At 39.0% G+C, this 144,179-nt stretch overlaps 1 protein-coding gene across 2 annotated transcripts; it reads right to left on the reverse strand.

The window, feature by feature from the left end:
- Positions 1-6,528: 6,528 nt before the first annotated feature.
- Positions 6,529-86,448, reverse strand: ELL2 (elongation factor for RNA polymerase II 2). 2 transcript variants are annotated; one of them, XM_064274238.1, is made up of 12 exons: positions 86,181-86,446; positions 68,040-68,087; positions 39,628-39,749; positions 33,440-33,603; positions 25,353-25,612; positions 21,745-21,869; positions 21,490-21,580; positions 19,051-19,621; positions 16,265-16,331; positions 12,369-12,540; positions 9,831-9,875; positions 6,529-9,740 (listed from the first exon to the last, which is right to left on the reverse strand). In XM_064274238.1, exons 1-12 carry the CDS (start codon positions 86,325-86,327, stop codon positions 9,618-9,620), a joined length of 1,935 nt encoding a protein of 644 aa, XP_064130308.1. In that variant the 5' UTR covers positions 86,328-86,446; the 3' UTR covers positions 6,529-9,617. The 2 variants fall into 2 exon arrangements, with proteins under 2 accessions (XP_064130308.1, XP_064130309.1); XM_064274239.1 differs by lacking the exons at positions 21,490-21,580; positions 21,745-21,869 and having other exon boundaries at positions 86,181-86,448.
- Between the last annotated feature and the right edge of the window lie 57,731 nt (positions 86,449-144,179).

Here is a 144,179-nt window from a genome sequence, read left to right on the forward strand (position 1 = left end):
TGCGAAGAGAAAAGCTTTAATTTTAAATGCATTTCAGAGTTTTGACTATTATACAAGACTGGATTTACTAAATTTTTATTTACTGAAATGAGACCCACACTAAAGGTGATCAGAGGAACTATGGGACCTGCCAGAGATTTCATCCCTGAGGGCAATGAAATGAGCCACTAGAATGAGTTTGTCAGCCCATGTGAGAACATGGAACGTTGCTTTAAGATTTTCCCTCGCCCGGTCCCTCTACTTCAATGCAGCAATCCTTATCTAATCCTCACATAACCATGCTGTGTAGGTATGACACTCATTATCAGAGATGATGGAAGGAAGATCCAAGGGGAGGGGCAAGCTGGCCTGTGCCACAGGTTGGTAAATCCTAGGACTTAGGACTCAGATCCAGGGTGTAGGACTCCATGTTCCATTCTTTCTCCTCAACACCACATTTTCAACCCTTCTTTCCAAAATTTTCAGGCCTTCCTTGCAGGTCCTTGGTTCTTCTCATCATTTAAGAGACAAGTTATCTTTAACCAAAGATAGGAGAAAATGGTAAGATGAGCATGTTCACAGAACGGAGAAGCCAGGCAAGAATAGTTCATTCAAGCAAGAATGCAGTTAAGAGAAGGGAGGAGCGAGTGGGTGGGGAGGTGATAATTGGCCACCACAGCAGTAAAGACTGCTATGACAGGAAGAGGCAGAGAGAGAGAGAGGAAGGGTGAGTGTGGATGGAGAGGTGGCTTTGCCAACAGTCCCCAGTGTCCCCTTTCGGTTGTTCTCAGCTACAGAGTTCTGTAGCTCAGGTGGCCAGGAGACCCCTGGAGACCCTTGGAGACCCTTCTGGCACTCCTCTCAGAGGGCTTGCTTAAATGAACGCCATCCTTGGCAAAAAAAAAAAAAATCCTTGGTAGGAGAACGAAAAACTTACACAGGGAATCATTTTCACAGCAGGCTTTTTTCCAAAGAATCTTACCATAATGAACTGTGTCAACTCCCTCTAGTAACTAGGTGGCAAGAAGGAGTTATGCTTACAGATAAGAAGTTTCTTTTAATAAACTTTCCCCCATGAAGACAACGGGAAAAGAAAATTAGTAGAAACAATATTAAAAGCTAAGCTTAAGTTTGGAACAAATGCATCAGCACTATGTGTCAAGTTACTAGTAGCCATGATGAAAAGTTGATGTGCTTGAAAGATTCATAGAGAAAACATATTTCATAGAGCAATCAAGAGCAGGACCTTTGAAATGTTCTGGGTTGTGTCTACCATGGGAGTTCAATTACTATTATGCAAACATTTAAATTAACCCAGCAGGGTTGTATTGTTTCGGCCAGTTGCTTCTCGGTTATAGTGCTATAAAACTCTCCATATCTAAATAAAAGATGGAAAGAAATAATTTAAAAAACACGAATACATTGAGAAAATGTACTATATGCCAGGCATCACTCTACACATGTGTTACCACAAAAACCCTACAAGGAGGGACTATCACAGTCACGAATGGGAAACTGTGGGGCGGAGTGGTTTCTAAACTTGCCCGTGACCTATAGCTTGATAGTGGCAGAGCCAGGGTTCCAGCCCAGGCTGTCAGTCTCACCTTGGTTCTCTTAACTGCTGTGTTCCACCGCACTTGGTGTAACGTGTTTTGTTTGGTACTTATCTCTCCCTATCTTTGTATCATTTTTCATTTGTGGCTGCTGGGCAGTTCTTAGCTCATACCTAGTAAAAAAGGGTATAAAGTCCTGGGGTTCCATCCTGCTCTGCCCTGGACTGTCACTTAAACATCTTCATTTCATCATCAACAAAATGAAGGCAGTTGGTTTGATCTGGATGCTGTAGACAGGCTCTGCTATCATTACAGGAATCCCAGTGTCCTCTGATTATCCTCAAAGTGTCTACTGCTTGGAAGGTTACACAAGTGCTAGGTATAAATCGCCAATAAAAATACCTGTTGAGGGGCAGGGGTTTGGGGACTATGGCTTCAGGGGACATCTAAGTCAATTGGCAAAATAAAATCTATTAAGAAAACATTCTGCATCCCACTTTGAAGTGTGGTGTTTGGGGTCTTAAACGCTAGCAAGTGGGCATCTAAGATGCATCAATGAGTCTCAACCCACCTGGATCAAAGGAGAATGAAGAACACCAAGCTCACAAGGTAATTATGAGCCTAAGAGACAGAAAGGGCTACATGAACCAGAGGCTACACCATCCTGAGACCAGAAGAACTAGATGGTGCCCGGCTACAACCAATGACTGCCCTGACAGAGAACACAACAGAGAACCCCTGAGGGAGCAGGAGAACAGTGGGATGCAGACCCCAAATTCTCATAAAAGACCAGACTTAATGGTCTGACTGAGACTGGAAGGACTCGGGCGGTCAGGGTCCCCAAACCTTCTGTTGGCCCAGGACAGGAACCATTCCTGAAGCCAACTCTTCAGACATGGATTGGACTGGACAATGGGTTGGAGAGAGATGCTGATGAGGAGTGAGCTACTTGTACCATGTGGACACTGAGACTATGTTGGCATCTCCTGTCTGGAGGTGAGATGGGAGGGTAGGGGGGGTTAGAAACTGGCAAAATGGTCATGAAAGGAGCAACTGGAAGGAGGGAGCAGGCTGACTCATTAGGGGGAGAGTAAATGGGAGTATGTAGTAAGGTGTATATAAGTTTATATGTGAGAGACTGACTTGATTTGTAAACTTTTACTTACAGCACAATAAAAATTATTAAAAAAAAAAACCTGTTGAGCTAAAAGAAACGTCAGCCTAGAGATGTTTTGATGAAGATGGAAAAATGATGCATAAACATTATTCTTTAGACGGCTGTCCTCTACCACGTCCTTGAAAAGTGAGAGAAAGGCTGTTTAAAAAAATCAGCAGGCAATGAAATTGGAGTTTATCTGCAAGGTATGATAAATAATGAGAGGAACTTTTTTAACTATTTAATTTCATATTTCAAACCCTTGTAAAGACTATTTAGTGCTCAAATTCCAGAGGTGACTAGAGGCAGGAATGCAAATGTTTGACAGAGATGTCTCCTTTGAAGAAAGTGTCCAGTTAGTTAATCATGGCAAAAGGACTTCCAAAGTAAAGTCAATCTGCTATGCACATGGTGGTAACTAATTCCCAAATCGTTATCTTGGGAAGATAAAGCAGCAAGGCACACAAACCAGAACTGATATAGCAGGTTCTTGCAGAAATCCAAATCCCCGGCCATATGAATTTTACATGACACATATCAATAGTCTGCTTCTTTCAATAAAATTATTATTGAGCACTTTCTATATACCAGGCACTAAGCTAGGAGCCGGAGACACCCTAGTGAACCAGTCTCTACTCATGTGGAACTTATTTAATGATGCAATTAGTACTTAATTATGACTGTGACAATTGCCACGAAGAAGTATAACACGAAAGAAAGCATATACTAGCGTGATCTGAGTTAGTCTGGGAGGTTAGGGATGGCTTCCTTGAGGAAGTTATATTTAAGCTAAGATCTTGAGGAGGAGGAGGAGTCGGCTAATCGAGGAACTGGTGGAGCTGGTGGCGCAAAGGGTACAGCATGTGCTAAGGTAGGTCTTGGGATAGGAGAAACAAGGGATATTGCAGAACCTGACGGAAGGCCTGTGTGACTGGTGTGCAGGCTGGGAGCAGCATGCAATGAGCCTGGTAAGGTAGAGCATCTACCTATCTCTACCACAGTGGAACTGTATAAGCCCACCTGGAGTTCAGGAAGTATGGAATGGCGGTCAGCCATTCCTCTAGAAGCCCCAGCTTTACAATTCAAACACAGTGGCTAAATTTATGTGGGCTCATCTATAGGAAGCTCTCTCCTATATTTGATAGACCTAGAGGTGGAATTTTTATTGTTCATCTACAAATGCCCACATTGTACCAAGCACCTAATTATAGTAAGTAAAACCCGCCTGGCCAGCCAAGTTGAATTAGGCAGGCAAGAGTTGAAAATGACACATCTCCACTGTCACACACAGCAGAATCATCTGACCCCAACATGAGAATGAGGCAATCATATAACGTCAGAGCCACCTACTGCCACTGCCAGCCTTGTGTCCCAATCTCAGAAAGGTAAAACCAGTGGAGTAAGTACACTTAAGTCTAGCATTCAATAAAACAAACCCTAAGCACCCTACCCTGAAACTCCAAGCCAGTCTGCCTTTGCCCTCTTTGCAGTCAGTCAAAATGAACTCATTCTTACCTGAAAAACAATGTTCCAACAAACGCTATTGCACTCAGCAGATAATCTGTAGTTTATTAAAAAAAATTTTTTTTTATCGTGCTTTAAGTGAAAGTTTACAAATTAAGTCAGTTTCTCATGCAAAAAATTTAGGTACACCTTGCTATGTACTCCTAGCTGCTCTCCCCCTAATGAGACAGTATACTCCTTCTTTCCACCCTGTATTTCAGCCAGCTTCTGTCCCCCTCTGCCTTCTCATCTCGCCTCCAGACAGGAGCTGCCCACACAGTCTCACGTGTCTACTTGAGCCAAGAAGCTCACGCCTCACCAGTATCATTTTCTGTCTTATAGTCCAGTCCAATCCCTGTCTGGAGTTGGCTCTGGGAATGGTTCCAGTCTCGGGCTAACAAAGTCTGGGGACCATGACCTTCGGGGTCTTTCTAGTCTCAGTCAGACCATCAAGTCTGCTCTTTTTGCAAGAATGATAATCTGTAGTTTAAGTAGCTGTTTTTTGTGGAACTCTCAAATGATTTACAAACAATAATTAAACCTCTTCCAGACCCTAGTAAAGAGGCGTATTTTTACTTTACAGCTGAGAAAAAGGGGTCAAGTTGAAATAAGTACAATTGCAAATGTCCAGCGGCGGGAGGGACGGAGGAGGGCTACTGACATCATTACATTAGGAATCTCATCTATCCTTGAAACTCCTCCTAAACTGAACCAGTCACCAGTCATTGCTGGCACTAATCCTTATATATTTTTCATACAAATGCTCAATCGCGCCTTTTTTCCTTTCCTCACACACTATCCCTTAGGAAAACTTTTAGAAGCTGGAAGTTAATGATTCAGCTACGAAAATGTCCTAATTCAGACTAGATATCCCTCTAGAGCTGGAGTCTGTTATGGAGATAGCCTTTTAATATTAATGGAAACCTATGTGATCACAAGACTGTATTCACCTCCTCCTCTATTGTGAAGGGAATACAGGGGAAACAGAAATCTTTTAGAATTATGAACCTTTTCTCAAAATGAATTTTGCTCTCCCTTCAAATCCAGTCTATCGTCTCTGACAAAATCAACTCACAGAGAATAATCAACTAGACATCGCCCCAGCCACCACATTTTAGCCCCCTCTGAAGAGAAAGGGTTTGTCTAGCCTGTGTTCTGTCACTGGAATTATCACTTTGTGAAGATTACGCTCACCTTAAAGACAAGTACAAACAAGAGGGCAGCATGGAGAAGTGGTTGAGAATACAGGCACTGGGGTCAGGCTTCCCAGGCTCCACAATATTAGCTGTGTGACCGACAAGTTTCTTAATTTCTCTAAACTTCAGTTAATTCACCTGTAAAATGGGGATAAGACTTGTGGTCAAGAGAAATGGGACAATGCATGACGGGCGTGTAACACGTAGGAAACCCTCGCTAAATGGTAACTACAAGATTACTGTTCCCCTCGTAGATGCTCGCCCTGGAGGGCATGTCCTACACTAATGAAACAGGGAGGGTTCTGGAGCAAATACCCTGTTCCTACTTCCTAGAGTGACTGACAAGTAATGTCTCTGTCCCAGCAGGGTCGATTACATTAGGGCATCAGAGAACACTTTGTCGTAGAGTTGTTTTCTTCTTTTAAAGACAAAGTGCCTTGAAATGAGACAAAGGAAAAACAAGTACCAGAAGTGCAAAGTTAACATGTTTATTGAACGAAAATTTGTGTAGAACAACAGGTGCTACCAGGCTGATGAGCTCAGTAGCAACTGAAAAGCCCCTATGACATTTAACCTTCAAGAGTCCTAACATGGCTTGGGTGGAACAACTGAGAAACAGCATAGACTTTTTTCTTTTTAACACTTCAAAATATTCAGAAATTAGCCTCACAGCCTTGTTGAGTTTTCAGGTTACATTGATAAAGAACATTGATAAGATCTTCTGTTGCCTTCCTCTGGTATGTCAGTTAACATCCTTCCCCAAAATGTTCCTCTCAACGTGCTGGCTACAAATTTTCCCCATCTGGTACACAGAAGGATTTAGTAACACTTAGGCAAGTAATAAACGGTAAGAACTTCAAAACTAGCAAAGGCATATGCCAAGCACACATGACCCAACACTTACACTGCCAGAAAGACAATAAACTGGCTAGAGTTTCAGCCAAGTTCCAGAGGCAAAGAATGCACTAATGGAAAGGGTAAGGCAACCAAGTAGTGTCTGAACTGATGAACCATTTTTGTCTAAACCTCATTTCAACACCTTGCTTCCAATATACAAGTATGCATTTGTTTTACATAATAAAGTGAAGACTTTGGAAAATGAAAACTCCTGTAAAAGTTATAAGATCAATCAGAGATGAAAGAAAATGAATACTGAATTTTTATTATAATCAATTCATGTAGCAATGATATAAACTGACCACCCCAAATGCTTTTGTGAGAATAAGTACTGAATACCTACCACTACTTAAAGAGTTGAAAGTTAACCCATTTAAATTATTCCAAGGGAAATAAGTAGACAAGATAGGAAACGAAATCCCTACTTAAAAAATAAAATCACGTCTGATAGTTAATGTTCTTTTGCTTTGTTTTAAATCAGCTGCTCACTCAATTTGGAGCTAATTTAGGGGTTTGGTAAAAATCTTTGAGTGTTTCAAATTATTTTAGGTGAAACGTGATGACAGACAATACAATTTGTTCTCTAATCTTGACAGTGTTGTTTATACTTTACTGTTTCTGTCAAAAAACCAAAAAAACCTCTAAAAAAATTCTGCCAACAAAGTGGCTGTCCACTCCCGTGGCAATCATTACAGAATCTAAAAATCTTGCAGTAGGAGATGGTTATAAATATTTTCATAGGCTGATACCCATCTTCAAAAGGGATGCAACCTCGAGTAATAGCAGATCCAAACATTTACAACTTTCAAATTTGCAATTGATAGACACATTTTGCAAGGATCTGCCCAATGTATACAAGGAACATGTGAATTAAGGCTTTTACAGGTAGATACGCAAGTCTATGGGTGTGCAATGCTGGATTTCCACAAAGCACCTCCAGCTTCCATTGTTACCTAACTTGTAAACCAGAAGATGTGCTGATATAAGTGGGTAGGACCTTCAAGGGCTAATGATTAACCAACTGGAAGGCTTGTTTCTAAACAGGTTTTGAAATAAGAGTTCGCAGTGAAACAACCGAGGGGATGCCTCACATCACTCAAAGGGGAAAAATGATTTACACCTGCTGACAGGGATGGGCTTTTACCAAAACAGAACAAAACAAAACCCAAAACAAGAAACAAAACCAGTAGTTGAGCTTCAAGATTTAGTGACCTAAAGGTTTAGAGCTACATCCAAGCCACTGGTTCTCATACTTCAGCTTGCAAAAGTCACCTAGAGGATATGTGTGATTCTAATTCAGGTGATGCAAGTGGTTCAAGCACCTTGTTTTTGAGAAACGTTGCTAATAGCAAATAGCAGCAAATAATCTTTGATTAAAAAGCCAAGATGTCCAAGAAATTACACCAATAAGGTCATTACCTACAGACAAACCCCTCAGGAGACTCCACTATAATAATGTGAAGACCAAACTTATCCCCAATTAAATTTCCTTTTCTATCTTTTTCAGCTAAAAGTTTGAAATCAATTAACATTTAAAAATAATGATTGTATCAATTCTGAGGTAAAAGGAACAGCACCTGGGATCTCAATGTTAAAAGTATAGAATTCCCTGGGAAGTCCATGCTAGATAGAAATCAAATTTCATCTGCAATAATGTTAGTTATAGTGCGAAGGGTCTTGCTTTCACTTTTGTATACTTTTGGTATACGATCTAATTTTTCCAGTTAATGTTTTAGGAGAACTCCAAAGTGAAAAGTTAATCTACACGCTCTCTTAGGTTTTCTAGACACCAACATTTTCTGGTTTACAGTGATACACAACAAAGTTATTTATTTTTTTGGATGCTGGAGACAAACATCTTTATTAAAGATACTACCAAAATTTTGGCAAACATTTCAAAACAGATTTGTAAACATAATGCTTCCCTTTTCAACTGGCAGCACTTTGAAAAGACAATACGATAAGACAACACAACTTGAATCAACATTAGTTCAAAATCTTTACATTTTGACCACATAACTTATGTTCCCACATGATAAACAAGTGATAGTTTAAATCAAAGTCAACAGATAAACTCCATGAAATGAAAGTTTGTGCTGTTTGATGAATCACAGTATGTTATGGTTAAATATATCTGTTCTTTTTTTATATTCCTGGCACCCAGGATGGAAAAAAAAAAAATCTTTAAATATACATTTCATGTAGGTAATAGCTTCTTTGCATATCTCTCTTCAAAAAATACTTTATAGCAGTATATAAATAGGTTACCTACATGTTTAATTTTATAATTTTGCCCCAAAACTATAGATCTGTTTCATTTTTGTAACATATCGATTTTGCCCAACATTAATAAAGCTGACGAACTGTTGAAATGGAAATGCTTTTGTCTTCCACAATAGAAGTAGCAATTTGACAGAAAAAACAAAACAAAAAAACCCTACAGTAACACTCGTCAGTTGTTTAACCTGAGCGTTTGGCCTACGAAGAGTAGCAGCTTATTTGTTTTTCCTTCATGCATGCTAACATCCATACAACCTCTGCACACATACAGTTCGAGCACACGCTTTCAGACGCTGGTAGGCCACAGTGTGCTTCCCATTGCTCTAATCAAGTGGGAAGCAGTGTAGCTAATGATTAACCACACTATGTACACAACTAGCAAACACCTTAAGGCAACCATTGCAATGGGGGGTTAACTTGCAGGGTGATTTTACTGTTCTAGATCAAGTGAGTCTGTATATACATATGTGTCGGTATACTTATATCCCTACACATACTCATACACCTTTCTATTTCTTAACCCTCCAAAACAATGTTTTAATTTTTTTTTTTTTGTATTTTGTGCAAATTTCTAAATATTCTACCATTTAAGGCAAAGAGTTTGCATTAAGAAAGATCAGAAAATAGGCTTATGTTTATCCAAAAGCATTTCATCTTGCACATTACTGTGTTGTTTTTTTAAACACACACAACTTTAAAGTGTGGACACTGGATCCCCAATATCTAAAAAAAAAACATTTCTAATGACAAACACAAGTTTTTGAGGAGAAAATATTGATTTGACGTATAGACACTGGATCCTGAATATCTTAAAAAAAAAAAATTCTATTGACAAACATAAGTCTTGAGAGGAAAAAAAAGGACCAGAAAAAGCAGTTTCAAAAACACAGGGAAGCAAAGTAAAATTAAAAAAAAAAAAAGAATAACTCAAGTTTACTAATACTGAAACTTTCAACAAGCAAAGTTTCATCTCTTTAGAATCTTAGAGCAACTCATTTGGAATTTTAAATAAATAAGCTTAAGTTTATTCACATCTTGTGGTCCAAGCGAGTTCTAGTGCCATGACTCTGACTCTGCCTGCTGTTGGTCAAATTCACCTATTAGTCTTTTGATGTGAGCCAGCTTGTTATGAAGATACTCGCATCTGTACTTTTCTTCATGGTAATTGGGACTAGACTGCAGATGAAAAAAACAGTGAGGAATTAGGCTGCAGGATTATAACACTTCCCAACTACAGGTCAGAAAACCAACAGTGATGATACCTACCTGCTTGATCTTCTGATATTCCTGTAAGACTTCTTCATGAACATTCTATAAAATTAAAAATTAGAAATCAGAAAAGAAAGAGTTATTACTATTTGGGGGGGGGCCAGTAAATATAGCTAACACATTTGGCAAGGGTGTGGGAAATATTGGTGGTGGGAATGTAAACTGGTACAGTTTAATGGAAGCCAGTTTGACAAAAGCTATCAAAATACCAAATGCAAAATTGACTCAGCAATTCTATTTATTCTACAGATAAATGAGTAAAAATGACCCCATGTACAAGGTTACTCACTGTAGCACTGTAAAAGCAAAAGAGAGTAAACAAAATCTAAATATCCATCAATCCATACAAAGGAATACTAAGCAGCCATTAAGGTGTGGGGAAGAGCTTTATATGCTGATATAAAAAAATTTCTGAGATGCATTGTTTTTCAGTGAAAAAAAGCAAAGCACAGACCAGTGTGTACAGTTTGACTCCATTTGTTTAAAACTAGGAAATAGAATACTATTATAATCCAAGAATTTCATTGCTTCTAAAAATCCATATTTTCCCACTTTAATGAATTAGGATAAACAATGGTATATCACAGTTTAACTCCCGGAAAATAAGATAATGGTGTATCTTACACTGGTGCATCTTAGAACTGAATCTTAGATTCAATTAAATATGGTACATATGTCAATACGCCTATTAGAAAATATATGATGTTTAATTGGTGTGTGTGTGTATACATATATATGTATACACACACACACACAGTGAAACTTTTGAAAGCTAGAATGCAATAGGCTGCCTTGGTTTTCTGGATCCCCAAGTTTTCTGCCTTTGGCAGGGTGCAGTCACCAATTTTTCACTGCTCTCTAGCTGGAAATATTTGAGTTGTCCTTCTCTGACAGGTTTCCGCCTTACACAGGTTCTGGCTTTTGCAGGTTTTACTGTATATATACTCATCTGAAAAGAATACACTGGTAACTAGTAATAATGACTGGCTGCAGAGAGGGAAAATGGGTGGCTAGGGGAAAATAGCTAACCCTTAGGTACCAGGTACCAGGCCCGGTTCTAAGCATTTTACAGAAGTTTACATTTATTCTGAACAACAATTCTACGACCGCCCCATTTTATGGATGGGGGATGTGAGGCAAAAAGGAGTTAAGTAACTTGCCCAAGATCACACAAGTATTAAATGGCAGAGCCTGGGAATCAAGCCCAGGCAGACTGGCTCCAGAGTCTGCTCTTAACCACTAAGTAATCCTTGGAATTACATTGTAGTTTAAATATAATCATGTGCACTGCTAAACAACTGTATAGAAAAAAGTCAACACCAAACTACCATATAGCCGACCTCTTGAACCGCCAAACACCAATTCCTCTGCAAAGTCTGTCTATAACTCTAGACAGCTTGTTTAAAAGATTAAATCCTACTACTTTAACACACGATTTCTTCCATTTGCTTTAGCTATTCTACGTTCAAGAGCAAATTTCTTCTGACACCCATTTTGGTCTTTTTTTCTTTTCCAATCGACTTGATGGCACCTAACAACAACACTATAAAACATAATGAATCTCTGGGGCACAGATGCTCTCAAGCTGTTTCTCCCATTGTGGAAAAATCCATCCATTCTCTACCATAGAACCTTGTCAGAATGATGTAGTGGGCTGTGGTAGTAGCACCATCAATGGCTGCAAAAGATAACAAAATTACATGGCCTTAAACTACGAGGAAACCCTGGTGGCGTAGTGGTTAAGTGCTACAGCTGCTAACCAAAAGGTCGGCAGTTTGAATACGCCAGGCGCTCCCTGGAAACTCTACAGGGCACTTCTACTCTGTCCTATAGGGACGCTATAAGTCGGAATCGACTCAACGGCACTGGGTTTATTTATTTATTTATTTTTGGATAAACTACAAGCCAAAAACTAGTCAGGAGAAAAGCCAGGCATCTAGCCCTCTCTGTAGCAATATTGCCATTCAAATCGGGGACTGAAACCAGATTAAGACTGCTATCAGTCTCTGGAACAGCTGGAAGGACCAAGCTCCTTTTCACTTAAAATCCAAGCCTCTGTAGTATTAAGTCCTCTTTATATCCTACCCCCAGGTCTTCTGTATTCTATGCCAGACTGAAATTGCACAGCTTGCTGGGGACAGTACCTGAACTAGGAGCTGCAATATGAGTTGAGTTGGCAGAGGAATTAAATATTTTGGCAACTCCCATGACAGAATTTTTTTTTCCCTCAGTTTAGTTGTGTTTGGTATTTTTCTCAAAACACTGTATATTATGCTATAGTGGCACAAATTATTGTCATATTTTAGCTTTTTCCACTGACAGAAATATAGGTTCACTGTATTTGTTTATTCTCAAGAACTATTTAAAATACTTAGTTTCCTAACTAATTTTAAATTAAAGCCCAAACTAGCAGAGAGGCTGGTCTGAGAAAGGATTGCTCTAAAGGTGGCACTGGGATGGCTGGGGATGGGCGGGGTAGGGAAAGGAAGAAGACAGAATATGAAAGTTAGATGATCTAGGAACAAATGGATTTACCTGATACTCTTTTGAGCCCGGGGAAAGGCGCTTTCGTTGCGCATCCAGTTTGATAAATCTTCTAGCCACAGTCTCCATCCTGGCGTGCAAGGCCCTGTACTCATCATACTCAGCATTGAAGTCATCCTTATAATTCTGGCGTTGCTCATAGGAGACAATAGCAATATATTTTCTATTGGGAAAGATTTAAAAAAGAAAAATGAAGAGTAAGCTACAGAATAAGCATGACTGCATAAGTCAGAGATTTAAACCAAATATTTAGAAACAATACCCATGCATTTATCACCAGTATTTAATGCTTCTCTGCCACTGGTGTGCTGCCATGTTACTCCTGAAAAAGTACTACTTCAGAGACCTTCCACGTGAAATTACCACACAGGAGAGCCTGAGATCTTCAATGAAGGAGTGTAAATGTGAAAAAGGCATGGTGGTCATGGAATTAAAGTGCATCTATGCAAAAAGAAAATAACACTTACATAGATCTAGCCTATTAAATCTTCCTCTATCCGAAATAATTCACTACCACACTAATAGCAGAGGCCAGGCCGTCTGTGACCTCACATCGAGACAGAAGGACTTGATGGTGTTGCGAAACCAGGAAAATGTCACGCAGTCACTAAGTGCTGAAGGCAAACTGTCTTTGGACCTGCTGCTCTACGAGAAAGTCTGTCCTTCGGACTTTCAGACTGCTGCTAGCAGGAGTTTCCGACGAGGTGCCTCAGGTTGGCTCCTTCTATCCCTTTCCTCACCTTTCTGACTAGACAGATATATAAGATCCAAAAGGAGAATTTTCAAAAGGAGAGTTAGAAGGAAAAAAAAAAAAAGAAAAAAAGTATATTTTTCTAGTTCTTTTCAAACACCTAAGTGTCACGTAATGGAAAGCCAGTGTTGCGATATTACGTTAATTTACTTTCTTCATAAAATGCCACAACTTGGTACTTTTTTACTTTGGGATAGGAAAATGTCTAGGAGCCTGGTGAGTGAAGTCCATCTTCCCACAGTATCAGTTTATTCAGTGGCAGGTCAATTAAAACAACATTTTAATACTGACTAACTTAATATTTGTTAGTGGATTTGGGGGCTGGGATCACATTAGTGGCCAGGTTCTTTGCGCAGTGTTTCCGTCATGGAGTGCAAAATTTCCTTGACTTTTTGAGATAAAATCAGGTACTGGGAGTTTTGGAATGCCCCCTGGGAGTACACATATATTCTTTAGTAGAAATTTTGGAGTTCAGTCCTCTCCAAAATGCTTTTATATAATCCTACCAATTTTATTTAAATTGCTCTACCGCAGACACCTAGTTAGAAGTGTGAGAAAAGTGATGCAGTGAGCAAATGTGATGTCCTCATTAATATTTTTATTCACGCTGAGTTAAACAGCAGAGAGGTTTAATTTTTTAAGTGTAATTGAGACAGCGGTAGCACAATGATTTAAAGCTGCTCTGCTGCTGTTTTAGCTATAAAAGGAACACTGCCCACCAGGAAGCAAATCAGTCCTCTCTACACACGGGCTGTCTTGACTGCACACCAGAGGGAGCCCGGGGGAAGAAAAAGCTTTTGGGAACAAGCATATATAAGCAGAATGGCTAAGCTGATCATGAAACTCAGATTTAATCTGTTATACAGAATATATTTAAGGTCGTTTTGTGGCATAAACAGTTAAATGCTTGAGGTGGGCGGTTCAAACCCACCCAGAGGTGCCTCAGTAGACAGGCCTGGCAACCTGTTTCTGAAAGAAAACAGCCTTGAAAACCCTATGGAGCTGTTGTACTTTGCACACATGGGGTCCATCATGAGTCACAATCGACTCGATGGCAACTAATAACAACATAGAATACTTATTTCACTTTCTCAAAATCACATCCAAGGTACACCCTCAGTATTTTATTTGATAATTTCCTTAGGAAAAATACCACACCGGCCAACACTTACGTTGCTATTATAGAAGGCTATTTGGTTATATTTGTATTTGAACTAAAAGCACTTCACTATTTTCAACAAAAAACTGTCATGGTTCCATAGTTGGCTCTTACTGCAGTGATAGAATAAAATTTTAAATAGTTTGGGTAATTCACAACCACAAGTAACAGAAGTATTCTTATTATGTAAAAATTAGGAGTATTGTGGCTAAGGATGAGTTATTCAGAGGCTGATCATTAAGGTTTTATAGTATACCCTTTGTGTTTTCTCCTAAAGCAATTTAAGTTTAAAATTAGGATTTTGGGTGAGTTTTTTTTTTTTTTTAAATAAAATTGGCTGTATTTATAAAAGATTTATTTTTTTAGTAAAATAAACTTTAAGTAAATTAAGGAAACATGAAGAGCAGCCAACCACATCATTTATATACTTTAGCAATTTTTAAAAGAATGAAAAACATGACAAACATATACAAATGCACTTAGGCAGATGCAGCAAGCACTCTTAGATCACTAACTTTTTTTTTTTTTTTAATATAGTTGGCAAGACACAGCAATGTTAAAATTATACCAATAAAATCAGCCTGAATCCATGGGGAAACGGTTTGAATAATTTTTAGTCTCCCCTCATGATTCTGTCAGATACAACAAGTATACACTAAAACCAGTACTACTATGAAAAAGATGAATTCAAAATCCATCACAGAAAATTAGAGCGCAGTACTAATGGTTATTATTTTCGAGGGCCCAGTTAGCAGAAGTGGATTTGTAAATGGAGAATTGCGCCTCCTCAGCAGTGGAGCCCTCAGGCACTGTCCCTCCAAGCCTGCCGGCAGAGAGACCCTTCCTGGACCAACTCAGTGGGTAGTGCTTTTTAAGGCTCCCCCACAGAACTGTAAAACCATACGCTACCTCAGATGAGAGTTGTCAGCATGGTTTCACGGGTGGCTTTTAGTTACGAGATAACCAGCATTATGGTTTCATGCTGTATCATTCCCCCAAAAATACAGCTCTCACACTGCTGTTAAGCAAAGTAACACATTTTAAGTCTAAAAATGTTCTCTACTCTGGAAATGAGCATTTCATGAGACATGAAGGGTTAAATGCTATGGTTTAACTTTGTCCAACATGACATGCTAAGAGAAAAAAAAAATGTCCAAGCAGTCCAGATTCCATTTTCTACTCGACATTCTATGTATTTTGCGTATTTGTTCATTTTCAAAGCTATCTGCAGTCAGATCTGTTTGCTCTTTCACTCTCCATTTTTCCAGGTTCTTGCAACTTAATTATTTTCTTCTTACAGAGGCCTTTGATTCTGTAAAAAAGCTAGAATTATGTGTCTAAGTTATAATTTCTGTGATAACCAGTTACAAAAATGTCCCCAGCTCAGCATTTAGCAACTTGTTGTCATAACAAGAAAAAACATTATAATCAGTACTAAAATGAAATGATCAAATTTTACTATTCTCTCCTCTTAAAATTAATTCGAAGGCAGAGCTTTATTAAAGTAAAAATCAATATATCTCTACTTTGTATTAACTGCAGAGGTTCATGCACTTTATCAGTAATAAACCCTCCTTTTCGTGGGGGATCAAGTGAATGACCATGCATTGACAGACTGTCAGCTTTGAAGAGTCGGATCCCTGAAATCTTCCATAATCAAATGCTTGGCTTGGCCACGGAACAAAGGACAGGCTTCTCTATACTTAAAGGCCAATGAACACAGCTCGGGTGGGGGTGGGGGGCCGCACAACCTGCTCATGCAGACTGGGGTGGATTTGGGACAAGCAAGCTTAATGGCAGCCTTTCAATTGCAGGGGTGGTTCCAGTACTCTATTTCTGGAACTTCTTTCCTGATTTGCAAATTATGGGAAAAGAATTTGCAAACTTTCTAAAATTAAACAGCTTTCTCCTATTGGAAAAAAAAAAAATTTTTTTTTTTTTTTTTTTTTCCTCCTATTGGCAGACATCTGAACTTACATCAAATAATCTGGGAGTTCAATTGTGGAAGAAGGCTCCGTGGAGACAGTGCATCCCTCTTTAACTCCTACAAAGAAAGAAAAAAATTAGTGTGTTCATCAAGCAGTGTGGTTATAAAATGCCTATAATTCTACAAGAGATCAGAAACATCTGGAACACTTTTCCTCAAATTCTATTCTTCCATCTCAATAAGCAACAGTGAGCAAGGAATACAATTGAACACGAACAATAGAGGCCCTATGACCAGCGCCAGCAGAACTGACGCCAGGCATTTAAAGCACCCTGGCTACTGCAGTGTCTGCACAATAAAGGAATTCCAACTTAACCCAAGGTCAATCTTCTATTCTTTCAACAACAGTTGTGGCATCTGCCCAGCAATTCAAAGACTGCAGTGGCAGATGCAGCCAGACAATGGGAGATACAAATTTTACATAAACATCTACTTTTCATGGGATTCAAACAAGGCAGATAAGACAATAAAATCAGGTAGCAGACTCCATCAGTCACTGTATTTTTACTGCTACCTTTTTCGTATGCAGACAGTGGAAATGGGTAGCAAGCTTTCCCATCAGTTTAAAGTCATTTAAGATGAGGTATTATTGAGCCCTGATTCACACTCCTCTCATCTCTAGCCCTCAGATTTTTAAAAAGTACAGAAGAATAATATGCCAATCATCCAGGACAATGCTGTGAAAGTGTATAAAACTCTCAGAGTTTCATTTGTTTGAACACACCATTTCCAGAGGGTATATTTAGATTTTCTTTTTATTGGGGTAATTTTTTTAATCAAAGTAGAGTTAAACTAATAATTCAAACTCTAAATCTGCCTGCTGTGAAAACACACATGTTGACTATAAAAGTGATTATTTGATAATTTCTCATTTTACTATTTTAAAGAATGAAGTACACTCAACAACTTAGAGACTTTGCTCAGGCTTGGGTAAAAGAACATGAGTCTGTGCCTCAAAAATTAAAACAAAAAAGGCATCAAGTACAGGTCCCCTGACTTCCACTTTGCCACAGACACCAGATAAATTCCAAACAGATGCAAGCGATGTGGGTCTGGATCTATCCCTGATTTGCTCTAATCTCAGTTGCCTTTGAAAGGTACTACATCTTCAGTGAGGGAAGGAAAGAAACTAGGTCTGCTTCTTCAGGTCTCCAACTCTGAAAACACTCTTGACTCTGCAGTAGGTCTCGACACACTGGAGCCTAGCCCTCCCAGCACTAGGCTCTGACTCGGAATTGCCATCTGAGGCTGGGCCTGTGGAGAGTGTAGGACACCCAGGAACCTGGCTTATGAACTCTGAACATGGGGTTTTACTATCTCATGCCTTTTTCCTGACCCAACAAATTCAAGTACAATAGTGTTTGATGGAGAGAATTTACATCTACCTCTCTAGCCATTGATACTGTATTATACTGATCTAAATATTTCAACAGATATGCTTTGACATGCAACATAAGTCAACAAAAAGTTGTATTATAAAGGCATAGCATTGTACTATTTCTACGACTCCTTATTTAGAAATTCAACTAAAATAAAGCAATCAAAGTTCTCATATGGTAAAAATGGTGAATTAAAGCCAAGGATTATAGGCTTTCAGTGTTATGGGCAAAATACAGAAAGAATTTTATATTGAAACTATATTTATTAAATTGACTTTCATAAAATTGTATTTTCCTAGGGAATTTTGCCTTATTTGTGTTGGGTTTAAAATGAATAGCAGCGCTAAATGATGGACTTGGATCTTCTATGTGCTGGCATGCAAGACACGGAGTTTTAGAGAACTTTTTTTTTTTAAATAAGAAAAATCTAATTTTGTGGTTAGCAAGTTTTAAAAACCAGTTGTTATTGTTGCATGTCGTCAAGTCCATTCTGACTGCTAGTGACGCTATAGGACAGAGTAGAACTGCTCTGTAGGATTTCCCAGGTTGTAATCTCTACAGGAGGAGAACACCAGGTCTTTCTTCCTAAAGACCAGTACGCCTCAGGAAAACAATATCCCTACTAAATTAGTTTTCCTTTAGAGGTAAGGCATTGTTTTAAGCTCTTCTTCGAGTCTCTAGATACTTGGCCTTTAAGCTTCCTAAATCTTGAAATGGTTAATTTTACTAATAACAACTGATATTAGCTTATTAGAACAGGACTCTCAAAATTGAAAAAAAAAAAAAAAGCTTAAGAACTATTAAGCCAATAGCCTTGCAAAAGACAAATTGCTTTTACTCTGAACAAAGATGATGTTATGGGTCTGCAAATGTAATTTTACTTTGCCTGTTTTATCAAGAATTTGACATTTCCACCGTGCTAGTATTAATTAGTATTAATTAAAGCAGGAGTGACCCTGTTTCTTTGGAAAGAAGGAAATGAATATTCTTATTGCTAACTGTGTCTGTATATATAGTTAAATCAACTTAAGGATGGAATATATTAGGTCATTTTGAGGTTGTGCAATACCACAGGAATTATGGAAAAGAGCAACAAGGTCCACTTTCTAAAAAGAAGTCTCTGAAGGATGACAGGTCCGTTTTCAAATGTCATCATCTTATTAACAAATATAGATGCTTGTTTAATGGCTGGTTAAAAACAGACTGAAAATGACTGTTTTAAAAAGCAAGAAGATATCTGCCCCAAAGCCCAATACTAAAATTAATAACTAAATGAAGATAATTTGGTAAGAATGCATTACTAATTATAAACAGCAGAATCTCAGACTCAATAGTATGTGCTTCCAGTTCATTTAACATATGCAGTTTTTTTTTTTTTTTTAATAAATGTTAAATACCTTCATTGGAATTGGGACTGGAGTTATTTAGCTTGGCAATTTCCTCTTCTCTTTTAAGGTCCTCCTCCTTTTCCTCAGTAGTCTCAGTGTCCTGCTTTTTCATTTGGTCCTTTTCCTTGTGTTTTTTAGACTTCTTTTTAGACTTCTTGTGAGACATTGAATGGTTTTCTTCCGTAGGCTTTGGACACTTTAGTAGAACTGAATCAGGGGGTAAGGTTTCCAGAGAAGTCCTAGAGGTATATTTGTCTTGCTGGTCCTCATAGATACTACCATCTTGACTAAAACTGTCAACAGGTAGATCTTGAGTCCCCCGGCCTTCTGGAGTGCTAGGGGAGTTGGAGTTAGAATTTACAGTCTGAGGAGGATTTGAGACGGGCAGGTGAGTTGAAGGCAGTGGTGGAGGGGTGGGGATGGCAGCGGCTGCAGGGGGCAGCGGGAGACCTGCAGCAGATTTTTCACTGGTGGGATTCAAATGACCATTTAATGTTGGCGGTACTCTATTCATCAGGTGAGATATTCGAGCTTTTTTATTCACTAAAGGATCAATGAAATCTGAATCCAAAAGCCGTTTCTAGAAAAGAGAAAAAGAAAAAAATAAGCTGGTTTGTAAAAAAAAAAAAATTCAATATACTCAATACACATGTGACTGGTTACCATATGAACAACTGAGTAAACATTCTTATATTTAAATCTGTTACCAGGGTATGTTGACCCTTCTCTAAGCTTAAGTTAAAAAAAAAAAGTGAAATAAAAGAAATTTTCATGTCTAACATCAAAAAGCAGAATCTGGCAAATATATTTCTTAGAGTACTCATTCAATTCTCTCTGATCACAGTGCCTCACCTGAAATTCCTAGAGACGATGGCAATTTATTTGGATTATACCACTCAGCCATGTACTAAATAGAGGTGGCCACCCTACTCTGCTGGCCTCAGCTGACCTAGTTATATTAAGTGAGAGGAGGAAGCAATTTGTACCGTTTCACTGAAAACTAACAAGGGTAGGTAAAGGGCAACAAGCCTACACTATTTTAATCTCCTCTAGCGTGCTAAAATGCTCCATTTATGAATATTTTGGCTGTCATTTATTATTCCATTTGTCTTAAAATGGGAACAGCCAGCACTTTCAGAGTAATTCCTCTAAGTATCTCTGTCACTGTTGAAATGCTATTCGATATTTTTTTTTCCCCTTAAATATCTCTTCACCAAATTGGAAGATGAGTCTTAATGACTAGTCCACAAAAATGATGTGGAATTACTATTTAAAAATTAAAAAAAAAGTCATGCCAATATTAGCCTAATTTGGAAATCATAATAATAGCATTTAAATTAAAAGTGAAATTCAGACAGTCAAAAAGTACAAAAGAGAAATCCAATGTAATACTGTAGCTTGCACTTTAGGTTGAAAGAAAATAATAATTATTCAGCCCATTAATTTGTTCTGTTTTCAATTCAGCACCATTTATTTAGTACCAGAGTATAAGTAGCTTCCAAATAGGTGGCATTAAAAGTGAGGCTTTTACAGACAATGTATATGCAAGGATACAACTGCCTTTTTTTTTTTAATTCTGTTCCCCATCTGTTCCTCCCAATAGGTTTCTAACATTTTCTAATGCTCACGAAGGCCTGGGTGTCAGTCTTAGAATACAGCTGAAATGTGAATAGCCTTTTGCTCAAGGCATGTTTACTGTTCTCCACACATCTGTCTGCTCCTCCCTAATTCTTTCGAGGAGGCTCCAGGGAAAGAGGAGCACTCTGTCAGCCGTGTAGAAGGGGGAGGTTTGTTCTACTATCAGTCTAAAGAACCTAGGAGACCAAGTGAGTTACAAGGCTGGCCATGAGATGTGACAACAGGCAGGCCTGAACTTTACACAATTGCTCAGGATTTCCCCACTTTTTTCCACGATGGGATGAATCTCTTGGGAGAACTCTAAACTTGAGTGGAGTCTAATTGGGAGTATTCTAATTGGGAACCAATTGAAAAGTGCTTTAAGAAAACATCAATGGCAACGGCATAGTTTTTATTTATTTGCTCATTGCAAATATATTTCCCCCCAAGGGTATTTTCCTGGACCATGTCTCAGGTAAAATTAAATAAATTCCATTTCCCATATAATCTGAGAACCATGGGACTGGATAAGTCTTCGAGTTAGTGTCCAAATGGAAAAGCAATCTTACCACAAAATGTAAACTTTAAAAATGGAAAAGCAAGGTACACATTAAATACTTTGACAAAGCAGTGCTGTGTAGTAAGAGAGCTCTGGGCTAGGAACTGAGAACCTGGATTCTAGACCCAGCTCTGCCACTAACTAGCTGTGTGACTTTGGACAAGCTGTGCAACTTCTCTGGGCCTCATTTCCCTCACTTATAAATCAGGGGGCCTGAACCAGGTGGCCCCTAATGTCCATTTCAGGTCTGAGTCTACAATTTTATAAAATACCTGAGAAGGAGAAGACGCAGCGTCTCTACTAGGACATATAGGAGATTCTGAACGGCTGGTGCCAGCAGCATTCTGAGATGGATTTAGTTTTCTGTAAAGGACACACATGTTCCAGGTTATGGAGAGAATTTTTAAATGTTTGTGATAGAGAGCTTATCCTTGTTTCTCTTTCCTACCTCAACACTAAAATATCAATGACTAAAATAATTATCTATCTGCTTTACTTATAAAAAAAAAAAAAATTAAAGAATTTACCTAGAGAGTACTGACTCCAATGACCGTCTGTCTATTTCATTGTATCCAGGCCAGTCTCTTTGAAGCTCTTTAAATACATAATCCTTTAAGGTATATGAGAGGTCCTTAGGATTCAGATTGGCCACCTGGCACATGGTAAAAACAGAGCATTAGATCTTTTTGCTATTTCCTAACGTAAAACAGTCTTTACTTAAAATAATTATACCAACTGGCCCCAAAGGGGTTGTTAATTTTGTACATGCCACATTTCAATAAATGCCATTCAACTTTATTTTGTACACATACACATTTTTTTTTCCCTTGAATGGCCACCACTGCATTTGTCATATTTCTATTCATATAATAGGCTAAAGTTAGGGAGAAAAATGGAGAAACATATTTTTTTAATCAATTTTTTCTAGCCAAATGAATTCAAAACAATAATATTATCATTATTTACTTCTGGTCATTAACTCCATTACTTTTAAAAGAATCACAATAAAAATCCTAGATCACTTGTATTAAGTAGAAATCAAACGGTACCCAAATTTTGGGCTACAAGCATTTCTTTCAATCATCATCAGAGATTATCTCCATAAAAATAGTATTAATTCTGATAACCTTGACTGTCATACTCTTCAATAGTCAAGTTCACTCCTTGGTCTGGCCAGTTTTCTTGAAGAATCAAAGACCTTGAAATTCCACCAAACCAATAAATGGAAAAAACCCAAAGAATCCCCAAATTATTAGTCGGCCAGTTTATTCCTAAGTATAATCTTTTCTTGTCCCTTAACCACAACTCTGGGAGTGTCCAGGTGTAGATTCCATTGACTACACTCATGTATGGGTTCAGCTGCCAAATCAAAAGTAATTTTTAAGGCTAGGGAAAAGGTATTCCTGCCTGTCACTTCTTACTGGAATGCTCTTTTTAATGCCTTGACTTTTTTCTTTTAACACTACTGTCAAATATATTATGATAGCTTATGCTTTTCTCATAGCTCAACTGAATACTAATCTAATATTAATGTTGTTATAGACTAGAAAATGGTATGCCTGTATTAAAATTCAAATTCATAAATAATATAGATAAAACCAAATTTCTTGAAATAGAATAATAGCAACAATTCTTAGTTATTCTATCATCCCTGATATTACTCCTACTAACACCCTGCCCCCACTGGAATTTTTTCTCTAGGCTTCTGTAATAGAACATTCTCCTGGCTTTCAAATCTGCCAGCCACTCCTTAGAAACTCTATGGGGCAGTTCTACTCTGTCCTATACGGGCGCTATGAGCTGGAATTAACTCCATGGCAATGGGTTTTTTTTTTTTTTTTTTGAGTTTTTGCTGACTCTCCTAACTGTTGGAATGCTCACGGCCTGTCTTCTACGCTGTTTTCGTCATTATCTTTCTCTCCTCCTGAGATGATCTCATTCAGCCTTAAGGCTTTCCATATCCAATCTATATGGTGAATATATGAAAATATATGGATTTATTCCTAGTTTCTAAATTCCTAACTCCAGCCTCGACTGTCCCCTGAACACCATGTATGATGTTATATGTAACCACCTATTGAATATTCATGTCCATTTAGCTATGTCTAACAGACATCTACATCTTCCAAACAGAACATACGTAAGGCAGGATTCCTGCTATCCTCCCATAAACCTTTCTCCATTCTTCCCCATCTCAGTCAGTGGCTCAATATCCATGTAGTTGTTCAGGCCAAAAACCTAGTGGTAATTACAGATTCTATTCTTTTCCTCACCCTCACCCCAGACCTGCCATTAGCAAGTCTTGTCACAAAATATATCCCTAACCTGACAAAACCTTCTCCACTATCCCCATAGGTCAAGTCCAGGTGAGACGGACTTTTGCAATAGGCTCCCCTAGACTTTTGCAATAGGCTCTTTTAAGTGGTCTCTCTCTTCTATTCTTGCCACAGAAGTCTGACTGATCTTATTAAAAGTATAAATCAGATTACACGATACCCTTGTTTAAAACTCTACAATGATTTCCCATCACACCCAAAAATAAAATTCAAATTCCTTGACCATGACCTAGACTCTCTGTGATTTGTCTTCTGCTTCACTCTGCTCCAGACATACTCGCCTTTCCTCCTCCTTTAACACACCAAACTCTCCCTTCCTTGAGGCCTGGGGAAGTGCTGAGTCATCTTCTTGTCTCTTGTTCCTCATTTCAGCTAAAATGTAGCCATCTGAGAAAGAGATTCCTTGACTTCCCCATTAAAGTAGCTGCCCCCTACCCAGCTCCTCCCAACTCTCTGCTCTGATAGGCTTCTTTCCCCCAAATATACAAATGAACACACATACACCCTCATCCCCATTCATTTTCTCATCCTGTCCCTTAAGCTCTTGAAACTGCTATGTGACATTTGGATTTAAATCAGGTATTTCTAAAATGTGCTCAAATGACTTAACAGTATCCTTAAGATTGCCTGAGATACCCTGGGAAATGGCTAATCCAGAGCTGGAGATTATGGTTTTACTCTTTCGCAGCATTTAGTATCATGTCTGGAATATAATAGATAATAAATGGGAAAAATAGACTTTAAAATGTTATTTGAATAACAGAAGAAAACTTTTAAGGCTTCTTTTAAATGAAATTTAAGAACAACTTTGGAAATGTTACTGCTCTAGGAAAAAATAAAGAGATGGACCATCTATTTACGATAGATCTGAACGCTAATCAACACTTATGACCTGACCAAAAAAACCAAACCCATTGCTGTGCAGTTGATTCCAAAGACTGTATGAAAAAAAATAGGAAGCTACAGTCTGACAAACCACTGACTTTAACAAAATTAATGACCTACTTTTATACTCAGAGTTGACCTGATGGCAACTGGTTTTTTACTTTTATACTTAAGCTTGTTATTATAAGATAACTGATCACATTTCATACCTTATAAACTCACATCCTTTAATGTGGACAAGTGAGTGATCGTGGCACACATTCTCAACTGTTCAGTAGGCTAAAACATTCTAACTTATACTAACCAAAGGCTGGTAAAATACATTGTACAACTGTACTTACACCAATAAAAATTAAGACGATAGTTTAGGTGATTCAAGACTAAAAATAGACAATAAAAACTTTTTGTCTACCTTTTTTAATGATATTTCAGGGCAAAATTTGTTTAATCTTAATGAAAACAATAATTTGAAACTTTCTTTTTTTTAAATTAAAGATTCAGAAGTTTCCAACTTATAAAATCTAATGTAAATGCCCATATCTGAATTCATTTTTAATTAAATCCTTAAAACAAGGTGATTTAACTTAATACATTAATAATACCAAAAACCAAACCTGTTGCTGTTGAGTTGATTCCAACTCATAGCAACCCTATAGGACAGAGCAGAACCGCCCCATAGGGTTTCCAAGGAGCGGCTGGTAGATTCAACTGCCGACCTTTTGGCTAGCAGCCAAGCTCTTAATCACTGTGCCACCAGGGGTCCAATTTAATACACAGGAGTTATAGTTCATATACCATTGATCAAAATGATCCTAAAGTTTCTCCATTTCAATAATAATGACAACAACAAGTCTTCTTAAATGGGCTTCTAAATGTGAAGGTAAGTGGAAGGCTCTCTCTCCAGCTGTCCTCACCTGTTGCAGAATTGTTCCAAGGGAGTTCTTGTCTTTTTGATTGACGCCATCTTTCTGCAATCGAGCAAGCAGTTCAGGTTTCTTGTAGGCCTTCAGTGCCAGTAAGTGAATTACTCTGTCCCTGTATGGCCGCTGAGAAACACTGTTGCTGCTGTGTGTCTTCCGAATCGTATTTGCGGGGTTCATGGGAGTTGACCTTTTCCTCTCAGGCACTGCATCTGCAACCGCTTGAGGTGCTCTCCGAATTTGCACTCTTTTCCCTAAAGTCCAGTGGAAACAACACTGTTAGGCATTTGTGGGTGACAATATAATGAGCATCTCAGTTTCCAGAACTCTGATTTAGGAACCCCTTTTTTTTCATTTCTAGAGGGAATAACGGCCACTTTTATTTCAATTTTTACTTCAAAGATAAATGCAAACAAGTCTTTTTTTTTTAATTTTTATTGAGCTTCAAGTGAACGTTTACAAATCAAGTCAGACTGTCACATATAAGTTTATATACACCTTACTCCATACTCCCACTTACTCTCCCCCTAATGAGTCAGCCCTTCCAGTCTCTCCTTTCGTGACAATTTTGCCAGCTTCCAACCCTCTCTACCCTCCTATCCCCCCTCCAGACAGGAGATGCCAATACAGTCTCAAGTGTCCACCTGATACAAATAGCTCACTCTTCATCAGCATCTCTCTCCTATCCACCGTCCTGTCCCTTCCATGTCTGATGAGTTGTCTTGGGGAATGGTTCCTGGGCCAACAGAAGGTTTGGGGACCATGACCGCCGGGATTCCTTTAGTCTCAGTCAGACCATTAAGTATGGTCTTTTTGTGAGAATTTGGGGTCTGCATCCCACTGACCCCCTGCTCCCTCAGGGGTTCTCTGTTTTGCTCCCTGTCAGGGCAGTCATCGGTTGTGGCCGGGGACCAACTAGTTCTTCTGGTCTCCGGATGATGTACGTCTCTGGTTCATGTGGCCCTTTCTGTCTCTTGGGCTCATAGTTATCGTGTGACCTTGGTGTTCTTCATTCTCCTTTGATCCACGTGGGTTGAGACCAATTGATGCACCTTAGATGGCCGCTTGTTAGCATTTAAGACCCCAGACGCCACATTTCAAAGTGGGATGCAGAATGTTTTCATAATAGAATTATTTTGCCAATTGACTTAGAAGTCCCCTTAAACCATGGTCCCCAAGCCCCCGCCCTTGCTCCGCTGACCTTCGAGGCATTCAGGCAAACAACAGTCTTTTAACTTGAGTTCTACTTTCATGTGGCACATATTAATGAGGCAAATGAATTAATGGCCTAAAATATGAATTAGGGGTTTCCTGGATGGAATTATTTGTTGGAATAAATTTGCATTAGAAGTGAATTTTGGCCACTCAGCTACGCATGGATAATAATTAGTGAAACAAACTGCAGCAACAGACAGAAAATTTTAAGATCGTAAGTTCAATGGGAATAAAGTAATTTCCATGCTTGTCTATGCTATTTACGGAACTTAAATCTACAAGTTATGGCGCCATTCCTGAAAATTGGACATGAATCCAGTGGACACGGTGAAGTATGAGCAACACCTGTCGTTCCTCACTAGAAACACACTCCTTGGCTGAGCTGGGCCATTAAAAACCTCATGGATTCAGAAGCTATAAGGAGGAGAGTCAAGCATTTCATTTGGGGTCAACATCCACTTGGGCGTCCACTAGTGATATTCCTTGAAATAAACCATAATAAATTTTAGGAGTCAGATACACGCACACACCCAACCAACCAACCAACCAAAGTAAACAATCTCAGAGGGCCCAAGAGACTTCTCCCTCGTGGTGCTGAGACTACATAGGTGAGTAGAGGAAAATGGTAAAAAAAATCAAGGGCTTTGTACCATTCCCACATAGGCCAGTGCCATTCATGTAATTAACCCATTTTCTGCTTAGATTTAACACTGAGACTTGGTAGGTGCTACTTCTAGAAAATGTAGTGGGTGGAAGTGATCTGGATGCTATGTGTATATGTGATGCTATCAGGACATAGCCAGTCACTTATGACACCTGGTAACCATTCCTTGCTGAAGGAATAGAAATTAGAATAAAACTGTACAAGACCCTCATCCCGTGATTTCTGAAGTGGGATCTTACAGCTCATTTACTATACTCAAAGCCCCCAACTCTATGCCTCCTGCTTAAAGAGGGAAACATCAATGTAGGGCAACTGCATTAAGAACAAGACAAGTAACTTCAAGCAATGAATAAGTAAAAGCAGTTTCTAAGTGCTGTGGTGTAGGATGGAAACAGATCAATGAGGCAGGGTAGTAATGCTGTCCAAGTTAGGATTCCCAGCTTTGAAAAGAGAGGCTATTTATTTTGATACAATCCTACCTAGAGTAAGGCAGAGAGGATGAATGCGCTCATGAAATCTCCACCAGCTCTTATATTTCCTTACCATCTGGACATAACCAACTCCAAATATTAGATCAAAATATCACAACAAAGGAGCTCAACATTAATGTTAAGGAAAAGTATTAAGTTTCTGTATTTTTCTTAATAATGGATCAATGTCAGCTGGATCAGTGTCAGATGGGAACAGAACTAATATTTATCACGTACCAATTATGTGGGGTGTACGCTAAGGGCTTCACACACATCTGATTAAGTCTGATAGCAACCTGACAAGGTAGACATAGATCCCATTTTACAGAAGAAAAAACTGAGGCTTTCAATGGGATATGCTCAAGTGATAAAGTGCTCACTTAGCATTTGGAATATTCTGTGATCAACACCCAAATTTTCCTACTTGTACTTCTTTGCATGTGGGAAAGGTTTTATGAACAAATGTCTAATGTCTGCCACTGCTTCATTTTAGGCAGTGAGCCTGAGGCGAACAGGCCTGTGACCGCTTTGTTCACCAGGCAACCATGAATCAGTATTCAATGACCAAGTGAATGACAGTAAGACAGCAAGTAAGTACAGGAGCAAAGATCAACTCGGTCTGTATTTTCCCACATGGCCAGGCTGCCAGAGTCCGAAGACACATTGAAATTTCTAACGTGGCAAGTGTAAGCCTTCCAATCCGTTATTTCTCAATCACATTAGTGTTAACAAATAGTAATGCTCCTTAAAATTTTAATATGAATTTGTGAAAAAAATAGGCAGTGTCACAAAAGTTTAGGAAATGTTATAAATGCCACACTCCCTCCCCCTAGCCAAGTCTTGAAAAGAGAAAGTCCTTTAACTCATTCTCCAAACCAAGGTGACTGTGGAGCCCTTCTTTCTCTCTTTTTGAGGGGAGAAGGGATATGATCAGAGAACGCTTCTGAGCTAAGCTCACAAATACCATGACCTGTCATTTGCAATGAATTCAAGTCAACAAGGAAGGCAAAGAGAAATAAAAAGACAAAGTGGCAGTACTGCCACTGTGCTCTAAGCTGCCTAACCTCCTCTGTTCCTCTGATCCTTGGTCTCAGAGGGGCCTTTAAGATGTCCTGGGTTTACCCTCACCCCTCCTGGAAGCAGGTATAGCGCAGACAAATAAAGGGGCTAACTTTGTCCTTCAGAAGGGTGTAGGTATGATGCCCGATATGAAACTAGGGTCTGGTCAGGGATAGGACAGGGGTGGAGACTTGCCTGGGCCCTAGTACTCAGCTGTCATCTCCCCATGAGTCCTCCAACCCCAGTACTCTCACTTCACCTTTACCTCATTTTTCTTTTAAACAGCCAATCAACCATGGGATAATCCATTTCTTCAAATGCTGAAAGAACAACCCAGCCACACTGGCCACTGACTTATACTACAAAATCACTTCCTTATTACCTCCTCATCCCTTTTACACCTATTCAACCAGGAAAGATTCCTTTGGCTGCAGATAAAAAAAAAAAAAAAAATCAGTGATAGAAGTATTTACAGAACTGAGATGATAAAGAAAAAACAAAGAAAAATGTAGAGCAGGAAAGGCTTTTATTTTGCCTCAGAAAAAAGCCTTTGAATAAAGCCTATGGGAGAAACTAATTCTCTTCCCAGACCCAACTGCTAATCAATTCCCTGGGCTCCTTATATAAACAGCAGCAGTAGGTCCGACCGGATTGGGTAATCTGGGACCAGATCTGAATCCTTGTTGCATAACAAGGAGTCCACTTCTAGCTTCTCCATTTAATATGAGATGGTAAAAGTATTATCCCTTAGTCTAATGGCTCTGAGTAAACAATCTGAAATGAAGGTGTTAAAACAGTCCATCAGAAAGACAGCAGTGACTGTTGCTTTTCTGCCTGTGGAACCTGACCAGCAACCCTGGCAACACTTGACCCAAGGCTTTAAGGACACCGTCGGGGCCATGATGATAATGTGATGCTGTCATGGTTCAATTGCAGTGGTATCCATTTTCACCATTTGACAATTGTGGTCAGTTTTTCAAAACGCTTATCTATCTATGCACATACACTAAAGTCAAAAATATTAGAGCTATGGAGGGATAATAACTTAGATATTATCTGGTTCAAATATCCCTCATTTTATATTTGAGAACATTGAGGTCCATAGATGTTAAATGACTGTTCAAGGTCACTCAAATGTGCTAACTCATTAAAAATATGAAGGATGAGGCAGAGGCTGGGAAAATAAGAAACAGGATCCTAGAAATCAGATTGGTTGGTAATTTTATATATCTAAATAAATATGAACATGTATAAAAGTTATCATTTCAACAGAATTTCAGAATTTACGTAAGAGTCAATGAATGACTTAGGATACTGGTAAAATGAAAGTAGTGGTCATTAGTAATACCTTTTTTTTTTTTTTTTTAACATAGTGGAGGGATTATCACAATATAATACTCACTGCTGATATAATGACTAGAAGTGGAAATATTACTGATGAAATAATAATAATGTTTTCCAGGTTAAAGCCTCTCCAAGCAATATAGGTTTTGTTTTTTCAGCTCAGAAGAGGGTCGCAGAAGCTCCTATTCCTCAGTGACCAGGCCAGGTGACCCCTTGGAGACCAGACTTTATCCCCTTAAGCTGGGTTGTGCTCTGGTTCATCTGCCAGCAGCTGGCCTGGCATAATGCCACCACAACACCACACTAGGACCAGCCTTGTTCCCATTTGTCCTCCACCCAGGCTGACTCAGTGAAAGAACCCTTGTTCTGTATGTACCTCTAAGCTGGCATAGGTGAGTTTTTAGTTTCATTTTAGATGACATATTCAAAGTATGAACTAAAGAGTGGTTCCTATTGCCTTGAGAAAAAAAAAAAAACACCACAATTACTGAGACCATACCCAAACTATTTACTATCTGCTGATATCAACAACCTGATATGGAAAATGGAGATGAGGTATACAACTGACCTCTACAAGTTCTACAGGTCCCAGTACCATTAGGGAGAGTATAGCCTATGGGATTCTGAGTGTCAAAAAGTCTGATGTGTGAGCTACAAATGAACTGTACCTAACCCTATCAAACTCCTACGGTGGTTGTGAGACTTAGATGAGTGACTGGATGTGAAGTGTTAAATGGTGCCTTATACATAGCAAGCACTCAATAAATGCTGGGTAATATTATATTGAAAGGTGATTGACTAGCATTTTAAAGAACTGAATGAGTCATATAGTTTTGAGATACTGAATAAAAGCAGGAAGATACAAACTGAGCTGCCTAGAAGGAAACACAAAGTAAAGGACTAGTGTAGATAAAGTTAAAAGAAAAAAGACCAAAACATGATATAACAAAGCACAGCAAAAAGTGAAAAACAAACAACAGAAAAGCTAATCAGGATACTAGAGTCTTTTGCTCCCCAGTACTCAGAATTGGTCAGACTTTTTTTTATTAAGAGTAGTGTGTCCAGTTTTGAACTCTGAGGTGCAGAACTGGCAACAGCCCAGAGAAGAGCAATAAAAATAATTAAAGGGTTGGGATATAGGCCATATTAAGAAAAGTTAAAAGGAGCTTGGGGATATTTGGCCAGCAGAATAAAAGGCTGAGGAGGTTATTGACATTATTTAAGACCAAAGAAGAACACTGCCGGGATGGTGAGTGGCCAGAACACTGAGGACAAAGCAAAAAGGACAGGGCTGAACAGAACACGGGCCGGCAGAAATCACTGTGGGGCTGAGAAAGGGGAACATAGGTATGGAGAGAGGGTGGTCAGCTATTCTTAGAATGGTGTAGATGCAATCTGGTTCAGAATGACCTCAAATTTTCGGTGTTCCCAGTACATATTTTTATGTACCTGATCATATATGTGTGTGTGTGTATATATAAATTGTTTGTAGTGCCCATAAGAAACTCCACAAGTTCTACAGGTCCCAGTACCACTAGGGTGTGTATGGTCTACGGGATTCTAAGTGTTGAAAAGCCTGTTGTATAAACTACAAATGAACTGTATTTGACCCTATCAAAAGAAACAAAAACACGTGAACATAGGAACAACCAAGGATCATTCAATGGACAAGCACAGTAACTAATTTTAATTTTCAAGCTTTGGAATAAATCAAGGTGAATATTTTCAGCTAAATTTTGATGGCTTACATTGTCTATTTCTTTGTTAAACATACCAACTTGCCTCACTGTTTATAAAATGGTGGTGTTGGACAGATTAAAAAAAAAAAAACTTTCAAAGCAACAGTAACAGATAATTCACTCTGTATTTAAATGTATCTGCAGCAGATCTTATGCATTTTAAAAACAACTTGAAATTTAATTTATTAGCATAGAAAGTTAATCACATGACTTGTGAAGGTAAAGGAGAAAGCTGGAAGTTGTTACTTCACTCAGCAGGAAAGGGAAGGTGAAAATTCTCACTGCTGGTAACGTACTGGGAAGGGAACTGGGCCCCATGGGTACAGATACCTGGGGAAGCCACGAATTGTTGTTAAACCAAACTAAATGTATCTAAGCTAAGCACCAAGTCCCAGGAGCAGTGGCTTTGTTCCAAAGAAATACTTATTAAAGACACTGGTAGAGCTTCTCAAAGCTGAATGTATTATAGCTGGATCAGCGATGGGAAAATGCAAAACCAAAACCCACGGTTGTCAAGTCGATTCCTACTCACAGTGACCCTATAGCACAGAGTAGAACAGCCCCATAGGGTTTTCAGGGCTGTAAATCTTTAAGGAAGCAGACTGCCACATCTCTTTTCTACAGAGCAGCTGGTAGGTTAGAACCACCGACCTTTTGGTTAGCAGCCGAGCGTTTTAACCACTGCAATACCAGGGCTCCTTCAACGGGAAAATATAGAAGCAGAATTACACCAAACCATGGCATGATGTTAAGGGATTTGGTTCTTCAACAGATTGTTTCTGAGAGCATTTAAATTTGCAAATTAATTTCCTTTTATCATTTACTGTAGTGACTTGTGTTATAAAACTGAGGAAGGACTGACAGAGCTCATCCTTACTCTCGAAAATTTGGTACTAACAGTCACTGTGAATCGACTCCTTAAAATTGTTAGGGTCACTGCTCATAAAGGAGGGACTCATGCTGCTGGTTTGGTCTTGATTCCCTTCAACATGATGGGGGGTGGGGCAGTCTCTTAATTAATGGATGGATGCAAATGAGGATCCATAAGTGGTATCACAACTGAAGTGCCAAAGGAGCATCACCCTAATGCTTGGCTATAAGCACATTTTATACTTTCGCAATAAAAATGCCTTGATGTGCCAAGATCACCTAAAAATGTAAGCAAAATCTATAACAATTAGGTAATCAAATCATAAATTCTACTAATAGACTTTACTGTAAAAATAACCCCACAGAAGTACAAAACAAGAACCATACCATTCATTATTGAAGTTACATCATTTAGTGGCCAAGAAAACACAATGGTAGCAGCACTATTAAAACCCCACATAGTAATCTGACTAGATCCCAGTATTGTAAAATAATGCGTAGCCAATAGAGGATTCAGGATTTAAGAAACAAGACAGTTAAATTTGTTTGTCTCTTACCATCAGACTAAAGGGAACATATGATTTTTTTTCTTTTACCATGCTATCCAAAATGTTCTGAAAACGAATTACTGTATTAAGTTAACATTACCAGGTATTTACCTATAGTGATCTTGAATTATTCCAATCAATCAGCGAGAGGGAGGAAGATATCTATACAAACCTACATACGGTCCACCAGGTTTGATAACTTTTGTGCTTCGGTTGCGGGATTCTTCCTCTGCCTGGGTCATTCTTTCTCGTGTCATCTGATATGAGTCGTTTGTTGCACACACTGTAATTTTATCTTGTATAAATCCCAGGCAATTGAGCTGGGAGGCTCCAGAGCTGTCAAGTAAGATGGTGGCTTTGTTAGCAATGACCCTCATTTTGCACAGTAAAGGCAAGAAAGAATTGTATAATCCTAAAATCAACAATTAATCAGAGAAGTTTGCAATCCTAAAATAATAATGATTTTTAAATGTAAAGATTATTTTAAATATCTAAGTTCTTCTGCCTCATTTTATATCACAGTTTTGTTCATATTCTTGGTAAAATGAGCTTTCTGAGATCAAATCCACGACATTTATGAAAAAAATCAGTATTTGGAGCTCAGCCCAGAATCTTAATGGGTGCTGCAGTTCTACTTTTATTTAATAGTCAGCTATTTTAAAGAATTACCTACTGCTCAATGTTAAAGAGTTTACTTTAAAAATTTTTTTACTTTTAATTTTTAATAAATATTTTTAAGGCTAAAATATTGATAAATATTAGAGATTACTTTAGTATTATTATGCCCAAAGTTCCTAACAATTTGTAGAATTTATATTTACCAGTTTGTTAAGTCTCTATATAAGGTGACTGTCATGGATTGAATTATGCCCCCCCCCCCCAAAAAAAATGTGTGTATCAATTTGGCTGGGCCATGATTCCTGGTATTGTGTGATTTTCCTATATGTTGTAAATCCTGCCTCTATGATGTTAATAAGGGAGGACGGGTGGCAGTTGTGTGAGGCAGGACTCAATCTACAAGATTGGGTTGTGTCTTGAGGCTATCTCTTGAGATATAAAAGAAAGAAGCGAGCAGAGAGACTGGAGACCTCACACCACCAAGAAAGCAGTGCCAGGAGCAGAGCGCATCCTTTGGACCCAGGGTTCCTGCGCAAAGAAGCTCCTAGCCTGGGGGAAGATTGACGAGAAGGCTGATGGAAACAGAAAGCCTTCCCCTGAAGCTGACACCCTGAATTTGGACTTTTAGCCTACTTTAGTGTAAGAAGATAAACTTCTTTTTGTTAAAGGCATCCACTTGTGGTATTTATAGCAGCACTAGATACCTCAGACAGTGACCTACTCATATAACAGATATTGAAGAAAATATTGTACAAGAGGTTTTTGCAGAAATATTAAAAAACAACTTTTATTTAAACTATAATGAATATTACCTTGACCCTGAAGGTGGTTCTGTTTCAAAGTAATATGCTAATATTAGGGATCATGGTAAAAGCCAAAACTGGTATGTTAAAAGGAAATTACTATGGCCTTTAAAAAAGCTGGACTATAAAAGTAATGAAAATGACACTGTTGCTCTGGTACTATATTTCCAAATTTAATTGAAAGTAGCTTTGTTATGATTCTAAGAAATAAAGATTGATAAAATTCTTATAAATTGATAATAAGTGTCTTTATAAATGCCATATATTTTAAAAAATCAGTTCATTTACTCATAAATATTTACTGGGCATGGACCATATGCCAGGCAATGCATGAGGCACAGAGGCTGTGCCAAGGACTAAGACAGACGGGGATCCTCCCTCATGGAGCTCTCAGTCTAGTGGGTGACAAGGATGGGCAAACTGAATATGACAACACAGTGTGATAAATGCCATGGCAGAGGGAGTCCAAGAATGTAGGAGGCCACCCAGGAAGGGCGCCTCATCTAGAGTTGTGGGCAAGGCAAAGGCTTCCCAAAGGAAGTGATGCCAAGCTGACCTAGAAGGATGAACGTACAAGTGGGAGGAAAGAAAAAAGTGTTTCGGGAGGAAACTCAACCTGTTCAGACCCAGGGGGAGCCAGGAAAAGGTTTTCAGTTTGGCCAAAGAAAGAAAGTTGGAAAGGACAATTGAGATGAGGCTGGAGAGGGAATGAGGAACACATCACCCAAGGCTTTGGAGGTCATGTTATAGATTTTGGGCTTTATCCCAAGATTAACAGAAGCTGAAAAAGGGAGAGAAAATATCTCCACTTTACATATGAGAAAAGTATGGATGGAGAGTATATGGGATGGAGGGAGCAGGGGAACGGATAAGACTAAAAACAGGAAGACACCTTAGGAGGCTACTGAAGGGTTCCAGGCAGGAAGTGACGGTATGAGCCACAGTAGGGCAGTGATACTATAGGACAGCAGACAGATTCCAGAGAAAATGAGGAGGCAGCACTGACAGGATTTTATCAATGACTGGATGAGAGAGAGAGAGAAAAGTTAAAGATGATGCCTAGGGTACTAGGTATGTGCAGCTGCCACTCAACACAGGAAGAGCAGGTTAGGGGTAAGGTCTGGAGAGAGAAAATGAATTCAGTGTTGGACACTGAGGTCTCAGGAGGAAATCAACTGTGAAGGACAGTAATATTTAAGTAACGGCAGAAGAAAAGAAGACTGTAAGAAACTAAAAAGGCACAGCAAAGAGGTAGGAGGGAAATCAGAAGAGCAGTGTGACATGAAGCCAATGAATAGAATGCTTCAAGAAGTAAAGCTTAGTCAACAGTGTCAAATACTGGAAACAAGTCCAGAATAATGAGGAACCATAGCATCCATTAAGGAGCCCTGGTGGTGCAATGGTTAAGCACTTAACTGTTAACCAAAAGGTGGGCAGTTTGAACCCAACAATGGCTCCATGGAAGGATGTGGCATTCTGCTTCCATAAAAATTACAGTCTTGGGGCCCTATGGCGGCAGTTCTACCCTGTTTTATAGGGTTGGTATGAGTTGGAACCAAGTCGATGGCAACAGGTGTGGGGTTTTTGTATTTTTTAATAGCATCCATTGGATTCAAGGAGGTCACAGGCTACCTTGATGGAGAGTAGTTTCAATGTAATGGTGGGACTGAAGCCAGACTTTGGGTCAAGAAGGGAGTGCAAAGGAGATTGATTTTGTTTTCCTGTTATTTTTTAATGAGACAGACTTGGACATGTTTGAAGCTGGGGGGGAAAAACAGTGAAAGAGGGAAAGGAGGAAAGGAGGGATAGAGGAAGGGAAAAGGGAAGGGAGAGAGAAAATAACGGAGAATGCAGTTTATTGAGAAGGGAAAGGATGGGAGCAGATTAACTCTCAGAGGAAGAGGGATGGAGGGGAAGGGTGGGATGAAAAGACTGCAGTAGAATGAAGGTTTGGAGACAGGAAGTTTGTATTTCAACATCTGCCCATATTATTTACCAAGTAATTTACCTAATGAGCCTATTACCTATCATGATGAAGCTACTACTTACACCATGCAAGGTCAAGAAACAGATCTTTATGTGAAAATAAAATGAAGTTGAACCCTGCAGGCAAAAAGGTACTCTCAAAAATTCTCCACTTATCCTTTCCTAACTGAGTTACCTTAAAAGTTTGAATACTTTGACATACGCACATAAACTTTCTTTTAGCCTTCCTCTATCCTAGCTCACTGTTTCCCAGTACTTGAGCATGCCTTACTGTAGAGGGTTGTATGCCCCCAATGATGTGTTCTCACTAAGTTTGTGAATGGGTAGGTTTAAGAGATTTTTCAAAGATAATTTTGACGGTGGAATTTCTTCCATTTTACATATGAGAAATGTGTGATTCAAGAAGGTTAAAAAAAAAAAGGTAAGAAAGGTGACAAATTAATATGTATTCCTGAACATTCATTTATTGAGCATTTATTTTGAGCTCAGCCAGCACTGAGAGACTAAAAAAGGCATAAGAAAGTTCCTGCTCTTGAGGAGCTTGAACTATTGCTGGAAAGACAAGATTCTTGGGGAAAATAAAATTGAATAGAAAAGGTGGAGGTGAATTATGGAAAGGTTTAATTGCCAGGCTGAGACCACACCATTTTATGAAGCATCTTGGATCACACTCGGAATATACTAATGGATTTGCCCCAGTTTCCTCACTGTTTCTTTTCTCTTGCTACATCAGTTTTGTAAATGACTGTAAGTCCTTCTCCAAACAGGTTTTGAGGAGGAGATTAAGTTCCTTAATAAAATTCTTAAGGGGACACAATTTAATTTGATATAAAGTGTTCTCATTATATAAAACAACTATCTGAAGACTTACAGGGGATGCCCCCACAATTAGAAACTGGTGTATCCTGTGGTGTGTAAAGAACACTGGACTGGGAGTTAGGAGAACTAAGTTCTCATTCAACCCTGCCACTAACTAACTAGCTATGTAACTGTGTATAACTCACCTGTGAAAGGAAGGGGTTAAACTACACAATCCCTATCAAAACAAAAACCAAACACACTGCAGTCCTGTCGACTTGGACTCATAGCAAACCTATAGAACAGAACAGAACTACGAAGCACACTGCTACATCTTTCTCTCAGGGAGTGGTCGATGGGTTCAAACAGCCGACATTTTGGTTAAAAGCCGAGCACTTAACCACTGCGCCAACAGGGCTCTTTGCACAATCGCTGAGGACCCTGAAACCTGGTGGTTCTATAATCTACAGCAGCGTTGTCCAATAGAACTTTCTGCAATAGTGGAAATGTTCTGTATCTGTGCTGTCCAATTGAGCCTATGAAATGTGGCTAGTGTAAACAAGAATTGAATTTTTGATTTTATTTAATTTTAATCCACTGAAATTTAAATAGCCACTTGTAGCTACTGACTATCACAGTGAACAGAACTAAAAGGTATATATAATCTATAAGACATGCAATTTATACAAAAAATATAAGTTGGGGGGTGAACAATTTTATTTCAGAAAGTAACATTAATATATAAAAATATATATATATACTCAGGGGCAAATGGCAGGTTAAGGTGAAACAAACAAAAAGTTATTATTTAGTCACCTTAAATGTGAGGAGCAATGTGGAACTCTTTCAGTTAAGTGCCTTACTTGGTATCTCAGCCTCCAGTTTCTCCCAAGACAGCCAGTGCTTACACAGCTTCAAGGACTGCACAGGTGAGCCTTAGGGATAGATGGCTGGGGTAGTTTGGGGCAAAGTCAAAGGGCTGCACACTAAGGAAATGAGGCAGCCCTCCCTAGGAGGCTGGGGGCTTTAAGTCCTGTCTCCATCCATAGGCAGAACAAACTCCCCCTACTCAAGGGGACCATTCTTTAATCAGAAACAACCACAGCAAAGAGGAGTGGAACAAGTAGCTTATTGTTTACCAAGGACCTAACTAAATAAGGGTTCCATGGTACCCTTGGGGTGTGGGTGTGTAGTCTTGTCCTCCTCTCTCCCTTTATTTTATTTTTCTAATTTCAATCAGGAGTGGTGAAAACAGAACTGCTATACTGGGGTTAATTTCTAGTTTCCATTTTATCATGTAATAAAAAATATTTTAAAAATCTATCTTAAGACTCAAGAGGGGGAGAGCAAGTGGGAGTAGGGAGTGAGATGTATGTAAACTTATATGAGACAGACTGATTGGATTTGTAAACGTTCACTTGAAGCTTAATAAAGTTATTAAAAAAAAATCTATCTTAAAACAAGGCTTGTACGGGGAAGAAGGACGGGGACATGCAGTATTTCTATATATATGGAAATATGAACCTATATATTTAAATATAAATATATATTTAAACATAAGTATATATTTAAATGGAAACCCTGGTGATGTAGTGGTTAAGAGCTACAGCTGCTAACCGAAAGGTCAGCAGTTTGAATCCACCAGGCGCTCCTTGGAAACCGTATGGGGCAGTTCTACTCTGTCCGATAGGGTCACTATGAGTCAGAATTGACTCGATGGCAACGGGTTTGGTTTTTGGTTTTTTGATATATTTAAATATATTTTTTTCCTCCTTTACCCTTGAGCTTGAACCAAGTATGCTATCAGTCTTCTTATTTAAAGGCAGTGAATGAAACATTAAAAAAAAAAATCCTTAAACTTGCTTTAATAAAAACAAAACATGTTTTATGGATATAATATCTTTTGTACCTTAAAAGCCCCTTGGGGGCCGGAATCTTAAAAATTTTGCAATCGTATCCTACAGTGACAAATATAATTTCCAGTACATAATAGGTGCCCAAATAAATCATTTTCAAATAAATAAATGAATTCTGCAAATTCAACTCAATAAATACTTGTGGAATGACTACTATGTATTTTATTGTTTAACAACAACAACAAAAGTCTCTTAAATAAAAGTTATTTTCCTTTCAGCATACCTTGAAAAATACTTACCTTGAGCATGTTTGCTGGATGCAGTCAAAGCTGCCCTGAGGGTTGTCTTTACCCACATTTGACAAATAGAAGTTAAAGTTATGTACTTCATTGGGGGGATCAATTTTGGGAATTTTGACAAGCTAAAAGGAGAAAAAAAGGGAAAGAAACACTTTATAGAGCAGAATTCTAAATTTACCATACAGTGAGCTCATGACCAACTCACTTCTTTAGGTGATTTTCATTACATATTCAAGCCCTCTTCATATATATCTTTCTAGCGTTCAAATTATCAAATTATTCAAAGAATCTGGCAGGCATACCTACAATTCGTCACATTTTTATTTATATTTTCTACCCTTAGTGTCAGTAATCATTTCTGCTCAGTTTATAAGAGGAACCCTCTTAATTTCAAATTAGTAAATGATTACAGTTCACATGGAAGAGTTATTAGTGAATTTGCTAAAAAAATTCCTTCTCTTAGACACACAAGTTGTGACTCTGCTGAATTGCTTCTAGATATTTAAATGGTCTCTGAGGTAAGAGTCCATACCTCAATCCTTTACTTGTTTAATGCATATACATTTCATTTTAGTTCTTGCTTTTCTAAGAAATATTTTTGAAGAAAATGACTAGCAGCCTATATTGCAGCATAAGGTTAATGTCTTAATTGCATTCGAAGTCAAAATGCAGCCGGGATATTTCTCCATGCCTGATGATTTCCTTACTCATTCAGAACAGGGTCAGTAGTCTACAGGGGTGATTCTGCAGGTCACTCCCAGGCTGAGCCCCAGGCAACACTGTGGAACAGGCAAATAACGTTTTCTGTGATCTTGTTAAAGTCTGCTTTTCCTACTAGATGGGAAGAAAAGGGGACAGGGTTGCTCTAGACGACTGAGGCTCTGCAGTGGGTTCATTTTCTGGGCAACTGGTAGGGGCTCAGCAAATGTCTGGGAACAAATAAAACAGAAACTTCTCACTGTCTTTCAACTACTCCACCCTTCCCAGCTCCTGAGACCTTTCTTCCCTTGGGTCATTAGGGGTGACCATGGTTTTAAGTGGTAGTATAAAAAAGGCTTAATGGCAAGGACACAAAAAAGACTTCCCACCTATAAAAAAAAAAAAAAAAAATTTTTTTTTTTTTTCAGGGTTGCTCTAGACGACTGAGGCTCTGCAGTGGGTTCATTTTCTGGGCAACTGGTAGGGGCTCAACAAATGTCTGGGAACAAATAAAACAGAAACTTCTCACTGTCTTTCAACTACTCCACCCTTCCCAGCTCCTGAGACCTTTCTTCCCTTGGGTCATTAGGGGTGACCATGGTTTTAAGTGGTAGTATAAAAAAGGCTTAATGGCAAGGACACAATACAGAGTCTTATTAATTTAGTAGACAGTCAGGGAGGGAGAGAAGTGTTTTACAACCCTTATTCTTCTCCCCAAAATCTATCCTTTCCATTAGCAGAAGATTAAGGCTCAGGTGTAGGAGTGTTAAAAAGCAAAGATGTCACTTTGATGACTAAGGTACGCCTGGCCCAAGACATGGTATTTTCCATTGTCTCATATTCATGTGAAAGCTGTACAATAAAAAAGGAAGACCAAAGAAGAATCGATACATTTGAATTGTGGTGTTGGTGAAGAGACTGAATATACCATGGACTGTCAGAAGAATGAAAAATATGTCCTGGAGAAAGTACAGCCAGAAAGTTCCTTTAGAAGCAAGGATGGCAAGACTTTTTCTTGCTTACTTTGAACACATCATTAGGAGAGACCAATTGCTGGAGAACATCATGCTTGGTAAAGTGGAGGGTCAGCGGAAAAGAGGGAGGGAGATCCTCAATGAGATGGACTGACACAGTGGCTACAACAACGGACTCAAACATAGCAACAAATGTGAGGATGGCACAGGATCCGGCAACATTTTGTGTTGTTACACATAAGATCGCCATAAGTCGTGGCCAACTGAAGGCACCTAACAACAACTTATATGTCTTCAAGAATGTGCTAGTGAGCAAAATGGTGTATGAACCCTGCTCTGGTCTGCAGGATACCATGCAACCTCTGACTTGCTTAGTGTGAAAGACTTCCAACCCTTGACTTACAGAAAAGAAACTGTAACCATCAACTTCAAACCCTGCCCCCCAAAAGTAAAGGAAGGTAAGAAAGGAGATGATCTGTAGTGTCTGGCACACACTAGACATGCAATGTTTGCTGACAGAGCGAATGAACAAAAAGAAATCAAAGAAAAACATCTTTTCAAAGGAGATTCAGAAGAATCATGTAGAGCCTGAAAGATGCTGAATATGAAATAATAATTCATAGAACTTCCACCATCCATGAATTTAAACTATCTTAGACTTCCTATTTTAAGTTAGTACCAATTCCTAGAATAACAAGTTTCTACAGTTACTGTCTGCTCTATAAATAATACTCTTTTGGGCTCTTTTATTTCCCCAAGTTATAAAATGGTAGAGCTTTGTGAACAAGTCTAATTTACTGTCTGTAAGTACTCATCATGTTATCTTATTGGGTGTGCAAACTCAATGCCTAGCTGGCACACACATATTTGTGGAATAGAATTGAGTTTTTTCCCTTCGTAATCACATAGAAGTGGGGGAGAGCAGCAGCCAAAGGAAGGCTTGTGTCAGGAACAAGAAGATATAAAGTCCACGTGCTTGCTAGTGTAACAGCTCTCACTTATGTCTGTTTTTGTCTTTCTGAAGGCAAGCAGGGTTCTGCTGACAGAGAAAGGATATGCACTGTGGCCGAAAGTCTCCTTAGTGCTTAGGAGAGGAGGTGGACAGGTATGAAAGGTATGGACATCTGAATGAAATCTCCTCCCCTCCCAACTCCTAATCCAGATCTGTAGAACCTGGTTGGGGAGATTTTTACAATGGCTGAGATCTCATCTCCAGTTCAGCTTTTGGCCTCAGGTTAGGCCTGAAGGTCTTCCTTCCTATGCAGTTCAAGTTTGGGAAAACAGCAGCACTCTATTTTTCAAGAGTAACTAGAATCTGTACACAAAAATATTCTGCAAATGTACAGTATTCTTTCACTGAAAACTTCATTGCTAGAATCCTTAAACTCCGAATTCTACATACTAAAACACTAATCAACAGTTTTTTTTTTTAATCACGGAATTAAAGGAAAATTCTTAACATAGCTTTATATTACTTAAATGTAGCTTTTTCCTTTCTCACCTTCCAAACTGTGATCCTTCTTATGTAACATTCACACTTTTTAAGATGAAAATTATATCGCATGTTTTGAAGGTCCCTGGGTGGTGTAAGGAAGACCTGGTGGTATAGTAGTTAAGAACTATGGCTGCTAACCAAAAGGTCGGCAGTTTGAGTCCACCAGGTGCTCCTTGGAAACCTTATGGGACAGTTCCAGTCTGTTTGACAGGGTCACTATAAGTCGGAGTTGACTCAACAGCAATGGGTTTTTTTACCGTGGACTTCAATGAGAAAAAAGGAGGTCTTGAAGAGATACTAATTTACCATAAACAAACTCTCAAACTGAGAAAAGATCAATTGATAAGGAAAGCGAATCTTTGTAGAGTGATAACCAGTTGTCACCAAATTGATTTTGATACATGGCAACCCCATGTGTGTCAGAGTAGAACTGTTCTCCATAGGATTTCCGATGGCTGATTTTTTGGAAGTAGATCACCAAGGGTTTCTTCCAAGGTGCCTCTGGGCGAACTTAAATCCCTAAGAGTGTGTTAATCACTTGTCTCTGGGTGGTGCAAGTGCTTAAGCACTCCACTACTAACGAAAAGGTTGGCATTTCGAACGCACTCAGAGGCACCTTGAAATAAAGGCCTGGTGATCTGCTTCCAAAAGGTCACAGCGTTGAAAACCCTACGCAGAAGTTCTATTCTGCACATGTGCAGTTGCCATGAGTTGGAATCCACTTGATGGTAACTTTTTGTTTGTTTCATTTTGTTTTCCCAAATTCTAAAAACCTTTTTGGCAATAACAAACAGGAAAAAAAAAAAAGCAACAAGTATGGTTTTCAACTTTATTTTTTAAAATACAGAGTACCTCTTATCTGGAGAGTGCTTTTAATTCTACATGTTATCAGGAGCGACCAGTCCCTGGAGGATGACATCATGCTTGGTAAAGTAGAGGTCAGCGAAAAAAAGGAAGACCCTCAACGAGATGGACTGGGCAGTGTTTCGTTCTGTTGTATATGGGGTCGCTATGAGTTGGAACGGACCTGACAGCACCTAACAACAAAAACTCCTCTGTATTCTTACATATACCACACAGTGATAAGATTCCCTGGCTGCTAACTATCAGTGACAAACAACTTTGTCCTCAATTCTGTGGAAGAAAAGTAGTATGATGGGTAGTGATAGCAGGACTGTGTCAACAATCTCTCCTACCCACTTGTAAACTCTGTGGGTGGGTGTATGGGAGTAGCATGCAGATGTGGGCAGGCCCCAGGGCAAACAATTCCCTTTGGGACCTAAGGAGAATCTTGATACATATCCTGGTATTTTTTTTCCAGCTGTGAAGCTAGAGTGGGGAATGGGAGCTAGGAGGGAACCTGGAGTCCACTACACCAATCTGATTTTCTACATCTTTCCTCAGTGGTTTTCAGAGCACTGACAACGCAGACTACAGCTTGACCTAATCTCAGGCTTTTCCTGTGAAAGATCTGAGAGCAAGATGTCGCCAGGCAATTTTAGTATCTTGAAAATTTCAAAAGCTTAAATTATACAATCTATTTAGTATAGCTAATTTCCTAATGCTGGTACAAATTAGAAAGTTTATTTGTATCAATATCCAAATATATTCTTACGAATAAAATGGATATGCAAAGTAGCACTTGTGTTTATAGCTGGTAAGTCTGTACAAGAGTTTGGCCCCATGGGCAACAAAACAGGAGACCTAGTGGAAATAGCAGGCTGTGTATGACAATTAGAGCAGGTGGGTGGGGAAGAAGAACTCAGGACTAAACTATGGGGACCTCAGAGTAGACCAAAACCCATGGGACTGTTGAAGGCCATAGCTAAGGAGGGCTTGAAAGCCATCTAGAGTCATTTCAGAGAGTTAGAGTTTCAGAGGAATTAGTGGACACTCATCCCTCCTCTCCCTGATATATGTAGGAGCTCTCAGTCCTTTCCTCCAGAATAGTTATGCAGCATTTTCTTACAAACTTGCCTTTGAATTTATGGAATTGGGAAAAGGGGAGGCAAAAATGTACTAAACGTTATTAACAGGACTAGGGCCAGCTTCTGAAGAGCGACCTAACCACCATGGGAAGTTAATTTGGAGGTCTAGTTTCAAAGGAATCTTGGAAGAACATCTCATTGTGAGATAGGAACTTTTCAATTTTATAGTATTTTAAGCTTTTTCTACAGGTCATTGGGGAATATCCTTATATTTAGGGACCCATACTCTTGCTTGAAATTTTCAGCTAAAGGCTAAAATGAAAATATTTAACAAGTAAAAAATGATTCCAAACAGTTTCTCATCAAGATGAAGGATATAAAAATATAACCGCCAAGCCCTGGGCAACTGGAAAAGAAGATTTTAATTTTCATTCCAAGAATGAGAGGCTGAAAATCAAAGGCTTAGGACCACAATCCACAACCCTCCTCCCAAACTCCAGTCTGTCTTCAGCAAAAAGCTATGAAGAAACAGTTTCAGGAAACTTTCAGACGTTTATAATTAACATAAACACTGTATACCAAGATCTGTAAGTCAAAGCTTCTAATTATTCTGAGCTTCAAGCTCAGGCATGTGGCAACGGCACACTGTCTGAAAGGTCATTTCGACATCAAGTCCTGGACCTCCTATTTACATAAGGATCTAGGGCAGAGGCGCTGCTGCAACTGCCACACGTGTGTGCTAACATCTGCTTAAAATCCACTGGGGCCTTTCTGCAGGCTTCCTGCTCTTAGGGCAAATACTTTCTACTCAATATTGGACTAGTGTAATTAAAAATAGGACCAGCAAGTTTTTATAATTTATTTAAAATAAATGCCTTGTTCTTTTGTGGATGTTAAAAGTGATTTAAACTTAGAGAAGTCTTTCTTTCATAGTAACTCTACGTGCCAGGATGATTGTAAACACCCGATGAGATGCTCGTGAGCCAGTGGTACCATGGGGTGATATAACTCCTGATCCTTAAAGCAGGCCCATACGGCTGGAACATCATCTAGCTTAATTTCTGCGCTGTATAGATTAGGAACAGAGAGAGGCTCAGTAACTTGCTTAAGGTTACAGCCCTATTTACAATTCCAATCCCTGCACTGCTGACCCCCTTACCCTGTTCCATGTTTATCTACAACACTTACTACCTTGTGATGCTTACATATTATCTTATTATTGCTCTCATCCCACTAAAATATAAGCTCTGCAAGGACAGAGGCTTTGTCTGTTTTGCTGTCTGAACACATTACAAGTATCTTGAGTAGTGTGTGGCACAAAGTTGTCACTTAATAAATGTTTATTAAATGAATGAAAATGTTGATTAATGCCTGAGCCAGCACTAGAAATGAAGTGTCTTCTTTCTTTAAACCACCATTTCTAAAGCATGTTGAAAAGTTTTCTTACATGAAGAAGTTTTATTCTCAAATAAACTTGGAAAGTACCAGAATAAATTTGGCAAATAACTTTCCTTGGTGTCAGTTCTTTCATACTGAATAGTAGTTTCCTGATTTTTATGACCTTAGAACCTATCTCTTCCATCCCTCCAGTATCTCACAGGGCCAGCCTACCTCTTAATATTATGTGACAATCTACCGTATTATTTGACAATATGCAGATTGTTTATCTTTGCTTAAAACCAAACCCGTTGCCGTCCTGTTGATTCTGACTCATAGAGAGCCTATAGGACAGAGTAGAACTGCCCCATAGGATTTCCAAGGAGCACCTGGTGGATCTGCACTGCTGACTTTTTGGTTAGCAGCCAGAGCTTTTAACCACTATGCCACCAGCTTAGACATAGGTAAAAATTACTACAAATATTTAAACGTTAGAACCCTTGTTCTTGAATCTTTTCCAGACTCTTGGAAATAATAATCTTTTCTAGATTATTTCCTAATAATCCAGAAAATTTAGTTTAGATAGAGAAATATATTTGCATATACTACTCAGACTCTAGAGTACAGAGGCAAAATAGTCTAGAATAGAACAGAAAATGGAAACCTCAACCTGAAACCTACAAGTCTTATTTTTCAGACTAGAGCTACAGTTATGACTTTAGGCCTAACGTTACGGGTTTAGGGGAATAAAAAAGCCACACATCAGCCCAGATGTATGAACAAGTGTTGAGGGGTGGAGAGTGGAGAAGGGAGGGTACCTTTTACTGGCAATAGAAAAAGATAAGTGTTGGAGAAATCAATAAGGCCTAAATATTGCTACTGACAAAGAAGGGCAGGTAGGAGGGAGGATCCAACCCATATTAGAAATATCTGAAATTTCCACATGATAGGTACTTTACTGAGAATAGTGCAAAATGCCAAAATTACACAGCAAAAAGAGAAATATTGGCAGTTATCCCAAAAAAAATTTAAGCCATGTAGCAATTAACATGAATAATTCAGGACAAATAAGTCCATTTGTTTCTTTGCATTCTTTGCATGGAAAAACTCAAAGCACAATAGATTTCCCTATCATTTTTCATGTGGCTCCTCTAGATCCAGTGTTAGAATTTCTTAAATAGTTCTAGATTAAAGGGTAGAGTGGCTCAATACTGAATTTTCCTAGTTCTGTTATTCTGTGAGATACAGTCTTATTGGAAAACCATTCTTGAGAAATGCATCATCCATAAATGTATTTTCTTAAATTTATGATCATTTGGGGAAAAAAATCATTGATGGTGACCTTTCAAAACTAATTTTAAATGAAATTATAAGTAAACAATAACACCTATGGAAGAATATGACTAAAAAAAAATCAAATATACTCAAGTTGCTCTATAACTGAAGAAACTGCCTTCAGTCATTTTTAGCTCTATTAATATAATTTCTCTTAATATGGAACTAGCCGTCTAAATGCTGGTGTGTTCGCAGGATGACACTGGTTGATTCATCCACTCATTAAATTCATTTATTCCATAAACATTCCCAAATATTAACTGTGCACCCACTGTGCCAGGCACTGCTGCAGGTTTCTGTGACACATTAGTGAATAAGCCAACAAAGATCCCTGCTACAGTGCACATGTGTATAAAAACACAGAAACAAGATGATGGTTGGACCAAGAGGTGAGGAGAAGCTGGTGGATTCAGAATGTATTCTGCAGGTAGAGGCAACAGGATTCCCAGACACACTGAATTTGAGGAATGAAAGAGAAGAATCAAGGATGACTCAGGGGTGTTTTGGCTTAGAAGAATAGAGTTGTATAAGTGTATGTGTATATACATATACATATATACACATGTGTATGTATGTATGTATGTATTTATATTTATTATCTTGGCTATGATGAGTACCCTAATGATTACATCCATTAACTAGCTAAGTTTACTTCTTATTGTTAAACGCAATTGACCAACGGTTTCACCAGCTATAACGGGGCTTTGAAGTGAGTTTTGTTATGACTCATTTTGTAGCTTTTCATGGCTAAAAATTATTTTGAAGAAAGCAGGTGGCTGGGTGCACTTGGTTAGTAGCTGGTTATTTCCAGGAAAAAGGGGGATGACAGTTATTGGCAGGGGAAAGATGCAAATAGCAGATACTAAAGATACTGTATGTCAGGGAAAAGACACACTGACTATGGAGTATGAGAGAATAGAAAACTTAATATTTAAAAATGAATGCAAAATAGAGCCAAAGGCCAAAGTAGTTTTGGGAAGAAAAGAAGAGAGAGAATCCAAATAGCTTGTTCAAAACATAGTCATGGCTAGGCTAAGGCACAAGTTCTTCTTTGATGGCAAAAACTAAAACTTCCCATTGAATTCAGTAACCCTTATCATATAGCTGGCACTGTTTATACTTCACAGAATTAATGTTTATATAGAAATGAACTAAATTATCATTTTATCCCTAAATCGGCCAACCTTCCCACATTGTTTATGTTCCAGCTAATAAACGATCATCTTCTAGTTACTGAAGTTACTGACATCCTGGGGAATGAACCTTGACTCCTCTCTCTCACACTACCCCACACACCTCAACATCCAAATAATCATAAATCCTACTGCTTTTACCTTTTAAATTATTTCTCAAATACATGCCCTCGTCTCCATCCTCTGCTTTAGCTCAGTATCATCTCTTGCTTGAACAACAGTCTTTTAATTTGCTTTCAGCATCCACTTTTATCCCTTCTCAATCCCATTCTCTTATCATCCAGCTGCCAAAATTATACACATAAAATGCCAATCTGTCCATGTCAGGACTAAGCATTACATACTTTTCATGGCTCCCTACCACTTCTCTACGGCACAGTCCAAGTTCTTACGAGGACATCATCAGGCTCTTTCACAATAGACCAGAATTCTTGTTACTAAGCCAGCTTAACTGGGCCTCACTCTCTACCTTGTATTTTATGCTCCAGCAGCAACACTGTCCTGTTGGGCATCAGAACACACCATGCGGTGTCCCCACTTATTGTCTTCCTTGTGGGTAAGTCTCAGTTCAGGAGCCCTTCCCTCAGGGAGCCTTTCCTTCCCTAGTGAGGTAGATTAAAAGCTTCTTTCTTCTCTGGGTCCCGCAGCCTCATGGGCTCACCTCTATTGCTGCCTTCACCTCACCATATGCTAAGTATTTGTTTACTTGTCTTTCTCCCCCACCAGACTGTGAGTTCTGTGGGGGCAGGACTATAGTCTTACTCACGTACATGTGTACATAGAACACAGTAGAGCAGATACCTAATAAATATTTGTTGAATTTGTCTGAAAAAGTTTGGAACTAGATTTGATTCACTCAGAAGAAGGCTTATGCCAGGGATACTAAAATCTTAGAAATGCATCTGAAATACATCATTTAAGAGTCCGTGGAAAACCAGGGCTCCCCAGAGCAGACAAAAATAAATGACAAAATGAAAAGGAAAAAGAAAAAAACCAAAACCCACACAGCTGCCTGCTATGTGGTAGAAACGTCAGGATGAGAAAGTTTCTGACCTCTCTTTGTGCTATGTTTAGCCCCTAAACCTAGGCCAAGTGGCTTCTTGGGTTTGTGGGACTTAGATTTATATTATACCTTTTTCATTTTTGAAGTATCTTCATCATTATTAAGAATACTCACAGCATAACCTGGCCTAACCAAATGCCATCTGAAAATATGACCCAACCTACTTAAAACCATTTTGTGTTTTAAAGGATTTAAGGAGACCACACTAAATAATCTAAATTTAGTAATTCCCCTGGCTAATTAGGAAGCAGAATTTTATTTTATTTTTTAAATGACTTCTTTCTTGGAATCAAAGCCCCAAACGTGAATTCTACAAGGGGGCAGGGGGGTGGTGAACCTCCTAAATATGAGGGTCAGCTTCCAATTCACTGCCAATCATCTCTCCTTCTTGCTCTCCTGGAGTCTTGAGGAAAGCTCTTTTTTGTATTATGCGAGAAGCTGCTGGCTAAAGGTTGAGTGAGACTAGAACTTGTGCACTGCAGCCAGCAACAGTTGTGTAAATCAAGGGGAGAGACTTGGTGCTTGACAGATGTGAATCCTCAAGATTAACAACGCTTGCTAAAAGTGGCCAAGATTTTGCAAAACATATCACAAAGATTAGAGCAGGTATCTGTAATTTTTCAGCCGTATACCTGTTTTTGCCCCAACTCAATCAATGTTACCATGAAAACTTCTAAGTACAGTAACATAAACAATATGCAGGTCTGAAGAATATTTCAATGTATTTGGAAGTATATTAAACTTTAAATTCTGTTCTCAACATCAGTAGTTTTCAAACTTTTCCTTTTTTTAAAAGCTATGGAACCTCTTCTTAGAGCTTCTTTTTTTTTTTAGCAGATGGAGCTGGAGATGCTCTGAGGAAAGGGATGATGAGGCCTGAGACTGCTGAGGCAGCCAGTGTGGTAACATCACAGAATCCCTGGACTCTGGGGACCCGAGACACAAAACTATGGCTGTGTACTAAGAAAGGAGAAGCAGCAAAAAGGTATATACCTACCTAAAGGGGGGATATTATTTTATTAATTAAAATTTGGTCATATATTAAATGACTGCTACAAAACAGTGCATACAAAATATGCACTCATAGCTGTGATATTTTGATGGGAATTACTGCCAAGTATTTGAAGGATACCAAAGCTGGGTAAATGGTACCCTGCTGTCTTGTTCTCCTTCCATTTTTAAAATGCTTTCATTAGTATTGGATCCCTTTGTATTTCCAGTTTTAAGTTGGGTCTCCCTTAATGGTTTGAGAAGAAAAAGGCGAGAACCTTCTTTTTACAACCAGATGCAAAGGGAACAGCCCAAAAGACCTAGATCCAGTATACTAGATTAGATCATGGGCTCTGGAACATACCACCCAGTTTCCTTCCAACCCTGGCTCCAGAATCTAACAACTGTTTTACCTTAGGCAAATAACCTAACCTCATTAACTCTCAGTTTCATCATCAATAAGAGGTAGATAATGATATTACCTGACTCATATGGTTGTTGTGAAGTTTAAAGAGATAACCCACCTAACATGCTTGGTACAGTGCCTTACACATAAAAACCAAAAACCCACTGCTGTTGAGTTGGTTCTGACTCATAGCGACCCTATAGGACAGAGTAGAACCGCCCCATAGAGTTTCCAAGGAGCGCCTGGTGGATCTGAACTGCCAACCTCTTGGTTAGCAGCCGTAGCACTTAACCACTATGCCACCAGGGTTTCCGCCTGACACATGGTATATACCAAAAAATCTTTGCTATGATGATGTAAGGATACGATTGTGGACCTCCACTCAGATTTCAGTCTGTTTGATTCAAGCACACACATGCCTTCCTTGGCAGAAGGAATTATCAATCACATGTTTGATTTTTAAAGTAATTTCTAAATGGTGCAGGACTGGTAATAAACCTCCTGTGGAGCCCTGATGGCACAGTGGTTAACATCTTGACTGCTAACCAAAAGGTGATCAGTTTGAATCTACCAGCCGCTTCTTGGAAACCCTGTGGGGCAATGGGTTTGGTTTTTGTTTTGGGGGCTACTGAGGACTGTAGCCTCAGTAATTCTGAATCTTCCGTATTTTCAAAGGTAAGGGGCTAGAAACCTTCAGGTCAAAGTTTAAATGTTAGCTTATATGGAAGCCAAAGAAGCAATCTGAGAAAATAAACAGACTAGCAATATTTCTAATTGTCCCAAACTCAAAATACAGAGATAAGGTACAAGAGAGTATCAGCCACAGCAAGTATACATGGAAGGCTGAAAATTATAGAAACCTGCCGCTCCTCTAGAAGGGTAGCAAACACTGCTTCCCCAGTGCCCTATCCATTAAAAAAAAAAAAAAAAAAAGGCTGCCTTGAGAGCCCCAGAGATCCCCAGATACTAGCTACAACACAACAAAGAAACAAAGAAAATAGAATTAAGGGTTCTCATGGGAACCACAACTTTGTGCCTTTAAAGCATTCAATCGTCACAAATGCAAACAATGTTTTTAAAATTGTGTTTTCTTCCTTGTGTCAAAGCTATAGGTAGCCCTGAAAATACCTAAAACCTATCAGATTTTAATTTTTATAGATCTTTTTCCAAACATCTACCCTGAAAATACATTCCTGAGGTAAGGTAGGGCCCACTCCACATTATTTATTTCTATTCAGTTTTCACAAGTCAAATATACTTGTTAATTTCCTCCAAGTCTACATTAAAAAGTAGAACTATTTCTGATTTTACATGTATAATGCTATTGATACGAACAGTATGCCAGGTGCTAAAGTCTAAACTGCCGTTCTGATTTTTAAGAGTCTTGGCAGTCTGATGTAAATAAGAGGATCTGTCAAGTCTCTCAGGTAAACTGATTTATGATTGTAAGAAATACAAAACTAAAAAGATGTTTAAGGATGATATGCTTCAGGTATTGGCAAAGCCATCAAACCTATGCCTTCAGAAAGAGAAAGAGAACAGGCAAATATTTGTGTATGAATAACCCAGCGCCGTCAAGTCGATTCCGACTAATAGCGACCCTATAGGACAGAGTAGATCTACCCCATAGAGTTTCTTAAGGCAATTAGTATATTTGGATAATTCACTTCACAAAACTTTTGACTGATTATTTTCTAGATAGTTATCTAATTATGCTAGAAGTCAGAACCATACATCCTAAGGTCCCTCTAGAACACTGAAACTACATGAGGCAATAAAACATTTTATCCCCTTGCCAATAATTCACTGCATTGCTCCATAAAAATAAGGACAGCCATATCACTAGGCGTCATGAGAAGTTTTTAATGTTCTTTTAGGAAGACAGGCAGCTGAAGATGAGGGTAGAAACTCAAAAGCCCTAATTACTAGGTCCATAAACTGTGATAAAGACAAATGGCAGATAGCAAAATATGTAAAAAAATTTGAGAACTGGAGTAATTATTTAAAAGAAAGTCCATGAGTTTCTACTATATTGGGAGAAACATGAATAATATAAAGAATGAAAAACTCAAAACTACTCCTTCTGGATGGGAACAATAAAACATTTGATGATATTTCATGGTACCTTAAAACCGTGAAACATTTTACCCATGCCAGAGATCATCAAAGCACATGTTAAATAATTTTTAAATGCTATCAGATGATTGGAAACCCTGGTGGTGTAAGTGGTTAAGTGTTTTAGTATCAGATAATTACCTGCTGCTGTTAAGTCGATTCTGACTCATAGCGACCCTATAGGACAGAGTAGAACTGCCCTATAGGGTTTCCAAGAAGCACCTGGTAGATTTGAACTGCTGACCTTTTGGTGAGCAGCTGAGCTCTTAACCACTATGCCACCAGGGTTTCCTATGAGGTTGGAATTGACTTGACAGCAATGGGTTTGGTTTTGGTTTATCGGTTGGTTAGCTTTGCAATTTAAAAACCATGAATTTGATATTGGCAAGGGTGAAACACCATGTGACAGGCTGTTTCAAATGGTTCTGGAAATATAAATCAGCATCATCTTTTTAGGGGTGTGGCTGGGCAATTTGGCAAGTTATCAAAAACTTCTAAAGGTTTTGCATCCTCTTACCCAGTAAATTCAACATCTAGGAATTTATCCTGAGGAAATAAAGATTTACACACAAGGATGTTCACCGTACCATTATTGTTATATAGGAACTACATAAATAATAGGGAATGGCTAAGTAAACGGTAGTGTATCCTGACAGCTATTAAAAAATAACTTTTATTACTACTTTTTATTGCACAGAAAAATGCTCATGACGTATTTAAATGGGAAAAACGTAAGATATGAAGCAATAAACATAGCACGACTACAATTTTTTTTAATGAATGTATGAGGACAGAAATAAAGGCTAGAAAAAATCCAACAATACTAACCGGCTTTCAGTGTTAGGGACACTTCCATTATTCATCTTTATTCTTGTATGTACTTTACACAATTCTAAAATGTGCATTTATTTATTTTTTTAATCAGAGAAACAGTAAAAGGTACTCAAGAAATAATAATTAGATTTTCAGTTACCACTGTGACACTTGCCCTTCATGACTCAGTCACTGTAAATCACTGTAGTTTTGAAAAACATTAGAAGTATTTTTTACCAAATTAAAAATTGTGAAATAGAAGACTTTATCCAAAATTTATCAGGGATTCATAATTATCCTACTCTTCAAATTCTCTAGGAAAGAAACGGAACATTATCATCCTTAAAAAAAAGAAAGCAAAACGCCAGCATCCCTGGTAGAAAGGTTTACTTTATAGTCAAATACAAAATTTTCCAATAGCTGTAGAAATATAAATCAATATCACCTTGCTATTCAGTGGACATGAAAACCCTCAGGTACATTCCTTTCTTATCCATGAAGACTGCTTTTACTGAATTACCAACATGACTAGATTAAGAGAAAACTAAAAAAGCAGTCTGATTACTCACAAGAAATAATTTCTTAGTATGGATTAACAGTATTATTATATTCATAAACACAATCATGTCTTATATTCTTGCTCTAAAATAAGATATCCCCCCACATAATTTATTGAGGGATTATTAAATACTGTACTGAAAGTTTTTTAAGTATTACAAGAGACTGCCCTTCTCCTATGGCTGCCTATGTACCAACCCTTCACTACTGTGGGCCCATCTTGGTTCTTAATCAGTTCTCCACTGCGATCTGCATTTTGTTACTGAGGCCCCCTAAAAACATGATCTTTCTCAATTCAACCTGCTATTGCTTCTCATTCCCCCAAATTTGTCGTTTCCTGACTGTACTTTTTCCTAGGTCACTTCATAATATGGCTGCTCCAAAATGTCAAGTGTTAACTCAGAAAGCAAAGTGACCTCTCCTCCCATGCCCTTGATAAGACCATCAACTCTGCCTGAATCTTGCTTAGTGTTGGGAGAGAGATCACAGACAGGGAGAAGACTTTCTTTCTCCACTGATAGATGACAAAGCAACTCTATTAAGTAGTTGACTAACAAGATATTTAGCTGGTGTCTAACTATAGATAACTACTCAAGACCTGTCCTCATATTTTCCTTGTTAACTTGTTTTTTAAACCTTTAATATTTAGCCTTTCTTCCAGATTGTCATAAAGTTGGCATCTCTAATTGTTTTTCTGTTTATAGAAAAATAAACAAATATGTATCATTAGTAAATCATCAGCAATGTTATTTTGGTATACAATATTTTATATTTTCTTTGCAAGTTTGTACTTATGTTTGTGTTTTTATTTTTCAAAAATGGTATTCTCCTGCATATGATGTTTTATTTATTGATTAATTAATTAGAAGAAAAATGACAACTTTAAAAGTTTCTAGCCACAAGACATGGAGAGTCTTACCATTTACCACTTACATATTCTTTATGCCCATCAGGAAATTACCATAGCTCTCTAGATAGGTCCAGAATATCCTGATTATACTTAATATTTGCTATTTCATAATTCTTTTGTTGCCATTTTAAATGAGATCATTTTTACATTGAAATTTGGGAGCCCTGGTGGCATAGCTGTTAAAAGAGTTCAGGTGCTAACCAAAAGGTTGGCAGTTGGAATCCACCAGGTGCTCCTTGGAAACTCTATGGAGTAGTTCTACTCTGTCCTATAAGGTCAATATGAGTCAGATTTGACTCAATGGCAAAGGGTTTTGGGTTAAGGCTTACGGGGAGCCCTGATGGCGCAGTTGTTAAGTGCTACGGCTGCTAACCAAAAGGTCGGCAGTTTGAATTCACCAGCAACTTGGAAACGCTATGGGGTATTATACTCTGTCCTATAGGGTCGCTTTGAGTTGGAACTGATTTGACGGCAACGGGTTTAGTGTTTAGGAGGCCAGTGATTTTTTAACAGTTATTTCTGAACCACCTAAGTGAAGGGAATCTTATTAGCAAATTTGAAAGTTTTACTTGGTTCACTTGGATTGTCTGTAGGTACTAGCAATTTGCCCCATTTACCTGTTACCAATGGCTTTTATTTCATTTTCTTTTTCCACCGTATTAATAATTATTCTTGGCTCCCTGGTGACACAATGGTTAAGCACTCGGGTACTTAATCAAAAGGTTGGTGGTTTGAATGTACCTGCTGCTTCACAGGAGAAAATACCTGGTGTCATGGACTGAATTGTGTCCCCCCAAAATATCTGTCAACTTGGCGAGATCATGATTCCCAGTATTGTGTGACTGCCCACCATTGTGTCACCTGATATGATTTCTGTAGATGTTGTAAATCCCATCACTATGATGTAATGAGATGGATTAGTGGCAATTATATTGATGAGATATGCCAGATTAGATAGTATTTTACATCAATCTCTTCTGAGATATCAAAGAGGGAAGTGAGCAGAGAGACATGGGGACCTCATACCACTAAGAAAGAAGCACCAGGAGCAGAGCTCATCCTTTGGACATGGGGTTCCTGTGCAGGGAAGCTCTTAGTCTAGGGGAAAACTGATGACAAGGACCTTCCTCCAGAGCCGACAGAGAAAGCCTTCCCCTGGAGCTGACACGCTGAATTTGGACTTCTAGCCTGCTAGACTGTGAGAGAATAAACTTTTGTTTGTTGAAGCCGTCCACTTGTGGTATTTTTGTTACAGCAGCACTAGATTACTAAAACACCTGGTGAACTGCTCCCATAAAGATTACAATTTAGAAAACCCTACGGGGCAGTTCTAGTCTGCACTACAGGGTCACTCTGAGTCGGAATTGACTCCACTGCACATGCCACCCCACCCCCAAGCATTTTTAGAATGATGTCAGAGTATAGCAATGAGAGTGGGCGTGTATATTTTATCCCTAATTTTGATAAAGATGTTTTTATTATCTTGTCAGTAAATATGGTAACTGGTTATTAGTTTGATAAAGATATCCTTTCTTAATGTTAAGAAAGAATTCTTTCTACTTGTCTACTTACCCAAATTTTTAATGAGATTTAATAATAAATTTTTATCAAAAGGCTTTTAGCATCTGTCTTAGTCATCTAATGCTGATATAACAGAAATACCACAGGTGGATGGCTTTAACAAAGAGAAATTTATTCTCTCACGGTCTAGGAGACTAGAAGTCCAAATTCAAGATGCCAGCTCCAAGGGAAGGCTTTCTCTCTCTGTCGGCTCTGGAGGAAGGTCCTTGTCATCAGTCTTCTCTTGGTCTGGGAGCATCTCAGCACAGGAACCTCAGGTTCAAAGGACATGCTCTGCCCCTGGTGCTGCTTTCTTGATGGTATGAGGTCCCCAAACTCTCTGCTTAATTCCCTTTCCTTTTGGCTCTTGAGAAATGAAAAGTGGTGCAGGCCACACCCCAGGGAAACTCCCTTTATACTGGATCAGGGATGTGACCTGGTAATGGTAGTGTTACAGTCCCACCCGAATCCTCTTTAACATAAAATTACAAACACAAAATGGAGGACAACCACACAATACTGGGAATCATGGCCTGACCAAGTCAACACATATTTTTTTGGGGACACAATTCAATCCACGACAGCATGTATTGAAATACGATCTGGTTTTTCTCATTTAACCAGTAAAGATGACAAATTACATTTAAAGTTAATGATAATGAAAACAAATGTTAATTTATGTTATATTTGTTTCTACAAGACAGACTTCGACTGTTATGAAGCTTGATAATATAATGCACACCTGTGAACTCACCATCCAACCTAAGAACCAGAATGTTAGAAATGTTGTTATATCTCCCCATCTGCTTCTCTCCTGTCCCCTCTCTCTGCCTTTCCCTACCAGAAGCAACCACTATTCTAATTTTTATGGTTTTCACTCCCTTTTTTGTTTATTTGTAATAATTGTATCACATGTGTGTATACCTATACAATATATTGTTTGATTTTTATCTATTATCAGCTTTATAAAAAGTGTCATACTGTTTGTAGTCATCTATCTGTCCACTTAGGGTTTTCACTGCCATGTTGTAATAGAGCTATAAATCACTGCTTTTCACTGTTGTGTACAATTCTACTGAATGAATATACCACAGTTCATTCATTTCTAACAACCTGCCATTGTTCTTAATGAGTGTCAAGAAAATGTGGCAAAAGGAACTTCAAACCCTCTAAATGTTAGTAACTAAAAGTAACAACACTCATAATTTATTCACGTGTAGACCAGTATTCTTAACAGTTGGGAAAAAAACAAAAACAAAACCCAAAACTCTTTAAATGCACCTCCATACCAGAGTTCCACCTGTGAATATAACTTCTCCTCCTCTCACTACTGGGCTTCCAGATATAATTAAATCCATAAAATGGCCTTTGGAGTTGCTTTCTCGAAAACCCTTTTGTTCCAAATCCCCATTGCCAATGCCTCCTGGATAGCTCCATCTTGATCAAATCAGGTGCAGAGTGTGACATGAACACCTCATGTCCCAAACACACCCCATGTCTCCTGCCCCAACCTGCTCTTCCAGCTATTTCAGATCCTGAATAATGACCTTCCCCCACCCAACCAAATGCTCGAGTCATAAATACGGGGCCATCCTTGACTGCTCCTCTCCTTCCTTCCCACACATAAGGAATAACTAAGTCAAGATAGCTATTGGAAAAGAATGTTAAAAATCCAAGTTTGACTACATGACTCCCTGGCTAAATTTTTTTAAATAGATGATGATAATCTCCAGCAGTGTTTTTAAAACTGTACGTTGTGAGCCATTAGAAGTCATTAAATTAATTTAGTGGATTGTGACCAGGATTCTTTTTAGGTGAAACAGAATAGAAAACACCACAGTCCATTGATAACGTAAAGGTAAATATTGTATTGTGAAATGTGAAAATGTTGTTTTGTTTCATTTGTGTGAATGTATATACATTTATGTGTAAAGGGTTGTAATGTAAAATGTTTTTTCTTACGATAGATTGTTTTTAAATGTGCTTGAAAGCCACTGACCTACTACTAGTCCAAAGTGGCTTTCTCCCATTTGGGAGGTCAGAGGTCCCACTGAGCATCTGATAAAAGTTGATGAACCTTCTCCTCAGAAGAGAAAATGTGTATCTACCTATACATATTAAAACATACTTATTATAGTCTTATTATTACCCCATGATACTGAACCTAGCTATCATAAGAAAATCTAGGGAAAAAATTTAAAAGTACAGATTTCTAAGTCGTACCACAGACCTCCAGGAGATTCTGTTGGTAAGAAGCACTGATCTCCAAGCTGAAATCTCAACTTTTTAGAATATTTGCCACACCCATTTAACAACTTTGCTCATGCTGCACCACAAGCTTGAAAAGCATTTTCCCTTTTCTTTGATCAGCCTACTCCTGTAATCTTTCAAACCTCAACTCAAACATTACCTCTTCTCTGAGGCCTTCCTGACCAACCCTTACCCCTTGCTAGTTGGGAAAGTGTTCAGCAAATGTTTATGTGAATGTAAGAATGAATAAAATGCTCATTTAACATTTATTACTGGGAGGTGGATCAGTGTAGTGATGAGAATAACCTCTGGAATCAGATGCCTAGATTTAGTGTAGGCTCCTGCATCCACTAATTGTGTGAGTTTCAACAAGTAATTTAACATCAGAGCTGTAGCTTACACAGCAGCAAAATGGAAGTATGTGCATCACATCATTGCTGTGAGGATTAAACGACAATAATATATGTAAAGTGCTTAGTACTTGGTTCTTAGCATGTAGTAAACTGTCAATAAATTTTAGTTGTAATTAATGAGAACTTGGAATCTATAAACAAAATAATAGAATAGGCAACTGTGCATTTTATGCTAAATACAGTGCAAATTATTTGTAAGACTTTAATTAAAGGAATTTGAAGATTCTTAGCCTGATAAAATCAAATTCATCAACCTCAAAGCATGACTGTGGGCTTTTAAGTCCTTAAGTCAATAAAACACTTTTCTTCTAAGTAATGTTTTTAAAACATTAACTAAGTTACTTTTATAAGTAAATATTTTTAGCTAAAAGACAAAATTGAGAAGAGTTTTTATTTCATGCTCTTGTGCCTTCCGGGTTAAATCACAATTCATGAATGGTTATAAAAATAGAGCTTCCCTGTAAATTCTCCAGATTAACATACTGAGCTAATAAAAAAGCCAGTCAAAGGTGCGGCTGGGAAAGAAAATGTTTAAAAGATTCTACTTAGGTAAAAACTTATTACAGCAGACAGGAACTGTCTGTATTGCTATAGTTCATTGAACCTAAGGTGTCAGTAACTTATCCCTACCACTATAAAATAGACGATGCTGACAAACTATGACACAATACTAAGATGCCATCGATTATGAGATGCATTTCAATTTCAAAGACGTTAAATGTTAAAAAAGAAAAATAAACATACCCTGGAATCAGTGACATATAGTAGTATTTTGTTGTATTAAATATTGCTCAAAATGAGATCTGGGGATTGACATATTCTGCTAGGATTTTTTTTCTTGCTTTAAATTTAGACTTTTCTTTTAATAAAGCTCTTATAAGTGTACCTTGTATGCTCAGGATAGGGCCTTGAACAAGAGGCCAGTAGATATTGATATAATGCTTACATCAAGTTTAGGGGTTGGCTAGCTATCAGAACCATAAGGTGTCATAGAAGGGTAAAAGATTATTTTCCAAGCTTAAATAAGTGAGTGTTATTAAAGTGACATTATCTGCAATATAGACGGCTCAAGTAATTTCACAAGTTTCAGGCTTTAGCAGAGGGGAAAAAAAGCAAAACTATCAGTGGCAGATTATACTGACAGATAATTTCAGTTTGGCGTCCTGGTGGCGCAATAGTTAAAGTGCTTGGTTACTAACCCAAAGGTCGGTGGTTTGGATCCACCAGCCGTGCTACAGGAGAAAGATGTGGCAGTCTGCTTCCGTAAAGATTTACAGCTTTGGAAACATTATGGTGCAGTTGTACTCTGTCCTATAGGGTCGCCATGAGTCGGAATCGACTTGATGGCAATGGGTTTGGTTTTTGGGTTTAAATACTGTCTACTACGGTGCTTGGTAGACTGCATGTATTAGTAATTGTTTATTGAATGAAAATAGTAATTTTGACTCACTACTAATAATACAATTTATGGTACTTCTGGCAGCCTCAGATTTCAGTCACAGTTCCAGTTGCTGTTTTCCAATACGATTGCACTTTGGTTATGGATAGAGCAGGATGGTTTTGCCTTCAACTCATTGGCACTTATGTTTTGGGGGGTTTGTCCTGCTGTAGCCCACACTGGTGCCTGTGTGAGGCAGTGGTCACTGAGTGCCTTGAGAAAGTTTCCTGAAGCACCACCAACATTTAAGAGTCAAAGTCACCCTCCAGTCCCTGGCCATTCTGAGCTCCTGGAGGACTGAGGCTTGGACCAGTCACCTTTGTGACTGGCCACAGTGTGGGAACAGGGATGGTGAGTTTAGCTTACTGCTCTGCTTATTAAGAAGCCCACAGCTAGTCCTTATCCAGGAAGGAAGGGAGGGCAGCAGTGAACGGCAACGTAAGATAGAGAAGTTGGTCAATTTACAATGGCTTCAAAATGTTTCATCTCAATTATTGTTAAAGATATTCTGAATTTCCAAAATGTCAACCCATACTTCTAGCTAAATATGATATCAGAAACATATATATCAAGATTAGATTTCTTTTAAATTAGGCAATATGCTATTTTATGAATACTTTAGAAAATTAACATGTGGTTAAGAGTTGTAATTGAATACAAATACTAAAATGAATGTTATCTATATGTGTCAACCACTGTACTATTGAAAAAATTAAAGCTTAACCACCATTACAAAGGGATACAAGTTTAACATCCTTCTAGTATTAATTACATTCAGGGCTGAGTGTATTAGTCAGCATCCTTCTGAGCAGACTGACTAAACACAACTGTTGGCAAAACCAGTAGGCTAGACAAACTGAAAACAGGCAGGGTGAATGCATATCATCTAAGATAGAATGGCAGCCTTGGGGTTTATTTTTATCTTTGCTGCTTTTTTTTTTTTTTTTTCAAACTTACAGTTAACTCTGCTTACCAAGTACCTAGGAGGTTAGGGAAGGGCAGTCCAAAGGAAGCATTTTCAGGCAGGTTAAAATCGCCTACACTGACAAAAAAAATTTTAAATACTGTATTATTTAGTTTTCAGACCCAATTTCTCCCAGGCTCCCAAAATACAATAATTAATTCATCTGAATGTTTTGTTAAGTTGAAAGAAAGAAAGATCCAAACCTGAGTTCTTTAGAGTTAATGACTCTAAGAATTTTATAGCACTATTCAAGCCTTTAAAGTTATGAGTTAAATGCTGATTTAATCTTCAGAAGGTTATTGTGCTTTTTTGGAAGGCACTCATTTAAAACTTGTTTGGCTAGCTATTTTTTGTTCACTCTTGGAAAAGTATGTGATTTCAGTATTTCACAGGAGATACCAATGGTACTTATATAAAATATTTTCTATTTTCAGTCTTCCTAAAAATTATTATAAAAATCATACATACAAAACTAACTACAATTTTCTAAAACCTCTGGGATCACAGAGTATGAAAATAAGTAATTCAACTGCAAAAAATTTTGGAACAACATTCTCATAACAAATACTGGGTTACTACTGAGGTTTGGAATCCTGAATCCCATATACTGTGACAAAGTTAACATTACTTCTCACTGCCCTGAAGTAAACATTCCCTGAAGGTAACAAGAGTCCCTGAGGCCACAGCAGTCCACTCTGCAAGGCTGCCACATACCAGCAGGTGCAGCCACTATTTGCTGCTGAAAGCCTTGCCATTCCAGATTTTATCTGAATTGTAGACATACCACAAGCCTACCTTTTTGTGTGTGTATACACAGTTCTTAACAGGCTTTGTGAAATTTTACATACCTATCGCCAGGATATAATATTTTACATTTACTAAAACCTTTGTCTAAAACGCTGATTCATTCCAATCAGAAATACACACATAAGCCTTGTTTCTGGCAGTGCCCCATTTCATAGAGGTTCTAAATGGAGGGTTCTGGATGAGTCTTACATCATTAATTCTTTTCTGAGTATTTTCTGGGTATATGTGTCTAACTCTGAGTTCCTTGAGGGTAGAGACCATGTCTTACTCATCTTTACATCATTGGACACTAAGCATTTAGCAAAGTACTTAGCACAAGTAAGGGCTGAAAAATTTTGCGCAAAGAGTAAGAAACAACAATAAATTAACCTATTAGCAAATACACTGGAAACCCTGGTGGCGTAGTGGCTAAGAGTTCAGCTGCTTACCAAAAGGTCTGCAGTTCGACTCTACCAGGCACTCCTTGGAAACCCTATGGGGCAGTTCTATTCTGTCCTGTAGGGTCACTTTGAGTCGGAATGGGTTCAGGGCAATGGGTTTTTTCTTTTAATATAGGTTATTGTTAGTTGAAAACTTTGTAGCAGTGACAACTGCCATTCTGGGAAAACATTGAGCTATCTTGCTTTCCCGTGAAAGCTGTGAGTATAGCAGGGAGAATTTTCCCTGGTGGTATGGTATGAAGACTTGGACTATAGTTACAGCTCTGGCTTTACCAGCTGTGTGACTTTAGACAAGAAACTTCCAACAAGCATACAAAGTACAGAGTTTGGTTTTGAAAGCAATACTGAAACACACATCTTTGGAAAATTTTCACCTGCTGTATTTTCAGTATCCAGTTAAAAATGAGAGACAGAGCTACACTGATTTTTATAAAGCTTACACCAAAAAACCCAGTGCCGTCGAGTCAATTATATAAGCTTACTTCACAATAAAGAAGTGCCTTTTGTACCAGCTACCTTTACTGTTTAATTATGGTGGCCTAGCAATTTATAACCCCAGTAAACCTTTAGTTATGTGTATTCTACGTATGTGATTAGAGCGCTTTAGGATCAACAAAGCATCTTTGGTGGGTCTACTCAGCTCCTGATATTCATGAGTCTAGAAGTCCGGATCTATCACACCCATAAATAATTCCTAGTGTTTCTGAATTCAGAAGATGCCTTCAAGGGCCATCCAATTCCTGAGCACCCTCTTCCACTAAGGGAAAGGAGTAGGATGAATTGTGAAAGAAACAATTTATTATTATTATTTTTAATGTGCTATAAAAGCTGCTACACAACTGTGATGATAAAAATACAGGTAATCAATGATTCTCAGAATTTTAACTCATTAACAACCTTCTACTATGCTTTTTTTTAAATGTTTCAGTCTGCATTTATTTGGAAGGAAACTTTACCGTTAGAGAACGTGCTCAGGCACAACATTAAATAACCTTAAAAGTAAACCTGACAAGACCCAAATTCTGTCCTTCTGAAGATATTATTTAGGGAAAAATATCCTGTTCAGACAGTCCCCGGGTTACCAACATCTGACTTATGTACAACCCATAATTATGAACCAACCCCTGTAAAAATCTGAGGTACCTGCAATGGTTTGTAATAACAAAAGGGCGCTACTTAGTGTCGCGCATCAAGACATTATTATCGTTATTATTACTGTATTGTTGTTATGTTAAAGATTTTGTAGTGCATCTGAAGTGTTTCTTTACTGTTTTTTATGCACAGAAAGGTACATTATATACTATACACTAAGACAAACATTTGACCAACTGACCTTGGATACGAACTGTACCTAACTGTCCTGACTTACATACAAATTTGACTTAAAGACAGATTTAGAAATGCAACTCATTCACCATCTGGGGACTGCCTGTAGTTAGTAACAAGGAGCAGCATGGTTACTAAGATGGGTCTCATCAGGGAAACAGGGGAAATACCTTAACACTATGTGTTTACCTTTAAAATAGGAGATTTTAGCAGTGCTTCAGTCATGCTTCAAATATGCCCATTTATTACACAATCATGATAGTTCATAAACATTTTCAATGAAGTTTGATGTAAAGACTGTAAGTTTGCTAAATAGATTTGTTAAATCCCTTCTAGGAAAACTTTTAAAGTTTCTCAAACACTATACTAAAAGAAGACTAAAATTTCTCCTAAGAAAAAGCACATTTTGTGGGAAATAAACCTTCCAATTTAAAGCCCTAAACATTTTCCACATAGGAAAACCCTGTAAGTGTCCTTCTTCAGAGAGTTTTTAAAGCAATCAGTGCAGGCAATGTTAAATTATCATGACTCTGGACAAAGACAGAGAAGCACTGTACAGAAGACCCTCACATTTGTGGCTCCCCGTATTCCCTGTGGGCTGTGCCAACCCACTCTCTCCCGTGTAATGACTCTTTGTTTTTACTAAGTCCCCAAGGGCTGGGGAGAGCTCTGCAAAGAGAAGGGGGAAGGGGTGGATGGAATGCAGCTGCAGACTCTGAAACAATGCTGAGTCCGTATATTTTGTTCCCAGTTAGAATAATAAAACATGAACTGGGGTGGGGGTCGAGGAGAACAGCACCCAGAATAAGCAAGGTAGGGCCAAGCATCTCGTAGCTCCCAGTCAGCAACACTCCCTCCCCCTGGCCCATCTACTCTACCAAATCCGTTAACCATCCATTTTGGGTTAACAAGATTATCTGTTAAAATTCAAACTTCCACTAAGATTTAAACCTATCAGTTATTTATATACACTACTTTTATCAGTGAAGTATATTTAAGGAAGGAATGGGGTAGGAAGAGAGAAGTGGAGGAGGCAAAGATGAATTAGGGGAGCTTAGACACGGGAGCAGGAGCCCTGGTGGCCCAATAGTTAAATGCTCAGCTGCTAACTAAAAGGTCAGTGGTTGGAACCCACCAGCCACTCTGCAGGAGAAAGACCTGGTGATCTGCTTTCGTAAGGATTATAATCTAGGAAACCCTATGGGGCAGCTCTACTCTGTCATATAGGGTTGCTATGAGTTGGAGTTGACTCAATGGTACACAACAGTAACAGGACAAGCGGGGGTGGGAGGGGCAGGAAACCTGCTGGGGAGGTAGGTAGAAGAATTCAGAAAGAGAGGTCCAAAGTATCAAATATAAACCGCCTGTTTTGCAATGGTGCTAGGGCCTGGGGCAACTGGAATGCCAGAGAAAACCAGATTCCTTCTAAGAGCGCTAAAAGCTTCAAGTGTCTGTCTCAAGAGTTTGCAAGCTGATGCTGCTGATTCCTCACTGTGCGTCTTCCTTCAGTCTAACCTGGTATCTCTCAAGAAAATGTCCTTCACTCTGATGTCTCAACTATGAGAAAGAAAGAACTAAGGAAAGAAGCAGCCCCAGGATGAGGTGACAGTCCTACAGCTGTCATGGCAGGAAAGGCAGCTCAAACCTTACTCTCCTCTCCTAGGCCTTGCCTCAGCAGAGAAAACTCACTATTGAACATCCATGGAGCCCTCCAGGGCTCATCGATGTGGGCCTGCCTTGGGAACATCCCTTCCGGTATTACTGATGCCATTAAAATTTGCAGGAAAACTCAAGAAGCATTGAGTGAACAATTGAAACTGGCTCCACAAATACAGAATCAACACGCACTGAAAACTACCTAAAAAGCTATAAAACAAAATATAGAAAAATGTTTCTTCTAATTACGACCCCATTCATAAAGAGTTACTGAGAAGGAAAAAAAAAGGACTTCATTATAAAGCTGTCATGTAGGAACAAAGCTCTGACATGCACACACAAACATGCCTTTCAAGTTAGCTTTACACAACAGATTCAGAAGTGTTCTTAGTCAGTGCTGAATAATATAATTCATCTCTTGACTCTTGCAATGTTTTAAGTTATAAATTTAGATTTTATTTATTTACATCAACATATTTGCATTCTGTGACATAACTAAAAAAGAATTCACAAGTATGTAGATTTACAATAATCAGTGTTACAAGCCTTCTTCGTAAGCTTGCCTTTTCTCTACAGCTCTGAAATTCCTTTACAGATTTCCTTATTTCCATGCTATAGCCAATACAGAAATGCTTATTAATTCAAGTGAGAAAGCAAAAAAAGAATGGTGGGATCTATTGTTTATTTTATTAGTAATAAATATTAAGTGATAATTAAAAATAATGCTGATACTATTCCTGTAAAGTTTATGATCTATTATAAAACACAAAAGTTACAGGTTCATGTCATTAGGAGTTATCACTTATTACACTTTTAAATGCAGCTACAAAATAGACAGAAAACTTTGCTTATTCTGTGTACTGGAAAAATTCATTTTTCTATTTGCACATTTCATTTCCTAGTATGTGTAATTAAAAAAATTAAGTGCACAGACAGCAAAATTTTGTTAATAGTAGTAACAATCACATAATCATAACTTTCCTGAAATTAATAATCTCTTATGGATGCTTAACTGTGATAAATAAAATATTATTATAATACCTTGATGTTTGTTGAAAAAAAAAATAGTTACACTTAAAACATTCAGAAACACATTTACTCATGATTTGAAAAAAAAAAAAAAGAAACACTCTAAATATTACATTACCCACGCATTACCATTGAGCTGATTTTGACTCATAGTGACTGTATAGACAGAGTAGGATGCCCCCATAGGGTTTCCAAAGCTGTAAATCTTTACAGAAGCAATCTGCCACATTTTTCTCCCATGGAGCGTCTGGTGGGTTCGAACTGCCAATCTTCTGGTTAACCACTGCTCCACCAAAAACCCAAATCCATGACTGTAGAGTTGATTTCGACTCATAGCAACCCTACAGGACAGAGCAGAACTGCCCCATAGAGTTTCCAAGGAGTGGCTGGTGGTTTCAAACTGCAGACCTTTCGATTAGCAGCCTAGGTCTTAACCACTGCGCCACCAAGGCTCCTTTAATATTACATAAAATATGTCTAATCTTTTTACAGAAATTAAGAAAGAAGATAATTCAAATGTCTTAAATATGTCAGAAATTTACATTCGGTCACAATGTTCATAAAATATGAATGACATATTATAAAGTACAAGTGAAAATGGATTTAAAACGTTAAATATAATAGCATGGAAAAGACTATTAGATTTTCTTGCTAAATCAACAAGAGTACTCACCCCTTGGAGTCCTTGAAACTGAATTGAAGGTCGAAAAGGAATTAAATTCTATTAAAAGAAAGACAAGAAAAAAAAACAGTTAAACCTTGGTTGCAGTAACACAGAACTATTTAAACTTTGAATTTGTGCATTTTATCAGTGCTATATTCTATGGAAATGTCTTTTTCTCATATACTTAATTTTACATGTTATTATATTAAGATGTCTTGGTGAACAATATCGCATTGTTTAAATTTCTCTGAACCACATAATCCAAAGCTATTTCTTGGCAGTGTAGCCAATCATGTTTATGAAACTGACTGACATAATTTGGCATGATTAGTTGAATAATTCAATTTTACATTAAAAAGCATATATTCTTGCTTAGTTTTCTAATATGTTTTTAATGGAGGTGGGGAGAGGGAAGAGATAATTGGAGGAACTTTGCAAAACTCTTAACAGGATGCTAAAACCAAAAACCAAGCCCACTGCCCTTGAGTCAATTCCTTTGAGTCAGAGTAGAACTGCCCCCACAGGGTTTCCAAGGAGCAGCCGGTGGATTTGAACTGCCGACCTTTTGACTGGCAGCCAAGCTCTTAACCACTGCACCACCAGGACTCCTAACAGCCTGTAAACTATTCTTCACACCTTCACATCCAAATCTAATGCATAAAAACTAGAACACTAGTTTCTAGTCCCTGTCTCTACCCCAAATACAAAGAGGCACCCGTGTGCCCCTCTCCTCAGTCACTGCTCATTACCTACTATTTCCAAACACTTTTCTGTAGATTTAAAAGTTTACTAATCAGGATTATAATAAAAAGAGAAATAAGGAAATGATACATACTTCTTTGAAAGGTAGATTACCTGAATGTAAAATCAAGTGGTAACATTTACTATTCTATTATTATTTATAAAAATGGATAAATATCTCCGAGGAGAAAACATCACAATGGATGTTACTCATTGTTCTACCACCACAAAAACATCTATTTAACTTTAGACTTATTGGAGAATCAAACTACTACTGGGTGACAAATTTATTTCATGGTGTGAGAGAAGTGGATTTAAAAAAAATAAAAGCTTGAATTTTTAAAATCCAACTTTTAGTAGTGGTTCATTCTAATTCATGGTCTTTTGTGAAAACATTAACTACAGATTAACTTCCCAGAGAGGGAAACAGCACCCCAAACTACCTTCCATAGGTAAGGCTCTTCCTGAAGTAACAACAGCATGCCTGCAGGAGCTCTGGGGAGCCCCTCTTTGAGCCGAAGGAGGGCGGTCCTGCAATTTGGGTAACACAGGCCCCAGGTTCTAAGCTTTCACAATATTTCAGTCAGCCCTGCCTCCTCAATCTCCTTCAAATCATAAGCACAGAACATCTGATCTGTGGCTGCTTACACTTTCTTAAGAAAGCCTCTTCCTGGGGGCTGTCCTCAACTCACAAGAGAATTTGAAATTCTCTATCAAGTTCATCAATTCTTACTAGTCAAACAAATACAAACTTTCTTAAATTTTCAAATTGCTGACATCTGCATCGGACATTATCTCTTCTGTGCACATACAGACATCAGTCCTTCATAGTTCTCCTATCTCTTTGATCAGTCCTCTCATTGCAAAAGCCAGTGCCCTCCCTTTCCTCTTTCTAGATCCACTCCCTCTTCAAGGCTCACAGTGCCTGTTTGATAACTCTGAATCTGCTTTCCATTCCTCAATTCACATCTCTCCACAGCCTGCTACTTCCCATTGTCTACAGGGCACACTGCATTAAAAACTCTCAATGACAGCAAAACACAGCAAACACTAAACTCCCCCCACATCTAACCAAAATGTCACCTTTTTTCTTCTTTCCTGGCAATAGCACTTTGATCTTCTTGGTTCTCCAGGCTTAAGATCTTAGTGTTAATTTACAGTCTCTTCTCCCAATCTTCTATATTCTATTAGTGAATGACATATCACTAGAATCACAGAATTCTGAATCCAGAAGAGGCCTTAGAGAAAATATAGTTGATACCTACATCTCTCTCCTGCACCCTTCACAGGCCATGTGTCCCACTAAGCTGGGACTAGAACGTAAGACTCAATCCTCCTACTTTGCCGTGCTACTTTTCTCTTACTACCCGTGTTCCACCCACATCTGCTATGAGAGATACAAGAGTGTGAGGCCTAATCCCTCAGACCAAAGAGTTTATATTCCAGTTGCAGAGAATTTGACAATGATTAAATACTAGGAAAAGAAAAGAATTGATGCATTCAAACTGTGGTGTTAGCAAAGAATACTGAATATATCACAAACTGCCAAAATGAACACATCAGTCTTATGAGAAATAAAATCAAGATGTTCTTTAGAAGTGAAGATGGTGAGACTTTGGCTTGCTTACTTTGGACACATCATCAGGAAAAACCAATTGCTAGAAAAAAATATCATGACTGGTAAAGTACAGGGTCATGGAAATGAGGAAAATCCTCAATGAGATGGATTGACGCAACAGCCAAAACAATGGAGTCAAACATACCAACCATGGAGATGGTGCAGGGCTGGGCAATGCTTCATTCTGTTATACACACGTGAGTTGGAGCTGAATCAAGGGCACCTAACAACAATGACAACAACAACAAAAAATACTACGCTAATACTACTGGGAGGCAGGGTAAGAACTCTCAAAAAGGGGATGCTAGAATAGACACTAGAAAAGTCAAAGGGCTTACGGAAAATGCGATTCTTGCGCAGCAGTTTAGAAAAGGCAACTCCAGGGAGGAGGGAGTACCCGAAGCAAGGAGACAGGAATGAGCACTGCAGAGGGCAGGTCTGTGTGTACACAGAGTACTTTCACATTTGAAATATAACATAAAGGAAGAGAACTGGACTTGGCAACTCCTACTCAATATTTCCTTGTCCTGATTTTTATTTCCCATCTGCTATAAAATAAATAAGGAGCCCTGATGATGCAACGGTTAAGAGCTCGGCTAACCTGGGGATCTCCTCTTGTAAAGATTAAAAGCAAACAAACAAAAAATTCAAACCCACTGCCATTGAGTTGATTCAGACTCACAGTGACCCTAAAGGATAGAACAGAACTGCCCCATAGGGTTTCCAAGGCTGTAAATCTTTACAGAAGCAGACTGCCACATCTCTCTCCCACGAAGTGGTTAGTGGGTTCGAACCACTGACGTTTAGGTTAGCAGCTGAGTACTTTAACCCCTGCACTACTAGCGTTCCTTCCGTAAAGACTACAGCCTAGAAAACCCTACTGGGCAGTTTTATTCTGTTACATGGGGTCACTACTAGTGGAAAATCAATTCGAAGACACCTAACAACAACAAACAAAATAAATAGGACAGTAATTTAAACTTCAGTAGGATTTCATGTCTATTCAAAAGGTTTATCACCCTATAAAAATAATCCTGCACCACTCCCTTCCAACAATCCTCTGCCTCCCAATAATCTAAATGGTCTTTTAGATCTGAATAAACGACTGGAGGCTCTTCTACTTATCTGAAGAAGAAAGTGAGTTGCTTTAAGAAGGATTCAGGAATGCAGCTTTTACAGTCACCTGTAGGATAGATTTTTTTTTTTTTTTTTTTTGGTAGGATAGATGGAGACAGATGGAGTGAGGTGGGGCAAGGGCTAGAGAAAAAGAATAGCTCCAGGGGATGCTTTAGAAATACTCTGAAACTGGTGAGAAAGGCCTAAATTAGTAAAACTGCATCTGGAGCAAACAGGAGAAGGGGAACCCAGCAGACATACCCCAGGAAAAATAATGATAAGTAGCGCTGAAAGTTTGAGTATCAGGCACCAAATAAAAATGAAGCAGAGGGCTCTGGAGCTTCTACTCAGTCTTCAACTCAGTTTGCTGCAGATTCCCTCAAATTAAGCTTTTAATCTCTGCTTTGAAAGCCAATGGCTCATTTCAGGCCCTTATAACCTCACACCTAGATAAAGGCCTTCCTCCATTCCTTCAGTTCCTTCTCAATACTGCTCATCCTTCAGAGAGCTAGCAGAATCTCGCTCAGACACCACTATCAGCATGATACCCAGCCCACAGTGGGTTCTTTTCCACTGTCTATCAAAACAAGCAAACGCCTCCACATAGAAACGGAGACCAGACCCTACCATCTACAGAACAAACCAATTTCATTTTCCACTTCCTCCCAAATCTATAGCTCAGCCATGTTAATCTTTTGTTTGTTCTGTAGATACTTTGCCCTCTATTTCTACCTCCTACCTGTTTCTTCAACCTGGCATACCTTTCCAAAAACTATTTTTTACAATCCGTATGCATTGCTTACTTAACATCCAAGCTCAAGATTAAATTTCCTCAGCTATACCTTTCTTTGACTAAACCAGGAGTCAGAAACTCAATGTTTTGAAGGACCCACGGCAGGGAAACGTAGGAAGAGGCCAGCTGTAAAACAACAGAAAGAGCTGAGTACATGGAGAACGAATGTGCAAGTGAAAGGATTCAAATCAAAAAAATTAAAATTAAACCTGTTTGTAGCCAAACAAACACTGCTGCCACCACTATGCTAACCATGAACTATGCCCACTTTAAGTTATCTTCCATTAGCTGTTTTTCCAGATGTCAGTGTCGACTGCTGCACTACGCTAGTACGTATTTTTCATAGGTTGTCTTATTCCTAGTTGTTATCATACAAGAAGTCTTATGCATATTTAACTTACAAGTATTTATTTACATTGTGCTCAACTAAAAAATAGTATGAAATTATTTGGATATATTCTCTTTACTATATGTGATGCACTACTATACACTATTCAGGGTTGTAGAGACAAAGCAATATGTACTGTGCTTTATATCGACTGCAAGAGTAATTGTGACTCTATATGATTTTTACCTCATGTTCTGAATTTTGATCTGCTTAAGAGGTGGAATCAATTCAATGGCAACCAGTTTGTTATAGCTCTACTGTATGTATTGACTGACTCAACAAAAATGACCTTTTATTTACATAATTTTGTAACACATATAATTTTGCCTCAAGTGAGCTTCCCAAAACCAACTCTGGGTGATAGGAAGGGATCATTACCCCCCATATCAGGGAAAGAATAAATAATGAGGCTCAAGAGGTGGGGTGCATTGCACAGGATCACAGAGTTAGTGACTGTCACGGCTGGACCTCAAATCTAGCTCTCTGGACTCTAAATACTGTATTCTTTCCTCTCTAATAGGTTACCCCTTAGTGCTGAACATTTAGAAGATTCTAAATGCCCACTCGGTTCTGGCATTTGGTTTCCAAGGAAAATGCATGTCACAGAATCACAACAATTTCCAAAGTTCAGTTTCTGATTGAATAAAAACTAAAAAATGTTAATGTTTTGCTATTAAGGACCCTACGTAATACAGAAACATACATAAATATTTGTGTTATCATTTAAAAAACAATAAAACCCTCAACTATGAAACAGTGTGGGTGCTTATCCAAACAGAACAAACTAAGTTGTCCTGAAAAACTAAGTTGTTACTGAAAAACTCCTTTAAGATATCTGAAAACCTAGAAAAATATTTAAAAGAATATCTAATTCTTTATTGGTTTTAATCCCAATTTTAGATAAGAAGACATTACCAGGCTATACTTCTTGAATGTTTTAAAAAAATGCAACAAGAGGAGACAGCTAGAACTGTACACCATTTATTGTATATCTGACCGCTATGATAATGGCATAGCTACCAGAAATGGTAAATTCTAAAAGTAAACACCATTACAAGAAAATGTCTTTAGCATGTTATTTTTTCATCCAAATGTTGTTTAACCTAAGGTTAATTGCACAAATGTGACCTCAACTCATTGTATCTTAAAAAAAAAAAGCTAGTCAATTTTAAAAGATAATATGATTATAGGTGGCCAAATATGATACGGCATGCTTTAAAACAATATTTAAGTTACTAAGTACATTCCATTAGAAATGAGTTTCCGTAGAGCTTTAACTTTTGATTTTTAGCTTTAATTAAATATTTGTACCAAGTAGCTCTTTTGAAAATCAAGTAACTCCGGGGCTTAACTGAACAGAATTTGAACTGTAAGTAAGATAGTGATCTGGTATCTACACCCAGTCAAGAAACAACAGCAGATTGGACTCAGCTAGGAAAATTCCCTTTGCCAAATGCTTCAACAACCTGATAAAGGTGATGCTTTGCAGTAAAAAGATTATTAAAGTTGAAGTAGTTTCACTGGTTTTAGAGCTCCTTGAGTTAATTGTCTGTACCTTTTATGAAATGCAAGGCGTTCTTAAGCACAGAATAGAAGTGTAGGCAATACTAAAACATTCACAAGTTTGGTTATACTCCTGACATCTGCCATTACAAGCCAATACTACTGCAACAAAAATTGCTCTATATCCAAAGAAACCTATGTCCACTTATTTCCAAGGAATATTCCTCCTGCTGCATTTTGAAAAACACTGAAGATAGTAATGTCAGGGCTATAAAAGTAATACAAATATTTTAGTGCAATGTCTGACAAGATTTCTTTGGGTGGGAGAGAAGGTTTCTTTGGAGTTGAACAAACCAAAGTTATTTATACCACAAAAGTTATCATAAGCATCTCTTGACTATTTACATATTGCTTATCTGTATAAGCAGAACAAAGCCCTGGCAATCCGCTTCCATAAAGATTAAAACCCAGCCAAGAAAACACTATGGACCAGCTCTACTCTGTAACATATGGGGTTACCATGAGTTGGAACTGACTCGAGGCAATGGGACTGGTTTTGGTTTTGTGCAAGGAAATTGTAAAAAGTAATGTGATTTCTCCTGGGATACCAAAAAAAAAAAAAACAAACCTGTTGCCATCAAGTCGACTCTGACTTATAGCAATCCTATAGATACAACTTGTATAAAATACATCAACTTTCTTTCCGAAAAGAGATATTATAGCATTTTAAGAACTTATGGTATGATTTTATTTGAAGTCATAACATTCTTCCTTCTTTATAACATCACTCAATAGAGAAATCAAAGAATATCTAATAATTATATTTTAATCACTGTAATAAAAAACATCTAGGCAGGGAAAAAAGAAAAAGAAAGAGAGAAAGAAAATCAGAGCTAAAGCAGGAAATGGCACAGGAAATCATACAGTTGATCCCGAAGAAATCAAATATACTTAGCTCTGGTCAAAACCTGGTAATACGCACAGAATGATAGCAGGAATGAGAAATTTAGAGATAATCCAAACTACTTTAATAAATGGCCTCTCCTTTTTTGCCCCAAACCTTCTATTAGATGACAAAAAGCTAGTCATTAAGTTTCACAAAATCTAGAATCTTATCTTGTGAATCAACCTGGCCTCATAAATAGGAGAAATTCCTTTTCTGCAGATTTAGAAGAACCACATAAAAGGGCATATGGAGTAATGGATCATTTCTTTCTATTCATTACAGCACAGAAAAAAGTGAAATATAAAAGGGATTACTAAAAACAGTAGGAAGAGGTCAAAAACCTAAATCTATTTAATGCAATCTTTGTTTTGAAAGATAGCTATCTGGAACACTATAGCCATCTGATGTAAGCCAAATTTATTGTTGTCATAGATGTTTTTAAAAATGTAAAAGATGTCACCTTGAAGACTAAGGTGCGCCTGACCCAAGCCATGGTATTTTAAATCCCATCATATGCATGTGAAAGCTGGACAATGAATAAGGAAGACCAAAGAAGAACTGATGGCTTTGAATTGTGGTGCTGGTGAAGAATATTGAATATACCATGGACTGCCAGAAGAACGAACAAATCTATCTTGGAAGAAGTACAACCAGAATGTTCCTTAAAAGCAAGGATGGCGAGGCTGCGTCTTACATACTTTGGACATGCTGTCAGGAGGGATCAGTCCCTGGAGAGGGATATCATGCTTGGCAAAGTACAGGGTCAGCGGAAAAGAGGAAGACACCTCAACGAGGTGGACTGACACAGTGGCTGCAACAATGAGCTCAAGTATAACAACAATTGTGAGGATGGCACAGGACCAGGCAGTGTTTCGTTCTGCTGTGCATAGGGTCCCTATAGTCGAAACCGACTCGAAGGCACCTAACAACAACAACAACGATCTCCACTTCTGTTTTGGTGTTTTGATTCCCTTACTTCTTTTTCATTTGACAGTTTCTTTGTGAAAAACAAAACAATGAGTCATGAGTACACAAGGCTTTTGTTACACATACACATTGTAACGCACTAGTTATGGGTGCTTGGTTCATGGCCCATGGACGTAACCTTGACTAGAAACTTCTCCACTGAACAACAGGCTTATTCAAGGGTGAAGCCAGGCTTGTCAAGACTTGTTTCACACACACATACACACACACATCCAAGGAAGGTAAGTTTCATAGTAGCTTGAACTTTCTGATAAGATTCACGCAGACACTTTAGGATCTAAATATGCTTACCTGAAATGTAAGTGTTGGTATATTTTAAGACAATATTTAGTATCATTGCTTTTGTGTCCATTATTAGAACCATGATACCTCAGAGGACCAGGAAAGGTGCCTATGTAGTAAAAACTCAGTTCAGTATCTTTAAGATAATTTTTCTTTAATAAAAGATAAAGATGAAGAAGTCAGAATTAAGGCTACCAAATACTCATTTATTCATTTAGCAAACATTTACTGATCTTCTGGCATGTGCCAGGCATAGAACAAGGCATTGGAGAATAAAGCTAAATAGGTTATGGTCTGTCCCTGTCAAGAAAGGACTTGTGATTTAGTAGAAGTGGGCAGATATGTGACGAAATAAATGCAGGGAATTCTGTGTTCAAATGGAACACCAAAAAAATGAGGTCATTTTTGAGGATATGAAAATAGTGTCTACTTCTTCACCTCCCTTCCTCTACTCACCCCATTCCAGTTGGCTTCTGTCTCTACTATTCCTTGAGATTGCACCTGAGAGGTCCTCTGTTGCCAAGTTCAGTGGTCATTTCTTTTCCTCTCTTACCTCAATTTAACAGTGTTCTATCCTGTTGACCATTCCTTCCTATTACAAATACTTTCCTGATTTTTCTCCTACCTCCTTGCCCATTCCCTCTGTCTTATTTTCTGATTGTCCACTGCATGACTGGCCTCCAAATGTTGGGGACCTTGCCTTTCTTTTCTTCATATATTCACTCTCCCTAACTGAGCATATATGGCTCTCTGGACTTAAATGCCATCTCTGTGTTAATACCCCCCAAATATTTATCTCCAGCTCTGACCTTCCCCCAACTCATCTTCTTATGGAAGCTTACTGGGCACTTCAAACTTAAAGTATCCAAACACAACTCTTAATTTTCACTCCCCAAACCTACATCTATCTGAGTGTTCCCCATCTTAGTAAGTGACAGCATTCTTCACAACTGCTTAAGAATTGACTGGTAATCCTTGATTTGTCTCCTCTTTTCTTGACATATTTCATCCATCAGCAAGTCTTGTCAATCTTTAAAACATCCAAAATCTAACCCCATCCATAATTACCATTCCTATCCCAGCCCCATCACCTCTCTTCAGGGCTCTGCCTTCTGCTCTTCCCACATAATCCCTCATTCACACAGCAGCCACAGTGATCTTTCTGAAACCTTAAATACGGTCATGTAGTTTCCCTGTTTCAAGCTTTCCAATGGATCCTCTTTGTAAAAGTGTTTTAGATGCTTCTTCTTTTTTTTTTTTTGGTATCAATTTCCAGTATTTTTAAAATAATCTCCATTTTCTAATCCAAGCTTATTTTACTGTTTCTCCATATGCTTCTACTCTAGAGCTCATGATCCCAGGGAACAAACCTTTATTTGCATTCACAGTCAGATTTGAGATATAAGCTTGTTATACAATTATAAATCCCATGATAAGCTCTAAACACTGGTGGCTTAGTGGTTAAGTGCTATGGCTGTTAACCGAAAGGTAGGCAGTTCGAATCCACCAGGCATTCCTTGGAATCTCTATGGGGCAGTTCTACTCTGTCCCATAGGATCGCTATGAGTCGGAATCGATGGCAACAGGTATTTTTTGTTTTTGTTTTTTTATGCTTCAAATGTTGTTGATTTAAAGACTGATTCACGGTAACTAACTCATTAGCTGGTTTGAAGTTTGCCTCCCATGTTTCTTTAAGAACTACTTGAAATCCTAAGATTTATGTTATTGTTGTTAGGTGCCTTTGAGTCAGTTTCGACTTATAGCGACCCTATGCGCAACAGAACAAAACACTGCCTGGTCCTGCGCCATCCTCACAATGGAGATAGTCTGGAAAAAAATTAAAGTATTGACCCTTTAGGAATTATGCTGTTTTGAAATGATGCTCAAATATAAATCCAGGTACATTATATAGAGTTATTTAATATTTCAATAATCACTAGGGGCAGAAACCACAGAAGGTCTGATGTTCATGTTCAAATCAAATCAGTTTTTCATATTATCTGTGTCCTTTGTTATGATAATCTTAAGTATAATTTACCGAGAATTATTCAATAAAGAAAGTCTATAAAAATACAGACAAAATTAAAAAAGGCCTGTTCAAAACCAAGACTTATTGCATCTAACAATTTCAACTTTCCCTCAGAACATCAACAATCCCCCAAATTTCCATCCAAATGAAAGTATTTATATAAGACATGTAAGCGATACAGTTCTGTTCTAATCTAGCCTCAGACACTCAAATACACTTCTCAAATATAAAACATCTAATCAATCATAAGTCTCTTGATCATGAAACAAAAGACTGAGTAAATATTCACCAAAATGGCACTCACCATCTTTATCTGCCCACTTCCACAGACTTTCCTAATGCTTCTAATCTTCCTTTTTCTATTAAGGGTTTTCCTCCTAGTCCCATTGGTGAGAAATTGCAATTCAACCCTCCACCTTTAAAACCTGTTGTTAAATTCTGTAGATTCTATTCATTTCTAATGTCTCCCACCAATATCCTAGTTCATACACCAATTACCTCTGGCCTGGACCACATATTTCTTCCCAACCTGTCTTCTTCCTTCCAGATGCATCATATATTCATTCTGTACATGGAGGCCAGAATAGTCCTAAAGCATAGCTCAAATCACATTACCACCTTAAGTTTCTACTCATCTCCCCAGTGTTGGCAGGATGAGACACAAACTTCTTAGTAAGGTAATCAAACTGCTCCAACCTGCCTTTCCTCTCTTAAATCTGACTTTATTCTCCTCCTGCACTCCAGGTTAAGTGGAACAGGATTTTCCTTGTGTTTCTCAGAACCTGCCCTAGCTTTTCTACCACTGTCTTTTCCTTGCTCATGCCATTCCCTCTGCCAGAGACGTGGTCCCCCATCTACTCTCTGTCTGCTAAAATCCTTCAAGATCCAAGGATCTTTTTTAGATCAACAGCAGACAGAATTACCAAAAAGAAAAGAAACTTATGCCATCTGTCTTTCAATCTAGTTACTGGGAAACTGGTAGCCAAACGCCCTGACTGCAGAGTTCAATTCAAGGTTCATTTTGATTCATGAATTCTTAAGGAGCTTATAGTCTAATTAACAAGATACTGACTCTCTTCCTATATTATGTTAAACTGCGCACATGGAAAAGTTCGGTTTGGCCTTTGTTGGCAAAGTTATTAGTGGATGCTGTTAAATCAGCTCTTCCTGAAGATTTAACACGGCTTGCAAGAGCCATAATACCACAACAGAAACTATAGACATATGAAGAGAAAGAGAGAGAGACAGAGACAAAGAGAAAGGAAGGTAAAGAAAAGGAAAAGAAAAAAGAGGAGAAAGAGAAAGCAACGCTCCCTGATAAATCTAACCTGAATTATGCCACAATTTTCAGCTTCGATTTAGCTGTGGAGACACAGTCATTAATTTATTGTATTCTATTCCAGACCTGCTTTTCTAGGTTTTTGCATATGTCATGAAAAATGCTGTATGGAGCTGAGGTATGCAGGACAGTCAAATGTAAGATTATATACATGCTTTTCTGAAAGCCATATGGGCAATTTTTTTTTTTTTTTTTTTGCTAAAACTCAGCTCATCACATTTTAGGGACATCTTGTCAAACACTCTAAATATATTTGGCCAAAATTGGCAAATATGTGGGCTGGACTCTGGCACAGGGCTCCTGAGTCTCTTTGTGGCAGAGAAAGTGATCACCGCAAACTTAAAAATGACCCAGCTTTAGTTGGGCTGAAATTCTCATTTTCCTCCCTTTGCTGGCTTTCTCACAAATTATCCAATAAGTGCTATGAGTACAGCTTCCTCGATTTTTTACAGGTGCAAACAGAGCAAATGGAAAGGCTGGATCTGATGACTGTCCTGGGTAAGCTTTCCTATAAATCAGTCCAAGAATTCCATGCCCCTTTCCTTTTAAATTCTGTTCTTGAACATACTCCAATCCTTCACATATGTTCTTTCTTTCTCTTCCTAATTCTGGTGCCAAGGTTCCCTGTCTATCTTTTTAGGCAATCTGGCTGCTGCTTTTCACTGGGAGGAGCACCCTCCTTTGCTCTGAGCGCCTGATCATTTGAATAAACTTTTCAAATATGGCAACATGGGCACAAATTTGTCTTTATGTGATAAAAAGCATTTTAAGATCAAGTTCACACTGAATGTGGGTCTAAGTCAAAAGTCAGTATGATTCAGTTATTTAAATTAAACCTGGCTATACTTTTAAAGTGTAATAAAAGGTGTCTGTTAAAGCAGGCTTATTGTTTTACTTAATAAACACGTCCTGAGTACCTACTGGATAGTTGTGGCAGCTCCGTGGTGGCAGGTCTAGGTGCTCAAGTGATACCTTAAGGAGAAATCGGTCTTTGGTATTTATAAGACAGATTATAGAAATTAGTCACACACACACACATACAATTGTTTGAGGACAGGCAGAAAAGGGGAGTGATAAAGAAAAAGCAGGGTATGAGTTTTTTCTGTGCCTCTTAAAACCATAATGAATCAAATGCTGAAAAATTCACCTGACGGGGCAAGACTAAGGCAAGGAAATCACTTGCCACATGACCTGTGGGATCAGTGAAGACCAAGTAACACATTAAAGGGAGCTACCGTGAAGGACAGCAACTTTGGAGGCTTAAATAAGACCTGCTTTGACTGGAAATAATAGTACGTAGTAATACATAGAAAGACTGAGTTCCTTACGTAAAATTAAATGTATATTTGCATAAATTTTCAAACCACTATCGTTTTCCTAGAAGAAACTAATCAAGGCAGGAAAATGTATTTCCAGCCAATAGTTAGAGTTGACAAGAGAATATGGTAACACAATCTTACCTTAAAGGCATTTGCCTTCTGATCTTCAGGGACAGAGAACGAGCAGCCCCCACCCCCAAACACAACTATACAGACATTTGATATAATAGTTGGGAAAACATGATAATATTATTTGAGTCACTACCTTTGAAACTTTGAGTAAACATTCTTTAAAAACTAAATTGACAAGCTCAGCATGACACAATCTGAAAATAATATTTCACTATGACTTTTGTTACTACAAATGAATTATTTAAATAGCAAAATAAAGCCAGCTATACTACTAAGGAAACTAGCTAAAATATGGTATTTTAGAATTTGAGTTTTCATTTCAAATATAATTTCAGGATACATTTGGTAGAAATATGTAATTATAGTAATATATGTTTATTTAAGATATGTAAAGCTTATGTAGACCACATGATCATAGATACTAATTTAGAATGATTATAAAGTTGTAATTTGTAATCTTTTTTCTTTATTTAGTAACTTGTCCCCTCATTCAAAAAAATCAATCTATAAAGATTTAAAAAACAAGCAGCTTTGCAATATATTCTAGATATCTGTATTAACATGTCTGGATTTATTCTGCAAATCAAAAAAATAATTTTTCAGTTAACACTTTTTTATACAGTGAAACTTGTGAGAACCAGAACTCAATAGCCAAAAAAACAAACCCAGTGCCGTCGAGTCGATTCTGACTCATAGCAACCTTACAGGACAGAGGAGAGCTGCCCCACAGAGTTTCCAAGGAACGCCCGGTGGACTCAAACTGCCAACCCTTTGGTTGCAGCCGTAGCACTTAACCACTATGCCACCAGGGTTTCCAGAACTCAATAGGACTGCCTTATTTCTGAGTCTTGCGAATTTTCTGCTTTTGACAGGGTGCAGTCTTAGCACTTTTCTATTGCTCTTGATTCTTGAAAAATATTTAAGCTTTCCTTCTCTAACAGGTTTTCGCCTTACAAAGGTTCCCACTTGTAGAGGTTTTACTGTATATAACCAATTTGAAACTGCTTCCATATTCAAACCAAGTGGAAAACAACTTTTAGATGATATTTACTCCAACTGTAACTCTTTCCTGAATTTACAATGTCCCCCTCCCTCCATCCCTATGTAGGTGGTTTCCTAAGATAGTATTCTTCATTTCTTCTCTAAAAATAGAAAACTTGAAATAATGAAGGCCAATTAGGTATTTTTGTCTTCTGAAACAGTAAGGAACTGGAATTTGAGAAAACCAAGATCTCAGAATTTTTATTAGCCATCTTGTTTCCATGAGCTCTAATAATTTAGTTTATTTACTCAATTATATCTAAAGAACTTCGCTGCCCTGTCTAAATCATAAAAAAAAAAAAAAAAATCATAGCATCTTAAAATTCCTAAATTCACTTCCCTAAGGCCATAGGTCAAATGGACTAATTCAGAATTTTATGGATAAAATAATCTGGACAAAAAGAATTCTCTAATGCTTAATTTAGGAAATTAATCTGTTGACTGTCTGGCCCTTAGAAAGCCGTTGTAAGAGAAGGAGTGATAGTCGTCGCCTCGCACTGGCCCGTGCTGCCTGCTGTGGAACACCATGCACCTCCCTGCATGAGCACAGGAATGGCCAGAGCATTGGTTGGACCACCAGAAACCTCCTCCCGACCAGCCAGTGCATGCGGCACACTTCCAAACAACAGCTGCAATTTAAAGTCATGGGCTCGACTTCTGATAATGAAAGAAAGTGGGAAAGATCTAATAAGGATCATTTTACTAAGGGATAAAAACTCTGCCAGATGCCCACTGCTGGCAACTGTTATTGTGCCCACAGAGGAAGGAGCCCGTCTGGCCTGAGCCAGGAGGAGGGGCACCGAGGACACATTTGTGGGAGGCTTAGCTGAACACTCCTAAGGATTCTGCTGTATCAGCCTGAAATGTCCCTGACTTCTATCTCTTCAGGCTCTGCCTACATTTCATCCCTCTGGGGTTGACAGACTCACTCCAATTCCTGCTTCTCCTAGTCTTTTAAAAAGTATTTCTGTGGCTGAGGTGACAGTGTGTCCCAGTCAGGCCTTAGGACAGGAGCTGGTTAAGTCAGGAACAAGGCAGTGTCCAGCTATAAAGGCCAAGTCAGCATTTTTTCCCCCTCCCCCTGCACACCACCATTTCTACCACCAGCTCTTCAGAAGAAAAATAATCCTATGACTCACTCAGTCTACCTGGACCTACCACACTCAGAAAGGTGGAGGGACTTAGAAAAAAGTCTTCACCCTTTCCCTTTGTCTCGGTACAGATTAACCAGACACATTAATTTGCATTCACAGGAACGGAAAAAGATAGTACTGATTATTAACAGGCAATAGAAGGAGCCAGAAGCAAACAAAGCCACTGACTTTGGTAGCTTTGACTAAAAAAGTAAATTAAAAAAAAAAAAAAATCAGGAACTAAGTGGATGGCTGGGAAAGAAATCAGAGACTATTTGATCCCCTATCTCCTAGACGATGTTGGTATATAAACGTAGGTGCTTCTGGAGTCACAGCAATCCAAACTTAATCCCAAACATGTGAACACTAGGGTGCAGGAGGCACAAATGAAAGCCACATATGAAGGCAGGAAAGCTAACAGAACTCCCTTGGTCAGCCCTTAGCAATTATGCAGATCAGTGGGCAACGGGGGTCTCTCTGCCACCTCACTGGGCACCATCATTCCCCTTCCCTGGGTGGGCCTCCTCTCCCCACTCCTTCCCTGCTAGGTGTACAGTGTCATCAATTTTACTGTAATCAACTGTACAGTCTGCTTGTTGCTCCACACAGGTGGCTGGCTGACCCACTGTCCCCAGCAATGCCTCTCCCCACCCTCTGCTCTGTGGGTCTGTTTCTGACTATGGGTTGGCCTCTCCTGCTGGTTTCTTCCTCTCCCAGCCTCTGTGTGTTTTTCCCTCTTTACATCCCCTAATCTACCCTCCTTCTCTTGAAACAGGCAAGCTTATCGTTCTATCTTGCAGGGCTGAGTTTCTCTCCAGTGTCTGTCTCTGTCCCTCTGCCTGCCTATCTGGCTTCCCCCAGATGGGCCTCCCACTCAACGCAGGAGCTGCTCTCTTCCCTGCCCACACACCTGTCTGGAAGTAGCTACAGGCACATGCAGTTCTGTATTTCTTGTATCCCCTTGCACTTCTATCGTTGGGTGTGCACTGACCATACATGAAGCTTTCTCTGTGGGACTTTTTCATATGTAGGAAGGTATCTTTCTCTCTGTATTTTTCACCATATGCTTCTCTGGTGGGTATACATATGCACCCTGGCATGTACATCATGTATTCAACAAGCTCTGAGTGCCTTCATGAGAACATGCTCATCTCTGAGTCTCTCCTGCTCTGTCACATGGGTTCATGTACAACTGTGTCCCTGTGTGCACATTTATGGGAGGGGTCTCTCTGAATGTGAGTTCTACCAGGTTCACAAGCATCCAGTGTACCAGGGTTTACACCTCTCCTGAGGCTCTGCCTCTGACTCTGTGCATTTAAACTGCCTGGCACTAGTGGGAGCTCAACAGATGTTAATTCTTTTCTTCACTTTTATCTAAAAAACTATGTCAGCCTCTGTCTAGTGTCCCTCTGCCCCTCTCCTATGAAACCAATCGGAGTGTTTCTTTGGTATGGACTGGCTATTTGTCAGGGCGCCGTGGGAGTTTTATCTCCCTCTGGCTGTCTCTCTTCTCTCGGAGTAAAAGGTTACCAGTCCTACATATGGTATTCCCTTCCCTCATGCAATGCGTCCACTCCTGTCTTGCTCATCCACACATAGTACTGCATGTCCATAAACGGATTCCCGTGCACTCTGGTGTCGCCATCCCTTCTGTGTCTCTCCCACCCTCCCACTTTTTTTTTTTTTCATGGTGAAAATGTGTTCCTGGGACTGCTGTCCAGTTGCGGCATATGTGTATCTAAGTGAGCTATACTCGAGGTGTGTGTGTGTGTGTGTGTGAGTCCATGGGTCCGGAATGCGAGGTGAGAGACGATCCTCCTCGAGTCTGGCCGCTTCACAGCGTATCCCCCCACCCTCGTCTACACGTCGGTGAGTCCGCTCGAGACGCGCGGCTCGGCTCTTCTTTCGGCTACGCAGAGTTTCGCGAGTCTCTCCCCCCCAGTATTCTATGCCTTGCTCCTAGGTGAGCGCTGGGTGTGTGAGGGTCCTCGGGTCTCCTGTACGCGGTGGTGGTGTGTGTCTGCCCCGGACGCTGTGCGTCTCCCGGAACGCGAAGCGCCCGTGTCCCCGAGTCATTGTTAGTAAAAAGTGTGTCCCCTCCCTCCATACAAGAGGACCTGTGTCCGGATCTGAGTACATGGTTCTCTCCTACCCCCACCCATAAGCAGAGCACTTGTGTTCCCAAGTCCCCGCGAGTACAAGGGGTGTCTCCCCCATACACGGAGCGCCGGTGTCCCCGTCTCTCCAAGTACAAGGTGTGTCTCCCCATACGCGGAGCGCGTATGTCCCCGTTTCTTTGGACCCCCGGTACCTATGTGTTACCCTAAGACGCGGACGGCCGCGGGTCCTCTCAGGTTGGTAACCGGTACTCCGAGCGCGCCCCCCACTGCCTCCGTGGGCAGCGTGGTCGTCTCACTTGTCTCCCCGGTGCCATCTCTCCCTTTTGGGGGCAGAACGGCCAGGAAACCCGGAGGCGCCGTCGGAAAGTCCCGCTGCGGCGCCGCAGCCCAGCCAGGGCTGCGGCTGCCTCGGCCCCGCCGCCAGGGGCCGCCCGCCCGCTCGCCTACCAACGCCCCGGCGCCCGGCCGGCCCGGGACCGCAGCGTCAGCGACCCTGCCCGGCCCTGCCCTGCCCTGCCGCCGCGGGCGCTGATGGCAGCGGCGTTGAGCCACGGCTCCCCCGTCCCCGCCAGCCCCGCTCAGGGTTCCTGGGCCTGAGGGAGACGCGGCGGGCGGCGAAGGGCGCCCTCTCCCTCTCTGACCGCGGCCGGCTTGTCCGCTCACCTTCTGGCTCTGGTAGGTCTCGAGCGCCCGGATCGCCGTTTCGGTAAGCTTCACATGCAGTACAGTGATGTTGTCTTGCCCCAGCCGCCCGCACGACAGCCCATAGCGCTTCTCCTCCCGCAGGCCCGCCGCCCCCCCTGCCGCCATCTTAAACTCCCCGGGGTGCCGCTGCCGACGCCTCTCGGGCTGTAGCCTCCACTGCGGCCGCGGCTGCTCGGGCTTCTGCAGCCGCCGCCACAGCTACGGCCATCCCGCTGCTGACGTACTGTCATATACTGCGCTCACCCAGACCTCGGGCAGCCACCGCCGCCACCCGCCCCACCCTTCGGCCCCGCGCCCCGCCCTGGGGCGGCCTGATTGGTCCCGAGCCCCTCGGGACCGCTCTCATTGGTCGTCCTCTTCTCTCACGGGGGCGGGGCCCAAAGTCGCTGGAGTTTTGCTCCCGGGACGGGACGTCCGAGAAGTGAGAGGCTGACGTCGAGGTGACGCGTCAACTTAATCACATCTGACGTCACGTCTGGTCGTCTTGGCTCCCCCGCCGCGATTGGCCAGGCTGACTTGGGGATCCCTTGCTAATTGGGTATTCAGGTTGTCTGGTCTGGTTACCTGGAGTCGGAGCCCCGCCCCTTGGAGGGTAGTAGTTAAGAGCAGAAGAGTAAGCGAGAGTTGCTTCTTGCGCTGCTGGTCCAAGGGTAGGAGGACCCCCCAACCCAAATGTGTGAGGGGATGACAGTGAACAAGTAAGGACTTTGTCCTCCGACGGCTACATAAGAGATGGTGGAGCTCGATGTGTGTGCGCGTGTGTGAGGGAGAGGCAGTAGGCAGAGTCACTGGAGAGCCGCTTCTTAAAGTTCAATTTAGTGTCATTTCACTCTGCACTTGAAATCAGTGGATTGACCCTAAGCCTTAGGAGTTGTGTTAGATTGTGTGGAGTATCTTAAGTACCAAGCTGTCCCTAAAGTTTAAATGCCTTTGGTGTGGTGGGCACATTATTATAGAGAATTGAAGTTCAAGGTCTTTTCCTGCCATGCCGGGTTGTGATCTCAGAGGAACATGTTCCGTTCCTCCAAAGCTCGCCATAGCGTCAGGATTGTGTCTTTTTGTGGGAAAAGCCACTGTTGGTTGAAGTGGTATCTCTGTTCAAAGGACTGTTGAAGAATAGTAGAACTGGTCTTGACCTAAATTAAAAACAATATTGACATCTCTTATTCTCCAGTTCTGTTTGAGTTCTGTCCAGTTTACTTGACAGGTATAAAGGATGTAGCTAGGGTTTAAGGTCAGGAGACGGGCTATTGAGACTAAGCGGACGTGTCGGGAGTGGGGAGTATGTGGAGGCCTGGCATACTTTCCATTCCCCACGTTATTCCATGTGTAGGCGTGACTAAAGGAGGGCACATAATCAAGAGCTCTCTTGAGGCTGTGTGTGTATATACTGGCAGACTTCCGTTAGAGGGGATGAATTAACTGGGTGATCAAAAACACTAGATAAAAACAAACCATCGAAAGGTTTGAAACCGTTGAAAGGCAGTTGTGAATTTTTTTTTTTGAGGTGCTGTTGTTTATGGTAGATTATAAAACCTTGTTTTGCAGCGATTCCGCCAGAAAAATTTATAGGCAATCAGCGATTCCCACCGTTTTAAATAAGATAGATCCTTTTTTTCCCAGGAATACCCAAGTGGGCGCTTTCCATGACCCCACCCCCTACCTGAATAAATCCCTTCCCCAGACTACAGGCACATTACCTCTTGATTCAGACTGACAAGCATTGTATGTGTATATTGTGAAATACAGAATTAATTCTCCTGCTATAGAGAATGGGTTAAGTGGAAACACCTGTACTGGAATGCTGGTTGCATCACAAGGGAGCAGTTTGTAAATTGACTTAATTTCAATCCACTAGAATTGGCTAGTTGTTAAGACATGATTAACACTTGTTAATTTAGTTTACTTCAGTGATAAACATAGAGTGTTAATTATCTTAAATTCAATGCGTAGAAAAATTAAAGCAACCACGAAAAATGGATAAAGAATTTTACTTTCAGAAGGGAAAGAGAAACTTTATTATCTGGTTTTTCAGCTTTCCAAAAATTAATACCTGTTAGGGATTGACTTGTGCCCCCCTCCCCCCACCAAATATGTGTTGTAAATCCTAACCCCTGCTAACTGAAAGGCCTGAGGTTCGAAACCACAGCCGTTCCTCGGGAAAATGATGTGGCAATCTGCTTCCGTAAAGATTTACAGACTTGGAAACTCTATAGGGCAGTTCTACTCTGTTCTATAGGGTGGCTATAAATAGGAATCAACTTGATGGCAATGGGTTTAGTTTGGTTTTATACCTGTGGTTATAATCGCATTTGGTAATAGGTTTTGTTTGTTATGTTAATAAGACAGTATTAGTGTAGGGTAAGTCTTAAATCTATCTCTTGAGATATACAAAAACCCAAAACCAAACCCACTGCCACTGAGTCAATTCCGACTCACAGCGACTATAGGACAGAGTAGAGCTGCCCCTAAAGCGTTTCCAAGGCTGTAAGTCTTTATGGAAGCAGACTGCCACATCTTTCTCCCTCGGAGCCGCTGGTGGGTTCAAGCTGCCAATCTTTTGCTTAGCAGCCAAGCTTTAAACCACTGTACCACCAGGGCTTTGAGATACAAAATAGCAAATTAACTAAGCAAGCACAAATGGAAGAGAAGACACATATCACATGTTCAACAAGGAATCTAGGAATAGAAACTGAAAAGAGACAAGGATCTTCCCCCTGACAGAGACAGAGCCTTCCTTCCCCTAGAGCCAGCACCCTAAATTCAGATTCTTGCTTCCTAAATTATAAGAAAATTAATTTCTCTTTGTTAAAGCCACCCACTTGTGGTATTTCTGTTATAGCAACACTAGATAACTAAGGCAATACCTTATTCAAATAGTTCATATCTAAGTGAATTATAGTCTAAAAAGTATTCTATACATGAATTATGCTTTTTTTGTATTTACATTGACAGGGAAGAACTGACTGCATATCTAAAGCCTTAATTATTTGGAAGGAGTTGACCAGAACAAGTAAAACCTGTATCTCACAGCTTTTCCGGTAAAGGTGGGTAAATCCCCACCCACATGCCATCTTTACTCGGTCTCCTTACTCAGAACTTCTGATGACATCTAAACGAGGGGAGAAGGGGAGAAGAGGAGGGGAGGGGAAAGCTGGTTTTCACTGTACTTTTCAAATGTCTAACCTGCAGCCCTTTTCCTAGTAATTTTTTTTTTTAATTGTGGTAGGAGAATTTTTCTTGTGTCTTTATTTTAGCAAGTAACAGTTTTTTAGTGGATAATAGCCTCGGAAGACTGGCCTGGCTATTGGCTTCCAAAACTTTACAGCCTTCAAAACCTTGTGGAGCAGTTCTACTCTGTATGCTTGAAGTTTCCATGAGTTGGAATTGACTAGACAGCAACCAACAACAACATATTATTGTAGTGGGTTAATATTTGTACTTCCCTCTTTTGAGCTTTTAGACTATAGGAGGAAGCAATGGCCATGTGCAAAGTAATATGGTAATCCATGTACAATGTACTGTGGTAATGTTATATGGTGTGTCTTTGATCTTTCCCAGTGTGGTATGCATTGTACCACCCTGAATCAAGAGTTAAGTTGTGATGTACATAAACAGTTTCCGTGATGTACATAGGGTAATTAATTTTGAAAGGACTGATGAAAGTTGCTCTTTTGGAAGGCTGCCATTTTATAGATATTTTCTGTACCTCTATTCAGCTTAAATAATTAACAAATAATTATTGAATGCCAACTAAGTATAAGACACTGTGGGGAAATTTAAAAAATAAACTGCATCGTCTCTTATTGAAAGGAATTTTCTATTTAAATGGGGTAAATGAACCAATATACTCAAAGCAAAACAAAATAATTAGAGAGTAAATACTAACTTGGACAGTGGTGGTGGTAGTCAACTAAGAAATTCAAAGAAAGAAGTCAGGAGAGGTTTCATGGAGGCAGTGGAACTTGAACATCCCTTGAGGAATGAGTAGATTCTATATAGATGAGTAGAGATGGTCTAGATGGGGAGAGGCCAGCTGAAGACGATCTTAATTATCATTCTAGCCAAACCCATTCATTTTATGAATGAGGAAACTGAGACCCAGTTAATTTAAAAGCAATCTGCCTAACATATTACTATTAGTAGAGGCACAGTCTGAATCAGATATTTAAATGTCCTTCTGGTCACTATACATACTGACTAGCTATTGTTTAGATTTATATGAAAAGAAATCTGCCTTATGTGATGGCTTAGCATAGGGAAAAGACAAAAAGGAAGCAAACTGGTGTCCAGTGTACAGTGAAGGCAGAGGGTGTGTGAACATCAAGGCGTTTCCTGGCCTTGAGATGCCTTGTGGCTCCTCATTGATGGTTGCCGAATATTTAATGACCATGCTGAGGTCACTAATGCAGATGCCTTCAGGGATCATTGAGTACCCAAAATGAGTGTAATAGTCCAGATACAGTTCACCAGGGACTGAAGGTGCTGGACTGTGGTGAACTGGGGGTAGGTGAGTGAGTGTTTCAAGGGGTCAGTGGTTTCAAGGTCCGATTGATTGTTGCCAGGTGAGCATGCAAAAAAGCCCAAATTTTTATGTGAACCTCCTGATTTTTGCTTTTTAGCACCTTATTAAAAATTTTTAATAAACATCTTGTGAACATTTAAAAAGTCATTGGGCCACAATTAGCCTGTATGATTTCTATTTTTCAACCTCAGGTTTAGTGATTTCCAATGCAGAGAAAGGCCATTTTGTCTTATACCTGCCTTAGAAGTTTTGTGAGTTATTTCTTAAAGCCACCTATACAAAAAGTTCCTATTAATATCTTAATAGGGAATGGCTTCTGTTATGAAAAGAAAACAAAGAATCTTATAGAATTATATCAGAGAAAAAAATATCAGAGAAGCTCTGTGAAATTCTCGCCTCTTGGGATTCTCTCTCCCTGATACTGTCTACTTGTCATTGTGTTTGACCCACAGCATTACACTGCTCTCCTTTCAAGACTTTGGACCAGTCCTGTACAGAAATATTTCCGTGGGTACAACTGAGGTTGGAGCTTAATGTTTTTTTAAAAGAAACTTTACTAAATGTTTACATTGTTGTTTTTGTTGTTAGGTGCCATCTAGGTGTTTCAGACTCATAGCAACCCTATGTACAACAGAATGAAACATTGTCCGATCCTGTGCCATCCTTACAATCCAAATGTTTATTACAGAGAATTAAAAATGAAATGCCTGCAGGAAGGACATAAATATTTGTTTTCTAAATCAAAGTTTCAAACTGAACAGTTATTACTGTAACATGTGATTGTTTTTTTACTCAACCCCACTTGAGTGTAAGAAATATCATTGCATTGTTATTATTTATGATTATTAGTACTATTATTATTGCTAAATCTTGCTCTGAGCTCCCATCCCACTATGTTGTAGAACGTTAAATCCACATGTCATACAAAGATCCCAGAGTTTAGGGGATGACTCTCCAGTCTATGTCTGTGACTGCTGATATGCTCCATTAGTGGCTCAAGAATTTCTCTTTAGAAATGGTTTGGGGTCAGGTGCAATCCAGATGGAAGGAACCAGGGGATGAAACGAAGCTGGGTTTGCTAAGCAAGCATAATGATGTGTTACTTAGATTGTGTGTTCATTTAGGGTGGGTTGAGGGTGGCACTGATGAAGATTATGGGAAGAGAAGGTGAAGTTCTCCCTAGCCACTACCTGGCACCAAAATGTATATGATGATGGTCCAAGTCCACATGATTTCCTGAAGGGGATAACTTATCTGGGGCTTTACTGAGACTGGCACCATTGGGGTACATAGTCCAGCCTCCATAGGTGTGTTCTCTCTAGAGTCCTAACATTCTCCTGGAGAACTGAAAGGACATGGGGCTTGAGTGTACCGTTCCTGGGACTGGTAGCCTCTGCCCCTTCCCAATCTTGGAAAAAGTGGTCCCAGCTCTGGACCTTTATACTCTCCCAGTCTCCAGAGTTCCTTTTTCGTTTTAGGACAGACTGGTTCTTTTCAAAAACTGTGATCTGGAATAAGGAAAACCCTTACCACTGTCCCTCGAAGGTGACATCCCTTCTTGATTCTTGGTGGGGCCGAGTAGAAGGCTAGGTGGGCTGATCTGTTGCTTATTATCTCAGGTATATGGAAAACAAAACTCTTAACTTTCTAAAACAGATATTCAGTCTTTACTAACACTTTTCTAAAGGGCTTCCTTCCCTCTGTGTTCTTTGTCATTCCCCACCTGAAGATCAGGCTTTAGGAAGTTATATGTCCTTTGGAGCCCAAAAGACTCAGGTTTACTTCCAAGAAAGCAAATATACCAAGAAAACCCTCCCCTCCTCCCCTGATACCAAAAACCAAACCCACTGCCGTCGAGTCGATTCCGACTTATAGCGACCCTATACAAGGGAATATTTTGTCCATAGCTGACTGGCTGAGCGCTAATGATTGAGCTCTACATACTTATGGAGAATTTTATATTTCCATGGTTGGGATCCTGCCTCCTAACGGCCTTTTCCCACCCTCAGTATTGGGAATGGGCTTGTAACAGTCTGCCCATTACTAGTCTACAATGTAATAATACTTAATGGTTACAGTGACCATAAAACAAGAATTGCACAATATAGCAACTGAAGTGTCCCCTTCTCCCACATGATAATTGTTTCAGCATAGTGCAAAGTTTTCTGGAAGGTTTCAAGTAGACTCTGAGAAGGAGAGCGGGAAAGAGTGGCCTCACAACTCTTACTTTTTCATGCTGTCTTGTTCTGAAAACAAGCACATGCATTTCTAAATAAATTGTTGGAAGAACTGGGGGGAGGGGGATTGTCTGCACACCTTTTCACTTCCAAACATACTAATAATGGGCCAAATGTCATCAACATGCAGAACAACAATGAAAATTATTAATAACTTACTTCTGATGGGGCCTTGCAGTTTAAAAGCAATTAAGCTATGTTATCTCTGAATCGTCTCAGTAACTCTGTGAGGTTAGCCATTGTTTTATACTCATGTTACCTTTGGGGAAACTGAGGCTCAGAGAGTCTGTGTGTAACTCAACCTGTAAGTGACAGAGCCTGGTCAGAACCTAAGATTTCCTTTTCCAAATCTACCACTTCTACCTTTGAACAAGGCTCCAAAGTCTGAGGAATTATGCTGAATATGTCAGATTATCACAGTAAAATTAATAAAGAGAAAATGGTTGCCTGTACTTCCTTGTTCAGCTTGGTAATTGGTTTTGTTGTTGGTTTTGAAAGCAAGACTTTATTCATTTGAATCACCCCCTCCACACACAAACATCCATATCCTTCTAAATAGTAAGAAGGCAAATAAAAAGATTGATTCAACTTTGATTTATTGTTGCTAGCATATTGATGTTAGAGAGAATTAGGAAAGCTGATTCTATTTTTATGTGTTGCATAATTTGTAAGGTACTGGAACCCTTGGTATAACCAATGTGCCCAGTATATATGTGCTCAGTGAAAAGGCTCAGAGTATAATTTAAAATTATTGTAAAGATTTATAGTTGTTTTATCTTTGCTTTTATTGCATGTTGTTGTTCATATCTATGATTTATTTTGATAGTAAGTCTTTGGACAAAAGCATAATCCCTGGTAATATCACTGTTCCCATGGGAAAATATTACTCATTTCGTAACATTGTTTCAGAGCATATTATGACAAAAAGTAGAGGATAAATATATTTCACATGTGAACACATAAGACTTTTGTGTTTCAAGTTAGAGAGATAGAATTACAGTCATGGCTGATCCCATTATGTTATCAATCAGCCATTTTCAAGTATTTATCATCTTCGATCTTGTTGGTATATCTGTTATAGCTTACTATTTTAGGTATAGTCTGCTATTTTGGGCCACCACTCGTCTGTCAGCTTGTTATACTATGGTGGCTTGAGTGTTGCTGGAAGCTATGTCACCAATATTTCAAATACCAGCAAGGTTACCCATGCTGGACAGGTTTCAGCAGAGCTTCTACACTAAGAAAGATTAGGAAGAAGTATCTGGTGATCTACTTCTAAAAAAAAAAAAAAAAAGGAATTGGCCAGTGAAAACTTCATGAATAGCCGTGGGGCATTACCTGATATAGTACTAGAAGATGAGCCCCTCAGGCTGGAAGGCACTCAAAATATGACTAGGGAAGAGCTGCCTCCTCAAAATAGAGTTGACCTTCATGACCTGAATGGAGTAAATCTTTTGGGACCTTCATTTGCTGATGTGGCATAACCCAAAATGAGAAGAAACAGCTGCAAACATCCATTTATAATTGGGATGTGTCATGTATGACATATGAATCTAGGAAAATTTGAAGTTGTTAAAAAGGAAATGGAATGTATAAAGATCAATACCCTAGGCATTAGTGAGCTGAAATGGACTGGTACTGGCCATTTTGAATCAGATAATCATATGGTCTACTATGCCGGGAATGACAAATTAAAGAGGAATGGCATCACATTCATCATCGAAAAGAGCATGTCTACATCTATCATGAAGTACAATGTCTACAAAGAAGAGTGGAACCCTGGTGGCCCAGTGGTTAAGAGCTCGGCTGCTAACCAAAAGTCAGCAGTTCGAATTCACCAGCCACTCCTTGGAAACCTATGGGGCAGTTCTACTCTGTTGTATAGGGTTATTATGAGTCAGAATCAAATCAACAGCAACGGGTTTTCGGTTACAAGGAAGACCAGTCAATATGACTGTTATTCAAATTTACACATTGACCATTAATGCGAAAGATGAAGAAATTGAACACTTTTATCAACTTCTGCAGTCTGAAATTGATCAAACATGCAATAAAAGTGCATTGATAATTATTAGTGACTGGAGTGCAAAAGTTGGAAACAAAGAAGGATCAGTAGCTGGCAAATATGGCCTCGGTGATAGAAACAATGCTGGAGATTGAATGATACAATTTTGCAAGACCAAGGACCTATTCATTGGAAATACCTTTTTTTCAAACACATAAACAGCGACTATAGACAGAGACCTCACCAGATGGAATACACAGGAATCAAATTAACTACATTGCGGAAAGAGATGATGGAGAAACTCAATATCACCAGTCAGAACAAGGCCAGGAGCCGCCTGCAGAACACATCATCACAAGTACATCACATCTGCAAGTTAAAGTTGAAGCTGAAGAAAATTAAAACAAGTCCACGAGAGCCAAAGTACAACCTTGAGTGTATCCCACTTGAATTTAGAGAGTATCTCAAGAGTAGATTTCGTGCATTGAACACTAATGACTGAAGACCAGACGAGTTGTCAGATGACGTCAAGAACATCATACATGAAAAAAGCAAAAGGTCATTAAAAAGACAGGAAAGATAGAAATACCAAAATGGATCTCAGAAGAGACTCTGAAACTTGTTTCTGAATGTAGAGCAGCTAAGGCGGATGGAAGAAATGATGAAGTACAAGAACCGAACAGAGGATTTCAAAGGGTGGTTTGAGAAAGCAAAGTATTATAATGAAATGTGCAAAGACCTGGAGTTAGAAAACCAAAAGGGCAGAACACACTCATCATTTCTCAAGCTGAAATAACTGAAGAAAAAATTCAAGCCTCGAGTTGCAATAATGAAGGATTCTATGGGCAAAATATTAGATGATGCAGGAAACATCAAAAGAAGATGGAAAGAATACCCAGAGTCACCGTATCAAAAAGAATTGGTCAACGTTCAGCCATTTCAAGAGGTAGCATATGATCAAGAACTGATGGTATTGAAGGAAGAAGTCCAAGCTGCACTGAAGGCATTGGCAAAACACAAGGCTCCAGGAATTGATGGAATACCAATTGAAATGTTTCAACAAGCGGATGCAGCACTGGAGGTGCTCACTCATCTATGTCAAGAAATTTGGAAGACAGCTACCTGGCCATCAGACTGGAAAAGATCCATATTTGTGCCCATTCTAAAGTAATGTGATCCAACAGAATGTGGAAATGATCGAACAGTATCATTAATATCATGTGCAAGTAAAATTTTGCTGAAAATAATTAAAAAAACAGTTGCAGCAGTACATTGACAGGGTACTGCCAGAAATTCAGGTTGGATTCAAAAGAGGACATGGAACAAGGGATATAATTTCTGATGTCAGATGGGTCTTGGCTGAAAGCAGAGTACACCAGAAAGGTGTTTACTTGAGTTTTATTGACTATGCAAATGCATTTGACTATGTGGATCATAACAAATCATGGATAACATTACAAAGAATGGGAATTCCTGGACACTTAATTATGCTCATGAGGAATCTGTACATAGACCAAGAGGCAGTTGTTCAAACAGAACAAGGGAATACTGCATGGTTTAAAATCAGAAAAGGTGTGCGTCAGGGTTGTATCCTTTCACCATACTTACTCAATCTGTATGCTGAGCAAATAATACGAGAAGCTGGACTGTATGAAGAAGAATGGGGCATCAGGATTAGAGGAAGGCTCATCAACAACCTGCAATATGCAGATGACACAACCTTGCTTGCTGAAAGTGAAGAGGACTTGAAGCACTTACTAATGAAGATCAAAGACTACAGCCTTCAGTATGGATTGCACCTCAACATAAAGAAAACAAATATCCTCACAATTGAATTGATAAGCAACATCAAAATAAATGGAGAAAATATTGAAGTTGTCAAGGATTTCATTTTACTTGGATCCACAATCAATACCCATGGAAACAGCAGTCGAGAAATCAAATGACCTATTACATTGGGCAAATATGCTGCAAAAGACCTCTTTAAAGTGTTGCAAAGCAGAGATGTCACGTATGCATGCTAAAGCTGGACAATGAATAAGAAAGACCAAAGAAGAATTGGTGCTTTTGAATTATGGTATTGGTGAAGAATATTGAACATACCATGGACTGCCAGAAGAGTAAACACATCTGTCTTGGAAGAAGTACAGCCAGATGCTCCTTAGAAGCAAGGATGGTGAGACTTTGTCTCACATGTTTTGTACATGTTCTCAGGAGAAACCAGTCCCTGGAGAAGGACATCATGCTTAGTAAAGTAGAAGGTCAGCGAAAAAGAGGAAGACCCTCAAGGAGATGGATTGGCACGGTGGCTGCAACAATGGGCTCAAACGTAGCAAAAATTGTGAGGATGGCACAGGACTGGGCAGTGTTTCATTCTGTTGTACATGGGGTTGCTGTGAGTCAGGACTGACTCAACGACTCCTAACGACAACAACAACTTCATATTTTTACATATACCACAGACACTGATAAGATTCCCTGGCTGCTATCTACCAGGGACAAACAACTTTGTCCTCAATTCTGTGGAAGAAAAGTGGTATGATGGGTAGTGATAGCAGAACTCTGTCAACAATCTCTCCTATCCACTTGTAAACTCTGTGGGTGGGTGTATGAGAGTAGTACGCAGACGTGGGCTGAACCCAGGGCAAAGAATTCCCTTTGGGACCGAAGGTGAATCTTGATTTATATCCTGATATTTTTTTCCAGCTGTGAAGCTAGAACGGGGGCTGGGGGCTAGGCCTCAGAGTAAAACCACATGCAAAAATAGTAGGAGTTGTAGAATCGAATAAGTTTTCTGAGGGAGGTCATGAGGAAAGAAAAAGAGAAGGCAAAAAACTGGGCTCTACACCCCCTTCACATTTAGAATCACAGTTATGGAGGACTGCTGTTACTGATTGGGGTATCTTATGCCCGACATGTGTGTGAGGGTATATGTATGTCCCTTTGTGTGTATTTTCAAGATTTTCAGAATAATAACATCATTCTCAGTCACCTGGATTCAAACATGTTTTTTGGAGGGAGAAAAGAGATGGAAGTAATAGCTGCTCCTTAGGCATTGCACTTATTTGGTGCACACCCATGGAGATGTGTTGGCCTTACACACCTCATCCATTAGGTATGTTATGGCAGAAAGTAGGTGGTCAATATCTGCTTTAGGCAGTAATTGGGGAGTCTGAAGGCTCTTTGAACTGGGAAGTACTGGGGACAGAAGAGATCATTAGGGAGAGAGCAAGCAGGGAGACCAGTGATCAAAGGAGGCTCTGTAGATTTGGGGAGTTTGAAATAGGGTAGTAAAAGTGGATATAAGGGACAGTATGAATCTTAAAAGGAGCCCTGTTGGCACAGTGGTTAAAGTGCTTAGCTGGTAACTGAAAGGTCGGTGGTTCAAACTCACCAGCTACTCCACAGCGGAGTCTGCTTCTGAAGATTTACAGCTTTGGAAAATCTGCGGAGCAGTTCTACTCTCTCCTATAGTGTTGCTATGAGTCGGAATCCACTGGATGGCAATGGGTTGGTGGTTTGGTGAAGCTTAAATTATAATTTGGAAAAAAAAAACTTACTAAAAGATTATTACTATCTGTTGTAGCCACATAGTTCTTGAATAAAGTTTGCCGAATGTACATTGAATGCTGTCATCCTAAGTGGACCAAAATTTCTATTCAGTCCTAGGGAATATTATACAAGTAGAAAAGGAAAGAAATACGCTTGTCTCCAAGGGCTGGTATTGTTGCATGGTAATGAAAGAGATAACACTACCTTCAAATTGTTACAGCAAATTGATTTTACTGATGACTAATTAATGTGTATTTTATAATCTGTAACCTGAGCTTGGAAGTAGGGCCATTAACTGAGAATAAAAAGAACTGCTGTTTGACTCTGCCCCTCTAGTTTTGCCTCGAATAAATTATTTCCCACATATGTAAAATGGTTGAGTATTTTAAGTACTCCAAGTATCTGAATTGTGACTTTCTCTGAAATATTTCTCAACTGAACCCACATAATAAATATAAAAAGTATAATGTGTGATTTGATGTACCTGCAAAAACAGTATTAGCCTCTACTTAGGATATCCACATTTCTTAAAAACGGCAATAACCTAGAATGTTTATGATCTATTATGACTCTGTAACCCCTGGTGAAAAACTAGTACTAGAGTCAGCAGGTTGTTTTAAACTCAGGTAGTATCAAAAGCCAAGTACCATGTTGAAAATGTTTTGTCAAATTTTGAAAATCTTTTATTTTGCTGGGAGGAAGGAGTCTGTCTTATGTAGTTTTGACTTCGTGTCTTTGCCTTATTTTTAGGTTCCTGAATTAAAAAAAAAAAAAGTTTCCATCTTATAGAATTAGAATTAACCTGTGTTTTGCAAACTCACTCTGATCATATAAATTTGAGCAGTTCAGTTGGATGTTATTTTTTAATATTTGCCAAAAAGGAATCATGGTCTTGGTGGTTTACTTTAAAAACAGAAAATTGAAAGAATTTTTTTTTTGGTTTGCAATGACAATTATCCCAGAAAGCTTACTGTAACATTTTCGAGTATTAACTGTAGGATAAACTTTTTAAAATTTATTTTTAATTTATATATGGTGAAATTCACTCTTCTTGGTGTACATTTCTATGCATTTGACAAAAAGAAAGGTTCTATTGCCCCCCAAAAAACTCCCTTGTGCTGCTTCTTTGTAGTCAAACCCTCTTCCCCCCTTTAACCCTTGGCAATCACTGATCTGTTTTCCATCCCTATAGTTTTGCCTTTTCCAGAATGTCATACAGATGGAATCATGTAGTATGTAGCCTTTTGAGTCTGACTTCTTGTACTTAGCATAATGCATTTGAGATTCATCCATGTTGTTGTATGTACCTGTAGTTTGTTCCTTTTTATTTCTGAGTAATATGCCATCGTATGAATGTTTCACAGTTTGCTTATGCCGTCACCAGTTGAAGGACATTTCCATTGTATCCAGATTTTTGGTGATTATAAATAAAGCTGCTGTAAACATTCATGTGTACTTTTTGTATAAACATACACATTTTTAATTCTCTTGAGCATATTCCTGGGAGTGGGAATACTGGGTATGTTTTTGCTGTTGGATGCCATTGAGTTGGCTCTGACTCATGGTGACAGGGTAGAACTGCCCCACAGGGTTTCCAAGGAATAGCTGGTGGATTTGACCTGCCAACCTTTTGGTTATCAGCCGAGCTCCTAACCACTATGCCACCAGGGCTCAATAAACTGCTAAACTGTTTTCCAAAGTGGCTATACCATTTTGCATTTGTGAATTCAAGTTCCTCTGAATCCTTGATAGCACTCGGTATTGTAAGTTTTTATTCATTGGAAAGGGCATATAAGGAGCCTGAGTAGTGCAAGTGGTTTTCAATCACCTGCTAACCTAAAGGTTGGCAGTTCAAACTCACCAGTTTTCTCCATAGAAGAAAGGCTGGTGAACTATTTCCATAAAGATTACGGCCAAGAAAACCCTATGGAGCAGTTCTGCTCTATGATATGTGGGGCCACCATGAGTCGAAATCAACGCAACTAACAATATTGGTTTCTCTTTGTGGTTTTAATTTACATTTCCCTAATGACTGGTGATGTAGAACATTATTTCATGTGCTCATTTGCTGTCCTTAAACCTTCTTTGGAAACCCTGGTGGTGTAGTGTTTAAGTGCTACAGCTGCTTACTAGAAGGTCGGCAGTTCGAATCCACGAGCTGCTCCTTGGAAACCCCACAAGACAGTTCTCCTGTGTCCTGTAGGATCACCGTGAGTGGAATCGCTTGGCGGCAATGGGTGTGCTTTCTTTGTTGACGTGTCTATTCAGATGTTTTGCCCATTTTTTAAAAAACTGAATTGTTTGTTTACATATTGTTAAAGTTTGAGAATTCTTTAAGTAGTCTGGATACTGTTTTTTTTGTCAGATGTGATTCCCAAACACTTTTTCCAAATCTGTAACTTGTTTTTCATTCTCTTAAAGTGTCTTTTGCCAAGCAAACATTTTAAATTTTATCAAGTCCAGTTTATCAATTTTTTCTTTTATGGATAGTACTTTTGGTGTTAAATCTATGAACTCTCTTTGCCTAGGTCAAAGTTACAAAGATTTTCCCACTTTTTTTTCCGCCTCTAAATGTTTTGTAGTTTTACATCTGCATTTAAATGCATGGTGCATTTTGAGTTAATTTTTGTGTCTAGGTTCATTTTTTTGCATATGGATGTCCAGTTGTTCCAGCCAGTGCCATTTGTTAAAAGAGTGTCCTTTCTCTATTGAATTGCCTTTGCACCTATGTCAAAAATCAATTGACTATATTTGTGTGGATCTATTTCTAGACTCTACTCTGTTTCATTGATCTATGTGTCTGTCCTTTTGCCAGTACCACACTGTCATGATTATTCTAGCTTTATAGTAAACTTTCCAACATCTCTGCTAGAAAGAAACAAGGTCTCTGCAGCACTCTAGTCAATTTCCTTTTCTGTCTTATCCAAGCAACCTGGACTATTTTTAACAATTTTTAGTGTCTTTAATCTTCATTCATCTTATATTTTGATTATAATCTCAGAATAGGCTCCTGGATAAAGAAAAAGACTCCGTGGACTGTGGCATTTAACTTGAGCTTTCTGTGCTTCAAGGTCAAAATGCACTAAGCTACCATCTGCAGAAGCTTCCTTGGGCTTCCCAGGATCGAGTTCCTTTCACAGGCCCCACTATCCAGCCTGAGCTGCCTGGACAGTGGCAACACCTTGCCACCAATTGATAACCAGCTGCTTGTCTGATGAAGTGGTAGTTGGTGAAAACCAGCTGTTATGACTCATTGCATTCTAAGATTTCTGGCTTTTGAGAAGTGATGCTAATAGGGCCAGGCTGAATGGTGTCTGATTGGGAGAGTTTCCTTTATGAAAGTGGTTTGATGTCTAGTGCTTCAGCAGCGGAACTTTTTATTTTTCAACAGGTATGTTCCCTTTCCCAGATTCCATCTGAGCTCGGTAGATAGATAAATGTTGTTTTTATTAAGTATTTGTACCAGCTGATATTTCTTCCTAAAAAAAAAAATAAACAAGCACGGAAACTTCTGTGAAAAAAGTTCTTGCTTTACCAATTCTTTAATAGTTTTATAAGCTTTCTGGCTTCCGGTGTTCTCCAAAAGGCAAAAAAAAAAAAAAAAAAAAATCCCTGGGATGTGACTTTTTAGGTTTGAATTTGGTGAATGAATTTTTGGGTCCCTCAGGGAGGCTAAGACCTTTCTCTTGGGCTGCTGAAGCCAATTTCATTCTGTTTTGTTTTTGTTATATTATTAGCTCTAATAGGCTTATGAATATTGCTTAAAAACTGAGCATATTTGTTAGGGTTGATGCAGTGGTTAAGAGCTTTGACTGCTAATGAAAGGTAGGCAGTTCGAATCCACCAGCCATTCCTTGGAAACCTTATGGGACAGTTCTGTTCTGCCTTGTAGTGTCGCTATGAGTCAGAATCGAGTCAACAGCAACATTTTCTTTTTTTAAGAAGCAGTTTGCAGCTATAGAGGCAAGCTGTTGTACTAATCAGTCAGTAAATACACAGCAAAGAACGATGTAAAAAAGTAAATTTTTAAATATTGATAAAGAAAGGCTGTGCTGGTTTCTCTGGATCACTTAAAAATTAACATCATTCTCCCGTTAGAGAAGAGTAAGAGAGTATGATGAAGGAGAATGACAGTGATTAAGTTCAGGACATACCAGTCATGGTATCAGTAGTATGCATGGGTGGAAGGCGAGCCTGCTACCAGCAACCTTGCACAGAATGGGCCAGATTTCTACAGCATAGCTGTAGACATCTTTCCTAGATGCAGAATCTTACCTCCAAATATGAGAAAATGAGATTGTGGCTGGAATTTTTCTATACTAAGAAAATTGCTTTTCTATAGCCAATTAAAGTTGTCATAGAAGTTCAACATTGTGTAAGATTTGGTAGTAACAGTGATTTTTAACTTTGGATTTGTGATACTCTAGGGCAGAAGTTTCAAACTTCAGTGTACATAAGAGTCACCTGGGGAGCTTGTTTAAAATTTAGGTCTCTGGGCCCCAGCCCTCAGCAATAAGGATTTAGTAGGTCTGAAGAATGGACCAGAATCTGCATTTTAATAACCATGCAGCATTTGATATCCTGAGTCGTCTCTCAAGAGGTGCAAAATTCTCCTACCAAAATTTTTGTCCTTCAACTGAATTTTTAAATACCATTTCACTTCAATAAGTAGGTGTTATGAAACCTAAGGATGATTGAGCTTCAGAGTTCCAAAGAGATTAGCAATAACTAGTTTAGAATCCCTAGGTGTGATCTAAGATGTAATATGCAACGAACAGTATACACAGGCTTAAGTTAGATTTCTTTCAATTAGTAGTTATTGGTTACACAATTTCCATTTCCAGGTCATCACTGAATCCACAGATAGTGTTAGATAAGGGAGGTGGACCAGGTTTGGATACCTAGGGAATTTCACAAGGTTCTTTTATAATCATTTATTGCCTACTGTGCCCTTAATGTTGTTACTCAGGATCCCATTAAGTTAGCTGTGAATATAGTAATTGGTCCCCTGACAATAGCCAGGGGGAGTCAAATCCTGTGGCTCCACCTTATCCCGGTCTTATTGGAGATAAGATAGAAACTGTTGCCTTTAATCTTCAAGGGCACTTTCCTTTCTGGGGACAAAGCACACTGTGCTCCAAAGGAGATTTCTTAAAATATAGCAGGAATCCCCAGAGAGTCCTCCTCCTCCAGTTCAGGCAGACACTTATGACCTACTTCTAAGTGTAATTTGAAAATCCCATCAAACACAAGCAATCAAAATCCAGATTCTCCCACAGCTATTCTATAGGCCTAGCATTGCATGGTTTCCATCTGTCCACACTGACAGGCGAAGTATGTTTTGGACAGGGCTTCCCGCTCCCTTTGTTGATACTTGGAGCATTTCTAGTTTTTGGACTCAAAGCAACAGCACAAATGAATATGATGTAAGTTGATTCTTTCGGTGACAAAGGACGCAATATTTGCTGACCTAGTGTTCATATATGCAGACAAAATACTACAGCTTGCAGAATTAGAACCCCAAGGCTGAGGTTATTTCTCCTTCCTTGGAAGCCCTGAACTTAAGGCTCCTGGCTTATGAAACTTTTCAGGGCAAAACTTTGACATGACAAAGAGATTCATAGACTCAGAATTAGAAGGTACTATGAAAACAAACAAAAAACCAAAATCCGATCCCATCTCTTACCTCATATTTGAATTTCATTTTGCTTCTGCTTTAACTCTTCCGTTATAATTGTCAGCTTCTTGAGTGGGAAGATTCTATCTTGCTCATGTACATTTTTAAAATCATCATGAGACTATGCTAATAATCTTGAGAAGTCTTCATTTTGTATAATCGGCCTGAGTAAATATTTGTGAATTTGATCATTAAGTTGGCAGATGTCTTTTCTCAGTCCCTATTTTCCAGTCATGCCTGGGCCCAGCTGCCAAATTTTCTCAGTTCCGATTCATGCCTTGTCATGTTACTTAACCTCTCTGTGCCTCAGTTTTTTTTTTTTTTTCATGTAAAGTGGCACTCAGTAAGTGGTAGCATGGTGATGATGATGATAACTGTCATCTTTGAGGATGATACTATTGAACATGATTAATACTTATTTGTGTGTAGAGATCACTAATAATCCCTGCCCTATTTTGAGGATTTAACATGCCCAAAATTATTCTACTTGCTTTATGTGTTTAACCACATAAACCCCTTATGAGGTACTTGTTTTTCCCATTTGGCAGAGAGGGAAAGCAAGGCTTAGGGAGTTTTAGTAAGTTATTCAAGCTCCCAGAGCTCGTAATGTAGCCATGATTCAAACCCAGATTTATCTATTCTACTTCCATTGCTCCATCCACAAAGATCCGCCTGTCATCTGTGACTGTAGTGCAAAAAACAGTGTAGGGTCTGATGGGGACTATGGAAAGAACTGGAGAGGTTATGCTCCATCTGAAAGGAGCTGCTACCAAGCAGGAACATGAGTTGCCAGGTTCCCATTTTTTAAGAGAATGAAGGAACCCGGATTTTCACGTGAGACATATATATATAGAGTTGATTCCTACTTATAGCTACTTATATATGCATATATACACACAAACACATATGCTTTATATTTCATTTTGACATTTTGAAGTGCTGGGTGGGCCAAACAAGGCACGTCTGAGAGCTGGGTTTGACCCCTGGGACCCCAGTTTGCATCCTCTGACAGAGTCTGTTGGATTGGTGCCCTGTACGAAGCTTTGCTTCAGCTGAACACTCTTTTCTGATCACCACTAGCCAGACTGAGTTCTTGCTGCCTTCATTTAAATCATTCCGGAGTGTCTTTTATAAGGTTTCTGTCATCTATCCTAATTTTGCACTGGAGAGTTTGGCTGTCCCTAAAAATCAGTCTGCACTTTCTGTTTTTATTCACTCTCGCTATATCTATCCGGGACCAAAACTCTGTAGTACCAAGAATTGTATGGCAGTACTCTTGGCTCTAGAAAAAGAGTGCAAAATGTTGTGAGAGTGTATAGCATAGCACAGGGTGTAACGGAGCATGGGTGTGATCCAGGATCTATCACTTACTTCATTGCCTGACCAAGCGCTCAATTTACCTTGCTAAACCTTAATTCCCCACAAGTAAAATGGACGTGATGTGATAATAATACCTTATAATGGGGGAGAGTATTACATGATTTAAAATATGTAAAAGCACTCAGAATGGTGACTTGCATATAAAATAGATACCATGCTCAAATCTCATTCCAAGATTCTGATAAAATTGATCTGGGGTGGGGCTCAGGCATCTATCTATATATTTTAAAAACTCTCTACATGATTCTAATGTGCAGCTAGGATTGAGAAACTCTGGACTAGGTGATTCTCAAATTCCAGCCTAATTAGCAGTGGTACAGGCTTAAAAAGAGCCCTGGTAGTGCAGTGGTTAAAGTGCTTGTCTGCTAACCAAAAGGTTGGCAGTTTGAATCTACCAGCTACCGCAGAGGAGAAAGATGTGACGGTCTACTTCCGTAAAGATTTCAGCCTTGGAAACCCTATGAGGCGGTCCTCCTTTGTCCTATAGGGTCACTAAGAGTTTGAATCAACTCAACGGCAATGGGCTTTTTTTTTTTTTTTTTTTTAAATGGACAGGCTTAAATTCCTATGCTTCCTGTCCTTTCCTTTTATAATCTAAGTTTTGTCTAGAAATACTGTGGTAAGACAGAAGTTATACAAAAGCTACTGAAAGTATGACAAATTAGCAGTTATAATTATTTTTTAAATACATGCGGATTACAATTTATTACAGTAGGTTCTCTGTGATTCTAAATCAAGAGTTTTTTTTTTTTCAGTTGAAATTATAACAAATATTTTTTAGGCCACTTCGACTCACTGTCCTTCAATATAATATGGAAATCACTGGCTAAAACACACACACACACACACACACACACACACAACTGTTGAGCCTTTCTTCATGATTCAGTGAATAAAATCAGGATATGTATGCTCATGGAACAGAAGAGTAAATTAATGGGGTGTTTGAGGTCTGGTGAGCTGTAATGAATTGGGTTATCAGGTGGAGACTTATTTGGGGTATTGAATGAATACCTTGTAAATGTGGGAAGTTCATACTCAGCTTTATCACTCCTGACAGTGAACTGGTGGCAGCATCCAAAAGATCAAAGTACATTTCTGGAAAAAAAAAATCTGCATAGTTGGTATAAAAGAATAATGGGTATCAACGGCGCTAGAGCCCTATAGCATAATATTACTAATATCCCCTATAATACTCAGTGCAGACAAACTGGGAAAATACAGAGAAATAGAAAGAAGGAAACTAAAATCACCTGCCCTTAAATACCCTTAAACAAATATTGTTAAAATCTTTATATACCCACACCTTGCAGCCACCATTATTTATATACTCATGAGATTAAAATTGGGATTGTTCTACAGATAAAATATTGCATATATCCCATAAACAAGCTTGCTGGGAGCACTATACAAGATAAAATAACTTATAAGCTTTTACTTTCTCCTTGGTTATGTTAAATATCAGTTTACAGTATGGAATCTGAGTAGAAGGAGGGTGGACACTGCCCAGGGGAGAAACAAAGCTATGAAGAATAATAATGTGTGATATTTCTGAATATCATTTTTTTCATTCATCAATAAATTATTTATGGGGAAGAGTTGAAAAAGACAGAAATTTAAAATCATTGATGGAAAAAGTGCAGGGTCTCGGTCAATTCCAACTCATAGTGATCCTATAGCACAGAGTAGAACTGCCCCATAGGGTTTCCAAGGAGTGGCTGGTGGATTCAGACTGCCAGTCTTTTGGCTAGCAGCCAAATGCTTAACCATTGGAACACCAGGGCTCCCCAAAATGCCTTAGAATTAAAGTTTAAGTTCACTTAGTGATCTTATTAGGAGTGACTCAATGAGTACTTTTTTTTTTTTTTGAACATTTTATTGTGCTTTAGGTGAAAGTTTATACAGCAAATTAGATTCCCACTCAGCAATTTATACACAAATTGTTCTATGACATTGGCTGCTATCCCTGCAACATGTCAGCACTCTCCCCATTTCCATCTTGCCTTCCCCATTTCCATCCCTCCAGTTTCCCTACCCCTCCGTCCAATCTCATCTTTGCGGTTGGGCAAATATTGCCGGTTTGGTCTAGTATAGTTAATTGTTCTAATGAGCACATTCCTCATGGGTGTTATTGTTTATTTTGTAGGTCAATCTATTATTTGGCTGGAAGGTGACCTCTGGGAGTGGCTTCAGTTCCAAGTTAAAGGGGTGTCTTTAGGGAGATAGCCTCGGGGGTTCCTCTAGTCTCTATCAGTCCAGTAAGTCTGGTCTTTTTATATGAATTAGAGTTTTGTTCTCCATTTTTCTCCCTTTTTAACTGCAACTTTCTATTGTGTCCCTGATTAGAGCGGTTGGTAGTGGTAGCTGGATACCATCTAGTTCTTCTAGTCTCAGGCTTGAGGAGGCAATAGTTCATATGGGCCATTAGTCCTGTGGACTAATTGCTTCCTCGAGTCTTTGGTTTTCTTCACTCTCCTTTGCTCCAAATAGGAAAAGACCAATATTTGTATCTTAGATGGCTGTTGGCAAGCTTTTAAGACCTCCAACACTACTCAACTAAACTAGGATGTAGAACATTATCTTTATGTTATACCAATTGACCTAGATGTCCCCTGAGACTATGGTCTTTAGCCATTAAGCCCAGTAACTCAGTCCAATGAGGTATTTGAATATGCCTAAGAAGTTTCCATAGGCATATTCAAATACCTCATTGGACTGAGTTTCCATAACTATATGGGCCAGTTCTACTCTGTCCTATAGGGTCGCTATAAGTCAGAATTGACTCGAGGGCACTGGGTAAGAAGTTGCCATAACATGCCCGCATGTGCTCTATTACCTATATGGATATATATGTAGCACATAACCACCCCCCCCAAAATCCATTGCCATTGAGTCAATTCTGACTCATAGTGACTCTACAAATATGTTTACACAAATGTCCAAAAGTATTCCTGTGTATGCATGTGTATGTACCCCTGTATGCCTTCCCTCACCTATATAGCATACATATCTACCTATGTAACCACTCGCAGATATTTGGTTGTTATTACTGTTGCAGAACTGTGTATGTTATAGTATTTACCATAAAAAAAAAAATTTTTTTTTATAGTTGTCCTTAATTCTTGCATACCTCTCAGTGTCTTTCATTTACCTTCTTCACACTGTACTGACTTCCCCTGTCTTGTGTATTGCCTTTCCCATCACCAGAATTAACATGTGTCTACTTTTTTTTTACTATCTAGTGAGTTATTCTTCCTCCCTCCTTCTCCCATTCCTGGTAACTATCAAAGAGCATTGCTTGTTGTGTGTAAAACTACTCTTGACTTTTTATAAAAGTGGTATCGTACAATATTTTTCCTTTTGTGATGGACTTATTTCGCTCAGCATAATGTCCTCCAGATTCATCCATGTTATATGTTATATATGTTTCATGGACTTACCATTATTCTTTATTGTTACATAGTATTCCATTGTGTGTATCTACCACATTTTGTTTATCCATTCATCTGTTGATGGACACTTAGGTTTTTTCTATCTTTTTGCTATTGTGCATAATGCTGCAATGAACATGAGTGTGTACATGTCTATTCGTGTCTCTGCTCTTGTTTCTGTAGGCTATATATCTAGGAATGGGACAATGAATACTTTTTGTATAAATGAATTAAGGAAGAACTAAACATACATCCATTGCTGTTGAGTCCATTCTGACTCATAGCCACCATGTAGGACAGAGCAGTACTGTCACAAAGGGTTTCCAAGGGTATAAATCTTTACAGAAGCAGACTGCCAAACATCTTTCTCCTGAGGAGTGACTGGTGGGTTCAAAGTGCTGACTTTTTGGTTAGCAGCCAAGCACTTTAACTGCTGCACCACCAGGGTACCTTGAACTTAACATACCAAAGAACAAACCTGTTGCCGTTGAGCTGATTCCAACGCATAGCCACCCTATAGGACAGAGTAGATCTGTCCCATAGGGTTTCCAAGACTGTAATCCTTACAGAAGCAGACTGCCACATCTTTCTGCTGAGGAATGGTTGATGGGCTTGAACCAATGACTTTTTTTTTTTAATTAACTTTTATTGAGCTTCAAGTGAACGTTTACAAACCAAGTCAACTGTCACATTTAAGTTTATATACACCTTACTCCGTTCTCGCACTTGCTCTCCCCCTAATGAGTCAGCCCTTCCAGTCTCTCCTTTCATGACAATTTTGCCAGCTTCCAACTCTCTCTATCCTCGCATCCCCCCTCCAGACAGGAGATGCCAACATAGTCTCAAGTGTCCACCTGATATCATTAGCTCACTCTTCATCAGCATCTCTCTCCTACCCACTGTCCAGTCCCTTTCATGACTGCTGAGTTGTCTTGGGGAATGGTTCCTGTCCTGGGCCAACAGAAGGTTTGGGGACCATGACTGCCGTGATTCCTCCAGTCTCAGTCAGACCATTAAGTATGGTCTTTTTGTGAGAATTTGGGGTCTGCATCCCACTGATCTCCTGCTCCCTCAGGGGTTCTCTGTTGTGCTCCCTGCCAGGGCAGTCATCGGTTGTAGCCGGGCACCATCTAGTTCTTCTGGTCTCAGGATGATGTAAGTCTCTAGTTCATGTGGCCCTTTCTGTCTCTTGGACTCTTAGTTATCGTGTGACCTTAGTGTTCTTCATTCTCCTTTGATCCAGGTGGGTTGAGACCGATTGATGCATCTTAGATGGCCGCTTGTTAGCATTTAAGACCCCAGATGCCACATTTCAAAGTGGGATGCAGAATGTTTTCATAATAGAATTATTTTGCCAATTGACTTAGAAGTCCCCTTAAGCCATAGTCCCCAAACCCCTGCCCCTGTTCCACTGACCTTCGAAGTATTCAGTTTATCCTGGAAACTTCTTTGCTTTTGGTCCAGTCCAGTCCAGCTGAGCTGACCTTCTATGTACTGAGTATTGTCCTTCCCTTCACCTAAAACAGTTCCTATCTACTAATTAATCAGTAAAACATCCCTCTCCCACCCTCTCTCCCTCCCCCCCTCGTAACCACAAAGGTATGTGTTCTTCTCAGTTTATCCTATTTCTCAAGATCTTATAATAGTGGTCCCATACAATATCTGTCCCCCTGCCTCTGACTAATTTCACTCAGCATAATGCCTTCCAGGCTCCTCCATGTTATGAAATGTTTCACAGATTCGTCACTGTTCTTTATCGATGGGTAGTATTCCATTGTGTGAATATACCACAATTTATTTAACCATTCATCCGTTGATGGACACCTTGGTTGCTTCCAGCTTTTTACTATTGTAAACAGAGCTGCAATAAACATGGGTGTGCATATATCTGTTTGTGTGAAGGCTCTTGTTTCTCTAGGGTATATTCCGAGGAGTGGGATTTCTGGGTTGTATGGTAGTTCTATTTCTAACTGTTTAAGAAAACGCCAGATAGATTTCCAAAGTGGTTGTACCATTTTACATTCCCACCAGCAGTGTATAAGAGTTCCAATCTCTCCACAGCCTCTCCAACATTTATTATTTTGTGTTTTTTGGATTAATGCCAGCCTTGTTGGAGTGAGATAGAATCTCATCGTAGTTTTAATTTGCATTTCTCTAATGGCTAATGATCGAGAGCATTTTCTCATGTATCTGTTAGCTGCCTGAATATCTTCTTTAGTGAAGTGTGTGTTCATATCCTTTGCCCACTTCTTGATTGGGTTGTTTGTCTTTTTGTGGTTGAGTTTTGACAGAATCATGTAGATTTTAGAGATCAGGCGCTGGTCGGAGATGTCATAGCTGAAAATTCTTTCCCAGTCTGTAGGTGGTCTTTTTACTCTTTTGGAGAAGTCTTTAGATGAGCATAGGTGTTTGATTTTTAGGAGCTCCCAGTTATCTGGTTTCTCTTCGTCATTTTTGGTAATGTTTTGTATTCTGTTTATGCCTTGTATTAGGGCTTCTAAAGTTGTCCCTATTTTTTCTTCCATGATCTTTATCGTTTTAGTCTTTATGTTTAGGTCTTTGATCCACTTGGAATTAGTTTTTGTGCATGGTGTGAGGTATGGGTCCTGTTTCGTTTTTTTGCAAATGGATATCCAGTTATGCCAGCACCATTTGTTAAAAAGACTATCTTTTCCCCAATTAACTGACACTGGGCCTTTGTCAAATATCAGCTGCTCATATGTGGATGGATTTATATCTCAATTCTGTTCCACCGGTCTATGTGCCTGTTGTTGTACCAGTACCAGGCGGTTTTGACTACTGTGGCTGTATAATAGGTTCTGAAATCAGGTAGAGTGAGGCCCCCCACTTTCTTCTTCTCTTTCAGTAATGCTTTGCTTATCCGAGGCTTCTTTCCCTTCCATATGAAGTTGGTGATTTGTTTCTCTATCACATTAAAAAATGACATTGGAATTTGGATCGGAAGTGCATTGTATGTATAGATGGCTTTTGGTAGAATAGACATTTTTACTATGTTAAGTCTTCCTGTCCATGAGCAAGGTATGTTTTTCCACTTAAGTACGTCCTTGTTAATTTCTTGTAGTAGTGCTTTGTAGTTTTCTTTGTATAAGTCTTTTACATCTTTGGTAAAATTTATTCCTAAGTATTTTACCTTCTTGGGGGCTACTGTGAATGGTATTAATTTGGTTATTTCCTCTTTGATGTTCTTTTTGTTGATATAGAGGAATCCAAGTGATTTTTGTATGCTTATCTTATAACTTGAGACTCTGCCAAACTCTTCTATTAGTTTCAGTAGTTTTCTGGAGGATTCCTTAGGGTTTTCTGTATAAGATCATGTCATCTGCAAATAGAGATAATTTTACTTCCTCCTTGCCAATCCGGATGCCCTTTGTTTCTTTGTCTAGCCTAATTGCTCTGGCTAGGACTTCTAGCACAATGTTGAATAAGAGCGGTGATAAAGGGCATCCTTGTCTGGTTCCCGTTCTCAAGGGAAACCAATGACGTTTTAATTAGCAGCCAAGTGCTTAACCACTGCACCATCAGGACTCCTGAAACTAAACAGAAACTAAACATAGGTGAATAAAAATAAAATCTCTAAAATCTTAAATCCTTTCTCTCTGTCTCTTCCCAGACTTATTCTAAAGTCCCATGTTTTTTCTTGGAAATTTTAATTTTTAAAAGTGGAAGAAGAGCTACTGCTGATTATATTTTTCTTTTAGAAGTGTAAAAACCATGGAAGTGCACCTGAATACTACTGGTAGGTATAAGCACAAAGAATTGGGAGATCTGTGCTTTCCATTTTTGGTGCTGGCTTTTATTTTCCATGGTTTAAAGTCTCCTTCAAGGAGAGGCACAAACAAACATTATGCTACTGAAGGATTCCTGGAGCAATCTTGTGTTGTTGTTGTCAGGTGCCCATCAAGTCAATTCTGACTCATAGCCACCCCATGTGACAGAGGAGAGTTGCCCCATAGGGTTTTCTTGGATATAATATTTGCAGAAGCAGATTGCTGCGTCTTTCTCCTGTGGAGCAGCTGGGTAGGTTTGAACCAACAGCCTTTCAATTAGCGGCTGAATGCTTAACCTTTGGACTACCAGAGCTTCTACCTAGCCATCTTGTAATGAAGGCTATTTTGGTACCTGGTAGAGTTCACCACAAGGGAGCCCTGGTGGCACTGTGCCTTGCCCTGAGATGTTGCAGGGTAAAACCCTAACCTCATGCCAGATGCCTGCTGAGGCTGGAGGCAGCAGCAGTCACTGGATGAAGGCAGGGTGGGGCAGGCCTGCCAAGGTGCAGGGGAGCAGACAGCTGAGAATTTGTCCTGGGCAGGTGGGAAGTAGAGAGAGGTGACTGTATGTGAGCGGAGGCTCTAAGTCCAGGGTGCAGGCTCCATTCATTGTGTCATTGGATTTCACTTCCAAAACACAAATTCAAAGATAAAATTATTACGAATTTTAAGGCAGAGCATTACACTCCAGTGGGGTGGTGGTCCTTCTGAGTATTATACCCTCTGTAGCTGAACTGGTTGCATACCCCTGCAGTGAGCCCTGGACCTCTGGAATAAACTTTCTTCTACTGAAATGAAAATTTTTTTGACAGCATGAGAAAGACTTGATTATCACTTTTATTTATTGTATAGCAGTACTTCTAAACTTTGATGTGCGTATGAATCATCGGAGGCTCTTGTTAAACTTCAAATTCTAATTTAGTAGGTTTTAGGGTGGGGCTTGAATATACTCAAAGGCAACTTTTTTTTTCTAAAGGGTAGGGCCTGAGTTTCTGCGTTTCTAACAAGATCTCAGTTGATGCTGAAGCTGGTCTGGGAGCCATGCCCCCTCCCACTTTTTATACAGGAAGTTGCAAAAAGAGTACATAGACTCCAATGTACCCTTCATTCAGGCACCAGTGGTGACATCTTGTAGGTAATAGAATACCAGTATCAGTTGCCATGCAGTTGATCGTGAGTCATGGTGACCCCATGTGTGTCAGAGTAGAACTATGCTCCATAGCGTTTTCAATGACTGATTTTTCAGACGTAGATAACCAGGCCTTTCTTTTGAGGCACCTCTGGGTGAGGTGAACTCAAATCTCCAACTTTTTGTTAGCAGCTGAGTGCATTAACTGTATACGCACTGCCATAGAGTTGATTTTGATGCATAGAGACTCTATAGAACAGAGTAGAACTGCCTCCTAGGGTCTCCAAGGCTGTAAATCTTTAGGGAAGTAGACTGCCACATCTTTCTTCCATGGAGCAGCTGGTGGGTTCGAACTACCAACCTTTTGGTTAGTAGCTGAGTGCTTTAACCACTGTGCTCCCAGGGCTCCTAATTGTGGAACTTGGGCAAGGAACTTCTCTAAGTCATGGTTTCCTTATACATAATTAGGGAGATAGTAACACTGCTTACTTCATCAACTTGTAATTAAATGAAACAATTCATGTAAGATGCTTGGCATATGATTAGCACTCTACTGGTGGAAACCCTGGTCGCATATTGGTTAAGTGTTACGGCTGCTAAGCGAAAGGTTGGCAGTTGGAATCTACCAGGTGCTCCTTGGAAACTCTCTGGGGCAGCTCTACTTTGTCCTATAGGGTTGCTATGAGTCAGAATCGACTTGATGTCAGTGGGTTTTGTTTTGTTTTTTTGGTTCTATTGGTGTTTTTTTTTTTTTATTGGTGTTAGCTGTTTTATTTATTGATTCCTGGTCTTCCTAGTAAGTATAGCGGGCCCACAGAGTTCCAGGGATACCTGGGAAAAGTGAACATCTCTCCAGCCCAGAAGCTGGTCACACTTTGAGAACATAGCAGTTGGGGACATTTTAACAACGTGAATTCCCAGGTGCAGCAGAGAATACCAATTGCCCTCCAACATTCCTCCTCTTCTTCCTTTCAATTATTGAACCTTGTCCCTTGCCAGTTTTAGAAGGGCACGTGATCATAGAGCCAGAGATCCCATGTCCCCAGCGTCCCTTGTAGCTTGTTGTTTTTGTTGTGTGCCATCAAGTAGGATTGCCCATAGGGTTTCCAAGGAGCAGCTGGTGAATTTGAACTGCCAGTCTTTTGGTTAGCAGCCTGAGCTCTTAACCACTTCATCACCGGGGTTCTGCCCTGGATGTGGCCATATTTTCTGCCGATGGAATATGTGCAACTTCTGCACTTCCTTATGAGGAAATTGTTTGCCTTCTACTTCCTCCCTTTCCCCTTCCCACTGCTGAGAATGTGGACAGTCTGTAGACATGGTGGTGAATCAGCTTCTGCCTTGCAGCAAGGCCACACCCTAAGGAATGGCAAAGCAATGACAGTGGTAATTTGAGTCCTTTAAAGGAGCCCTAGTGGTGTAATGGTTAAGTGCTACAGCTGCTAACCAGAAGGTTGGCAGTTCTACCAGACGCTCCGTGGAAACTCTATGGAGCAGTTCTACTCTGTCTTACAGGGTCACTATGAGTCGAAATCGACTTGACAGCAATGGGTTTGTTTTTTTTTTTTGGTAAAAGAGCCCTGGTGGCACAATAGTTAAGCACTTAGCTGCCAACTGAAAGGTTGGCAGTTCTAACCCACCAGTGGCTCCGCAGGAGAAAGGACCTGGTGATCTGCTCCCAATAAAGATTGCAGCCTATGAAACCCTATGAAATAGCTGTACTCTGAGAATTCTATACTATGAGTTGGAATAGACTCAAAAGCGCACAGCAACAACAGACAACATTATGGAGTAGAGCTGCTTACTGCACCCTGGGCTACCTGTGTGGTCCTGGACTATTACATGAGTGTCTTAGTCATCTAGTGCTGCTGTAACAGAAATACTGCAAGTGGATGACTTTAACAAAGAGAAGTTTATTGTCTCCCAGTCTAGTAGGTTAAAGTCCAAATTCAGGGTATCAGCTCCAGGGAACAGCTTTCTCTCTGTTGGCTCTGGAGGGAGGTTCCTTGTCATCAATCTTCCCTTGGTCGAGGAGCTTCTCAGGCGCAGGGACCCCATGTCCAAAGGACACACTCTGCTCCTGGGGCTGCTTTCTTGGTGGTATGAGGTCCCCCTGTCTCTCTGCTTACTTCTTTTATATCCAAGAGATGGCTTCAAGACACAATCCAATCTTGTAGATTGAGTCCTGCCTCGCTAAGACAACTGCCACCCATCCTCCCTCATTAACATTGTAGAGGCAGGATTTACAACATATAGGAATCATGGCCCAGCCTAATTGATACACACGTTTTTGGGAGAACATAATTCAATCCATGACAATGAGAAAGAAAGAAATTCGGATGTTGTCAGTGCCACTGTATTTTGGAGTGTTTTGGTGATAGCAGTTTAGACTGTATCCTAATATGTCAGACCCCGTCCCCGAAGGTATTGAATATTGAGGAATATGCATTTTAATAAGCTCCCCTCGTTATTGTGACACCAGCAGGCTAGGGACTATATTTTGAGAAAGATACCACCTGTGTGCCCTAAGAATGTCTTACCTCTGTGCAAAAAATAAGTTTGAGAAAGGGGTTGGAATTTAGAAGATAAGAACACCCCTTGCTAACATTTAATTGTACTGTAACTGAAATTGACCACAGCCTTCAGTATGGATTGCACCTCAACATAAAGAAAACAAAAATCCTCACAACTGGGCCAATGAGCAACATCATGATAAATGGAGAAAAGATTGAAGTTGTCAAGGATTTCATTTTACTTGGATCCACAATCAACAGCCATGGAAGCAGCAGTCAAGAAATCAAAAGATGCATTGCGTTGGGTAAATCTACTGCAAAGGACCTCTTTAAAGTGTTGAAAAGCAAAGATGTCACCTTAAAGACTAAGGTGCGCCTGACCCAAGCCGTAGCATTTTCGGTCACATCATATGCGTGTGAAAGCTGGACAATGAATACGGAAGACTGAAGAAGAATTGACACCTTTGAATTGTGGTGTTGGCGAAGAATATGGATTGCCAAAAGAACAAACAAATCTGTCTTAGAAGAAGTACAACCAGAATGCTCCTTAGAAGCAAGGATGGTGAGACTGCGTCTTACGTACTTTGGACATGTTGTCAGGAGGGATCAGTCCCTGGAGAAGGACATCATGCTTGGCAGAGTACAGGGTCAGCAGAAAAGAGGAAGACCCTCAACAAGGTGAATTGACATGGTGGCTGCAACAATGAGCTCAAGCATAACAACGATTGTGAGGATGGCTCAGAACCAGGCAGTGTTTCATTCTGTTGTGCATAGGGTTGCTATGAGTCGGAACCGACTTGATGGCACCTAACAACAACAACATAACTGAAATTTGTCCAGAAACTTTGGAAATAATTAATATGCCACTTCATTTTACCTTAGTAGTAGGGCTACTTTTTAGATTTAAAAAAAAAAAAATGATTTATGAGATCAGTGTCCAAGATGTTCTTTATAACATTATTTATAATAAGCAATGAAAGGAAAGCTAATTTGGTTGTTCATCAAGGAATTTGTTCAGTTCTATACTATGGAATTAAAAGGATGAAGTCATCTAATATGCTTTGGTCACAACATCAAAGATGTATTAAGCTAAAAATAAACAAATAAATATTGCAAATAAAAGAACCCAGATGTAGAAAATACATATGGTATGATTCCAATTATTTAAAATCTAAAAACAGGCAAAATTATAGTGCTTAATGATGTGTGCCTAGGTGGCAAAATAAGAACGCAAAATAAGCAATTGATTACTCTCAAAATCAGGTTAGAGGAAACCTTTGAGACAGTGAGGGAGGGGCCAAGAGGAGGGCTTCTTAGGGGCTGGGGATGCTTTAATTTTTAAACCAGGTATTGGTTACAAGGGTGTTCACTTTGTTGTTTTGCATAGTTATCTGTGTGTTTTTAGAGCTCACAATACAAAGCATTTAAAAGCAATTGCATAACTGCATTAAAGTTTGATCCCATTTATATTAAAAATGCATATGTGTATATACGTATGTGTGTGTATATATGTGTATATATATATATATAGTTCCTGTGTATTGATAGATAATTTCATGAAGGATACACACTCAAAAAAAAAGCACTGTTGGCAGTTATTGTTGTCCTTGGGGGCTGGGAATGTGTGGTAGAGAGAATTTTACTTTGCATTTTACATGCTTCTGTATTATTTGAATTTTCTCCATAACTGTGTGTTAGTTTATGTAATATAAAAATTTTTTTTTATAGGCGACTGCATTTTATATGTTTCTGTATTATTTGTATTTTATTTATAATCGTGTTATGTTTTAAATACTCTCTCAAAATTTGTATGTGTATTTTTTTTTATATGTGTGTATGTATGTGTGTATTGTGTATACATATTTATATGTCCTTAGAGAATTCTGGAATGATACTTGTAAAACTCTTAATAGTGGTTACCTCTGAGGGGGAGGCCTGGGAAAAATGGCTTAAGGGGGGGACTTCTCATTTTTACTTTATATACTTTTATCTTTTTCAACAATGAATATGTACTGTTTTTACATTTATAACACACCAAAAATGGTAGGTAGCTTGTTTCAACATATTTTGCTTTATAGGCGGAATAGGTTTGGAGAGGTAGAATGGGGTCCATTAAAAAAAAATGTCGGAGGATTAAACTGGACTATAAGACATTTTTTTTTTTTTTTTTAAGACATACGATGATGCTCGTGAAGAGAGTGCTTCTTGGCTCAAGTAGATAAAAAAAAAACGTGAGACTAAATGGGCAACTCCTGTCCAGAGGCGAGATGAGAAGGCAGGCAGGGACAGGAGCTGGTTGAATGGACATGGGAGGTCCAGGATGGGAGGGAGGAGTGTGCTATCACATCATGGGGAGGGCAACTAGGGTCACATAACAACGTATGTATAGATTTTTGTATGAGACACTAACTTGAACTGTAAACTTTCACTTAAAGTACAGTTGGAAAAAAAAGTGTCAGATTTTGGGGTAAGGCTTGTTTAGAGGAAAAGAGCCCCTAGAATACAAACCTACACCCTTGTCCCAGCAGACACATTCCAGAGTTTCTCCGATGATAGGTCAATCTTGTTGAAACCTTGAAATTAAACCACCAAGGCAGAAATCCTCAACACCAAGCACAGAATTATTTGTTGAATTTACTGGAAAACAGCGCAGTGTTTAAATGATATATCGCCTACTAAACTTTCACTGCTTAGTTGGTGCTGTGTTTTTGTGAGATGTTAGGTGCTTTTCCAGGAGTGGGTTGAGAGGTGACTGATGGGATGCAAGGGGGTAATTTCTGGGAAAAAAAAGCCAAAAACAAAAACGAAGTAAAATGTTAGCCTTTTAGTTTAGCTGGTATTTTAATCCGCCTTTTTAAAAGCATTGGGTACTTTTCCAATTGTTGATTAACAAGCGATACTATATCCTAATTGTTCTGCGAAGCTCAGAGTAAAGGACCTAAAAGTCAATAAGAATGACACGGCAAGACAAGAAAATTTCCCTTAAAGACCAAATGTATCATAGGGAGACAGCACTGGTATTAATCAAAGGGTCTGCTACTGAAACTCTGTGAGTAATCTAAATGGATTCAACACTTTGTTCTTGTGATAATTAGATACTGCCAACAAATGATAATCAAAAATAATGTTTTGTTGGCAGTAGAGGCAATCAAGTACCTTTAAATTTCCAGAGGTGAATTACTCACCTAAATAGAGCGTCTGTGGAGCAGTGTCTAGCATTGGTATAGAGCGGTGTGGCACAAAGCGGTAGTACCTAGCCACATGTGGCTACTGAGCACTTGCAATGTGTCTGGCCCAAATTGAGACGCCTTGTGTCAGATGGGGCCCTGGTGCACAGTGGTTAAGAGCTGTGGCTGCTAACCAAAAGGCCGGCAGTCCAAATCCACCAGCTGCTCCTTGGAAACCCAATAAGGCAATTCTACTCTGTCCTTTAGGGTTGCTGTGGGTTGACTTGAAGGCAATGAGTTTGTTTTTTTGTGTGTGTGTGTGTGTGTGTCAAATACACACCAGATTTCCAGTACTTAATTTGAAAGAAAGAATGTAAACTATTAATAAGAATATTATGAAAATATTAATAATGTTTTCATATTGATTATGTGTTGAAATAATAATATTTTGACTATTTTGGCATAACTAAAAAGTATTATTGAAATTAATTGTACTTGTTTTCATTTTTTTAGTGTGGTTACTAAGATATTTAAAGTTACATGTGTGGCTCACATTTGTGGCTCACATTATATTTCTATTAGAGAATGCCAGTAGAGAAGGTTCCAATTAGAAGTGAAGCTAGAATCAGTGTTTCTACCTTCTTACTTTACAGAGAAGGGAAAAGAATTCTAGAGAGGGAATCACTTTGCCAAAAGGCACAAACCTGGTTGAGGAGAAGTGAGGAGTAGAGCTTCCATCTTTTGATTTTCTTTAAAAAAAAAAAAAAATTTATTATATTTTTTTTTATACCGCTGGCTCCTAGTGGAAAATTTGAGACCAGATAAACAAATTTTCTTAGGACATTTATACATTGTACATATTCCTTTAACTTTTTAAAAGATAATCCAAACCAAAACAAACCCGTTAACGTGGAGTCGATTCTGACTCATAGCAACCCCATATGACAGAGTAGAGCTGCCCCATAGGGTTTCCAAGGAGCGGCTGGTGGATTTGAACTGCCGACCTTTCGGTTAGCAGCTGTCTGTAGCTACAGGATTGACAGTAAATAGGATTCAGGGGGCTTTAATGTTCTATTTTATATACCTCTTGAGTTGTTTTTTTTAAACCTTGGGCATGCATTATCATTAAAAAAGAAAAAAGGGCCAGGGGAGAAGAGGGAAAGTGAACAGGTCAGGCTGAAAAGAAACCATGGCTTGAAATTCAAGTATGGAGACATTTGAAGTGGCTTTTTCTACCATTATCTGCTTTCATGTTTCTAAACACCCTTGGCTAATTCTTCCTGCTCTCTTCGGGGTATTTTACTTTTTACATTACTAAAGCATAATCAACTGGTATAAACTAATTTTTGAATCTGCAGCTGTTGCATGAAAAACCTATGTTCTCTCTACTTCCATAAGCAGCAGCCTGGTGGGATGATTGGTGATTTTGTTTTACCAGAATTAAAGTCCTGCCTTCTAAAGGGTACTTGCCAACAGACTAGATGTTTCTATTTGAAAACATTTGCTACAGTCATCCTTGAGAGTTTCACCCCTGGCTTTCAGAGCTGTTATTTCCAAAGGCAGAGTCTTAGAACACAAGTTCATTTTGCTTCAGAAGGTACACAGGCTTCTTATCGGAGCAGCTGTGCCGAGTTTCTGAATGGAGGCATGATTTCCACAGCATATTTTATAGCCACAAACCATTCCTGAGGAGAATCTAAAACACAAATTATTCTTATTTATACTCCTTTATTGTTTTTTTTTTTTTTTTTGTAGAAGAGAAAGAAATACTTGGCTACCTTGAGGTGTAATGTTTACAGCAGCACTTCTATTTTTGTGACAGTTTCCTTCAAGCGCCTGCTTTGTTAACTTTCTTAACCTCCAGAACTTGACTTACTGGTCTCTTAACCAGAGACAGGGATAAACACAGGTTTAAGGTAGTACAAATGATTGACAAGCTCTACTAACCAAACAGTTGGCAGTGTGAGGCCACTTAGAGGGGCCAAAAGAAGAAAGACCTGGTGATCTTCCTCTGAAAAATCAGCTGCTGAAAACGCTATGAGCACAGTTCTACTCTGAAACACGTGGGGTCACCATGAATTGGGGTCACAATGAATCAGAATCACCTCTGTGGCAACTGGTATTAGAACTGCTTGGGCCTAAAATGATGGGTATAGGTATGGGTAGAGTATAAATTCCTCTGTTTAACATTTTGTCAATATCTTTATTTTGTCTTATTTCATCATTTTGAAGTCATTTTCGCCCCTGGAACAACAACAACAAAAAACCTGCCCTGGACACTGACGGCATCTTCTCTAACACATTTGTGAGGCAAGGGCAAAGTTTTGAAGTGACTTTGGGATTTGATTTTTTTCTTTGTTTATGTTGAATAATTGTTCAAATATATGAACCCCCCTAGAAGCTGAGTAATCCCAGTCTCTTTTGAGTTTCAAAATCTCTTTCATTTAATTCATAATCATCTCTTAAGCAAGTACTGTGTGCCCAAGTAAAGATATATCTGTTAAACGTAACCTTGGCAGAGTGAAAAATTCTTTGTGGAGGCCCTTGAACCTCTCCTAAGAATTTCTGGTGTGGATGGAGAAGGGGAAGCTGAGAAGCCTCTAGAAATAGTGAACTGCCGCACAATTCCAGCCTTGTTTGCCCTCAGGCTTCCGAGTTTCTTCGCAAGCCTTTAAATCCCTGAGCTGGAGTTCTCCTGACCTTTGGTTGCTTCCTGTCCCCACAGCTCCAGAGGCTGGAGAATTTACATAGAACCCAGCACATGGGTCCTGGTCTCAGCAACATCACAAACACCAGCTATGTGACCTTACCTTTGTTCAAGGTGGCCTCTTTTGGCTTCAGACTGATCTGCAAAACATAGGTCGGGGATGCTTTTTACCATTAAACTGTCAACTGCAGTTAAGAGAGGAGATATCGGTAGAACCTCATCACATGAAATGGTTTCCCACTACCAGAAAGCCTCGGTCACATAGGTGGTGTTGCGAAGTGAGAGTTTGAGAAATATGCATATTCCTTGGCCCTGCCCTAGACCAATTAAATGAAAATTTCTAGTGATTGGAGCCTGGAGATTAGTATTTTTTAAAGCACAATGGCTAATATGCAGCCAGTGTAGAGAACCACAGGTAGTGAAGGCATCAGTCCTTTAAAGGGACAGATGTAGGTGTAAAGTATGGAATTTGCCACTTATTAGGAGCCCTGGTGGCACTGTGGTTAAGAGCTGGGCTGCTAACCAAAAGGTCGGCAGTTCAAGTTCACCAGCTGCTCCTTAGAAACCCTGTGGAACAGTTCTACTCTGTCCTATATGGTCACTATGAGTCAGAATCCATTTGATGGTTTTTTGGTTGGTTTTTAGTTGTAAATTCATGGGCAAGTCACTTAACCTTTGAGGGCCTCAGTTTCTTTATCTACACTGGGGACAAATAGAACCTCTCTTTAAGGTAGGTGGAGTCCTGGTGGCACAGTGGTCAAGCGCTCAGCTGCAAACCAAAATGTCAGCAGTTTAAACCCACTAGCCCTTCTGCAGGAGAAAGATGTGGCAGTCTGCTTCCATAAAGATTACAGCCTTGGAAAACTACAGGGCAGTTCTACTCTGTCCTATAGGGTCGCTAGGAGTTGGAATCGACTTGACAGCAATGGGTTTGGTTTTAAATGTAGGTACGCAACACAGTAGATACTCATTAATAGTGGCTATTCAGATGAGTCTATAGCTGTCCTTCTTAATATGATAGCTACTAGCCACATACATCTGTTTAAAATTAAAATTAAATAAAGTTAAAAATTTAGTTCCTGAGTTGCACTAGCCATATTTTGAGTGCTTAGTAGTCACATGTGGTACTATGAGCTAGTGTCTACCATATTGGGCAGCACAGATGTCAAACATTTCCTTCATCACATAAAGTTCTATAGACTGGAAAGAGCTAGTGTATAGGATCTGCTTCACTAAGACCCAACTTTATTCACAGGAAATTCATTTTTAACTCTGTTTTGGAAAACTTGCTACGTTTGCTGCTGTCAGGTAAATAACAGGAGAAGGCTCGAGCAGAGAAGCGAAGGAAATCTAGGAACCACCCCTCTGTGAAGACTTTTTTTTTCTTGTTCCTATATACCTGTAAGTCAGTTTACTTAGAAGTAAACAAGCAAGTGGGGACATCCAATCGATTATACAAATAATGATATCTTCTCTCCTCATCACCACACCAGTTCTGAGGCCACACTTAACCATTTAGTCCATTTGTTGAAGTAGAACATTAACTTCTTCCTGCCCTATATGTTAATGATACAGTGAACTGCTGGTGCGTGCGTGTGTGTGTGCGCGCGCATTGGAAGGTGGAAGAGGAAGGGGCAGAAGAGGGAAAAAAGCAGTAAAGGAAGTCACTCTATCCGTAGAAAAAAAAAGGGCCATAAATAGGATGTGTTTTTCACTTTTACTAATGGTACCCTTTGTTTCAGGATTTTGTTAGCGCTTCTGTTCCCAGAACTCCTTAGTATCATTTTGATTGGCCCACAGCGGGTGAGACCACAGGCTCTGAAATCAGACTGCATGGGTTCAAACCACAGTCCAGTACTTACTAGCTGTGTGACCTTGAGCAGATTACTTAGCCTTTTAAGTCTCAGTTTCTCCACCTGCAAAATGGGGATAAATGTTAGTATCTACACTTTGTAGGCTTGTTGCAGGATTAAATGAGAGGATACATGTAAATTCGCAGTATAAGGTCTAACATTGGATAAATGCTCAATGAATTAAAAAAAATTATTTAGAGATAAGAAAGGTTATTTTGCTTGTCAGTAAACATGTGCTATGATACTTTTGAGTATAAGGATAAACACAAAATTCTCGCAGGCATTTTAAATCTATTTTAAAATGTAATGCTCTTATCCCTTTGTCATATCTTTTGGAACCAGTAGGCCTCTTTGTTTCTCTCAAAGAACATTTATAGTTTCTGTGTTATGTAAATGTTCCACTTGCACTGCTACTGTACTTGTTTAGTTAAGCGAGGACCTAGCAGCTGGGGAAGTGCCAGAGTCTGAAGAGCGAGCGAGCGTATTGTTGGTTTGAGCTCCTGTGTGTTAAAAATGGCTAATATAACCAAGCAGTCATAGGAACATCAGAGATGGTGATTCTTGATGGAAAAGGGACCACACTACCTCTTAAATTCACTTTATATTTGTTACGTCTTCCTGCAATGGTGTTTCTGTTCGCAAAGTTACTTTATTTAATCCTAAAGCATGGCATATCCTTCAGGTTTTTTATTATTTAGATATTTCATACTCTTTTGTTATACAGTGTGACAGTGTGACATATCTAAATGACTAAAAACTAACTCCCCAGTGAGTAGAAAGTGTTATCACTTATTTTTAGTAGGGAAAGCTGTTCATATAGCTGCTTTCCCAGCTGAAATAACATAGCAGATTGGTGCTGTTTGAACACTTAATTGCTGAATGTTCTTCTACTAGTAAATAGGCCTGATTGGCTGGAAGCCAAACAGAAATGCAAACAGACCACTTTTGATAGGATAAATACCCTACTAACCTTAAACAGTCCTATTGGGTTAAATTGTCTTCCAGCAGTGTGACATGTTAAACTGAAAATGATGTTTTGCTATTTAGAAAGATTTTAGGAGAAATAGGGATATTTGAAACTAAGTTAAAGGTAATTTCGTCCAATGCATGACTTAGTAGATAATCGTCTGCAATGCTGGTACTATACCATTAGTTAGCACATGAGAGTTGAACAGTAAAGATGGACTAGTTCATAACAGAAAGTCCTGATTTACAAGATCACATTGTGCCCTATTATTTCTGTTTGGGCAAGTGCATGCAAACAGTAATAACTCTAACAAGGATAAAATAATCTTTTAATGAATAAAATGTAATATGGGTTCTTTATTAGGCATCTTAAATATCAAAACTAGGGAGCTTTCTTGAATAAAACTCCACTTGTACTCAGCATTTAAAGTATTCATTGGAAACACGACTCTAAGATTCCTTCCCTTTTCCAAGTTTTAGTGTATTCATATTAAAACTAAATTTGAGATGTTTTATCGAATAACATTTTAATCATTCTACCTAAATATTACTGATGTGCTATGGTGAACTATGCCCATCCCATTACTCTTATAAATGGAGGCTGAAACACAACAACAATAACAAGCCCAATATGGTCTCAGTGTAAAGAGTCAGGGATGTCAGTTTTAGAGTACTGCCAGCTCACTTAGAGACCTTAGACAAATATTTTAAACTCTGTGCCTCCTATTGATAAGGGCATTTCCTTATCAATAAAGAACAGAGGGTGAACTAGTTTTCTAAAGTTCCACCCAGCTCTAAAATTCAATAGTAAGATCAGTTTTAATAAAATCTTAATCTTGGCTCACTATTCAAAATTACCATGTAGGAAGAAAAAAAAAGAAAACATCTAGAGCTCCACCATTAAAATCATGGTATGTTATCTTCTAGTCTTTTGTTCTACAGTTAAAAAAAAAAAATTAAGAGTCGAACTTGTATAGCATATACACATGCATAATATTATAATGTTGCTAAAAACTTTTCATAACCACAATTTTAAATGGCTCTCTGAATATAAACATTTATTCTCCTAGTGGACATTTAGTGTCAGTGTTTGATACTATAAATAATGTCTTAATGAAAATATTTGTGAATAGAAATTCTTCCCTCTGACTCTATTTAGTATTATTTCCATCGGAAAGAGTCCCAGAAACAAAATTACTAGATTCAGAATATGAATAATTTTAAGACTCTTGCACACTTGCTTTCCTAAAGAGAAAAGCAAACTGTGTTACTGTAAAAAATACATTACTCTACAGAAAGATGTCCATTCTACCACAATCTGGACAGCATCGAATACCTTCACCAAGATTTTAATATATGATTCTCCCATATTTGGTTTTTTAGGATTTGAATTTTTTGACTGAATAAGAAGCCATCAATTCCGTATCATCAAATTCATTTCATGATCACAGACTTTAAGTCTGCCAATTTTTAGTAAACTTTCAAATTGCAGGCTGGCTTAGCATAGATTGTGATTATGGCCCCACTCTAAAGGTATTTAAATGGTTAATAATATAAATTTGTTCGTCTGCTTTTCCCTGTCCACCTTTAAGTGGTATTTAAGGCAATGCTGGGTTTCGCTTCCTGTAATAGTTGAGTTAGATCTTACTGAACTGACCAGAAAACAACTACAGACTCTGGGAAATAATGATAGTAATAATAATAATAGTAAGAAGCAGTAACAGCAGGTACTTGAAGGTATGGGAGAGTGAACAGAAGCAGACATTGGTGAGAAATCCATGCTTTGAAACAAAACAAATTAAAAGACCTAAATAAGTAGAGGGAAACTCTGGTGGCACAGTGGTTAAGTGCTACAGCTGCTAATCAAAAGGTCGGCAGTTCAAATCCACCGAGTGCTCCTTGGAAACTCTGTGGGGCAGTTCTACTCCGCCTTATAGGGTCACTATGAGTTGGAATTGACTTGATGGCAACAGATTTTGGTAAATAAGTAGAGAGATGTATAAGTTATCTAGTGTTGCTATAACAGAAATACCACAAGTAGATGGCTTTAACAAAGAGAAATTCATTCTCTCACAGTCTAGGAGCCTAGAAGTCCAAATTCAGGCAAGCTCCAGGGGAAGGCTTCTTCTGTCAATTCTTGGAGAAGGTCCTTCTTATCATTTTTCCCTAGTCTAAGAGCTTTTCAACACAGAGACCCTGGGTCCAAAGGATGCACTCCACTCCTGGCATTTCTTTCTTGGTGGTTTTGGGCCCCTCTACTCTCTGCTCGCTTTTCTCTTTTATATCTCAAAAGAGACTGACTCAAGATGTAACCTAATCCCGGTAGATTGAGTCCTGCCTCATTAACATAACTGCCTCTAATCCTGCCTCATTAACATCATACAGGTTAGGATTTACAACTCATGAAATAACAAAATGGTGGAGAACCATACAATACTGGGAATGATGGCCTAGCCAAGTTGACACACATTTTTGGGGGGCACAATTCAATCTAGAAGAAGAAATATACCATGTTTATGGGTTAGAAAACTCAATGTTCTTAAAATTGCAATTCTCCCTAAGTTGACATATAGAGTTATTGCAATTCCAATCAAAATTATAACATGCTTTTAAAACAGAAATTGACTTCAAGGTTAACATCTTCAGTAATGTCAAGTGTATACCTGGTACCCCCATATGAAGTGATGACAAGGGCACTTAACCTCTGCGATATGCTTTCTTAAAATCCATAACTACATTCTAATCATGAGAAAAACATAAGATAAACCCAAATGGGGGACATTTTATAAAATGTTAAGTGCCGATTCATAGCGACCCTATGTACAACAGAATGAAACACTGCCAGGTCCTGAGCAATAGTGACCCTATGTACAACAGAATGAAGCACTGCCAGGTCCTGCGCCATCCCCACAATCATGGTTATGCTTGAGCCCATTGTTGCAGCAACTGTGTCAGTCCATCTTATTTAAGGTCTTCCTGTTTTTCGCTGACCCTCTACTTTACCAAGCATGATGTCCTTCTTTAGGGACTGATCTCTCCTGATAACATGTCCAAAGTATATGAGACATGGTCTTGCCACCCTTACTTCTAATGAGCATTCTGGTTGTACTTCTTCCAAGACAGATTTGTTCGTTGTTTTGGCAGTCCATGGTATATTTAATATTTTTTGCCAACACCACAATTCAAAGGCGTCAATTCTATTTCAGTCTTCCTTATTCATTGTCCATCTTTTGCATGCATATGAGGTGATTGAAAACATCATGGCTTGAGTCAGGCACACCTTAGTCTTCAAGGTGAGTATCTTTGCTTTTCAACACTTTAAAGAGGTCTTTTGCAGCAGATTTCCCGAATGCAATGCATCATTTGGTTTCTTGACTGCTGCTTCCATAGGTGTTGATTGTGGATCCAAGTAAAATGAAATCCTTGACAACTTCAATCTTTTCTCCATTTATTATGATGTTGCTTATTTGTCCAGTTGTGAGGACTTTTGTTTCCTTTATTTTGAGGTATAATCCATACTGAAGGCTGTAGTCTTTGATCTGCATCAGTAAGTGCTTCAAGTCCTCTTCACTTTCAGCAGGCAAGTTGTTAATGAGTCTTCCTCCAATCCCGATGCCCCATTCTTCTTCATATAGTCCAGCTTTTCAGATTATTTCCTCATCATACAGATTGAATAGGTAGGGTGAAAGGATACAACTCTAATGCACACCTTTCCTTACTTTAAACCAATCAGTATCCCCTTGTTCTGTCTGAACAACTGCCTCTTGATCTATGTAAAGGTTCCTCATGAGCACAATTAACTGTTCTGGAATTCCGATTCTTCGCAATGTTATCCATAATTTGTTATGATCCACATGGTCAAGTGCTTTTGCATAGTCAGTGAAATACAAGTAAATATCTTTCTGGTATTCTCTGCTTTCAGCCAGGATCCAACTGACATCAGCTGAAGGATTTTATAAAATACCTGACCAGTATTCCTCAAGACTGTTAAAGTCATGCATGAAAACAAAGAAAAAGTCTGAGAGCTGTCACAGACTAGAGGAGACAGGGGAGACATGATGACTAAATGCAGTGTGGTTCTCTAGATTAGACCTTGGAACAGAAAGAAGACATTAATGGAAAAACTGGTGATATCCAAATAAAGTCTGGAGTTTAGTTATTAGTAATGTGCCAACATTGGTTTCTTAGTTTTGACAAATGTACCACAGATTAGAGGGTAACATTTGGGGAAACTGAAACAGGGTGCGGGATGTACAGTAACTCTCTGTACTACCTTTGTAACTTTTCTGTAATCTAAAATTATCCCCAAGAAAAAAAAGTTTTCTTGAAGAAAGAAAATTGACAAGCCTTGTTCTAAAATTTATGGAAAGGTAAAGGACCTAGACTAGCAGAAACAATGAAAAAGAACAAGGTATTTAGACTACCTGATTTCATGACTTACAAAGCTACAATGGAGCCCTTGTAGTGCAGTGGTTAAGAGCTACAGCTGCTAACCAAAAGGTCAGCAGTTCGAATCCGCCATGTACTTCTTGGAAACCTTATGAGGCAGCTCTGTTCTGTTCTGTGGAGTTGCTATGAGTTGAAATTGACTCGACAGCAATGGGTGGGGTAAAGCTGTAATAATCAAGACAGTGTGGTGTTGGAATAAAGATAGAGATATAAAAATGGAACAGGCTGGAGAATTCATAAATACCCACTAATATGAGCAGTAAATTTTCAACAAAAGTGTCAAGGTAATTTAATGGGGTATAAGGATAATTTTTTCCCACAAATGATGCTAAAACAATTGAATATCTATATTGAAAAAATGAACTTTGATCCTTACCTAACACCTTACCCAGAAATTAACTTGACATGAATCGTAGACATAAGTGTAAAAGCTAAAGCTAGGGAAGAAAAAAAGAGAAAATCTTTACGACATTGGGTTAGGCTTCAACCAGGGGTGATTGTGTCCTCCAAAAGATATTTGGCAATGTCTGGAAGCATTTTTAGTTGTCACAACTGGCAGTGGAGAGAATGCTACTGGTGTGTAGTAGGTAAAGACCAAAGGATGCTGCTAGATATCCTACAGTGCTTAGGACAGCCGCCCATAGCAAAGAATTATCTGACCCAAAATGTCAATAGTGCTGAGGTCACAAACTCTGGAAAAAACATTTCCTAAATAGATAATAAATACCACAAATCATAAAACAATTGGCAAAATGCACTCTATAATTTAAAACGTTTACTCTGTGAAAGACACTCTTGAAGAAATGAAAAGGCAAGCCACAGACTGGGAAAAAGTATTTGCTAAATATATACCTAATAATAGGTACGTATTGAAAAGATACAATGAGCTTAACTCTTAGAACTAACAATAAGAAAATAAGCAACCTAATAGAAAATGGGCAAAGGGTACTGTATTTTTATGGAGATGATGTATGCCTTCTATGTTTGTTTGCCAACTGTGCCCTCTCCCTGCAAGGTATTTTTGTAAGCACACTATGCTAATTTTTTTATAGCAACATGTAAAAAAAAATGACATAGTGGCACTTATGAAAATACCTCTCGGGGGAAGGATGAGGTTGGCAAAAAAAAAAAAAAGGAAAAGGCACGTGTTATTTGTGTAAAAATATGATGATATCATTTTTCATACTTCTGCTCTACCTCCTACTTTGCTGCATAGTGCCTGGAGTCTTAAAAGCTTGGAAGCAGCCATACAAGTTACGACAATTAGACTCTAGTCTCTTGGAGCACCAGAGGAAGAGGAAAAGGAGGAGGAAATGGAATGCACAGTTGATGCCTCTATGAACAACTGCCTCCTTTGTCAAGAGACCAGAAGAACTGCATGGTGCCCAGCTGACATTACTGAATGTTTTGATTGAAGATTCTAAAGAAGAATGCTAATCAACAGGGGGAAAATGTGGAACCGAATTTCAATTCTACTGATTCCCAGACTTTATGGAGCCATTAGGACTGGATGAACCCCCGAAACTACTGCCCTGAGATAAGCTTTAACCCTGAAGCTATAAACCGAAAATATCCCCTGAAGTCTTCTTTAAACCAAACAGCAATCTAGCTTACCTAGTAAAGAATGTCTGTGGTGAGCATGTGCTCTTTTAAAGAACTTACTATATGGATCAAATTGTTAACAGCAACTCGAAAGGTTAGATAAGAAGCCTAGGGGAAGTGAGTCTATATAGCCGGTAAGCACATGAAAAGTTGTTCAACATAATTCATCATCAAGGAAATGCAAGTTAAAGCCCTGAGATACCATTCATTATATACTCACTAAACCAAACCAAACCTATTGCTGTCGAATCAGTTCTGACTGACAGTGACGCTGTAGGACAGAGTTGAGCTGTCCTGTAGGGTTTCCAAGGCTGTAATCTTTATGGAAGACTGCCACATTTTTCTCCCATGAATGGCTGGTGGATTGGAACCACTGATATTTCAGTTAGCAGCCTAGCATTTAACCACAGTGCCACCAGGGCTCACTAGAATGGCTAAAATTAAAAGATTTGGCAACATCAAATGTTGACAAAGATGTAGAGCAACTGGAACTCCATGTGTTGCTGGTGGTATTGCAAAATGATTTAACTACTTTGGAGAACAACTTGGCACTGTCTTGAAAGGTAAACTGGAAGACCCAGAATCCCTACTTCATTGATATTTATCCAAAAGAAATGAAAACATATATCCATACAAAGACTTGTATTGAATGCTTATAAAAAATTATTCGTAATAGCCTCAAATGAAACAATTCAATTATCCATCAACTGGTTAATGGATAAATTGTGGTATAACCATACTATGGAATACTATTTAGTAATAAAAAAGGAATGAGATATTAAAACAAAAGAATACAGAGATGAATCTCAACAACCTTATGCTAAGTGGAAGAAGTCAAACACAAAATTATATTCTATAGCTTCCGTTCATATGAAATTGTAGAATAGGCAAAACTCTAGTGACTGAAAGATCAGTGGTTGCCTGAGGCTGCGTGCCAGGCAAGGGGATCAACTCCAAAAAATAAACTTTTTAGGGTGATGGTTATATTCTATAAGTTGGTTGTAGTGATGGTTATATGACTGTATGCAATAGTGAAAATGCATCAAACTGTACATTTAAAAATTAGTGAATTTTATTGTATGTTAAATATAACTCAATAGAAAAGTAAATTTAAAAAAGAATTTGAGACTCTTTGAAATTAATAATATACTATTAAGGGAATATGAACCAAATAGTGACGGAAAAAAGTTCATCGTACCTACAAACAAACAAAGCTAATTATTGCATTGAGTACTAAATTTAGCTTCAAAGTTCCTCGCAGATAATGCAAAAATGAAAACTTCATGGTCATCTGCATTTCATTATGTCATAAATGGAAGTTTAATTAATAGCAATGTACCAATGTTGAGTTTTTCTTTCTTTCTTTTAACAATAACACCAAAAAAGACGAGACTTTTCTACAAGTAGGAAAGAGTAATTTTCTGTGTGACTCTTCATACAGGAACTAAATGCCACACTGGGCAGTGTTTTCTAAAGGATTTAAAAAGTTATAAATATTCTTCATATCTTCTTATCCTGACCAAGGATCAAACCATTTATTTCTGGGAAACTAAAAGTAAAGTAATCTAAGCAGGTAACTTTCTGTTATTCCACTCCTTAGAGCAGCTTCTCAGATGTCAATAACCTGACCAAAACAATTGATAGGAGCTCAAGAAGATGGAAGTATTGTTGAGGTCTGTGGAGAAGGACTGAGGTATGATTTAAAAACTAGATTTGAAGGTGTTGACAGTTTTATAAGAATCAAACATCCTGGCCTTTATTCTTGCCCCAGTGGAGTTCCATCCCACCCTTCATGGGGTTTATTTGCTTACATGTTTAGGCAAGGATCTGATGAATTCCTAATTTTTAAGTCGTAGGCAGAGAAGCAATCTTTTTGGCTTAACAAATTCCATTGATAAGAATCAATAGTGACCTGTTTCTTCTATAGAACTTTAATATGGTTAATGTACAGTGTTTGATTTTGAGCTGATCTGTATCCTGATAAGTCTGCCAAGTAACCTTAAAAATATGACCTCAGATAATTACATTAGTTGACCTATTGAGTTATTTAGTATTTTCCATCTGAATGCTGCTGAAATTTGCATGTGGATAAGGAAATTTTGGGTCTTGGCATACTTGATATTGGATTTTTGTTGTTTTCTGAAGTGCTCGATCAATAGGTTCAATTCCTTCTTGTGGTCTCAGGTGATTGGCAAGAAGGGAGGATTCTTGTATTCCCATCTACTGGGCCAGAAGGCGGAGAACCCAGTTTAGACTGGGTTTAGGTGGTACAGTGGTTAAGAGCTCAGCTGCCAACTAAAAGGTCAGCAGTTTCAATCCACCAGCAGCTCCTTGGAAACTCTATGAGGCAGTTATACTCTGTCCTATAGGGTTGCTATGAGTCAGAATCTACTTGACAGCAAGGGGTTTGTTTTGGTTTTTGATTAAGTGTGGAGGGGGAACCCTGGTGGTACAGTTGCTAAAGCTCTGTGGCTGCTAACCAAAAGGTCAGAAGTTTAAACCCACCAGCCACTCTGTGGAAGAAAGATGTGACAGTCTGCTTCTGTAAAGCCTTTGAATCCCCATTGGGTAGTTCTACTCTGTCCTAAAGGATCACTGTGAGTCAGAATCAACTTGATGGCAGTGGGTTTGTTTGTTTTTTTTCTGGTTTTGGGTAAAGAGGAGGTAATTTAGAAACAGTCATAATAAATCTTTTTGGAGATTAGAATTTGCAAAGTTCTCATCCCTTCCTACTCCAAACATATCCTACATCCTACGCATGACCCAGATCTGGACAATAGAATACTGCATCCTCCTGGCCACAGTAAGGAGCAGTAATTCTGAGTGGCTAAAAGCCAAGGCTCTGGATATAGACTCTGTGGTAGACATATTACATCACCACCAGTTGCTGTAGAATCAGCTTTGACTCATGATGACCTCATGTGTGTCAGAGTAGAACTGTGTCCCATAGGGTTTTTAATGGCTGATTTTTCAGAAGTAGATTGCCATAGCTTTCTTCTGAGGTAGAAGAATCTCTGTGTGGACTTGAGCCTCCAACCTTTTGGTTAGCAGCTGAGCGTGTTTCAACCATTTGTACCACCCAGGGACTCCTATAATATTATAGCAGCCCAAAATCTTTGGAACATCCGTGTTTTGATAGTTCCCTGCATTGTCTATTTCACATTTCTGAGGTATGATTAATCAAAAGGTTTGTGGTTCAAACCCACCAGTGGCTCCAAGGGAAAAAGACTTGGTGATCTGCTCCCATAAAGATTACAGCCTAGGAAGCCCTATGGGGCAATTCTGCTTGTCATATAGGGTTTCTATGACTCGGAATCGACTCAACAGCAAACAACAATAACAAGGTAGCATAAAAGCAAAAACTTACTATTTCCCAGTCTTCCCTGTATCTAGTTTCGAGATATGTGGTCTGCATGACACCAGTCTGATCAGTATGATGTACCCAAGGAAGATTTTGACTCAGAAGTGTGCTATGGGTAGAAACAGGTTATCACAAGGCATCCATTTACTGGCTCCAGTCTTGATGGCAGAGACCAACTTTTTTTAGGATTAGCTGTGGCAGGTGCTTCTTGATTTAGTCATTTCTTCCGTGTGATCCTGAGAGTCTTTCCTAGTAACCTAACCTAGAGCTTACATTTCCAGTCTTCCTAACAATTCTGTAAATAGCTATGTTCCTTACTACATTTTTTATTGTTTAAACTAGCTAGAGTGGAATTTGTTATGTGCTATGGAGATCTCTGTTAAAATCACACTGCCTATGTGGAAAAGGTGTGTGGCAGGGTTGTATCCTTTCACCTGACTCATTCAATCTATATGCTGAACAAATAATCCAAGAAGCCAGACTATATGAAGATGAACATGGCATCAGGATTGGAGGAAGTTTCATTAACCACTTGAGATAAGCAGTTGATACACCCTGATTGCCGAAAATGGAGGTGAGTTGAAGCATTTACTGATGAAGATAAAAGACCACAGCCTTCAGTGTGGATTACACTTGAATGCAAAGGAAATGAAACTTTTCACAACTGGACATCATGATAAATGGAGGAAAAATTGAAGTTGTCAAGGATTTCATTCTACTTGGATCAATAATCAATGCCCACAGAGCAATAAAGAAACGATGTTTCGCCATTGGAGAAACCTGCTGCAAAAGACCTCTTCAAAGTGCTAAAAAGCAAAGATGTCACTTCGATGACTAAGGTGCTCCTGACCCAATCCATGGTCTTTTCAATTGCCTTATATGTATGGAAATCTGGACAATGAAGAAAGAAGACAGAAGAAGAATTGATGCATTTGAATTATGGTGTTGGCAAAGAACATTGAATAGACTTCCAGAAGAATGAAAAAATATGTCTTAGAAGAAATACAACTAGAACACCCCTTAGAAGTAAGAATGGTGACACTTCAGCTTGCTTACTTTGAATACGTCATCAGGAAAGACCATTTGCTAGCAAAGGACATCATGGTTGGTAAAGAAGAGGGTCATGGAAATGAGGGACATCCTCAGTGAGATTGATTGGTACGATAGCTAGAACAATGGACTAAAAAATATCAAAGATCATAGAAATGGTGCGAGACTGTGCAAAGTTTTGTTCTGTTATACATAAGGTTGCAATAAGTTGGCGCTGACTCCATGGCAACTAACAACAACAGGTTTAAATCTTGGCTAACTAGCTTCATGACCAGGGACAGATTACTTAACCTTTCTGTGACTTGATTTCCTCATGTATAAAATTAGAACCAATGAGAATAGCCCCATGACTTTTGCTGAAATTATTGGAAAAGAAAACCTTGTCTGTCCTCTGAGTTGCTAAACTGGCAGCTATAAGCCTGGAATTTCTGGCTGCTCTCTTGCCATTATGTGTTAAGGATCTATTTGAAAACAAAGTCAGTATCGAGGCATGCTGAGTCACAAGATGGAGAGATGCTTTTGTTGTTAGGTGCTGTCGAGTCAGTTCCGACTCATAAGAGACCCTGTGTACAAAAGAATGAAACACTGTCTGGTCCTGCACCATCATCATGATCATTGTTATGCTTGAACCCATTGTTGAAGCTACTGTGTCAATCCATCTCGTCCAGGGTCTTGCTCTTTTTTGGTGACCTCTACCAAGCATGATGTTCTTCTGCATGGATTGATTGCTCCTGGTAACATGCCCAAAATATGTGAGATGTCGTCTCGCCATCCTTACTTCTAAGGAGTATCCTGGTTGTACTTCTTCCAGGACAAATTTGTGCCTTCTTCTGGCAGTCCACGGTATATTAAAAGATCTTCACCAACGCCGTAACCCAAAGGCGTCAATTCTTTTTCAGTCTTCCTTATCCATTGTCCAGCTTTTGCGTGCATATGAGGTGATTGAAAACACCACTTCTTAGGTCAGGTGCACCTTAGTCCTTAAAGTGATAGTTTTGCTTTTTAACACTTTGAAAAGGTCTTTTGCAGAAGATTGGCCAATGTAACATGTCGTTTGAGTTCGTGACCACTGGTTCCATGAGTGTTTATTGTAGATCCAAGTAAAATGAAATCCTTGACAGCTTCAATCTCTTCTCCATTTATCATGATGTTGCTTATTGGTCCAGCTGTGAGAACTTTTGTTTTCTTTATGTTGAGGAGTGGTCCATACTAAAGGCTGTAGCCTTTGATCCTCTTCAGTAAGTGCTTCAAGTCCTCTTTACTTTCAGCAAGAATATTTGTGTCATCTGCATACCACAGTTTGTTAATGAGTCTTCCTCCAATCCTGATGCCCTGTTCTTCATATAGTCTAGCTTCTCAGGTTATTTACTCATCATGCAGATTGAATAGGTATGGTGAAAGGATACAGACCTGATGCACACCTTTCCTGACGTTAACCATGCATTATCCCCTTGTTCTGTTCAAACACCTGCGTCTTGATCTATGCACAGGTTCTGCGTGAGCACAATTAAGTGTTCTGGAATTCCCATTCTTTATAATGTTATCTATAATTTGTTATGATCAGCACAGTTGAATGCCTTTGCGTAGTCAATAAAACACAAGAAAACATCTTTCTGGTATTCTCTGCTTTCAGGCAGTATCCATCTGACAACATCAATGATACCCCTCATTCCATGACCTCTTCTGGATCTGGCTTGAATTTCTGGCCATTCCCTGTTGATATACTGCTGCAGCCACTTTTGAATGATCTTCAGCAAAATTTTACTTGCCTATGATATTGTTCAATAGTTTCTACATACGGTTGGATCACCTTTCTTTGGAATAGGCATAACTATGGATTTCTTCCAGTTGGTTGGCTGTCTTCCAAATTTCTTGGCATAAAGGAGTGAGCACTTCCAGCACTGCATCTGTTTGTTGAAATGTCTCAGTTGGTATTCTGTCAATTCCTGGGTCCTTCTTTTTCATTAGTGTCTTCAGTGCAGCTTAAACTTCTTCCTTCAATACCATCAGTTCTTGATCATATGCTGTCTCCTGAAATGATTGAATGTTGACCAATTCTTTTTGGTATAATGACTGTGTATTCCTTCCATCTTCTTTTCATGCTTCCTGTATTGTTCAGTATTTTGCCCATAGAATCCTTCACTGTTGCAACTCTTGGCTTGAATTTTTTCCTCAGCTCTTTCAGCTTGAGAAATGCCAAGTGTGTTCTTCCTTTTGGTTTTCTAACTCCATATCTTTGCACATGTCATTATAATACTTTAGTGTGTCTTCTCGAGCCGCCCTTTGAGATCTTCTGTTCAGCTCTTTTACTTCATTTGTTGTGTTTGCTTTAGCTATTTGATGTTCAAGAGAAAGTTTGAAGATGGAGAGATACTGATTCCTTACGGTTTTCTTTGAATTCCTAGATTTAGTTGTACTTGAAGCTGTACTACCTTCTTTATTTCGCTGTTACATTAACCAATACATTTTCTTTTTGGCTTAAGTCAAACTGAAAAAATCCTGACTAAGACAATGGCTCAAAACTAGCAGACCTCCCTTAAAGGTCCAGCTTTAAGACCCAACTCAATTATTTCCTCTTTGTTAACTTTCCTGATTCTGATGAGTTGATTTCATTATTCTTTGTGTCCTCTTTTAATAGTGATAATTATTTTCATGATAATGATCATTTTATAGTGATTTCTTTGGAGACACTTCATTTTAGAAACTTATATGTAAAAATTATCAGTGCTGAGAATATTATACAAGGAACTCTGGCAAATAATTACCACAGAACCTAGTAGAGATATCTGTGTTATACTTGTCTGTGATTTGAGTCTCCTACAATAGCAATGATTCTCAAACTTAAGTGTACATAGGATTACCTGTAGAGCTTGTTAAGATGCAGATTCTCAGGTTGTAGCCACAGAGATTCTGATCCATTCGGGCTGGGGTAGGGCCTGGGAATCTGCATTTTAATAGCTCTTCAGGAGACTTGGATTCAAGATGGTCCACAGACAGCACTTTTATAAACATTAGGCTAGTTTTGAACTCCTTACACACCCTTCATCCTTATTTATCTTTACTTATCAGTGTTAATACAGTACCTGGCACATGCTAGGTACTCAGTAAGTATTTGCTTAATGATTGAATTTGCTCACTGCATAATAAATAGTAAAGGACAGAAATTTTGAAAACAGTGATACTACATCTTGCTGTTACCCGAAACTCTCAGAATGCTTTGGAACCAAAGAAGTAAATTCCTTTTAGGAAATGGGTATTGAGTAGTGTTTTTTAATATAATGATTCAACAGATTCTCTAAATTCAAACTTTTGGTTCAGTGGGTTTCCCATTAAATCCAAGATTCATTTTCCATGCATGGCAAAACATAAGATACCACATACTGATTTTTGATCCAAATATTTGTTGGAGGAAATTGTACCCATATGTCTGAGATATTTATCACTAAAGAAGGCATTTTTTTTTTTTCTAGAGCGTTAGTGCTTAGATCTGGCAGGACTTCCGTCTTTTCTATCCCTTCTCTCTGTGACATGTCTCTGGGTGTTAGGAACTTAAATTTGAGAAAGACCTCATTTATGAAATAGTACCTTCTAAGACACAACTATGTATTGATGATGTGGAGATGATAATCACAAGGCTGCAGATAAAAGTCCAATTTTTCTCAGGCCTCTGCTTTTTGTCTGCCTATGTTTATTTGAGTACAGGCAGCCTCCAGATTTTGAACAAGTTCTGTTCCAAATCTGTCCTTAAGTCAAATTTGTACATAAGTTGGAACAATTAGGTATGGTTTGTATCTAACGTCAATTAGTCGAGTGTTTGTCTTAGTATATAGAATATAGTGTACCCTTCTATGCATAAAAAAATTAAAGAAACACTTCCAAATACACTAAAAACATCTTTAAAATAATAATACAAAAACACACTGCTGTCGAGTGGATTCTGACTCATATAATATTTTGAGGCACGTTGCAAAGTAGCAGACGTTTGTTATTATGAACCTTTGTATGTGCCTTGAATTTTTAATATGATAGGCTTTACAGTGACTGGTTTATAACTATAGCTTGTATGTAAGTTGGATGTTCGTAATCTGAGGACTGCCTGTAGTTAGGTATGAAAACAGAGCCAACAGCAGGTGAACATGGTTTAGCACAAGAAGCGAGAGATGATGAACAAAGACCAATAGCTAAAAGCACTCAGAATGGGTGTACCCACCCACTGGCCCCAGCCAAGGAGGTCTCATACTGCTCATTTTAATCTTCAGGAGTTTTAGTCTTTCAGGTAATATCTTGTTCAGATGACACCTCATCTAAGAAGACTTTCTTGGTCTTGATCTCCCCTCACCCTACCCAGCAGGATCTTGCCATTCTCTGAACCTCCATTTTGTAGTTATTTCTGAATCCTCTCCCTCTCCTGCCAAACTCAGCACCCTGAGGGCAAGGTACTTGGCTAAATAAGGACTCTATATAAATGTGAATGAGCCCCTGTAAAAAGGCCCATGTCTCCCTGCTATGAATGGAAGAATTGCGGCAAGTATGCTAAAATGTAATATGGACTTCTGAGAGAGTTATTGTTTTTGTGGGGGGGGGGCAAGGATAATAATCTTAAGGGTAAGGAGAGTAGAAGTTTTCTGGAATTTAGTGGTATACCTATACAATGAAAATACTAAACCATGACGAGAAGGATCCCCTCAAGGGGTATAAGTGGAGAGATGATTTATTCACTTATCTTTTTTTTAAAACAACTTTGTTAAGGTATATTTTACATATCATTAAAATTCACCCATTTCAAGTGTACAATTCAATGGCTTTAAGTAACTTTACTGAGTGGTACAACCATTACTATAAATCAGTTTTAGAGCATTTTCGTACTCCCAGTAAGACCCCTCATGCTATTTACAGTTAATCCCTATTCCCATTCCCAAACCCAGGCAACAATTAATTATTTTCTCTCTATAAATTTGACTTTGATAGATATTTTGTATAAATAAAATTTTACAATATGGTGCCTCTTATGTCCGACTTCTTTTATCTCACATAGTGTTTTTGAAGTTCATCTATGATGGAGCATGTGTCAGTAGTTTGTTCCTTTTATTTTTTTTGCTGGATAGTATTCCACTGTATGAATATACTACATTTAGAATATCCTTTCACCAGGTGATTGGCATTCAGACTGTTTCCAGTTTGGGGCTGTTATCAATAATGCTGCTATGAGTATTTGTATGCTAGTGTTGGTGTAGACATACATTTTCATTTCTCTTGCATAGATATCTAGGAGTGGAATTCTTGGGTCATTTGGTAGTTTTATTTTTAACTTTTTAAGAAACTGTCAAACTATCTTTCAAAATGGCTGCACCAAGTAATATGTATGAGGGTTTCCATTTCTCTCTATCCTCGTTAGCATTTGTTATTATCCGTCTTATTTATTATAGTCATTCCAATGAGTGTGAAACGGTATCTTGTTTTAATTGCATCTGTGATACATTTTGAGTAAACTTTTATGCATGGTGTGAGGTAAGGGTCTAAGATCATCTTTTTGCATGTGGATATCCAGTTGTCCTCACTTATGTTATAAACTGACATCTGTTGAGTGCTTAGCTTTTGGGTAGGCACCGGGAATGCAAAGACAAATGATATAATTTCCAACTTCAGATACAGTCTAAGGAGGTATATGTCCATAACCAAGGAGAGTAGAGCACAGGAACCTATCAACACAAGATCTGGTGACTTCAAGAAAAATTGCTTTAAGGTAAAATCAAGGGGCTGACTGGTGTTCTCAGGGAAAAGACCTATAATGTTAGCCTAGTCCTGCCTAATGGTTTTCAGCTTCTTTGGTCTCTTAACATTACTAGTTTGTCACCATCTGTTCTGAGGTGTATCTCAAAGAACTTATGATTAATGAAGAATTCAAACATTGCCGTTTGCTAATATTTTTAAAAAATAAGATAAAAAAATGAAGGTTATGTCTATATTATGTAACCTTCACTTGGTATACTTAGAGTGGGACTATAGTGATATCTTAGGATTGATCATATCTCAAGTTATACACTAAGAACAGGTCTTTCTTGTGGACCTTATTAAAAATGGCTGAAAACTCTGGTTTAGTAGGTGAACATTGCATTAGGAATCAAGAGACGGTCCTAGGAGTAATCCTAATTAGCTTTGTTCTTGGCCCATCACCTAACTTCTGAGACCCTCAATTTGCTCCCAGTGTAAAGTGGCAGTTGAATTCCAAGGCCCTTTCCAGGTTGAGTGTTCTGTTTATCCATATAGTCAATATTTATTGAGTACTTACTTTGTGTCAGATACTGTGAGGCACTTATACACAGAGCTAAGTAAGGTAAAGATGTAGAGTGGGACACAGGTGTGAAAACAAATCATTAACAGATAATATCACACACTTTATGCTAGTTCTATGATACCTGGGAAGGAAGAAGCAAAGAAGGAAAATGACCCTAAGGATCAGTTTAGGGAAGGTGTCCTGAAGGAGAGAACTCACATGTCAGACATATGACAGAGTAATTCTAGTCTTCGTAGCTGAACTAAACTTTGGAAAATTAAATTTCCTTGCATGGTAGTAAAAAGGTGTATTTATTTCCCTAAGAGAAGTAATAAGGGAAAGTTATATGACATTTACTAAATGAACAACTTGGCAGATATTCGGTTTCCAGTTCTCTTTATTGTATTGAAAATCATAATATTTCTCATATTTTAGGTTTTCCTGATGAATAAACTTATAGTATAAAACATTTCGTTGAGATTGAGAAATATGTTTTTAATATATTGCGAGAACATGAATCTTACATAAATCAACTTCATGCCCCTCTTCCTAAGACTTGCCTTTCAGATTCGAGTCACATTCTCTAATACATTTTCTGAATTTCCTTTTATAACTACAGTGCCTTCAGATGTGAACCTAAATAACCTAATTGTCTTTGGTGTAATGTACAGCCACTGAACCTATGACTTTTGAATGATTTTTATACCAGGGGCATCTGTGCTCCTTTGGCTTGGGTCCGCCCTCTGATTCTCTGAAACATACACATTTTCTCTCCGTGCCAGTAAACAGTCTGGTGCTGCTTATATGTTAGTAATGGAACTATTTGCAAAGTTATAAGATAATTAAGCTAACATTACATTACATTCATATAACTTTATAATCTTTATTTGGCAAATGTGTTCTTTAGGAGCAACCATTGGTCAAGTGTTCAAATGCATGTATGATTTAATCATACCTTTTGTTTTGAAAAGTCCTTGTCTGTTAGTCAGGATGCTTGATTGCAAGTGACAGAAACCCAACTCAAATTAGCTAAATCAAAAAGAATTTATTGGCTCTTTTAACTAGCATGTCTATCTGACTTTAGCACAGCTGAATCCAGGGGTTCAACTGGGTTCCCAATTCTTTTGCTCTCTGTCACTCAATTCAGCATTCCTCTGAGCTGTGGTTTCGTTCTCAGGCAGGTTCTCTACATGTGGTAGTCAAGATGGCCACCGGCAGCACAGACTTATCTCATCTTTATCAGTTGAAGTAAGTGGAAGAAAGACACTTTCTCTGGGGTCCATATACTGGGTTTCATCAAGGTACCCTGATTGGTCCTACTTGGGTCATATACTCACCCTTGCACCAATCACTGTGAGCAGTAGAAGAGGGCATAAAGATTGACTGTCCCAGTTTCCGAAGTGAGGGGAGAGTAAGGCCCTATGACAGACCAACTCTCCAGATCCACATGGGCTGAGAGAGGAGCAGTTCCCCGGTGGATGCCAGGCGCACACAAACTACAGATGTCCACCACGTTTGGTAAGGTATTGCTAAACTTTTTTTAAGTAAAAGGAGTACTGACTCTTATTTGCCAAAAAATACAAAGCTTCTATTAATAATATCGCATTTATTTATCTTTGAAAGTATCTCAAAGATCCTACAGATCTGTTTAATTCATTGTCTCTTAATCTCTCTCATGGACTTTAATAACTTCACTGAATTGACGTTCATTTTCTTGATATTAGTTTTCCAGTTATTTCACATATGGAGTTTTTGTAAATATTCTCATTGAGATTGCTTGTGCAAACTGTTTGTTTCACATGAAAATTCAGAAAAAACACACAAGCATCCTAGTTGAGATTGTTTAAAAAGTAGTTCCTCTTTGGCTGTGGAGACCATGGTCTCAGGGAACATCTAGCTCAATTGGTATAACATAGTTTATAAAGAAAAGGTTCTACATTCTACTCTGGTGAGTAGCATCTGGGGTCTTAAAAGCTTGTGAGTGGCTATCTAAGATACTCCACTGGTCTCACCTCTTCAGGAGCAAGGGAGAATGAAGAAAACTAAAGACACAAGGAAAAATTAGTCCAAAGGACTGATGGACCACAACTACCACAGCCTCCACCAGACTGAGTCCAGTACAACTAGATGGTGCCTGGCTACCACCGCTAACTGCTCTGACTCGGATCACAATAGAGGATCCTAGACACAGCCGGAGAAAAATGTACAACAAAATTCTAACTCACAAAAAAAGACCAGACTTACTGGCCTAACAGAGACTGGAGAAACCCCAAGAATATGGCCTCTGGACA

The sequence above is a fragment of the Loxodonta africana genome, chromosome 2, assembly GCF_030014295.1.
Source record: "Loxodonta africana isolate mLoxAfr1 chromosome 2, mLoxAfr1.hap2, whole genome shotgun sequence".
In the NCBI taxonomy this organism is placed as follows: Eukaryota; Metazoa; Chordata; class Mammalia; order Proboscidea; family Elephantidae; genus Loxodonta; species Loxodonta africana.

Bases quoted from the DNA above. Each gene is read 5' to 3' on its own strand.
- ELL2 (XM_064274238.1), bottom strand. From the start codon at position 86,327: ATGGCGGCAGGGGGGGCGGCGGGCCTGCGGGAGGAGAAGCGCTATGGG. The intron at 33,604-39,627 runs GTAAGTATTTTT...CTTACTTGACAG, and splicing joins ATCCAGCAAACATGCTCAAG to CTCTGGAGCCTCCCAGCTCA. The intron at 16,332-19,050 runs GTATTTAACATT...CTTTCTTTGTAG, and splicing joins CAGTCCCAATTCCAATGAAG to GAGTTAAAGAGGGATGCACT.